This window comes from Neofelis nebulosa, chromosome 13, assembly GCF_028018385.1.
Source record: "Neofelis nebulosa isolate mNeoNeb1 chromosome 13, mNeoNeb1.pri, whole genome shotgun sequence".
In the NCBI taxonomy this organism is placed as follows: Eukaryota; Metazoa; Chordata; class Mammalia; order Carnivora; family Felidae; genus Neofelis; species Neofelis nebulosa.
The window spans coordinates 4,672,414-4,816,592 of NC_080794.1; the positions used below are offsets into that span (position 1 = coordinate 4,672,414).

At 45.6% G+C, this 144,179-nt stretch overlaps 1 protein-coding gene across 1 annotated transcript; it reads left to right on the forward strand.

Moving 5' to 3' along the window:
• The first annotated feature begins 13,523 nt into the window (after positions 1-13,523).
• KCNK1 (potassium two pore domain channel subfamily K member 1) lies at positions 13,524-67,987 on the forward strand. The gene is made up of 3 exons (XM_058696174.1): positions 13,524-13,919; positions 63,444-63,839; positions 66,988-67,987. The coding sequence occupies exons 1-3, from the start codon at positions 13,565-13,567 to the stop codon at positions 67,245-67,247; spliced, it is 1,011 nt and encodes a 336-aa protein (XP_058552157.1). The 5' UTR covers positions 13,524-13,564; the 3' UTR covers positions 67,248-67,987.
• Positions 67,988-144,179: the final 76,192 nt, after the last annotated feature.

Below are 144,179 nucleotides of genomic sequence, written 5' to 3' on the forward strand. Positions count from 1 at the left end.
CAAAACAGCAGGGCGTAAGAGACCCACATAAGATATTCTCCTGAAGGGCCAAGTTCTGGTGAACAGGGGACACTGGACTGCAGGGCACTCCAGGACCTCGTTTTAATAAAATCACTACTTTCAAGAGCAGAAGACACAGCTGACTTTCTGAACATGGAGAAACAGACACGGAAAGGCAGAGAAAATGAGGAGACAGAGAAATTTATTCCAAATGAAAGAACAGGACAAGGCCATGGCTGGAGAATCTAAGTGAAATAAGATATAAGTAACATGCCTAACACAGAATCTAAAGCAATGGTCATAAAGATACTCACTGGACTGGAGAGAAAAGTGGAAGACATGAGTGAGGCCCTTAGCACAGTGATAAGTAGCAACATAACAGGGATAAAGGGTGCAATAAATGAATGAGAAACACACTTGATGGAATGAACATCAGGAAGGAAGAATCAGAGGAATGAATTAGTGACCTAGAAGACAGAGTAATGGAAAGTAATTAAGCTGAACAAAAGAGAAAAGGATTAAGCAAAACAAGAATAGACTTTAGGGAACTCAATGACTCCATCAAACATAATAACATTCATATTACAGGAATCCCAGAAGAAGAAGAGAGAGAAAGGGGGGCAGAAAATTTATTTAAAGAAATAATCACTGAAAACTTTCCTAATCTGGGGAAGGAAACAGATAAAAGATCCAGGAGGCACAGAGCACACCCAACAAAATCCAAAAGCAGACCAACAGCAAGACACATCGTAATTAAATTTACAAAATATAGTGATAAAGAGAACCCTTTTAAGGCAGCAAGACAAAAGATGTTATTAGCTCAGAAGGGAAAACCCATAAGGCTAGCAGGAGATTTTGCAACAGAAACTTTGTAAGCCAGAGGAAGTTGCGTGATATAATCAAAGTGCTGAATGGGAAGAATCTGCAGCCAAGAATACCCTATCCAGCAAGGCTATTACTCAGAATGGAAGGAAAGATAAAGACTTTACCAGACAAACAAAAAACTAAAGAAGTTCTTGACCATTAAACCAGCTCTACAAGAAATATTAAAAGGGACTCTTTGAATGGATAGGAGAGGTCAAAAGTGACAATATAGAAGTTGGAAACACAAAAGCAGTAGAAATGAACTTTTCTCTTAAAAAAAAAAAAAAAAACATCAGTCAAACGGCGGGGGCTGGTGCCTGGGTGGCTCAGTCGGTTAAGCGTCCGACTTCAGCTCAGGTCATAACCTCGCAGTTTGTGAGTTTGAGTCCCGCATTGGGTTCTGTGCTGACAGCTTGGAGCCTAGAGTCTGCTTCAGATTCTGTGTCTCTCCCTCTCTCTGCCCCTTCCCCACTCGTGCTCTGTATCTCTCTGTCTCTCAAAAATAAATAAACATTAAAAAAATTTTTTTAAATCAGTCAAGGAATTCACAAGGAAAAGATATAAAATACAATAACATACACGTAAAATGTGGGGAGAAGAGGAGTAAAGAATGGATTCATACTTAAGTGGCCATCAACTTATTATAGACTGCTACATGCAGAGGAGGTTATATACAAACCTAATGGTAATCATGTGTCAAAAACAATTAATTAATATTCAAAGAATAAAGAGGAAGAAATCCAAATATATCACTAAAGAAAATCAGCAAAACATGAAAGAGAGAAAGACATGAAAGGACAGGAGAAAAATCTTCAGAAACAACCACAAAACAAGTAATAAAACGGCAATAAATATGTATCGATAATTCTTTGAACATAAATGGATTAAGTGCTCCAATCAGAAGACACAGATGCAGTGGCAGAATGGCTAAAAAAACAAGGCCCATCTATATGCTGCCTAGAAGAAACTCATTTTAGACCTAAAGATATCTGCAGATTGGAAGTAGGGGATGGGGAAACATCTATCATTCTGATGGATGTCAAAACAAAGCCAGAGTGGCAATTCTTATATCAGACAAAATGGACTTTAAAACAAAGACTGTAACAAGAGACAAAGAAGTATACTATGTAATAATAAAGGGGGGGGACAATCCAACAAGAAGATCTAACAATTAGAAATATTTATGCATCCAACATAGGAGGACCAAAATACATTAAACAGTTAAATAACATGGGGCATCTGAGTGGCTTAGTCAGTGGAGCGTCCAACTCTTGATTTTGGCTCCCATGATGATCCCAGTGTTTTGGGATGGAGCCCTGCATCAGGCTCTGTGCTGAATGTGAAGCCTGCTAAAGATTCTCTCTCTTTCTCTCTCTCTCTCTCTCTCTGTCTCTCTCTGTCTCTCTCTCTCTCTGCTCCTTTCCCCTGCTCATGCTCACTCTCTCTCTAAAAAAAATTGCTTTTAATTAAAATAATTAAAAATAAATTTTTAAAAAAATCTCTAAAAAAGTTAATGACAAACATAAAGGAACTAATCTATAATAATACGATAATTGTAGGGGGCTGTAACACCCTTCTATATCAATGAACTGATCATCTAAACAGAACATCAACAGGGACGCCAGGGAAGCATGTGGGTAGAACCCGGTTCCTGTGGTTCATTGAGGTCCCCATTTCCCTGCTGGCTGTCAGGTGAGGGTTGCTGTCAGCTTCCAGAAGCATCCAAGTTTCCTGGCTTCACCAGCTCCCTGACCCCTCCTTTGCCTCATCACCTCTCTCTCTGATGGACTCTTTGACCTTCCTCTTCTGATTTTCAGGGCTCCTGTGATTACACTGGGCCTTGCTGGATGATCCGGGTTAATCTGTTTGTTTTAAGGTCAGCTGATTCATAACCTTAATTCCATTTGCAAAGTCCCTTTGCAGCAGTACCTGGGTTAGTATTGACTGAAGAGCCCGGGGTGAGGGGCAAATTCTCAGGGGCTGCCTTGGTGTCCTGATTCAGCACTGCAGGTGGCCACAGGCCAGTAGGAGGTGACCACTAATACAGTATGTGTGCTTTAAAAACAAGTACAAGGGGGCGCCTGGGTGATTCAGTTGGTTAAGTGTCCAACTCTTGATCTCACTCAGGCCGTGATCTCACAGTTCATGAGTTGGAGCCCTGCATCTGGCTCTGCACTGACCCCTGCTGGGGATTCTCTTTCTCCCACCTCTCTGCCCCCCCACAGCTGTCTCTCCCCAAATAAATAAATAAACATTAAAAAAAAAAAAAAAAGTAAAAGCAAGTACAGGGCAAGCATACAAAATACTGGAGCAAAACTCTGGATCCTTCAGGGACTAAAAAGGTACCACAGCGGTCCTAACTTTGCATTCTGTGGGAACGGCTCAGTCACCACAGGGAAGAAACGCAAAGCTTCTTTATTTGGGATGTCTTCGCGGATCCGGGTCTCAAAAGATAGCCAGTTATGGGATATGGTTTCACCAAAATCTAACGAGGCTGAGCAGGAGGTGAGCTTTTGAGAAAGGGGCTGGGCCAGGCACTACACAGCTCGGATTTCAGCCCTTGATATTATCTATCTGCTGAGCCTATGATGCACACACACCCGCTACAAGCTCTCTTCCTATTACTCTGACACGCTAACGATGACATTTATATCCTTTCCTGAATACTGACACTGATACTACTTTATACCCAAAAGAATAGACAAACATTTTCTGTTCTTTGGAGAATAAAACCACATTGGAAAGAAAGCAGTAGCAGACCTATCTACGTTTTATTTCTACTTTGTTTATTTACTCAGAGTCTGCCTTCTATTGAATTTTCATTTTAGGGTCAATCTGTGGTTTGCTAATTCTTGTCTCAAATATTTTCTTAAACTGTTTTTTAACATAGGTCGGTATCTACCACCTGGTATTTGAAGTCCCAGCTCAAGAACGGCTTCACTCAAGAAGACATTTTTGGGTAACCCAAGGCAGTTCACAATGTCTTTTGTCTTCTGAATTCTTGGGGCTTTTATCACAGCTCAGGTGTGAAAACTAAGTGCAGCCATGCCTTACTTTTCCATGGTGCTCAATTACATATTTATATAAAAATTATTCTCCTTGATTCCCATTGTAGGTAGAGACAGGTGATGAGTTATTACCACTCTGAGGGACATTCAATGACTTACTCAAGCTGCATAGTTGGATGGAGGTAGAAACAGCGTCTTCTGAAACCTAATCTCGTACCTTCCTTTGACCTGTGCGCCTTCAAAGCACTTGGGGACAATTTCTCAACCTGTTCTCCTTGTTTCCTCTATCACTCCTCAGGTCCCTGAGGACTTTGGCACTAGGTTTATGCTGTCTCTCACACCAACCCCCACCATCTTCCTGGGAAATATTTGACATCCATGTGGACGTCCCATCCAGCAACCAACATAGAGATCTGTGTTCTTGACCTTCTTTATGCCAGTAATCTTATACCTTGACTAAACTTCAGTCACTCACTTCCATTGCAAAGCCAAAACTGTCATTCTCTAGAAGTGTTGCATATATGGATGTTAAATTGGATAACCCACCATGTGGATTTACATCTCCACCGGAATTCTCCGAGCTCTAAGCTTGTATACACAACTGCCTAGTGGGATGTGTTTCCTTGAGCATCTGAAAAGTAACTCACTCAGCTTGTCCTAAACTGAGATCATGAGCTTCTTGTGCAAACCTGATTGTTCTCCCAACTTAGCACGTAGCTCCCACTATGTGTCCAATCCTGTTGGCTACTGAACAGACAGTGATCCCTGCCCTTACTGCATTCACACAAGGAGGTAACCTGTCATCATTTGCCTCCTGGGAACTCCAGTGGTCCCATGGCACCCACTCCTGCTCTGCTCAGACCCATTCTTCACACTGCCAAGCAGCCATTTTGAAACGTAAATTCTTATGCTGAAAACCCTTCCCTGGATTCCAAGAAAAAGACCTGTATTCTTAAGCTGCCCTGCAAGGAAGGTCCTGTGTGATCTGGCCCCACTGCCTTCATAGCCTGTTTTCCCACCAGTTCCAGACCCTCCTGCAGGCCCACCTCTTTATTTTAGTTAATTCCTATCATCTTATAAACATTTTTTAAACATTTATTCATTTTTTGAGAGAGAGCGAGACAGTGCAAGCAGAGGAGGGACAGAGAGAGGGAGACAGAATCTGAAGCACGCTCCAGGCTCCGAGCTGTCAGCACAGAGCCCAGCGTGGGGCTCGAACCCACAAACTGTGAGATCATGACCCGATCCAAAGTTGGAAAGTTAACTAACTGAACCACCCAGGTGCCCCCAATTCCTATCACCTTTTAGCTCAGCTCAAACAGCATGGACTCAGGGAAGCCTTTCTGGTTCCCATATTCCGACAGAGTTCCCTGTTAGATACTTTATAGGTCCCTGGGCCTTGCTCTTTGTATTTAGTTAATGTTTGACTGTCACATTTGAATATGTTCCTTTAAGACAAGAAACATAAACATCTTGCTCACTATTACATTCTCTGAGCCTAGCGCAAGTCTTGCCACATGGCAGGTATTCAAACTCTATGTGTTAAATGAAGCAATAAATAAATGAATGAACAGACCGACCACTTAACTTTTTTCTCTTTCTTTGTCTACTTCTATGCTATTGAGTGCAGTCATGCCTACTTCCTCTGAAACCATTCTTTATTAAGTGTCTCCTTTTTCTTCTCTTGCTTAAACCCTACTTCTCCACTGGCTACTTCCCTGCAATACCCAGTCATGCTCAGTTCTCTCCCATCTTAAGCATAGAGCAAGTCCACACCCACAACCACTCCCCCCTCCCATCCTGTATCCCCATTTAGTGGCTCCCTTTTCTCCATGGGCTAGCTGGATGTTCTGAGCTTACTGTCTTCACTTATCCACCTTGCTCTTCTTTTATTATTATTATTATTATTATTATTATTATTATTTCAATGTTTATTTATTCTTGCAAGAGAGGGGGGGGAGTGGGGGAGGGGCAGAGAGAGAGGGAGACACAGAGTCTGTAGCAGGCTCCAGGGCTCCGAGCTGTCAGCACAGAGCCTGATGCGGGGCTTGAACCCACGAACTCTGAGATCATGACCTGGGCTGACGTCAGACGCTTAACCGACTGAGCCACCCAGGCGCCCTCCACCTCCCTCTCCTTAACTACAGTAACTTCTGGGCCCTCTACAACTGCACTGGGTAGGGTTTCCAACAACTCCATGATGGTCACACTTCAACCTTCTGTTTGAGTGTCCTCCTACAGCATCCAACCCTCTTGTGTATTTTCCTGGTTAATCTCTCTCCTCCTTTATCTTACAGGTCACCGCTCTCCCCCGGTTCTCTTCCTGCTCCACTTCCCAGTCCCTTTCTTGATTGTTTCCAATGTCTTTCTGTTAAAATCTCACCTTAAAATGATAGATGACACTCTGTTCATTCCCCTAACTTCTGTTCTTTCTCATCCCTTCTCACAGTCAAGCATTTTGGAGGTATTATCTCACCAGCTATTTCTGCTTTCTCACTCTTTATTTACTGCTCAATCTATACAATCCCCCTCCTCCTCTCTCATCTCACTGAAGCTTTCTCTTCCATCTTTTCCTTTCTTGCTTTTCATGCAGGCAGTTTCCTTCTCTTGAACCTGATCCCTTTCAGTCCCAGCACCCCCAGTGCCTGAGAATCCCCACTGGGTTTTCAAATAATTGTAGGGAATCTGGTTGGTGGGCAGATAATCATTGGTTTGACCAGCTTTGGTTCAAACTATCCCTAGTCCAATCAGTCACATTAGGGATTGGGTCATGGCCATAGTTCTGCTCCTTCTAGAATCTGTAAGAGTGTGTGCTGTTCTGTTGTGCCTTGTTTCAAAGGTGGTGCTCAGGACAAACGATCAAAGTCTAACAGACGACCTTTGCCTTCCATTGAATAAAAAAGAACCCGAGAAGTCTTCTTTATATATGCAAAATCCTAGAATCCCAATGGAACAAAATTAGCCCCAAGATAAATCATTTCCTTGTCAAGGGCCCCTCGGGCAAGTCCTTGTGCTAAGAACCAGCTTCCTCACATTAAAAGCAATAACAAATACTTATTGCATAAACATGGATAATTGACCATGGTTCTAAAAATATTTCTCACTAAACAAATCTTTCCTGCTGGGGAAAGTGTAATCATTGTGATTATTTATTAATCAAACAATCAAAGGTATTTACGGTACATACATCATGTGAAAAAACTGTGCTGAGCTTTATCAAGGATACAAAGAACTAAGAGACATAGGGATTCTTCCTAAGAGTGTACACCCTAATTGCAAGACAAAGCGTCTGTGGTTGACCCTTGAACAATGCAGGGGTTAGAGGCACCAATCCCCCGTGCAGTTGCAAATCCACAAATAACTTCTGACTCCCCCCAAACTTAACCACTAATGGCCAACTCCTGACCGGAAGCCTTACCAATAACATAAACGGTGTCGATTAATACATATTTTGTATGCCCTGTGTGTTACATGCTGCATTCTTGTAACAAAGGAAGCTAGACAAAAGAAAATGTTATTAAGAAAATCATAAGGGAGAGAAAACACATTTACAGTACTGTGCTGTATAAAGTCTGTAAGTGGACCTATGAAGTTCAAACCCACGTCGTTCAAGGGTCCACTGTACTCATAAAAATAATGAACACTGGGAGCCATATGTTAGGGACCAGGAGGCTCAAACAGGTCACGTGTGTAGCATGAGGGGAGAGGTAGAGTTTTGTGTGTTCAGATAATTTAAATAGGTGACCTGAGGGGCAGATTTGAATGGGGTCTTGTAATACAGGAAAGTTTAAGCAGAAGTGTGATAGGGAGGAAAGTAAACTATTCTAGGATCTAGGGAAGGTACTAATATAGCAAACTCAGAAGTGTGTGGACTGAGTATTTATAGACTTCATTTGAAGTCCTGGCCCTAGAGTTCAGGGAGATTCAGGGGGTCAAGGGGGAATCTCAGTGTGCCCAGATTTGAAGATTTTCTCTCTGAGTAGGTAGGTTCTTGAAAAGTTAAACCACTGACCTTCAGCATAAAGTCACTCTCTGCTGGAGAGCTTCCTGAAGGACACTTGGGGTCTCGCGTGCAAACGCAATAGTTTATGGAGTGCAGTGTGCTGTCACAGAGCTTGCTGGCCAGGTCCTGTCACACGGCAGGAGCACTGATGATAACCAGCACCCAGGCTGGACCACTCCAAGAGGCAAAAGAGATACTGTCTAACTCTTTTTTCTCTCTCTCTCTCTTCTGGCATTAGGGCGATAACCTTCCACCCTGTGTAGTAGTTTGAAACATGGGATAACCAAGCCATTCCTCTGCTCAGACACATGACCTGGTTTTGGACAGTGATGAAGCACTGAGTGAACAGTGCGGGGACCTCAGTTCAGGTGAGCAGGAGCTCAGAGGCAGAGCATGGTGGGGGACCGTGGTGGAGGTAAGTGCACAGCTGGGGGTGGGGAACACTGTCCCAATGTGCATGGCACGGCAGAGCAGCGGATGTCATCAGAATACTCTTCTGGGCACCTGGGTGGCTCAGTCGGTTAAGCATCCGACTTCGGCTCAGGTCATCACCTCACAGTTGGTGGGTTCAAGCCCCGCGTGGGGCTCTGCGCGGACCGCTCAGAACCTGGAGCCTGCTTCGGATTCTGTGTCTCCCTCTCTCTCTGCCCCTCCCCCACTCGCACTCTGTCTCTGTCTCTCAAAAATAAACATTAAAAAAAAGAATGCTCTCTAAAATAGCTCTTTTAATTAAAAAATTTTTTTCTTTAAGCTTTAGCTTCTCCCTCTTCTATTTGATCCCTTTCTCTTGCTTCCAGGAGAGCCCCATCTTCCTTTCTTTTCCCTCCTTATTCCTTGCACCCATGGAGGCCGTGCCGAATAACAGGTGAGCAGGGATCAATTGTTTTAACACGCACAGGTAAAGTGTGACTGGAGGCGTGGTTAAGAGACAGAGATGAGAGCAGGGAAATTGTGAGCATTGTTCAGGTCAAGGTGGACAACCTGTCACAGGGCGGCGTGGGAGGGAGGACCTGAAGGGGAGTCATCTGTCGCTCGCTGCTCTAACACCAGATGCTATCTACACACTGAACCTGATCTGCACTTCTCACAGGATGGACATCTCCCACCACAGTCAGGGGGGATGGCAACACCCTTTGCCAAAAATGGCAGAGAAGCTGGGGGGGGGGTCCACTGTGTTGGGGTTCCCTGACACGTGGTCATGACACCACCAGGAGCTGGCAGCTCAAGGGCCGGAGCGTGTCGGGGTTCCTGGCTAGGAATCCGTAATTTTAAGAGGAATCTCAGGGCAACTTTGTGTCTCACCTATTTTACTCCTGATCTCCTCATACACTTGACCTTGTATACACCGCAACGGTAAAATCTCAGACTTGGAAGGAGCCTGAAGACGCTAAACGCTCTCCATTGTATTTTGCTAATTTGCGATTGATTGCCTTCTGTTCCAACGCTCAGGGCCTCAAGCTGTTTCCAGAGGCAGCTCATTCCATTGGTGGTCAAGTCATGATTAGAATGTTCTCTCTTAGAGTGATTTCTAAGTCCTACACCCTTTGAAGACACACAAAATAAATTCACATTTTTTTTCTTGGCATGCAGCTATCCGATCATCCTAAATTTTTTTTCCCTCAGGGCAAATGTCTGGATTCCTTCCACCATTTCTCCAGGCTGAGTTTCCGGATCCAACACCAGCCTCGTGTATCTCATCTGGGTATGAGCCACATCACTGAGGAACTGTCCCATTTCCCTGGACTGTCTCAACACTGTCCCAACACTCTCTGGAGATGAAGGATGTCTGCTTCTTCAAGGACCCACATCAGGGAGACGGCCGCTCGCTGGCGGGTGGGACAGCTTCAACCCACTCTTAATGACCACATTCCTACTGTCAACCCAAATGCTAACATTTTTTTTTAAATGTTTATTTATTTTTGAGAGAGAGAGAGAGCTCATGGGAGAAGGGCAGAGAGAAAGAGGGAGAGACAGAATCTGAAGCGGGTTCTACACCGTCAGTGCAGAGCCCAATATGGGGCTCGATCTCACAAACCTTGAGATCAAAACCTGAGCCGAAATTAAGAGTTGGACACTTAACCAACCGAGCTACCCAGGCACCCCCATGCTAACATTTTTTTAAATTATGGTAAAAGTGTGCAATTCAGCTGCATTAAGCACATTCCCATTACTGTGCAAGAATGACCATCGTCTCCAGTATTTTTTCACCCTGCAAAACTAAACTCTGTTCCTACTAAACACCAACTCCCTGGTTCCCCTTTCTTCCCAGCCCCTGGCAAATATAATTCCTTCTACTTTCTGCCTCTGTGAATTTGACTCCTCTAGATTTCTTACCGTGGAATCATATAGTTTTTACCCTTCTGTGATTGGCTTATTTCACTTAACGTAGGTCTTCTCAAGCTCATTTATATTGTAGCATGTGTCAGAATTTCATTCCTTTTTTAAAAAATTTTTAATGTTTATTTATTTTTGAAAGAGAGAAACAGAGCACAAGCCAGGGAAGGGCTGAGAAAGCGGGAGACACAGAATCCGAAGCAGGCTCCAGGCTCCGAGCTGTGAGCACAGAGCCACACGTGGGGCTCGAACTCACGAACCGCGAGATCATGACCTGAGTTGAAGTCGGATGCTTGACCGACTGAGCCACCCAGATGCCCCAGAATTTCATTCTTTCTTAAGACTGAAACATATTCCATTGTGAATTTATACTACTTTTTGCTTATCCATCATCTGTTGATGGACACTGGGGTACTTCCACGCCTTGACTGTTGTGAATAATGCTGTGAACATGGCTGCATAAATGCCTCTTTGAGTTCCTGCTTTCAATTCGTTTGGGTGTAAACCCAGAAAAGGAATCATAAATGCTAATATTGTGTACGTGTTGCTGATTGGCTGGGCTTCCCTAACACTGTGTTTGTGAATTTCACTTTTTGTAAGTGAAACACTTTCCTAGACAGCTACCCTGTCTATAAATAGTTCTCATTGTCTCAACCTGTTGAGAGAATAAAACCTATTTACAGGAACTGCTTGCCATTTATGCCTAATTATCATATAGCACAACGGTGATCATTTACATCATGAGCTCCGTGTCAGATTAACTTGCAAGGCTCTGCCTAGTGCAAGGTTTGTTTCTCACAAAGCTTAGTCAACTTGTCTCCAAATTATGTTAATTAATGTGAACACCCTGAAGAAAGCACCTCACTGCTTCTCTCGCCCACTGCACCCCCTCCCATCCCACTCTTCTCCCCTCTAGTGAATCTCTACCCTTTCCTCTAAGTTTTCTTCCATATTCCTTTTTTCCCCCCTGAGAAATGCTTGCAATGTCCTCTGCCATGCTGAGGTGGGGATAGGGTGTCAGGGATCTCAGCTCCAGCCCGCATGGTCACAGGAGGGATGTAGCTAGTCGACCAAAGTCCTAGTCTTGATTGACATTGCTGAGATTGCTAACTACCCTGAAGACAGGTGAATCGTGTGTCCAGAGCAGTGGGCCAAGAAGAAGATGGGAGACAGCCAGCCTTGATTCTCATGATTTGGGTCAACTCTGAGAGCCAAAACCACAGAAATACCCGCACTCCCCAGCCCACTCCCATCTCCAGGCTTCACTCAACACATCTCATCCCCTGCAGCAAGACCTGGTCCCCACCAGACCGCTCACATGGTATTTCCAATTTCTACCGATAGCCTGAGGGTAACATACGATTTGCAAGTATTTGCTATCCCTGGCCTAGCTGTAATATGGAACCAAGGTAGAGTCTAAGTCAGAGAAGTGAAATATGGCAGACAATGACAAATTTATCCGAAGAAAACTTCTAACGATGATTTGTAAAGTTCAGCATAATCCAGATGCACGCTGTTCCAGGCACCTATCAGTGGATAAAAAGCTATCTCAAAACTTAACAGCTGAAAACAGCAACCATGTTCTTGTATCTCATGAGTTAGGCCAGGTTCAGCTGGGAGAGACTCAAATATGGAAAATATTTGTATTTTGTCTTATAAAATAGAACTGCATCTGCCTCACAGATCAACTACATAGAAAAAAAACATTTCTGCAGAAAATCAGAAAACCATAAAAATGTACAAGAAATAAAAGTCACTTATGTTCTCCACTATCACCCAAAGACAGCTGTTGGGAGCTAATTTACCTACTTGAGATTCTATACATAAGACTGTATATATTCAATACATACACTTGCTTATGCTTCAATGGTTTTCAAACACATCTTTTTTATGTTTATTTTGAGAGAGAGAGAGAGAGAGTGCACATGCATGCAAGAGAGTGGGGAAGGGGCAGAGAGAGAGAGAGGGAGAGAGAGAATCCCAAGCAGGCTCCATGCTGTCAGCACAGAGCCTGATGCAGGACTTGATCCCATGAACCATGAGACCACGACCTGAGCTGAAATCAAGAGCCGGAGGCTTAACTGACTGAGCCATCCAGGCACCCTGAAACACATCTTTAATAGCTATACAATATCCATGCTATAGTGATACCATAATTCATTCATTCCTCTATTTGGAACATTTTGGTTATTCTTGACCCTTAATTATTTCATAATATATACACGTGTATTGCATATATATAATATACATATACACTATTTATGAATAGTCTTGCCTATAAATCTTTGCCTGATTATTTTCTTAGGACAGATCATGGAGTCAGAGTACAGAAAATGTTCAAGGCTCTAGAAGCATTTGCCAATTTGCCTTTCCAGGAGGGTGTGCCAATATTTACTCTCACCCACCGTCACCTTTAAAAAAAAGTGGCTCACTGACCCTGTCACCTTAAAAAGAGCATTCGGGAAAGCTCAGTTTCTTCTGTGGACCGTTCTTCCCCTCTTTATGTTTTAAAGAGGGAAGAGTTCAGAAATGTGACTTTTCCAACTCTCTTCAATTCTCGGATTCTTTTTGTAAGGAGTTGAGTGGGTGGGTGGGTGGAAAAAGACTTCTAAGATCCAAAGTGCCTTCCAACCCTGAGGTTCTGATATTTTCACCATCAGCATTGGCACCAGATTGCGAGCCTTGCTTGGACCAATAAGGCAGACGAAGGAAAGAATTCCAGTGCTCGCTACTTGGAAATGCAGGCTTTGATTAACAAAAAATAGGTGGCAAGCAAGTTGTAGCTGGGGCCGAAGGCCTGGACAGGCAGCGCACGGTCCCACGCAACACGCGCACACCCTGTCACACCCCTCCCGCCGTCCGCTCTGGTTTGGTTACCCAAGGGGGCAGGACGCAGCGGGTGGCCGCGGCGGCAGTTCAGGGGTCTGCGCGCCAGCGCCCGGCCAGCGGGACCACGCGAAGGGCGGGGGCCCCGGGGCCGCGCGCCCAGCCCCGGCGCTCCAGCCAAGTTTGCCTCGCGGTCTCGGCCGACTCGCGGGTTACCTGAGCCGCCAGCCACGTCAGCGCCACATCATCGGGGCCTCTTACAGTGCGAGGGAACAGGAAAAGAAGGAAGCAAAACGACTCCCGGGCGAGCCAATCGCAGGCACACGGCGCTGCCGGGGAGCGCGGAGGGCGCGCGTGGGGGAGTGGGCGGCGGGCCGGGGGCGGGGCCCGGGCTGCCGGGGGCGGGGCCTGGGCGGGGCCGAGGGGCGGCGGGGCGGCTGGCCGCGCTGGGGCCGGTCTGCGGCGTGGGCCTCGGCTGTGGCGGCTTTGGCGGCGGCGGCTTTGGCGGCGGCGGCGGCGGCGGGGGAAGATGCTGCAGTCCCTGGCCGGCAGCTCGTGCGTGCGCCTGGTGGAGCGGCACCGCTCGGCCTGGTGCTTCGGCTTCCTGGTGCTCGGCTACCTGCTCTACCTGGTCTTCGGCGCCGTGGTCTTCTCGTCGGTGGAGCTGCCCTACGAGGACCTGCTGCGCCAGGAGCTGCGCAAGCTGAAGCGGCGCTTCCTGGAGGAGCACGAGTGCCTGTCGGAGCAGCAGCTCGAGCAGTTCCTGGGCCGCGTGCTGGAGGCCAGCAACTACGGCGTGTCGGTGCTCAGCAACGCCTCGGGCAACTGGAACTGGGACTTCACCTCCGCGCTCTTCTTCGCCAGCACCGTGCTCTCCACCACAGGTAGGGGCCAGCCGCCGCGGCCACCCCCCTGCACCCTCCCCGCCCGCCGCCCGCGCCCCGGCGCCCCGGGCCCTCCCGCGGCGCGCACACCCGGCGGAGCCGGAAGCCGGTGCCGTGGCCGCGGAACACGCCCTGGGTGTTGCCTCCCGTAACTCCTGGGAAGTGGTCCCCGAAGCCTTCGGCCCGGGTGGCTGCGGGGGCTTCGCGGGCTGCGTCCTGTTTTTTTGGCGGTGCCCTGCACCAGACTGTCCGGTAGGAATCCGGAGCATCCCGGCCGCCGCGCGGCGAGGCGAGGGGATGCTGGAAACTGTCCACTGCTCCGAGGGCGCTCACCTTCGTCCTGACCCCGTCCCGCAGGGCCGAGGCCGCGCTGGAGGGTCACCTTCCGGAGGGTGCCCTGTCTTTGGGTGATGCATAGATTTCTCGGCTTTTTGCCGTTTGGGGGGAGGTTGTGGGGATAGCCGAGTGACATCACTCTGCTCTTCGCAGGTGACCTCCGAGCGGACAGGCGGATCCGGTTTCTTTTCAGAGTAGGAGGAGGGGTGAGGGAAGGGAGCATCCGATTGCCTAGGATCCGGCAAAATGGGGGCACCCTGATTCAGCAGTTTTTTTCAACTTTAGGTGTGCGAGGCCACCCTTCAACTTCGCAGCGACTCTTCCCCCACCCCGCACTACTCACCCAGCAGGACGCTCACGAATGGAAGAGCGTCCTCGGGTGAAAGCCGAGGCCGGCGAGTGCCCCAGGGCGCCCTTACTCTGCCGGATTAGGTGAATGAAGGCTGCATTTTTCCCAGCGGCTAAGTGGGGCACACACACTTGGTTGGAGATATTTATAAGTTGATGTTTGAACCCTGGAAAGTATCCCAAAGAATGCTCAGCGAAGTCCCCCTTTTCTCCACGAGATCCAATCTTTGAACAATCCATCTTGGCGTGCACAAGGGCACACACTTACTACTTCCCAGTGTAGTCCTAGAATCTGGGCCTGGAGTGATCCCTGCCGGGATACTGGACCCGCCCCCTGCCCCCACCTCCGGAGCAGGTGAATCAACTTGTGGAGCCAACTCTTACATCACTCCACCCCTTCGACACTTCCCAGGGTTTATTTGTATATAATCCCCTTGGGCTAAACCCAGTTGATTGTTTTAGTAATAAGTGGTACTGAGTAATAGTAAATAGTACACTTTCCACCAAGATCCTGTAAAGCAATGGTTTAGAAATCTGAGGTGAATTTCTAAACTGTAGTAAACAGAATTCTAGCTTGTATTGTGATACGTTAAAAACTTAGCCCTAAACAAGACGTATTCTCTTACTTTTCACCTTTGCCAACACCACTCTTTAGCTATATGTCCCCAAGTGTCGCTTCCGTTGTCTTTAGCTGGGTCCCTTTCTGGGAACATTTAGAGGTCACCGTGCTTTTCCTTTGCAGTACATTTATTTGTTCTGAATGGAGAATATTCATTCTCTGCAGAACTCTTTCCACTGGGTTTCAGAAAGTCTACAACTGGGTCACCGTGTTGAGTGAACATTGGGAAGAGTTTATCACTTTCAGTACCTTCTAAGTAATGGTATTTTAAGAGTAGAACAGCATAAGAACAATGTTGCGAGGAAAAGAATGCATTTGCTTTACTGGGTGGGATTTTCTACCACTGGCACAGCTCATGTATAACCTCATCATAACAGCTAATTAAATCTCAAGAAAATATGAGTTTACATCTCGATTAGACAGTTATCTCCTAGATTCTGTCTCCTCCTCTTTTTTTTTTTTTTAATTAGGAAAAATGCAGTTCCTGTTTAAATAAGAAAAAAGGTGGGGATAGATGTCTTATTATTGGTATTCAGATTACATTGTAGTTCCTAAGAAAGTCTGTATTCATGCAAAACAAGAGTTCATTTAGGAAATCCGGTGCAAGGGGCACTTAAGGATAAACTAGATGAAAAAGGTGCCTCTCAGTTCGTAACATTAGCAAATCAATGAATTCTTGTCCTCGATAGAATTGACTTCATTAATTCAGATAGGGTTCCAGCAAACTTCAGAATTCCCTAAATCAAAGCTACTCTTCTCCCGGTTTTGTGTCGACCCGGTATCTGACACATTTTGATGTTCCACGTGGTAGCAAAACACCGGTCTCGTGGCCGGAAGTCAGACAGTTGGTCGGCTGAAGCCAGTATACTTCATTACTAGAAAAATATGTTCTAGAAAAATACTAGACAACTCGAATTGGAGTTATGGTTCGTGCCTGTCTTCCGGACATGCTGTGGCCGTGGTTTGTTTGCTGGGTTAACTCCTCTCGCACTGTAGGTGGCAAATCCCTGAGCTTATTGTCACCCAGTCAGTACAGCCAACCCTAGCTTGCCTAGAATGGTAACGGTGGGGATTACAAAGTTGCTGTTCTCCTGGTCATCACCTTGATACAGGAACGGGATGTGTCTACGGCAGAACTTTTGCATCTCACAAAGTCCAGGCTTCCAGTTTATGCAAGGAGCTTGGTGGTCTCTCGGGAAGAAGACTTAGGTTGGTGATTCAGGGATGATCTGCAGTCTCTGCTCTGCCAAGGACTCTGGGAATTATTTCAAACAACTGAACGTCTCTTTACTTTTCCTTGTTTAAAAAAAAAATGCAGCAACACCTGCGTGGGAACGGTATGAGAGTGGAAGGGGAAACTGGGGTACACGTTTACCTTTTCAGAGGGAAGGGCTGTAGAAAAATAAAAGGAGGCATTATAGACTGAGGCATTTCCCATATAACTTTTATACCGTGAATTTTTTTTTTTTTTTCCCCCGAGGAGTAAGGAACACTAGGGAAGGAAGAAATAATTAAGAACATGTCAGTTTACTGTAAGGTGACTTCTTTATTCATCCCCCTGAGCAAGGTTATATCATGCAGATGTTTGGTAAAAGTACAGTTTTGTGTGCATATGACTGTAAGGCTGTCACTTTTTTGCTGTGTTGTAAATAGGGGTCTGGATGATAGCTCAGTCCCTGTTGCTGTCAGTTGTAAGCATGGGGCCTTGCATCATGACGCTGCCTTATCCCTGTTTATGAAGAGAGGTTTTGAAACTTTTATTTAAAGTGCTCAGAACAGGGGCGCCTGGGTGGCTCAGTCGGTTAAGCGTCCGACTTTGGCTCAGGTCATGATCTCATGGTTGGTGAGTTCAAGCCCCGCGTCCGGCTCTGTGCTGACAACTCAGAGCCTGGAGTCTGCTTCAGATTCTGTGTCTCCCTCTCTCTCTGACCCTCCCCCGTTCATGCTCTGTCTCTCTCTGTCTCAAAAATAAATAAACATTTAAAATAAAAAAAATAAAAATAAAAAATAAAGTGCTCAGAACAGCACTTAATTGAAGTGCTCAGAGCACCTGGGTAGCTCAGTCAGGTAAGCATCCAACTCTTGGTTTCAGCTCAGGTCATAATTTCGCAGTTGGTGGGTTCAAGCCCCACGCCTGGCTCCGCCCTGATAGCATAGAGCCTGCTTGAGATTCTCTCTCTCCCTCTTTCTCTCTGCCCCTCTCCTGTTGGCACTCTCTCTCTCTCTCTCTCTCAAACTAAAAAAATACACTTTATTTATTTTTTTTTAATTTTAAGTTTATTTATTTTTGAGAGAGAGAGACAGAGAGAGCCAGTGGGGGGAGGGGCAGAGAGAAAGGAAGAGAGAGAATCCCAGGCAGGCTCCACACTGTCAGCACGGGGCCCCATGTGGGGCCCGAGCCCACAAACCGTGAGATCATGATCTGAGCTGAAACCAAGACTCAAGACGCTTAACTGACTGAGCCACCCAGGTGCCCCTAAATAAATAAACATCTAAATAAATAAATAAATAAATAAAGTGCTCAGAAAAGGAAGCTAATTTGGTTTGTTTTACAGTAGCCTTTACAGCTCCCGTCAGGTAGGGAGCAGCTATGGCATTGGTCGTTTTCAGGAAGAGAACATGGGAGAAGGAAACAGGGGTTCCAGGTTGACCCTTAGCTTTCAAACCATTTTCACTAGGAAAACTGGGTTATGGTTAACAACAAATACAGGTTGAGCTTTTAGAATCTAACAGCAGTGGGCAAATTGCAGCTTCTGGGCCAAATCTGACCCACTGCTTCTTTTTACGCGGCCCATGCTAAGAATGGTCTTCGTCTTTTTTTTTTTTTTTTTTTCTTTCAACGTTTATTTTATTTTTTGGGACAGAGAGAGACAGAGCATGAACGGGGGAGGGACAGAGAGAGAGGGAGACACAGAATCGGAAACAGGCTCCAGGCTCCGAGCCATCAGCCCAGAGCCTGACGCGGGGCTCGAACTCATGGGCCGCGAGATCGTGACCTGGCTGAAGTCGGACGCTTAACCGACTGCGCCACCCAGGCGCCCCGTGGTCTTCGTCTTTTCAGCTGGCTAAAAAGAAATCAAAAGAAAAGTCATGTTTCCTGACACGTTGACGTTTTACAAGAACCAAATTTCAGCACCCATACAAACTTTGAGTTGGCGTACAGCCATTTGTTTGGTATCATTTATCACTGCTTTCCCGCTGCAATGGCAGGTTTGTGACAGGAGCCATGTGGCCCCCAAACCTCAACTATTTACAGCTTGGCCATTTGCAGAAAGAGTTGGCCGAACCCAGCTTTAGAATAAGCCTTAAAAGGAACTCTTAAGTCAGAGGAGTTCTAAGAGCTGTACTTCCTTTGGGAAAACTTTCCAGAAGACAGTTTAGCATCTGAGACTTATTTGCACTGTGGTATGCAGCATTTAGATGAGTAGCTACCATCCCAACCATTTCCAAAACAAATGATTGTTTATTGTAGAATGTCACTAGATTTTGGTCAATCTGTGACACCACTGCCCTCTTTTTTAAAATTTGGAATGGTGACAAAGCCACACCTCACATTGGAATTGCCTTATCTAACATGCTTGGTAAATACTGTATTCTATCTGGAACAGAAATGCCAATGAGGAAAGGAATTCCCCCAGAAACAACCAAGCAAACTATTGACCTGGAAGAGAGATCTGAAATCCCACATGCTGAAGTCTGTGGTCTTTATGTGCAGGAGAGCCTTTGGTCTTGATTTGGAGCCTTTATGTTTAATTCTAACAAATTTAATTTTCTGGCTTCAAAGCCCCTAGTGGATTGAAGAAGGAAACGTACAGCGATAAGCAAGCCTAAGCAAAAGGTCACAAAAAGACAAATACTTTAAACATCAGAAAAATAAAGCAATATTATTTTTTTAAATTTTTTTAAATGTTTATTTATTTCTGAGACAGAGAGAGACAGAGCATGAATGGGGGAGGGGCAGAGAGAGAGGGAGACACAGAATCAGAAGCAGGCTCCAGGCTCTGAGCTGTCAGCACAGAGCCCAACATGGGGCTCGAACTCACAAACCGTGAGATCATGACCTGAGCCGAAGTCGGTCACTCAACCGACTGAGCCACCCAGGCACCCCAAAGCAATGTTACTAAGAACAAATTTTTATTGAACACTGTATGTGTACCCCTATCTCAAGGAGCTAATGAGGCGTAGGGGTCATTATCCTCAGTTTAAAAGAGGCTGAAAGTAAAATTTAGGTTCAGGGACCTTAGCTAGGTCACAAAACTAGTAGTGGCCTTGCTTTGAGTCCAGATGTGTCTGGGTTAAGAGCTTGACATTTGCATAGTGTCTAGGCATAGGGGCTTGTTATGGGCTGAATGTGTCTCCAAAATTCGAATCGTGAAGTCCTAATCCTTATACTTCAGAATGTGACTATGTATTTGGAGATAGAGCCTTTAAAGAAGTGACTAATGGGGTGCCTGGGTGGCCCAGACCATTGAGCTCGGACTTCAGCTCAGGTCATGATCTTGAGGTACGTGAGTTCGAGCCCCACGTCAGGTTTTGCACTGACAGTACAGAACCTGCTTTGGATCCTCTGTCTCCCTCTCTCTCTGCCCCTCCTCTGCTTGTGCTCTCTCTTTCAAAAATACATAACATTAAAAAAAAATCTAAAAAATAAGAAGTGATTAAGTTAAAATGAGGACCCGATGAGAAGGTGCCGTCTGCAAGTTAAGGAGAGAGACCTCGGAAGATTCCAAGCCTGCCAGTACCTTGATCTTGAACTTCTAGCCTCCAGAACCATGAGAAAATGAATTTCTGTTGTTTAACCCGCCCAATCTGTGGTACATTTTTATGGTAGCCCTAGTAAGGTAATACAGAAGTACTGTTGTGGTTTTTGGTTGTTGTTGTGCTAAAACAAAGAAACAGGGGCGCCTGGGTGGCCCAGTCGGTTAAGCGTCCGACTTCAGCCAGGTCACGATCTCGCGGTCCGTGAGTTCGAGACCCGCGTCGGGCTCTGGGCTGATGGCTCGGAGCCTGGAGCCTGTTTCCGATTCTGTGTCTCCCTCTCTCTCTGTCCCTCCCCCGTTCATGCTCTGTCTCTCTCTGTCCCAAAAATAAATTAAAAAAAAAAAAAGTTGAAAAAAAAATAAAACAAAGAAACAAAAAAACAAATATAGGAACACAAGGAACAGAATTTTTATGTCTTTGCCATGTATGATATGCCAACAACTGCATATGCATGAATAAGACACCATTATTTTAGGATACATTGTAATAATCGATATCCCTGAATGATCAGGAATAATACTTCATCCTGCCTCTATTTAGGAAGGCAGAGAAATGCGTCATAAATCCTAGAAATATTTCCAGCCACTAATGGTCAAAGAGTATGTATTAGTATTTACTAATACTCATGTGTAAGCCCATCCCTGTCTCTGAAACATCGCTTCTTTTGCATTTTGAAGGGTTTTTTTCCCCCAAAACTATACATTTGCTATTATCTATGCCGATTTTATGGCACTCGGAACATCCTGTTGCCATTATAAATGATAATAACTTGAAAGAAAGCATGCGTTTGCTTTTATGACATAACTGTAAATCTAGTCCAGATAGCATTTTCTCTTGTACCGGTAACCCAGTGGGAAATCTGGTGCCTTTCAGGACAAGTTGTTTCATGCACCGCACGTTGGACTGCTGAGGGTGGGGAGACCATCTGTTGTCTCTAGCAGAGAAGAGGACTCTGAAGTTGGAGCATGTGAAATTGCTTCATTGTTTTGACCCATACGGCGATTTCATGTGGTCCGACTTCCCGCAAGCTGGTTTCCGGGACAGAGAAACCGTTTACACCGTACCCTCTCTTTGGCATAGAATTGCACTGTGCTAGATTTTATTCTCAAGAAACCTCACTCGGTCTCAACTGTAGCCAAATCCATGAACTGCTGAAGTCCTTCTCTTCTCTGCTGACTGTGCCATGATCACCTTGTCTGCTACCGGTGGGAGCTAAGGGTTGTCTCCTTCTCAAAAAGCAGACAACTTTGGGGGTGTCCTCTAGACTTCTGTGATGCTTCTGTCTCCCAGGCTCAGTTTGTGCTCTGACTTCTTTATTCATTCTGGGTGGATTCCTTGCCTTCAGAGTTGGTGGCCACTCCATCGCAGGGCCGTGCCCCTGACCGAAGGTCAAAGTGAAGAATGAGGGGCGCCTGGGTGGCGCAGTCGGTTAAGCGTCCGACTTCAGCCAGGTCACGATCTCGCGGTCCGTGAGTTCGAGCCCCGCGTCAGGCTCTGGGCCGATGGCTCGGAGCCTGGAGCCTGTTTCCGAATCTGTGTCTCCCTCTCTCTCTGCCCCTCCCCCGTTCATGCTCTGTCTCTCTCTGTCCCAAAAATAAATAGAAAACGTTGAAAAAAAAAAAAAATTCAAAGTGAAGAATGAGGCGGGGGGGGGGGGTGGTTTGGAGGCACAGAGGAAGTAGAACCGGAAGGACCGTGATTCTCTCCCTGGGTGTGAAGCAGACCCAGCAGTCTTGTATTTTCTGATTGTACTTGTGTTTCCGTTCTTTAATCTGTGAAACAGAATAGGTTCTGAAAGAGATTAACTGGGCTGTGTCTGACACTGGCCGTGTTTCCTCATTGGCTACTATCTGCTTGATTCCCCGTCAGGTTCTGTTTGCTTTGGGTGCTCTGGCTCAAGTTGACTTGCTTTGTGAGATGAGAGCCCTAACTCTGAAGCCTTTGTAGATTTAGTTATGGTACCCGGTGGTGAGGTTTGGGCAGAAAGCTCCCCAGGGACTCAGTGACCCAGGTAATGTAAAGTCAATATAAGCACAGTTTGTGGGTGCTGAGCAGAGGAAACAAAAACACACAATTAAAAAAAATGCTAGTTTTTATTTCTCCGAGTGTGGTCAGTGGATTGCATATTAGCAATAAGAACTGAGGGGCACCTGGAGAGGATGTGGAGAAACGGGAACCCTCTTGCACTGTTGGTGGGAATGCAAATTGGTGCAGCCACTCTGGAAAGCAGTGTGGAGGTTCCTCAGAACATTAAAAATAGACATACCCTATGACCCAGCAATAGCACTGCTGGGAATTTACCCAAGGGATACGGGAGTGCTGATGCATAGGGGCACGTGTACCCCAATGTTTATAGCAGCATTTTCAACAATGGCCAAGTTACGGAAAGAGCCTAAATGTCCATCAACTGATGAATGGATAAAGAAATTGTGGTTTATATACACAATGGAGTACTACGTGGCGATGAGAAAGAATGAAATATGGCCCTTTGTAGCAACGTGGATGGAACTGGAGAGTGTGATGCTAAGTGAAATAAGCCATACAGAGAAAGACAGATACCATATGGTTTCACTCTTAGGTGGATCCTGAGAAACTTAACAGAAACCCATGGAGGAGGGGAAGGGAAAAAAAAAAAAAGGTTAGGGTGGAAGAGAGCCAAAGCATAAGAGACTCTTAAAAACTGAGAACAAACTAAGGGTTGATGGGGGGTGGGAGGGAGGGGAGGGTGGGTGATGGGTATTGAGGAGGGCACCTTTTGGGATGAGCACTGGGTGTTGTATGGAAACCAATTTGACAATAAACTTCATATATTGAAAAAAAATAAAAACACTGGACAGCACCTCAAAAAAAAAAAAAAGAAAGAACTGAGGGGCACCTGCGTGGCTCAGTCGGTTGGGCATCTGCCTTTGGCTCAGGTCATGATCTCGCAGTTCATGAGTTTGTGCCCTGCGTGGGACTCTGCTGTTAGCACAGATCCTGCTTCGGATCCTCTGTCCCCCTCTCTCTGCCCCTTCCGGTCTTGCGCACTCTCAAAAACAAATAAAATAAAACATAAAAAAAAAGAAGTATTGAAATATAGACTTGTCAAACACCGTGTTGTATACCTGAAAGTAATGCAACGTTGCGTGTTAATTATACTTCAGTTGCAAAAGAAAAATAAGGACTGGAGGGTCAGTTATAAGTGCCCATCCCCTATTCGTGCTTAGAGCGGCATGGAGACCAAATTAAGCTATTTACTCAAGGTGGTGCCTTCGCCCCCTCTCTGCTCAGCTTCGTGGAAGCCTCTTGAGGTTTATTCAGGCTCTGGTTCGAGTCTGCAGCACAGTTCAAAGGAGACCTTTAGACCAAAGGTGCACTGAGGAGGGGAGACAGGAGAGGCACCCGTGTCCCGGAGAAGAGAAGAGTGCCACCCTGAGTGTGGCATCCTGAGCTGGGCACACACAGGCCTGGGGCACACACAGAAGCTGGCTGTGCTCCCTGTCTTCCCAGACGTGTACCCCATTTGTTCCTGCTCTTTCTCCTCTCTGGTTCCCACAGCATCTTGTGTCCTGCCTGATGTTGGACTATCCCCTTCTTCTGGTACAGCACTTACCACCTTGGACGGAATTATTTGTTTTCACGTCTCTCTTCCTGCAAGGGTGGTCTTGAGAATGAGCGCTGTCTTGGCCTCATGTTGTGGCATCCCTAGCACTCAGTAGGTCCTCATTAAAGGCAAAGGAAGGCACGTTTCTTCCCTTGTCTGAGTCTGTTTGCTCTTCTGTAAAGCAAGGAGATTTCTAAAGATGTTACTCATTTTCAAGAGACCTCAGATATATTGTCATTGTCTTGATAAGGAAACAGAGGCCCACATTGCTTAAATGACCTACAGTTATTTATATAAAAAGTTGTATCTGAGTGCCTCGTGTCTACTCACTGCACTGTGGAAGACTCTGAGTGATCCAAAGCGAGGAGAAAGGCATGCATTCGTGAGCAAATGTTTATTGAGCACTTAAGTTTACCAGGTACTGATCCAGGCACTTGGGGATCTTGCCGAACTGGATGTCTGTCTAGTAGGAGGAAGGAGATCCTGTAAATAAGATGATTAAGTGTGAGATAATGGAAAATATGTATTGGTCTCTGCCCCAGGTTCCTGGCACAGAGCTCCTAAAAGCTTTGTAAATTCCTGATTAGAGCACTGGGAGAATCTTTTGTTCCGGAAGGCAGCTCTGCGTGTGCTCTAGGGATGGGGGCTGGTCATCAAGAAAGACCAAGCCATGATCAGAAGCTTGGAATTTTCAGCCCACCCCCATCATCCAGAGAGGGGAGAAGCTAGAAATGGAGTTAATGATCTGTCATGCCATTGTGAGGACACCTCCATAAATATCCCAATAGCATGGGATTCAGGGAGCTTCTAGGTTGGTGAACACATCCACGCTAGGAGGGGGACACACCCCAAGTCCACAGAGACAAGAAGCTCCTGCCTTGGGACCCTCCCAGCTCGCCCCATGTATCTCTCCATCTGGCTGTTCCTGAGTCATAAAATGAGGAACCGGTGACCTAGTGAACGGACTGTTTGCTCTGTGAGCCCTTCTAGCAAATTGACCCTGAGGAAGGGATCGTGGGAACTCTGATTTATAGCCGATAAGTCAGAAGTACAGCTGCCAGCTGGACTTGACTTCGGAAGTGAGGACAGCTCTGCGGGACTGAGCCCTTCACCTGTGGGATCTGATGCCATCTCCAAGTAGACGGGGTCGGAATGGGACTGACTCACAGGACACCAGCTGCTGTCGTGCAGAATTGCTTGTCGTGGAGAAAAAAATCATCCACGCATACGGCGACCAGAGGTGTCAGAAGTGTTATGTTTTGTGTGAGGAGTGAAAGAGGTGCAGGATGTACACTGAGTGGAGTAAAACGCACAGCACGTTGTGTGGGGATAGATTGCTAAGGAGCAGCATCCCCTCCAACAGAGAGAAGGAAGCCAAGGAGATAGGGAGACTTGGGTGTGTGTTGCGGGGGGGGGGGGGGGGGTGGGTCCAGGACTGTGGTCTCTGATAAGGAAGTCACAAAAGGCCTCACTGAGTAAATGGCATTGAGTCAAGAACCAGAGGAGGTGATAGTGCATCATTCAGCTACCTGAGGAACTGTTCTAGAACACAATCCCCGTATCGGAGGCGCTGCGAGAAAGCCCTCATGGCTGGTGCTGAGTAAGACAGCGCGTGACCAGGTCAAGGAGAAGGGAAGCGGGCACACGGGGGAGGGTGTCCCAGGCTGCTGTAAAGCTTTGGGCTTTTCTCTGAGCGAGGTGGAAAGCCCTGGCCAAGTTCAGATATCACCCCCTTGTGTTTGGGCACAAGGGTAACGTGATCTGACCGATTGTTCTACCGAGTTCACTCAGGCTGGTGGAGGAAGGCAAGAGAGGAAGCCGAGGGCGTAAAGCAGGACATTTCCAATATCCCAGATGCTTAGAGCAGGCGGAGGAAGTAGGTGGTGAGAGGTGGTCAGATCTCAGACACAAATGGATGGCGGAACCAACAGGATTTGCCCATAGATTGGATGTGCGGTGTTGAAAAAGAATAATCAAGAATGACCCCAAGGTTTTTGATCTGAACCCTGCCTGGAGACAGAGAAGGCCGGGGAAGGAGCAGGTTTGGGGTAGGCCTGGAGCTCAGTCATGGGCCTGTCAGACTTGAGGTTCCTGCTGAAGTGTTCGGGGTCCACACGTGGCTGCACTCACTCTGATGTGGCGTCCCCAGGAGCCGCGTGCTGTGATTTCACATCACATCTGTGTGTCATTTAGTGACTCAGACTTGAAGAAAGCTTTTGAGGGGTGATACCTGAACTTGGCCTTGAGAAATAGCATGTCCATAGGTAGAGAATAGAGAGAAGGTATTGCAGCTGAATGTGAATTCTCTCGACCAAGTTGCCATTTGATTAATTCATTTAACAATAGTTTAAATACTTGAACTTCCCAGCTAAGAAACAGTCTCTAAACTGTAATATTATTTTCTAATTTAATATTATATAGGGCCATATGGAAAACTGGGAGAGCGGGACAGGAAGATTTGCTTCATATTTTTCTTAAAATTTTAAAAACAGGATATTTAGTATCTGACATAATAGTTCAATTTAAAATTTATATTCTGTATAGTCCAGAGAACAGCAATAAATAAATATCTTCTCCAGTGCGGTTTTTAGATGCACCGAACATTAAATAAATTACCAAGAAATCAGTGTAGGTCTTTTCTGTTTTTAGAAAGTAAATAAGAAAAACATAATTTTTTTTTCCACGAGGAATCGATCTCAGAATTTTAGGAGATCGATCACCTTCAAATAAGAGTACAGTTGTGACAGAGGGCAAAGTTATCATGGGACCCGGAAAACTACCTGAGTAATTTTCACTTCTGCTTGTTTTTAAGTTTGCCGTAATTACCATTTGAAATGATGTCATTTGAATAACACACGGCTCCCAGCTACTCTTGGATGATCTAAGGTGCCCTCTCTATTCCCAAACACCAAATTTTGTCCAAGCCTCCCCCCTACCCCCACCAGCTTGTGACTTACCAGGAGGCAAAGTGGAATGTTTGAAACTAGAATTTAAAGGTTAAAGCATTCTTGTAGCTAAAATTCTTTAAATGTTTGAACACTGGTTACCAAGGAGCTCAATTATTTAAAGGCTGTGGTTAGGGGATTAAGTTAATTAAAGGCGGTCCGGAGAGGTTGCCTCCCTGTCAGAGGGCCTCCCCGAGTTCTGAGCTGGGAGAGGAGACCCCACGTCACCACCTACCTGCCACCCAGGGGTCGGGACACGAGCTCGCCCACGGGGAGCCTGCACAGATGCACCGCTCAGGAGGGGGTGCGGACGAGGCCCACGCTTTCACGCCCCTAAACAGCAGGGAGGAGCACCCGTGTGTGGACACGCAATCTGTCATCCGCTCGGCCGGGCCCATCCTCCCTCCCGCCTCTGCTACTCTGCAGTGCATCTTCCGTTTAAAAATCGACCCAACAAAGGTGGAAAGAGCAAAACTACATTAACAAAGGGGGAAAAAAAGGCAGCACACCGCCGATGGCAGTTTCTGGAACATGACCTACACCCACATTTGTTCTTCCAGCAACTCGGGCTGCCCACCTGTCATTTGCGAAGGTAATCTGGATGAGGCTGAAATGTCACACTGGCACCTGAACTTGTACGTTCAGGTTCCTGCTCTCATGTCTCTCACAACTATGTGTTGTGTGTCGATTCATGCTGGCAGTCGCCTCCTCCTGGTGAGGCTGCGTCCTGTTCCCCCTGGCTGGCGGGGGTCGGGGGTGTCTGGAGAGTTTCTTCGGCCATCCTGCTCTGTCCCCGCCTCAGTACACCACCAGGCAAGGGCAGGAGGGCCGCACAGCAGCGTCCCCTCATAGCCGGGGTTCAAGGGACGGATTTTTCCCTCGGGAGCCAGGGAATGGAGTTGTCTAGTTCGATTGTTGTGATATCAGACTGAATTCATATTAGAAAAGTACAGCCTTGGGGTGCCCGGGTGGCTCAGTCGCTTAAGCGTCCCAAGTCTTGACTTCGGCTCAGGTCACGATCTCACGGTTCATGAGTTCGAGCCCCGCGTCGGCCTCTAAGCTGACAGCACGAGGCCTGCTTGGGATTCTCTCTCTGTGCCCCCCCCCGCCCCCCCGGCCCCATCTCAAAATAAATAAATAAAACAACTTTAAAAAAGAAGAAGGAAAAGTACGGCCGGATTGAGTGAAAAGTGAAGATCATGCATTATTTTTAGGGGGAGTTTTTATTTTCTGATATACTGAACAACCCTACATAAACGAAGTAAATGTTGCTTAGAGGTGTATTTTAGGGAGCTTTAAAAAAATAAGCCCTGGGGCTTAAGTGAAGGGCGGCCGGTATAAGAGGCACAAAAGCATCGATCCGTGGACTGGGGGCGGGCAGCCTGGGGTCTCTTCTGCCAAGTCACTGGCAACAAAAATTCACTGATAACTTCTCCAGAGCTGAGTCGTTTCCTCTCGATAACAGTGAAGGGGCTGAAGAAGACCTTCCTCCAGCTCTAAGCTTTGGGGGTTCTAACCCCTGGAAGGTTGGCTGAGAACCTGTCTACCCTGTGAGGGCACAGATGAGGACACGTGAGGACACAGAAAAAGTACTGTAAAGGGATAATCCCTGACCTTAAAAAAAGGCCCGCCGTCTAGCGGGGGAGACGCACACGTAAAGACTCACGGAGAGCTAACCGCTGAATCGTGTGGGGCTACGGGGTTTCGAGGGGGAGGCCAGTGTGGGCCGAAGCGTGCAGAGGAAGAGGGGACTCACAGCGGCATCGACCGGTGGCAGGTGAACAAGCAGCATCCGCCAGTGGCACACAAGAGGCGGAAAGGTGGAGGTAGAGGGCTTCGATGGTGGTTGCGCTTCACTGGGCCGGCAAGAGGGAGCCGCGTCGGTTCCTGAATGTGCTCTTACCGTCTGGCCTGCAGCCTGGCTGAGAACAGGAGAAGCTGGGCAGCATGGCTCTGAGGCATGGCAGTCGCTCAAATGCAAGCTGTGTGTTGCACTGAAGAAGAGTGAGAACTGCCCAAAAGACCCCCCGGACATGAAGACAGACTTGCGGGGACGGGGTGGGGGGAGCCGGGGGAGGACTCCCCACAGAGCCCCTCGGTGGGCATAAATGGGGACTCCTAGGCCCTGGGGCACCATGGCGTAAGAGGGGTTACTCCGGGCTGGCCTACCATGAATGCCACAGCCCGAACCCCGAAGCCCGCCCACCCTGAGGCTTGAGTGACAAGCCGAGTGGCTGCCGTGCATGGGAGTGTGAGGTCTTTCCAGGTGTGTACGGGGCAGGGAGCACTGTAGGGAAGAACCCCAGTTCTGTGCTCCTTCACCTCCCCACACATGCGTGGTTAGCCGGACCCCAGACACCGGGTGTGCTTCTGGGGGACACAGGGGTCTGTGGGGGCCGGGGTCCTCCAGCCCCAGTTCTCACGGGTTCAGCCATAAGATAATGACTAAGCTCTAGAGGCTGTGGCTATAAATGGCATTTGTGATTGGTATTTCAGTTCGTTACAAACAAGCATTTCAATGGGTCGAGGAAGTCAAGTAAAATAACCATTCCCTGTATCATGGCCTTGCTGGTAACCTGCTTTAAGGAAATTCTTTTCTGACCTACCAAAATCCCCACTTCAGCCCCTCTCCCGAGTGACCAAGCTGTGACTTAGGGAAGCTTTTGTTGTTAAAAGAAACACAGGTATTGGGGTGCGTGGGTGGCTCAGTCGGTGGAGCGTCCGACTTCGGCTCAGGTCATCATCTCGTGGTCCGTGAGTCGAGCCCCGCGTCGGGCTCTGTCCTGACAGCTCGGAGCCTGGAGCCTGCTTCGGATTCTGGGTCTCCCTCTCTCTCTGCCCCTCCCCCACTCATGCTCTGTCTCTCTGTCTCTCTCTCTCTCTCTCTGTCAAAAGTAAGTAAAACATTTAAAAAAAGAAAGGAAACACAGGTATCGTAAATACAGTTCTTTGCATTTTGTAACTGCTCAAGGGAATTTCTTAATGTATTGGACTCAGAATGAAGATGTCTGGCCTCTCTTTAATCGCTCAGTATTTTCAGTTTTTGCCTCAGGGTGTCCAGTATCCCAAGTCTGTTCTTACTTCACAGGGAAAGCTGTGATGACAGCTGCTGTGTGAACCTCGTGGATGCTTTGAGGAAAAGGCACCACTTAGCGCAAATCTTTACATTTATAATCTTCTTTTCTTTCTCGTCAGATGTGATTTAAAAAAATTTTTTTTAAGTTTTTATTTATTTTGAGAGGGGGCGCAGGGAGGGGGCAGACAGAGAGGGAGAGAGGGACAGAATTCCAAGCAGGCTCCACACTGTCCGTGCAGAGCCGGACACGGGGCTCCTCGCCACCCATGAGGTCATGACCTGACCTGAAATCAAGGTCAGACGCTGGAGCAACTGAGCCACCCAGGCACCCCAGATGTGATTGTTATTTTATTTTTTTAATATTTTTTTTTTGAGAGTGAGAGAGACTGTGAGCGGGGGAGGGGTGGAGAGAGAGGGAGACACAGAATCCGAAACAGGCTCCAGGCTCCGAGCTGTCAGCACAGAGCCCGACGCGGGGCTCGAACTCAGGGACCTCGAGATCATGACCTGAGCCAAAGTCAGATGCTCAACTGGCTGAGCCACCCAGGCGCCCCTGGTTTTTATCTTTTTAAAGTGCACACATGATCACACCTGCAGAGACTCCTTTCCCCCCTTGCTACCTGGTTTGAAAGGCGTGAACTCAAGAACTGAGTTCCCTGTTGAACCCACATGTGCACACAGAGCAGACAGATGAGGGTAGGTGACTTTTTTTTTTTTTTTTCCAACGTTTTTTATTTATTTTTGGGACAGAGAGAGACAGAGCATGAACGGGGGAGGGGCAGAGAGAGAGGGAGACACAGAATCGGAAACAGGCTCCAGGCTCCGAGCCATCGGCCCAGAGCCTGACGCGGGGCTCGAACTCATGGACCGCGAGATCGTGACCTGGCTGAAGTCGGACGCTTAACCGACTCCGCCACCCAGGCGCCCCGAGGGTAGGTGACTCTTAGACCGAAGGAAAAGTGGTCTTTTAGCCACGGTATTGCCATAGCTCATAGGCAAGCCGGAGACATAGACCAATCCGCGGACATGTTTGGAAAGCAAAGCAAAGTTGATCAGATTGTTTAATCTCCTCAAAACCTGCTGTGTCAGCTCTGAGCATGGGCTCTGGTGGATCTCAGGGTTAGACACGGCCCGCACTCCAGGGCTCCTGGGTCATCTGCACCCTCAGAGCAGTCAAGTGCCACAGACGACTGATTCACAGCTGCTTGCAGCAGGTGAACTTTGCATTTCTAAAAGATGTACTTGAAACAATTAGAGTGGGTTGAATATTATTCCTGTAGCAACGTCACCCTTACTTCCATTCTAACATGCCTTCTTGAAAAGGAAGAACCCTGGGGCACCTGGGTGGCTCAGTCGGTTAGGCGTCCCACTTCAGCCCAGGTCATGATCTCGTGGTTCATGGGTTCAAGCCCCGCATCAGGCTCTGCGCTGACAGCTCGGAGCCTGGAGCCTGCTTCGGATTCTGTGTCTCCCTCTCTCTCTGACCCTCTTCTGTTTGCGCTCTCTCAAAAATGAATTAAGTGTTCAAAAATTTTTTTAAAAAGAAAAGGAAGAAGCCGGGCCCTGAGAATCACGTATCATCCACGGTCTGCCTTATTTATACCTCTGTCGGTAAGTAGTAATTCTAATAGACGTGATGGTTACTGACTATCTGAGTGATTCCCATTGCCGCCGAATGGCAGGGTTCTGACATTGGGAGTGGGCCCCTCACTGGATAGCTCATGTTTGTATAGCTGTTGGGGGGGAGGCTGAGAATCAGGGCATAGTTTGGTTAGGCGTGCTTCATTATGTTTCTCCTTAGAAGCAAAAAAAAAAAAAAAAAAAGTCTGGTTGTGCCCTAACACCTTGAAGGACGTATGTGAGCTCACCGTGAATTTAATTGAATTCCTGCTGGCTTGTGTGCAGGGTGGTTTTGAAAGCCACCCTCCCTTCTGTCTCAGAGCGGGACAAAGTCACCCACCCTTATTTATCTGCTCTGCGTGTTCTGGGAGGTGGTGCTCTGTGTGTGTTGGGGTACACGGTGAGACCATTTATTTGTTTTCAAGTTTCTCCACCCCCCCCCTCCCCCCACTCACTTCCTCATCTGTGAAATGAGGCCAAGCTAGAACCGAGCTGTGTGTTCCTAAAGAAACATCCTTGGTGTTCTCACACATCGAGCTCACTCCTATGGTTGGTCTCATTAGATGCCCACGGGGTCCACCTTTTCCCCAAACACATTGCTGCCCATTTCCCATTAAATGCCAAGGCAGAGAGAGTTGTGCCTTCTAGAAACTTTAGCAACTGGGACTGTCTTCTAGTTTGGCCTCCTTCCATTTGGGGCCGGAGCACTGCTGTTCCAGTGCCTCCAGAGGCCCTGGTCCTAGACGCCCAACTGTGTCCCCCAGCAGCACCCCCAGCAGACGGTGTCGGCCCAAGACGCCATGACAGAATGTACCCACCTTGTTCTCTGCTTCTACGTGTGTGCTCCTAGCTTGGCTCAGAAGGAAAACACTGCTCTGTGTCCTGCTAACACAAGGCAAAATGACATTTGTCTGAAGAGCTTCTTAGCGTGGGTCAACATGTGCCCTGCCCACTCAGTTCAGGGAATGTTCTCATTATTCCCCCAAAGTCTGCTGCCTAAGGTAATAATTCCTTCCGTGATGTGTTTTGCACAAACTCATTTTTACACGGATGGAGTTGCACTGTTTTCTCCCCCTGAAATTATCAGCTCTGATTTGAAGCTCGTAAGATTTGACGTGCAAACAGCCAGATTACCTGATGAAATCACAGAGAACGTTTTATTAGTCATTTTGACCACGTGAGATGGTTAAGGCCAGTTAATGGACTTTAAGATTCAAGGGACCATTTTTTCATGATCCCACCAATACTGGGTTTTAGCTTTGTTGTTTTTTTTGTTTTTTGGTTTTTTTTTACATTTATTCATTTTTGAGAGAGAGAGAGAGAGACAGAGCATGATCGGGGGAGGGGCAGAGAGAGACGGAGACACAGGATCTGAAGCAGGATCCGGGCTCTGAGTTGTCAACAACGGAGCCCAACGCGGGGCTCGAACTCACAAACCGTGAGATCATGACCTGAGCCAAAGTCGGACGCTTAACCGACTGAGCCACCCAGGCGTCCCTGTCTTTGTTTTTGAGATCAGTGCAGACGCTGCTGCTGGCTCTCCCGGCACTGGTTTGTCCCCGGCTTGCTGCCTGGACTTCACAAGGGGTCTGGTCCTGTGATTCCAGTAATTACGACTGTTTGCCGACCACCTGCTGGGGGCTGGCCACTGGCATGCTGCTTTGTCCTTCACGTAATTGGGGGTCTCTGTCTTCCATGTACGGATCTCGAGGTCACAGCTGCTCTTTCCTCATTACCCTGGGTCTGTGCCTCTTCCCAGAAAGTACCCCGGGTGCACTTCCTGGTCCACATCTCTGCTTGCTTTGCCTCCGGCTTTTCTTCCTCTTCAGATTCCCTTGCAGCTCAGCTCTCAGAACTTAGCTTGGGGGAGCCTCTCCTCTCTTACCGGTCTTGTCCTCTAAAGACAGGAGCCAGAAGACTGTACTGTCTGTTCCCAGAAATGTCAGGCCGCTTGACTTCCGCACCATCTGGCGTGCACCTGCTGTGCCACAGGGCTTCCTCGTTGGCCCCTCAAAGGTTAGGGGGTCCATTGTTAACTTGGTTTTGCTTCCCTGTGTTTCAGTGAAAACAGTGTTGATTGCTGGTGAGTGAGTTGTATGAAAATAGCAGTGAGATCCTCGAGAAGCAGGGCTGGAAAAGAGGTTACAGCCAATCCTGGGTAATTTTGTGACCCTTAGAAGTCTATCTTGTATTAGATGGACCAGTCCTCTGACAGGTATGAAAGTATTCAAAGTATGTTTAAAAAAAAAAAACCTGACATTTGGGGCACCTGGGTGGCTCAGTTGGTTAAGCTCCGCTCACGATCTCATGGTTCATGGGTTCGAGCCCCACGTCCGGCTCTGTGCTGACAGCTCAGAGCCTGGAGCCTGCTTCAGATTCTGTGTCTCCCCCTCTCTCTGCCCCTTCCCCACTCGTGCTCTGTCTCACTCTATCTCTAAAAAATAAATGTTAAAAATATTTTTTTTAAACTGACATTTTGGGGCACCTGGGTGGCTCAGTCAGTTAAGTGTCCAGCTGTTGGTTTCAGCTCAGGTCATTATCTCAGGATTTGGTTCGTGACTTTAAGCCCCACATCCAGCTCTGTGCTGACAGTGCAGAGCCTGCTTGGGATTCTGTCTCTCCCTCTCTCTCTCTGCCCCTCCCCTGCTCTCTCTGTCTCTCAAAATAGATATTTTTTTTTAAAAGAAAAAAACACCTGACATTTTAAGAAGAAAACTTCATTAGAGTATGTATTTTAGGGCTCTTCCCCAGGGCATTTCCCTCTAGGTCAATACATTTAAAAAGCCAGATTAACATAATATACTTGGGAAATGTTGATAGCCCATTAAACTCATGTTTGTTTTTCTGAGGAATTCAAGAACTAATTCTTGAATCTAAGAATGTTTGATTTTATCACATTCCTTAAACTGCCAATTTTGTGAGACAGAATTTGGAGTCCTATTTGATCCTTATAGAAAAATAAACTTGTGACGCTAATTTGTCTAAAATCTTGAACGATACCCTATGAAATGGTAAATTTGTTCAGTGGTAGAAACAGTCTGAAAAGGAGACTAGTTTTAATAGTTTCCAGTGTCCAAAATTCCATGTTTTGTTTTGGCGGAGACGTTTTGTTTGTTTTTGAGGTTCGGGGAGATGATTTGAAAGGAAATGATTTGATTTAAAGAAGCACATGATTTAATTGTTAATGGCAGATACCAAGAAAAAACCATCATGGCTTTGAGAGGCTGGTGGGGTGGAGTGTTAGAATACCGAATACCCGTCTGTCCACAGTCCACACAAAACAGTAGTTCTGTGTATTCTCTTACAAGTATTTTCTGGGCACACGAGATTGTGACAACAGGTGTTTGGCAATGACAATGAATAAGATAAAGGAGGGAACAATAAATACTTCATAAGAATATCTCCATTTCGATATTGCTTTAAAATTTTTCAGGCTGCTCTCACTGAAATTACTTTCTTTGACTGTTAAAACATTCGTATGTGGAGGGACACCTGGGTGGCTCAGTTGGCTAAGTGCCAAACTCTTGGTTTTGGCTCAGGTCATGGTCTCACGGTTTGTGGGTTCGAGCCCCACATCAGGCTCTGCACTGACAGTATGGAGCCTGCTTGGGATTCTGTCTCCCTGTCTCCCTGCCCCTCCCCTGCGCTCTCTCTCTCTCTCTCTCTCTCTCTCTCTCAAAAATAAATAAATAAACATTAAAAAGGAAAAACAAAACAAAACCATTCGTGTGTGGATAGCAGAGCAGACCTTAATCAACCCGGTCTTACAGATACGAAATTGAGGCCGGAGAATGTAAGTGTCTTGTTTAACCTAAAGCTATTAGGAAGTGGCAGGATGGGGACCCCAGTCGGAATGTTCTGGCAGTCCTGGGAGGACTCTGAGAGATTCTGACAGATTCCGAGAGGGTTGACAAGGTTTGGTGGCAGGATGTTAAGTAGAAGCAGGGCTCATGGTCTTGTGGCCACCGCTGCCCTACGTATGGTGACCTTCAGTCTTTGATGTGCCTCAGTTCCTCTTTGGGAGAAACATCACCAGAAACCTCTACTGGGGCTGATGATCCTATACTTATGCTTCCTTCAAATCCATTAACGAAAAGCTGAAGGAAAAATCAAGAGCATCATTTCCTGGGGAGTAGATAGATGCCAGAGTACATTTTTCAGTTTTCCAGGGTGTCCTACTCAGGCATCTAAGTATGAAGTGATCATTTTATCCAGGTAGAACCCTTTTTAAAAAAAAATTTTTTTTAAATGTTTATTTATTTTTGAGGGAGACGGAGACAGAATGCGAGTGGGGAAGGGGCAGAGAGAGAGGGAGACACAGAATCCGAAGCAGGCTCCAGGCTCGGAGCTGTCGGCACAGAGCCCGACACGGGGCTCGAACCCACAAACTGCGAGATCGTGACCTGAGCCAAAGTCGGACGCTCAGCCGACTGAGCCACCCAGGTGCCCCCAGATAGAACGCTTTAAATAGAAAGAAATAATTGTTGGGGCACCTGGGTGGCTCGGTTGGTTTAGGGTCCGACTCTTAATTTCGGCTCAGGTCACAATCTTACGGTTCGTGAGTTCAAGCCCCCCCATCAGGCTCTGCGCTGACAGCAGATAGCCTGCTTGAAAATCTCCCTCTGTCTGCCCCTCCCCTGCTCTCACTCTGTCTTTCTCAAAAATAAATAATATATAATAAATTTGAAAAAAACTTAGAAGAAACAATTGTTTCCTTCCAAAGTTAAGTTGACATATTATAACCCTCATTGTTACTCAAGGCTTCCACTCCTTGACCCAACTCCAGAAGAAGGTTTAAACGTAACTTATCCTCTTGGGGCGCATCCTCTTGGGGCGCCTGGGCGGCGCAGTCAGTTGGGTGTTGAACTTTGGCTCAACTCATCTCATGGTTCCTGGGTTCGAGCCCCGCATTGGGTTCTGTGCAGACAGCTCAGAGCCTGGAGCCTGCTTCAGATTCTGTGTCTCCCTGTCTCTCTGCCCCTCCCCCTGCTTGTACTCTGTCTCTCTCTCTTTCTCAAAAAGAAATAAAAACATTAAAAAAAAAATTAAATGTAAGTTATCCTCTGGTCTAACCTGTCCATTGTATAGACCAGTTCTTTAAGATGGAATTATCTTGAGGTAGGAGGAGGGATAAAAAGGCAGAGAGCACAGAGGATTTTTAGGACACTGAAGTTAACTCTGTGTGATGCTGTAACGATGGATGCCAGGGACTGTACATTTGTCCAAACCCGTAGATCGTGGGGCACCACGAGTTGAGCCCTTAGAGAAATACGGACTCTGCGTGACGATGCAGCGTAGGTCCGTCAGTTGTAACAGGTACCACAGGGGAGGGCGGTGTCGATGGTGAGGGAGGCTGTGGATGAGTGAGGGCCAGAGGTGTATGGGAACTCTCTGTACCTTCTGTTCAGTTCTGCTTTGAACCTAAAACCAGTCTCAAGTACAAAGCCTTTTCAACAACGTAATTCTCCTGATCTCTGACCTGGGTAAATACCCTTTTTTTTTTTTTTTTTTCCTATTTCAGGAACCACTTTAATGCTGCTAATAGCAGTGATCAGCCTTTGAATGGAAAGATAATCATCTTTTCCATAGAAAGGTTTTACGTGTATACCTGCATAGGAGGGAGGGGCCCTGCAGGGCACCCCTGAGGTATATTCACCCTGGCACACTCAATAACTAATGGCAGCTCACCAAAATAAAAGTCACATTTAGTGTTCATTCAAGCCACAAATATCTCGTGAGTTCCCACTGTGAGCTGACCTCTGCTAGGCTTGAAATATGGGAATAAACAGATCAAATACACTCCTAGCCCAAAGGGAACCTGGCTCCAAGACCATCACGTTTTTGTTGTTTTTCATACTTTTAAATGGCTGATAAAATGGAAAGTTTAAGCCAGTGTAACATCACAGCTGTATGTTTTTATTTGAAAGTTTGGAACTTCTTCCTGTGTGATCGGTACCATGTTAATGAGGTACCAACGCCCAGTAACTTGGGTTTTTGTTAGAGATTAAGCTACGGATTTGATTCAGCCAAGGGAAATTCATTTACTCTCCCATTCACTCATGCATTCATTACTACTAGCATAAAATACCTTTTGGGCAGCTGTTTTGTGCCAGGCACACTTTTTAGGTGCTGAGGAACATCAGGAAACAACATAGACCAAAATGCCCACCGTGGAATATACATTCTAGAAGGGAAGAATGACAATATTATCAATATAAGTAAATAAAATACATGCTAAGGAAAAATAAAGCAGGGAAGGGTGAGGTAAGGTTTGAATTGAGGGGATCATTGATATTTTACGTAAGGTGGCTCGTGTAGGCTTCTCTGAGTGAGACAGCTTTTGAATAAAGACCCGGAGTCACTGAGGAAGCCAGCCAAATGGATAATTGAAGAAAGACCATTCCGGGCAGCAGGGACAGCATGCGTGAAGGCCCTGAGTCAGGAGTATGCCTGTCACGGAGCTCCGAGGCCGGTGTCCCTGGAGCTGGGTACACAGCAGGATGTAATAGATGAAGTTAGAGAGATGTGATGTGGGTCCTGTCATGTAGGACCATATGAGCCATACTGAGAGCCTTGGGTCTCGTTGTGAGCAAGTGAGCACTGCTGCAAGATTTGAAGCAGAAAAGTAACATAATCTGACTTGTTTCCCGAGCTCGCTGTGCTGCTGTTTGGGGAACAGAGTACAGGAGGCTGCAAAGATCAGGGAGACCCATCGGTGGGCTCGTGCTGTGATCATTGGAGAGATCTCCGTGGCTCGGACCATGAGCGTAGAGTGGGAGGTGGTGAGGATTGGTCAGATTCCAGACTTCCTTCTTTAGTGGTAGAAGTAATAGGATTGGCTGAGGGGTTGGACGTAGGTGGAAGAGAGAGCCGAGCATCACTAGGGTTATTGGCATGAGCCACAGCGAGACGGAGGTGCCACTGCCTGGAGAGAGAAACCCAGGGAAGCAGGTTGGGAGACCCAGAGCTCAGCTGGGGACGCAGTAATTTTAGATGCCCGTGTGCCAGCCCAGTGGAGGTAATGAGGAGGCGGTTGGATGTGTGGGTCTGAGGTATGCCACATCAGAGGTCGGAAAGAGGAAGGATCCAATGAAAAGCCTGAGAGGTGATTGGTGATGTCATGGGAAAGCCAGGTGACTGCCGTGGCCTGGAGGTCGAGAAATCAATGATGGAGACGTTGCGAGGAGGTGTGAGTAGTGGTCTCAGATGCCGCTGATGGGTCAGTAGGTGAAGGCTGAGATCGCCATTGGATTTAGCAATGGCAGGGTCATGGGTTGGTGGGGGTAAGTGGCCAATCTGAGTTAGATTCAAAAGAAAATGAGAGGGGCGCCTGGGTGGCTCAGTCGGTTAAGCGTCCGACTTCAGCTCAGGTCACGATCTCACGGTCCGTGAGTTCGAGCCCCGCATCGGGCTCTGTGCTGATGGCTCAGAGCCTGGAGCCTGCTTCCGATTCTGTGTCTCCCTCTCTCTCTGCCCCTCCCCCATTCATGCTCTGCCTCTCTCTGTCTCAAAAATAAATAAAAACATTAAAAAAAAAAACACACAAAAGAAAATGAGAGGGTTTCTTAGGTAGGTGGATGAGTAAATAAACTGTGGTCCATCCAGAATGGAATATTCTTCACCACTAAAAAGTAATGCACTACGAAGGCATGAAAAGACTTGGAAAAACCTTAAATGCATGCTGCTAAGTGAAAGAAGACAGTATGTGCCATATGATTCCAACTATATGACATTCTGGAAAAAGTGAAACTATGGAGACGATCAAAAAAATAGGCAGTTGCCAGGGGTTGGGTAGCAGGGTGTGAATGAGCACGGAGAAGTTTTAGGGCAGCAAAACTATTTTTCGTGACCCTGTAATGATGGATACAAGTCATTAGACAGTTGTCTAAACCCATAGACTGCACACACCCAGAGTGAACCCCCGTGTAAACTGTGGACGCTCTGGGAGATGATAATGTGTCCGTGTGGGTTCATCCATTGTATCAAACGTACTCCTGTGGTAGGGGATGCTGATAACCGGGGAGACCACGCATGTGTGGGCAGGAAGTATGTGGAAACTTTCTGTACCTTCTGCTCAGTTTTGCTGTGAACCTAAAACTGCTCTAAAAAGTAAAGTCTATTAAAAAAAAGAGAGAGAGGTGATGAACTAGAGGCGGGAAGTTGATAATGGTTTCCTTTTTTTTTTTTAATTTTTTTTTTCAATGTTGATTTTTGAAGGAGAGAGAGAGAGAGAGAGAGAGAACACGAGTGGGGGAGGGGCAGAGAGAGAGGGAGACACAGAATCCGAAGCAGGCTCCAGGCTCTGAGCTGTCAACACAGATCCTGACACGGGGCTTGAACCCATGAACCACAAGATCATGACCTGAGCCGAAGTCAGACGGTTAAGCGACGGAGCCACCCAGGCACCCCGATAATGGTTTCTGAGAATCCTGCTGCACAGAGGAATAGGAAAATGGGTGGTAGCTGGGAGGGAAGTGGTGGGTTAAAGGAGACTTAACTATGTTTATGGAAAGAAGGCAGACTTGCTGACCCGTGTCCTTGGGTGGGGGAATGGGTTTGGGGGGAGAGCTGGTCTCAGAAACCCAAGAGAAAGGCTGGGGCCAGGGGTGGGGGGGGGGGAGGAGGTCATTGTCACCGGTAGGTAGATGTGCCTGTGAGTTCTTATGGGAGCTCTTTTCTGTTGGCGTCTGTGTTCTCAGTGAGAGGAGAATGTAAGGAGCATTGGAAACAAAAGGATTTTTAAAAATTCACCGATACGGGGGCGCCTGGGTGGCTCAGTGGGTTAAGCATCGACTCTTGATTTGGGCTCAGGTCATGATCTCACGGTTCGTGAGTTTGAGCCCCGCATTGGGGTCTGCGCTGACAGTGCAGAGCCTGCTTAGGATTCCCTCTCTCTGCCCCTCCCCTGCTCTCTCTCCCTCTCTCAAAATAAATAAGTAAACTTGAAGAAAACTCACTGATATAATTTACCAATTTTTCTGCCCATCTCTCAGTTTTCACCATCATTTCTTTCAAGCTAGCCTCAGAGCTCTTTCAAATCAGAATTTCTGTTTGGCAGTGGATGGTTATCTTTTCTTAAACACAGAACTACTGTGCTTTCAGGGAGACCTTTCTGATTGGTGGGTTAACCGGGGCCTGACCAGTGATGAGATTTTCTTACTTTCTTTTTTTTTTTTTTTTCAACTTTATTTATTTGTTTTGAGAGAGAGAGAGAGAGAGAGAGAGAGAGAGCGAGCCAGCAGGGGAGAGGGAGGGAGGGAGGGAGGGATGGAGGAAGGAAGGGAGGGAGAGAGAGAGAGAAAGAAAGAATGAGAGAGAGAGAATCCTAACCAGGCTCCACACTATCACTGCAGAGCCCGATGAGGGGCTCTAAGTCACGAACTGGGAAATCATGTCCTGAGCCGGGATCACAAGTCGGACATATTGAGCCACCAAGTCGCCCCGGGATTTTCACTTGTAGAAACCTACACCATAGGAGTTCTGTTCTTTTGGTACACTGTAATGGTCAGAATGTAATGTCCTTTTGGGAGCCTCTGCATTAAAAGTGAATTCAATTCAGTCGTTTGAAGCCCCAGAAAACCATTTTGCATTTTAAATGGTTCTATTTATTGGGCTGATGAGACTCCACATTTAAGGCCTGTAAGAGCAGAGACTCTCAACAGCTAGCAGGGAGGGGAGGGATATGTAGTGTGAATACTAAGTATCATATTTTATGTTTATTTATCATGCCAGTTATAGAAATTAATGCTTGATGGAACGCTCAGGGCTATGGAAAAACAGGAAACATAAAAGGGTATTATTATCTCCCACCCCCACCCCTGCCCCCGCCCGGAGAAGCCAGACTCTCTCCTGAGATGGGTTTACTTTTCCTTGTGTTGTTTATCCAAAGGGAGCATTGATTTTAAAAGTTAGTAAAATGTTGGTTTGGATAGTCACCCCTTACGTGTCTTAAGTAGTAAAACAAAGCCCATGGAGTGTCTGATGAGGTGCTTTAAAGTGGGGAGATCCCATGTGCCTTCACTTCCCCCGACACTACAGTGTGCCTGCCCTACACGGGGAGCTCACGCCAGCTGTTTCCTTATGTCACATAGAGCCGTGGGTTAGAAAGGGAAGATGTGTGTGCGCTTGATGATCAATTTCCCCCCAAAATAAAAAAAATTAAAAAAATAAAAGAAAGGAAGGAAGGAAGAAAATTGACCCGCTTCTTAGCACACATGAGAATGCTTCCTTTCCCTTGGATGGGACGAAAGCCCTGCGGAATAAGTTCCGTCGTGTAGCAGCTTTGTGAACATTCCAGAAGCTGCCAGCCTCCTCTAAGTGGGGGTCGGTCTCGTGGCCGTCCTTTCTGGCCGAGCTGCCCAGTGGCCCAGGTGCGGGGCTGTGGGGACCCAGCTGGTGCAGACGCGATGTGATGCACATTCCAGCACTGCGGCCACGGGCTGGGTGACTAAGTTGAGCCATGCGCTGTGGTGTTTTATGCCAGAAAGTCATATTTTTAGAAAGGGAGGAATTCACGTGATTCCTCCAAGCAGCTTGCTCTTCCTACGTTTGGCTCTAAAGGGGAGAGTGTGTACCCACGGAAGTGGCAGATAGGTTTTTCCTGCTAGCCCAGGGTAATTGCCCACAAAACAAGTGATACCACCCCCTCTTCGGACGAGTAAACCATAAGCCTAATGATGATTAGTTGCCTCCGACCAAAAGTCTGCTCCCTGCGGTTTTGCACCCACGTGCGTCTTTACCCATGGCTTTTGGCCCTACAACTGGGCTCAGGTCCTGATGCACCAAAAGAAGAGAGGAATATACAGGATTTGAGTTTTTCATTCATGTGACCCTGAATCTGGACCAAATCAAAGAAAGGTCTACCACTGACCTCGTGTAGTGCTTGCCTCCCTCTCTCTGTATCATATAGTGCATTTTTCACCACTCAGCTGACCCCTAATCATTCACTGTTTTACATTCTAAAGAAGTTTTTTTTTTTTTTTATGTTTATTTTTGAGAGAGAGAGAGAGAGAGAGAGACAGAGCCCAAGCAGGGGAGGGGCAGAGAGAGAGGGAGACACAGAATCCAAAGCAGTCTCCAGGCTCTGAGCTGTCAAGCACAGAGCCTGACGTGGGGCTTAAAGCCACCAACTGTGAGGTCGTGACCGGAGCCGAAGTCGGATGCTTAACCGCCTGAGCTTCCCAGTTGCCCCACTGTTCTGCATTTTTTAAGACGTTCTCTTTCTGTTTGCACATCTTTATTTTTCATAAGGTAAGAGGGGACATGTCTCTGGTCCTGTTTCTTCGAAGAACCTTCAGCTTCTAAAGCATCTAAAAGTGCTATATTGTAGATGTGTCATAGAGATCTGACTAGCACAACTGTATTCCTGCTTTTTGTGGTTAGATACGAGAGGATCTCTCGTATCTGCCAACTTTATGTCACCTGATGGAATCTCTCCTATAAGAGGTACCCTCCTTTTCACCAGCAGACTTCCTGTTCACTCCTCTGCCAAGAACATTTAAAGTCGGAGGAATCTAACGGCTGAAAAAGCGTTGAACATTGTGTATGTTGAATACTTGATCCCCCCATTAATATCCTGGAGAAAGGAATCTGCTTTTTTTTTTTTTTTTTAACGTTTATTTTTTTTTGAGACAGAGACAGAGCATGAACGGGGGAGGGTCAGAGAGAGGGAGACACAGAATCTGAAACAGGCTCCAGGCTCTGAGCTGTCAGCACAGAGCCCGACGTGGGGTTCGAACTCACGGACTGTGAGATCATGACCTGAGCCGAAGTCGGACGCTTAACTGACTGAGCCACCCAGGCGCCCCGGAATCTGCTTTTTAAGCCGTCCAGTTTTTAAAAGACCACAGGCTATCAGTCATCCCATGAATTAGACATTGTGGCTGGTTCATGTTTGCTTGGTTGCAGTTTTTCATTTTGTACTCCTGAATTTTATCCTGAAAACTCCTTTCTGCAAAGCAGTACTGAATGCTGATTCCTTGTTACATGTGTGGCCCAGGTTGGAAGTCACCTGATAGAGATCCTCAGGGGGGCCCTTCCCGCCTCATTCTTGCTTTATGTGGTTTCTAACCTGGAGCGTTGGGGATGAATGGAAAAGAGACTGATGACAAATTAAGCGTTTGTTGGGGGGCTGCTGCTGTTAACTTCAGTATTCTCGGTTTTCCCCTGAGGGTCTGCAAAAGGGATTTAGCAAACGTATCCAAAGAGACATCTAAGATGAGAATTCTCTTGTCCAAACAGAAAGACCATAAGCACAACACCCCGAGAGTGTGGGAAGCAGCAGTGAGAGGAAGCCATATGATAACTGGTTTGAGGCTTTAAACATTTCGGTAACATTTAAATAAATTGGAAAATAGTCCTTTGATAAAATCTGACTTTTTTGCACCAGGGGTAGATTTGAAAAGTCGTGGAAACACTTATAACACATAACAGTTGCACAGCATTGGTGTCGCTATGGGCTTAACTCAGACTGATTTATTGCAAGCTGGCCAGGTGAGGAATAAAGGAGTAATTCACATTCTCATTGCTGAACTCTTAGGGACTTTGGGGAAGCCCAGCCTTGCTTTTGACCTAGTGATTAGCTTGAATTCAGCAGACTCATTATATTGCTAATTTCATCTCCATTGAAGGATAAAACAGACATGGAAGTAATTAATTATAGTTAGACATTAATGGTAAAATGAATTAGCCTCGAAAGTTATTTTGTGATCATGTGAACTCATTTCCCCATGATGGAAGTTTGGTTACATTTTACACATGTATGTTAATTTTTTTTTAATGTTTGTTTTAGAGAGAGAGAGAGAGAGTGTGTGTGTGTGAGCAGGGGAGGGGCAGAGAGAGAGGGAGACACAGAATCCAAAGCAGGCTCCAGGCTCCCAGCTGTCAGCACAGAGCCGGATGCGGGGCTCAAACGCGGGAACTGCGAGATGATGGCCTGAGCAGAAGTCAGACACTTAACTGGCTGAGCCCCCCAGGCACCCCATATGTATTTGTAATCTGTTGGGCAGGTACCCCTGTAAATTGCTCCAAAAGAGATGCTTTTCTGGAATAACGTTGAGAGTAAAGGTCCGGTCTGCCTCCAGTCTGCCTGTAACAGCCTGTAGGACTGCTTTCCTCCTGGGCGACGATGCTCAGAGCCTTGTGTAGCAGTGGGGTTCACCACTTGAGAGGCTTTGCTGGGTTCCAGAGTTAGAGGGAGAGAGAAGATAGAGCCCGAGGGATCAAGCATATCTTAAAGAACCCTGTAAACGGATCGTTATAGTAGAATACCAATTAAGATTGCTTTCAGCCACGGTAAACAAAAGTTGCAGTTTGTAATGGTTTAAATTGACGGGGTTGGGGGCGCGGTTTTTCTCCCATGATAAAGGTCTGCCTGTGAGTGGTTGCTGGCTGCTCCAGGTGGCTGGTCCCTTCATCCCAGGCTGTTTCCACCCTCATGCAAGGCCCTCAGAGTCACAAGACGGGCCCTGAGCTCCAGACACGCTGCTGGTGGTCCAAGCAGGAGGAAACAAAGGTTTCCCTCCAGCAGATTCCCACTCAGATCTCATTAGTCAGAGCCATGTCGTGGGGTCACTCCTGGCTTCTCGGGTGGCAGGGAAAGGAAATGCGCAGCTTCGCCGGACCTCTGGGTCCCGGGTGCCTTGTGGCTGTCACAACAACATGTGTCCGCTGCTGTGGGAGCCTATGTGGGGACCAGTGCCCGAGGGGCTCGGGGGCAGGTCAGAAACAGGTAAGGGAGCAGCAGCGTGTGCAAAATCACGTAAGTGTAAAGGGCACGGGGTGTCCTGAGAACGTCTCCGGGTTCGCTTCGATCCAGCCGTGACCAAGCAGTGAGGCTGGACACACGGGCACCAAGTGCTCACGGGAGGGACCTGAATTTTAGCCCTTTTTGTGGTGAGAAATGGCAGTGTGGGGGGATGGGCAGGGTAGGAGAAAAGCCAGCAGGAGCTGTTCCTACGGGGGACGGATGATAAAGGCCTCATCTAAGATATCATGGTGGTGATAGAGAAAAAGGAGTAAATTAGAGAAAGTCTTCCAAAGTCAATGGCTCTTGGTGTCCACTTGGATGTTAAGAGTGAGGGCTTACTCTAAGGTAGCTGCCGGGTGGACAGTGGAGGTGATCTCCAGCCTGGAGAAGGCAGGTCAGCGGGGGGCGGGAGGGGGGGGCTGCTGACCAGCCGGTCTGTACGTTGGGCTAGTGGCAGCTGTGGGGCGTGGCCAGCTGGGTGGGAATGGGGGGGGCTGGGTTTGATGAAGAGAGGTGGGGGCCTGGAGTGTATACGGATGAGGGCCTTGGTGTAGGGGGCAGGGGGGGGTGCACATAAGTACTAGTTGAACTTAAATGGCTGGATGGGATTTCGGGGGTGAGGGAAGGGCCCACCTCCCGTGCGCTGACTGGAATTCTTGTCTGTGTGAATTCAGTCTTGCTCTTGCTTCCCTCGTGTGCCATTTTCTCTGACGAGCTCCTATTTTTGGTACCGGGCTTTTCCCAGAGTGACTTCCCTTTAAACTCCGTGCTTCCTCCCTTACTGTGCTTCTCCTTCCTTATCTTATCCTCGGTACCTGTTGTGACCCGTTTACAGAAGGCAGAAGAGGCGTGAATGGAGACCTGGATTTCTTCAATGGGTGTGGGCTGCCCCATGGGTCTTAGAGCAGGTGGGCAGGGGTAGCTAACATTGGCTCCCCCCTGCACCCCTGCTGCCTGGGTGTGATGTGGCTGAGTCCATATACGGACCCCGCAACTATAGCCTCCTCTCCAGACAGGGCGTGGTTTAAGCTCACCTGGCCCCCCCACCCCCACCAGTCACGCTCAGGGTAGAATATTTAGAACGTGGAGGGATGTGCACCCTACTGGTGAAGCAGCTCTTCCCGGCGCTTAGGCGCGCGGCCGTGAACACGACAGACGAGACCCCGGTCTCCGTTTTGGTTAGGGAGGCGGTCGGCACGTGATGGGGTTGGTGCCACAGGAAACTGCCAGCAGGGTAGGGGGCGTCGGTGTCTGGAAGGGGACGGAGCTACTTTAGAGAGGGTGACCTGAAAGCCTTCTCTTGCGGTAGTGATGCTGAGGCTGAGGCCAGCAGGAGGGGGAGGTACCGGTCCTGGAAGACTGGGGAACAGCACGTGCAAAGGCTCTGAGGTCGGAGCTTGAACTTGCCGAAGAGTCGATCCAGGGCCGGGGTGTCCACAGGGTCATATGTGAGGGGGATGGTAGGAGGAAATTTGGTTACAGATAGGAGCGAAATCCTGTAGAGCCTTTATGAAACAGCAAGGTATGTAGGATTTCATTCTCTTTCTGGTACTTGCCGTGAAAAGGCATTGGAGCATTTTAATCTAACGAGGTGATGTGGTATAATTTGCACTGTTAAAAGACAGTGTTGGGGGCGCCTGGGTGGCGCAGTCGGTTAAGCGTCCGACTTCAGCCAGGTCACGATCTCGCGGTCTGTGAGTTCGAGCCCCGCGTCAGGCTCTGGGCTGATGGCTCGGAGCCTGGAGCCTGTTTCCGATTCTGTGTCTCCCTCTCTCTCTGACCCTCCCCCGTTCATGCTCTGTCTCTCTCTGTCCCAAAAATAAATAAAAAAACGTTGAAAAAAAAAAAAAAAAATTTAAAAAAAAAAAAAAAAAAAAAAAAAAAAAAAAGACAGTGTTGTACTGGGTTGATGGTGCCCACCCCCACCCCCCCCAAATTTATGGTCATATCCTAACCCCTGTAACTGGTAACCATAACCTTCTTTGGAAAAGGGTCCTTGCAGATGTAATGAAGAATCTGGAGATGAGATCATCTGTATTATTTGGATGGGCCCTGGATACAGTGACAACACATGTCCTGAAATGAGACAGAAAATGAGAAGGTGCAGAGGGGAGGCCGTGTGGAGCGGGAGGCGGAGACTGGAGTGATGTGGCCACAAGCCAAGGAAGCCACCTTCCTCGAAGCCTGGAGCCACCAGAGGCTGGAAGAGGCGAGGAAGGACTCTCTCCCCTAGAGCCTGTGGAGGGTGGAGGGCCCCGCCCCCACCTTGGTTTCAGGCTTCTGGCCCGCAGAACAGTGACACAACACATTTCTGCTGTTTTAAGCCACCCGTGGGTGGTAATTTGTGGCGGCAGCCACGGGAAACTAACACAAGGGTCTCCTGTGCGTGAGAGGGTGGAGGACGGGCTCCTGGGGCGGGGGGGGGGGGGCGGGGGGGCAGCTGTGAAAGTCACACAGGAAAGAAATCACGTGGCTTGGGTCAACAGGTGTGGCAATGATAAAGAGTGCTCTGATTTAGAACCTCTTCTGGAAGTAGAACCAGCAGGATGTGCTGGGGACAGGGAGAGAAGAATCTTTAAAAATCTAGCTGGTACTTGGCCTGAAGAACTAAACAGATACTAGTGCTGTTGCTTGAAATGAGAACCACCAGGGGGCATGTGGGCCTGGGTTCCATGGTGACAGGTGATGGTGGGACGGGGGTGGGCGGGGGCGAGGCCCTCAGCATGACGTAATCAAGAAATCTTTTGCGGACATGGTAATTTTGAGGTGCCTATGCCACATTCCAGATGGGATTTTGTCTTTGTTTTTAATGTTTGTTTATTTTTCAGAGAGAGAAACAGAGCATGAGCGGGGGAGGGGCAGAGAGAGAGGGGGAGACAGAGAATCTGAAGCGGGCTCCGGGCTCTGAGATGTCAGCACAGAGCCCGATGCGGGGCTCGAACTCACAAACCGTGAGATCATGACCTGAGCCGATCGATGTTGGACGCTTAACCGACTGAGCCACCCAGGCGCCCCAAGAGGGCCCAGATGGGATTTTGAATTGGATGTTTGGCCTGAATTTGGAGCTCAGGAAACAGGTGAAGGCAAGTACATTTGGGAGTCATCAAATATAGGTCACTGGTTCTCAGCCCTAACTGGTGACTCTTGGGGAGCTTTGAGAAAAAAAAAAAAAAAGATAACTGATACCCACAGTCCATCCTAGAGCAGTTGAAAGGAAATTTCTATGGTATTTAAGACATCTCCCGGTGAAGTCAATGCCCTGCCAGGGTTGAGGGGCCACAGGTGTAAATGGTGTTGAAAGCCATAGGTCTGGATGCGATTGCCCAGGGCGGAGCTGCCTAAAATGGAAGATTCTGCTAATAGGCCACAGGTCGGCTAGCCTCTGATCCCGTTGAGCTCTCCGGGGGGTGGGCAGAGGTTTAGGGTTAGCACCATGTTTCTCTTTTTGTGGGCCCTGAGGCAGAGGACACGGGAAAGGGAGTGAGTGTAGATAGAGGGGATTTTGAGGGCCCTAAGGTGGCAGGCCCACGGAGGAGAAGAGACCAGGGGAGGGAACTGGGAAGACTCTGGACACACTGGGAGACAGCCAGGGAGAGTCTGTGTGTCTCAGACCGAGGGAGAAAGTGTCTCAAGGTGGAGGAGAAGCGGGTTTGGTCACATGGTGCTTAGAAACTGCAGAACATGAGGATAGAATTAATTTTAGGATTTTTCTTCCTTTTTTTTTTTTTTTTTTTTTTTTTTAAGTTTACTTACTGTGAGAGAGACAGAGCGAGCAGGGGAAGGTCAGGGAGAGAGCGAAGGAATCCCAAGCAGGCCCCACGCTGTCAGCGCAGAGCCCGACGCAGGGCTCGAACCCGTGAACCGTGAGCTCGTGACCTGAGCCGAAACCAAGAGGCAGACACTTAACCGACTGAGCCACCCAGATGCCCCAATTTTAGGATTTTTCAAACCACCGGTGCCCTTGAGAAGGCAGACCTGACTCACCGGAGCGGCTTGGATAAAAACTCAGATCGAGCCAGTTGCAGGGAAGTGCGTTTTGAGCCTGCAAATCTCCCCTCCAAACCTGGAGCAGCCAGTGAGGCCTCGCTCTCTCTGCTTTCTCCACCCAAACTCCATCCCAGCCGTGAGCTAGAGACTTTTATTCCAAACGACTTTGTTGCACCAAATGTTTAATCTTGTGGAATGTGGTACCCGAGTCCCCTTATTAACCTGTCAGTGTTATAAACGAGATGTCATCTGTGCCTCTGTTCCTTTCATTTAAGTCTTTCTCGTCGAAATAGGACTTTGCTGCAGGTGAAATCCTCTCGGTACTTCCCAGGGGCACGTGTGATTGTTTGGCTTCTGCGGGTCCTTTCTCCCGAGCCGGGGTGTTCTAGCTTCACGAATCAGAGCCTCTGCAATCGCTCGTGGAAACACACGGTCTTGTCAGACCCGTCGCCTGGTGCAGTCGGGGCTCAGCCAACATTAGTTGAAGTTTAGGGCTCAAGTGAGCCCGTGGCAGAGCACACTGCCCAGCGGAGAGCAGGGTGAGCCCTGTGAGGTCCCTTGAGAGGAGGGTGTCCGTGCCGTGGCGGATGGGGGAGTGTCTGCCCTTCACGGGACCCACCGCCTTCCCTACCCTGCTGCCCCTCAGTGATCCCATAAACACCAGTGCCAGATGCTGATGGGGAGGGCGGCTTTGCCTTTTCGGTGCTGGCCGCCAGCTCTCCTTTCCTCCGGTGCTGTGCCCTCCATCCTCGTGTGCCATGCCAGTTTCACAGGATGATGGACGTCCGGCTCAGCCTGTGTGTTGTGTTTGCTCCCTGGGTGGCGCCCCTTCAGCCTGGCAGATGGGCCTGGGCTCCTCCAAGAATTCTGTCCCACATGCAGGAGCAGACAGCTGGCTTGCTTTAAACCCCAGAGCGTGGGGCTCCTGGATGGCTCAGGTCAGGATCTCGTGGTTCGTGGGTTCAAGCCTCGCGTCGGGCTCTGTGCCGACAGCCCAGAGCCTGGAGCCTGCTTCTGATTCTGTGTCTCCCTCTCTCTCTGCCCCTCCTCCTCCTTTCTCTCTGTCTCTCTTGCTCTCAAAAATAAATAAACATTAAAAAGTTATTTAAAAAAAATTTTTTTTAAACCCACAATTTACTCCCCTCTATCTGGTCAGCCCCTGGACTTGTGGGTCGCTGGGGGCCCAGGAGTTTGTGCCCTCAAAGAACAACGTGAGGTTTCAGCTCCTCCATCCAAGGAGATTATGGAATCGTTCTAGGTTTAGAGGGCATGAAACTAAGAAATCACATTTGGCCGGATTGTAGTGTGTGTTACGTGCCACACTTCTGGGTTCTAATTCTTCTGTTATACTTGGAGTGCTGTCTGTAAGAAGCGAGATTCCAAGGCATGAAGAAAGTCTAGAACTCTCGGGGTGCCTGGGTGGCGCAGTCGGTTGGGCGTCCGACTTCAGCCAGGTCACGATCTCGCGGTCCGTGAGTTCGAGCCCCGCGTCAGGCTCTGGGCTGATGGCTCGGAGCCTGGAGCCTGTTTCCGATTCTGTGTCTCCCTCTCTCTGCCCCTCCCCCCGTTCATGCTCTGTCTCTCTCTGTCCCAAAAATAAATAAACGTTGAAAAAAAAAAAAAAAAAGAAAAAGAAAGTCTAGAACTCTCTCGGAGGTTGTCTAGATGAAAAGCTGTCCTTACGTCCGCATTTCAAAGCCTCCACTTTTTTTACTTTTTATGATAGGTTATTACAAAATTCGTACAAAATTAGAGAATTGTATACCGAGGACTCCATGTACCCACAGGCCAGCTGTCCACCCGCTCAATTCTACCACCCGCGCCTCATCCGTCCCACGTGCCTCCCCCAGCTTCTTTTCATGTTTTCCTGGCGTATTAGTAAATTTTGGCAAGGCGGTGCTGTGGTGACGGGCCCCCCCCCCCCCCAATCTCCTGGCTTATGGTAACAAAGGTCCGTGTCCTGGGTGGGTGCAAGTGACCCTGCTGCCCACCTTTCTACTCTGGGGCTAAGGCAGGAAACTGAGTCTGTGAAGGGAAAACGGCTATTTTGAGTCGCCGCCCGGGCAGCGATGACCCTGCTCACACCCAGGGTCTGGACATTTAAATAAGGACCTGAGCTGCGTATTCCTGCCCCGTGTTCCCACGTTGCTTTTCCTGGGGCAGCTTTGAAAATAACCGCTCAGAGTCGAGCCCATAAAAAGTTAGGGACCTCCTCCCCAACCATCTGGTAAGTAACAGGTGCTTGCTGGCCTGCTGTCTACCCCAGCCTCCCCCAAGACCTAGGATGAAGGAACGCCCTTCCCCTGGCTTAGCCCCCTGCCCCCCTACCACGCCCTACCCCCTCCCGTATCTGGGATCTGTAAGTCATAAATCTTGTGACTTCCTTCCTTTTGGGTTAGTGGGTTGAAACTGCACAGGGTTGAATGACCCTGTGTTTTTTCTCTTCCCCCAAGTAAGATCTCGGATGCTGAGGGAGCTGCCTCATATGGGTGGCTTGTGCGTCCTCAGTCAGCAAATCATAATCTGCATATTCTGAATTTAACACACCAGCTACAGCTACGGGCCTCCCAGCACAAAGGCCCCACTCACGGTTGCTCCTGAAGGGGAGCCTGCACTGGGCTATAACCCAGCACCCAGAGCAGCAAGATTCCCTAGAAGGAAAGGCCTGTTCATTGTCAGACACTCAGAAGGAAAAAATGTTGTATTTTAATACCTGGAGAACGCGATAGCTCTCTTTTCAAGGAATCTGCACTCCAGAGGCCATAGCCTGCCAAGTTGCTAATTAGGACTGCTGGAGGGAAAGTTAGTTATCATTTGAAAGACTCTAACTAGGAATCTACTTTCCTAAGTCTATCTCAGCAGGTACCTCCATAGCTAGACCAGAGAGTCTATTAATTAGCATAAGGAGTACTTAGAGGTACTTTTCACAAGTTAAGAGTGGTGGTGTGAATTTATGTGGATTAACTAGAGAAGTCGTTCATCTCCCCGGGCCTGAAGCGGGCATAAAATCTTCATGCACCAGGCAAATGGGTGTCCCTGACGGTGGTAGTCAAGGCCTAGGACTCTGTCCTGTTCTGTGCTCTGCCACGTAAGGAAGGAACTGAGGATTTTGTCACCTGATTTGACTAGAAAGTAGTTGAATCCGGCTTCAAGAAGAGTGTTCCATCTGACCTTTCTTTTTTTTTTTTTTTTTTTTTTAATGTTTATTTATTTGAGAGACAGAGCATGAACGGGGGAGGGTCAGAGAGAGGGAGACACAGAATCTGAAACAGGCTCCAGGCTCTGAGCTGTCAGCACAGAGCCCGACGCGGGGCTCGAACTCACGGACCGCGAGATCATGACCTGAGCCGAAGTCGGCCTCTTAACCGACTGAGCCACCCAGGCGCCCCCATCTGACCTTTCAACGAACTACTCGTTCAACTACCTAATGTAGAGAGTTTGAATTGCCCTCAGCCTACAACGCGTTGTGTGACTGTTTTGTGTCTCTTTTTTGTTGTAATGCACCACACTTAGTAGAGGAGTTTTGTGGGCGGGGACCTGGAGTTTTCACCTACCTTTGATCGTTGGAATCTGCTGGTATCTCCTCTTGGAAATGTGACTGGTTAACGGCCACCGTATTGGGTCAGTTTACAATGGAGGGAATGAGAACCTGAAAGGGAGTCTTTGGATTTTTCTGTTGGGCGGGGAGAGGCGGGTCATTAGTAGCCTCCCAAACTATGGAGCGGCCACAAAGTTCCAATATCAAATTGTTCCCTAAGTGCTGTTGTTAGGTCTTCAATCCTTATGAGGGACTGCTTCAACCATTGCTGCGAAAGATGTCTGGAAGGATGTGAGGAGAATTAAAATGTGCACAGAGAACAGAGGTGAGAAAAGAGAACTTCTAACTAGTGTGCCTAGGAACAGTACAGCCACCTGGAAGAGTGTAGGTATTGTCGAGGTCATTCCATTAGCTATCTCTTTCAGCATCAGAAGAGGAGTTTAACTTCCCTGGACTTCATATGCACCCGCATCTGTGCTCGTTGCTCTATGTGGGTTATTTTATGAGGGGAGGAAGTATTATTCATATTTGACAGATGAGGAAATTAAGGCATCAAGTTTCTCAGGGTCACACAGCTCGTAAGAAGCAGAGCCTGGATTTCAGTTAGGAAATCTGATTCCTCTTCCCCTAAGCACCACTTAGTTGACAAGTGTGGTATTGCAAACGACTTTTTTTGTTTGCACCTTCCACCCTGTGTTCTCAAAGTTCAAGAGCCTTCAAGTCTTTACAGTCTGATGAAAAAGAACAAGAACAACGTTTACTTTATTCCAGGAGGCTCTCCCTCCAAAAGGTGTAGAGATTTTTCCCATCAAGGCCATTTTCCCATGGACACCTGTTTCCCTCCCAGACTCCCTAGAACCCTTGGGACATTACTGTTTTGAGTCCCTGTAAAGGGAAGAGTGGAAATGTGGTTTGATTCAGCAGGTGTCTAGGGTCCCCCCCCCCCCCCCCGCCCCCCTTCACACCACATGCGAGTTTAGGACATACTTTGGCTTCTTCTAGTCTGGAGTTAAGCTTTGGGCCGGGCTAGGATCTCCATCCGTAATGTGATGGGTGGGAAGCGGGATTTCAGCACCAAGTAAACGGCGTGTCTTCTCCTTGTCACCCCGCACTTTTTCTATTACCTTTTGAGCCAGTCTTCCACAGGGCAAGGTGCCCAACTCTTTCGGGGGGAAAGAAATCCTGAGTTGCCTGCACAGCATACTGGGTTGGGGGGCGGAGGGAAGCCAACAGCATGAATTGTGAAAGCTTGTTGTAAAAGTATATCACTGGGAAGCCTTTCCAGTGTAATCACTTTTAAACCTCATGGTAGTCATGGCTGCAGGATAATCATGTCCAACCCGAAGGCAAACCCGAGGGAAGTGGCAGGGGTGGGGGGGACACTGCTTCAGTTTCTACATCAGGAAGCCTTGTGTAATATATTGGGGCTTTAGGAAAAACGAGACCCGCTGTTTCCTTTGCCTTCTTCAGCTTCACTGTGTTGTCCTGCTGACAGAAATTCCTAAGAAATGGTCAGGAACGAGTGAGAGGGGACAATAAAAATAAATAATAAAAAATACCAACAAGAGTATATATAATGTGTGATTCTTCAGCTGTGCCATTTTCAAGAACGATCAGACTTTGAGTCAGTGTTAACTCTTCCTACCAATGTCCCAGCGGTGGAAGGGTGGGGCCGTGGGTGACAGGCAGGTGGGAGCCTGGGCGCGTGCAGGTGTGCTGACCCCCGGTACAAGGGCTGGGGGGGAGCATGATAAGCAGCAGCTGGCATGGGGACGCCAGGGCACGACCAATGCAATGCCCCCGCTGGGCAGGTGCTAATGTCTGCGAGCATTATGTGGCTTGCATTCGCAGTGAGGATTGGATAAGCCCTCTTTTGCTCTTCTCATGGAATTGGGACCCCACAGATCAGAGATGACCTGGAGATTTCATTTAGGTTAGACCAAAGGCCGAAAGAAATCTTGGGAGTAACCCCAAGACAAAGGCAACAAATTAGAATTAGAAAACCCAAGTCTGAGGTCAATGGAGGATCCAGGATGTGTTCTCCCCCCGCCCCCCATAGCCTGGGGCCACTGGATCACCTGGGCAGGGCGGGAGAGTTTCTGGAAGCCCAGGGTTGGGTTAGCCCAAGCCCTGCGGTCATTGTCTTCGGTCTATCTCAGAGTATTCTTCTCCTTGGAAGTATCCACGGATTTCTCCGGCTTTTATTTCCCATGTAATCCGCCGTCACCCCTTTCTATTTTCCCTTCGTCCTCCTCACCACAGCCCCGAGGGCCAGATTGAAAAGATCCGGTAAACAGGGTTCAGATCTGCCTCCCTCACATGCTCGCAGTTAGAACTAATTGCATAGTCTCTTTTCTGTAAAAGAGGGACTTGCGTGCTTATCTCCAAGGGCTGGTATGAAGATTAAAGGAGATGGTGTTTATAAATCGCCCAGCATGGTGCCTGGGGCTCACACACCAAGCACTTCTCGTTACTTTTCTCTCTGGAACACTCTGCCCAGGTCTGCAAGGGCAACCCAGAATTAACAAGTAACAAACCTGGGGAGAATTTAAAGGTTCTAGGAGTTCAGTGCATAGAAGTTAGTTTCTTCATGGACCATGTTCTCCGACTTTTTCCCAAAATGCTCTCTGGCACGTCTCTCTGTCCCTCTATCCAGACCACTGCATCTTCCTGGTTTGGTTACTAGAACAGGCCCCTCAGGCTTGGCACTGCTCTGGGCATGCCTTTCCAGAACTAGGCTCCTGCTTTGCTGTCCTGTATTATTTCTTTTCAATTTGATGCTTTGATCTCTTGGGGCCTTGCTGATCCAGAAGGAACCACCCTTCTCAGGGTTAACCAATTTTAGATAATAAAGGGCTTCTCTGTGAGCACACCTTTCATATACAGCCCAACCAGTCGAGAGCCCACACCCCTAAGCACCTCCTTTCTGGGGCTCTCACCCTCCAAGCCACTGTCCTGCTGCCCTAGTGACCCCGGGGCCAGATGCTAGACAACTAGGGCCAGCCTCTGTGCCCCCACATCCACTGACATTATTCGGACCAGCCAATCCTAAGCCTGCTTACCCTGCCTTTCCTGTTCCTTCCTGGGGAAAAGCCAAGAAATGTGACTGCTTGGGATTCTGGGAAAGCTGTACTAAAAAGGTGACATAACTTGGTTATAATCTCATGGTGGGTAGTGGGTCATGTGACCTAACAAAGCCCTTCAAACGCACTGCTCAACAGATGGGACAACTGAACAAGCTGGAGTTTGGGAAGGTAGAGATTATCACCTGATTTTTTTTTTTTTTCCACAGGGAGCAGGTGTAATTATGATGATAAGCAAAAAATGCCCTTGGCCGATTGTTCCCTGTGCCTCCACTAGGGTAACTTACAGCCTCTTCCTGCAAGGGTTCCCGCATTATAACCAAACAGTGTGACTGGCCTTGTCAGCACGTGGACAAAATTAGGCTCACAAGGGAAGACGGTGGATCAGAAGCCAGGCTGTCCACCAGGTGCTTACCTGCTCATCAGCAGTGGCTGGAAAGAGGATGGGTCGTTTGAAAATGTTATGGAGCACGCTCACTTCTGTCTCCTAACTGCAGTTTTATGAAGCCAGGCTTGTGAGAATTATGCAGAGGGCAGTGTGAGAGAAGACATGACAGGGACACAGGCCTTTAAAAATGAGGGAGAAACAGTTCTAGAAATAGGAAAAAAGAAACACATCAAAGAATCATTGTAATTTGAAATCGAGAGCTTAAAAGGTTATGTAAGAAATCGCAAAACTAAATAGTCAAACAGTGCTCGGGGAGAATGTATAGCAGTGAAACAGTAAGGATCAAGGAGAGTCGGGTATTAGGATTATTAGTTTGGAGGGGGTAAAATGTTTTAGAGTCCCAGGAAACTGGTGATGCTTCAGAAAGAAAGCATCCATAACAGGAATTCCTAAGTTGGCCAAACTACTTAAAGTTTAAAATGAGAAAATTTAATGGGGTGCCTGGGTGGCTCAGTCGGTTCAGCATCCGACTTTGGCTCAGGACATGATCTCACGGTTCGTGAGTTCAAGTCCCGCATTGGGCTCTGTGCTGATGGCTCAGAGCCTGGAACTGCTTCAGATTCTGTGTTTCCCTCTCTTTGCTCCTCCCCCGCTTGTGCTCTGTCTTTCTCTCTCTCAAAAATGGGTAAACATCAAAGAAACTAAAATACAATGAGAAAATTAACTATTTTGCAGTTGGGTAATAACAGGTAGAAAACTACGAAAAACTGCGTATTCAATCAGAATCATCAAAAACCAAACGGAGTTGTTTATATGTGAACAGATTATATGTTGACTCTAGAATGCCACGAGGGAAAAAACGGCAGTATCATCAGCCAAGTAAACAAAAAGCCAGACACATACAAAAGTGAGCCCAGGTGGAAGGGCCCGAGGGAAGCCAGTTCTCACCTGGAAGTCCCAGTCCCTGCATACTCGTGCCAGAAAAGGAGTTAGGTTATGCCAGCACCACCTAGGAACTGGGTGTGTCAACCCCCAGGAATGGCCTCTGCTGGGAGCTGGTAGATTCTTCGTGCAGTGTAGGATTTATTCTTAGGTTTCCGCTAATAAGCTTTCTTCTGAGCTGGAAACGTGAGTGGCGCACAAGGCGAGAAGGGAATGTTGGTGATCACAAGATCACAACTCACCACTGTGTGCTGCTCTTACCAAGGACCGGAGTACCCCAACGAAGCTGCTTTTGACCTGGAGCTTTGGCCGAGGAGACTTTGCCTTCACTGTCATTTTTTTTTTGAAACTTTCACAACGAAAATGTACTTGTGCATTGAGTAAGTGATCATTTTTACTTAAACTATTACCTGATATGTATATTATAAATACTCTCTATATATTATACATTCTTGGGACTATAACCAATCCTCTGGGCCACTGGACAGCCTGTCTTATTTAACCAGTGTCTCTGCAGGTATATGTTTGTTTACAGACAGGGATTCCACACAGGTTATCGACATGTAAGCTTAACAGTGGAATGGGAAGATAAGAATTTTAGTGAACCTTTTTCTGTGCTTCTATCCCTGATATTAGTTATTGCTAATATCTGGGATATTAACACTCTGCTTTCCAAGGTCGCCCCTAACTTGTTCTGATTTCGTGTTTTGCTCTCATTTTCTCAGTCCTCTTCTCCATTTCTCCACTGATGACCCTGCCATTTACCCAGGTGGTCCACTGGAATTCGAGAACATGGGGCTCGCCTGGCTTGTGCTCACACTCCATGGCCCTTATAGGTTTTGCGCTGACCTGCCCCTGATACCTGCAGCGTTGCCCAGGCTCCGCGTTCCCCCGCCACCTCGCTGTGCTGTCCTTTGTCCCTGCTGATCACCGTTTCCCTTCCTCCTGCCCTATCCTGAGGCTCACTATCTCATAGGCAGCCCCATGGAGCCACAGGCCAGACATGGCGCCCTTTTGCGATGATGGCCAACACTGCCTCTTGGTCACCACAAGCTCCTGAGAAATAACGTTAGGACTTGAGTTGACTTTCGAGGCATCATTGACCTTTGTATCAAAATGGATGATACAAATGGAAAGATTGTGGGCTCTACTTATTATTATTATTATTATTGTTTTTGACTTCGAATAAGTTGTCTAAGCTCTCAGAAACTCAAGGGTTCTCGTCTGTAAAGTATGTATAATAACTCTTGGATTTGAATCTTGTCACGCAATTTGCAATTCTGCATACACTCAGACACACACATGGCAAGTGGCCCTGTTGGAGATTTTGAGCTCACCTACATCCTTTCTAGCACCTCAGTCTCCGCAGGCTGATGGATGTGTGGCAGGGGCCCCTTTGCCCTCGTTACCATTTCTAACTGCTCTTCCACGGTACTGCCATTTTGGGTTGAAACTCGCATTGCAAAACGTGCAGGGTGCTCCCACCTATGACATTCAGGCCATTTGCTAGGATCCTGTAGTTTTTAAATGCAGTGTGTTGATACAGCCCATCTCTCAGAACGGTCACTCCAAGGTAAAGGATCAGAGCAGTGTCCTAACTGGGAACACCGCTGCCTCTCTCTCTTGGGACGTTAGCAAGAAACCATCTGTGATTGAGTAGAATCAACAAGAAGCATCCGAAAGGTACTAAAAGAACGGGCTACTAAACATAAACAAGAAAAGCATGGCCATTTGCACCGCCAGTGACTTCTCACTTCTGTTCCCTCTTACCATCCGTGCCTCCTTCATCCCATGAAGTGAATGTAGCCCACTGTCAGGTTTTGCCGATATTTCTCTTCAAGTCTGTTTAGATTCCCCTGGAGTCTTCTCTCCCTTGAAAGCAACTTCGGTTATAAGCAACGTAACGGAAGCTGTGCATTCCCTGCCCTGTAGCTACATGGATGGAAGGGATGAACAGAGATTATCCCCATGCGAATCTTTGGAAAACATTGCTGCAAAGCAATGAACTATGAAGACCTATTGTGTGCAAGGTATCTAGAAGTCAACCACTTACTGACTGTGGAGCAAAAATTTACGCCAAGCAAAGTCAACGTGACCAGAAGCCTGTTTGTTGCCACGTAGTGAATTTCTGGCCCTCCCAAATTTGAAGTCACTTACAACCCCAGTGTTAATTGCTCTCGGTGGACTGGATGGCGCTGTGGTTGGGGAACCCGGAGAGCTTCATAGTAGAAAAGGACCTGATTTCCCCATCAGGGGCTCACGGTCTACTGGGAAAGAGATTAAGCAATAAGCGAAAGCCAGGACTGCAAATGAATACTTGCTTTAGAGGAGAGGAAACAGTGTAATTTATTTCAGTATCTCTACTGGGGTGGATTTCAGAAGTTGAGTTTCTTCTTTTGGAGATCTTTTTTAAGCAGGTGTCAAACTAACTTGATGGAAAATGTAAGTGTTGTACGACATCATACTAAAGAATGTGAGTAAATGACAATATTTATTCTCTGTGCAGGGTCACAAGAGGTAGCCGTAAGCCGTACCTCTCCCAAACACATCTGATAGGTGGGAGGAAGTTGCCTCACGGTGACTTGCTGTAATGAACTGAACAGGAGCCCACAAAGGTTCTCTGTCTTGTACTCCATTCGGGAGGACTTAAATACCAGAAAAACCAGAAGGCCCAGATCCAGCATGGCATAGCCCCAGATTGGATGTTAGCTAGCATAGCGTGATGGCTGTCATAGTAAGAGTGGCCAAACGGGAAGCCACATTTACTAGGACACTATCATATGTAGGACTCTCCCCCCTCCATTATACATACACTCCTACGATGCCCAAAAGTACGTGAATAGCCTCAGAAAATTTAAAGAACACCAAATATGTGAGGTTTATTAAAATTTTGCTACATTCTTCATAGTTTATAATGGATTTGAATATAATTATGAGATTTTTAAATACGAACTTTGCTTCATGATTTATCTGGGGGGTTCAGTTGACTGAACTTGAGTAAACTATTCACCACTTCATTAAAATTCAGTAGCACTGAAGGTTGGTTTCCATGTGATGCATTAAGCTGGCTATTGCCAAAGAATTGCCGTGCAGTGGATTCCCCAATATGGCCTGTACCGAAAGCGTAGAGAATACCAATGAAATGCAAATTTAACAGTTCGTCTTCCATTAACAAAAAATTATTTATGTAAACACCAGGAGAAGAAACGGGCTTTCAGTAAGCAATCTACATGCTGCTGATTTTAAATCTCTTAGCGGAAACCGATTGCTGGCATAAACAGGCATTTACTGCGGAGAGAGATGTAGAGTCTCGCAATGATGATCTCCGTTGCTCGGGGATAATGTTTTAGGGAATGGAGATTCAGTTAACGTTCTAATGAAAAGAGCTGTTGTCATTTGGAAGTGAAAATCACACCCTAACATATTTTAAAACTAGACATTTGTTTACTTTTGTTCCCTACTAGCAGCGAAATCAGGTACTGTGTTAGAGCAGACGGCACAGGAGAGGTGGGCTGCAGGAAACTGATGTGTTCTACTATCTGCAGAACAGATACTTTTTGAAAACACTACCACGACCCATAATACAGTCATGGACTTAAGGGCTTTGGGCGAGTCCCGCTGATGTGCGCCGCCTTCCATCTCCTCCACAAAATCCCTGCCACGGTGGACGCCCTCCCTGGCGTCTCTGTCGGGCTCCTCGGTCTCCTAGCACTTGCACAGGCCCAGAACCAAGTCTGCCATCACTTTCCAGGGGCTTTGTTACGGCTGAGTAAGATGGCCTTTCCAAGAGATCTCTGAGCACGGGAACACCCCTCCCGATGCCTCGCTTCTCTCGTGGCGGTTACTGGCCCCGGTCTCCCGTCATGTGGCAGCTTTGCTCAGTCCTCAGAGTAAACAGTCACTTCCTCCTGCTTCCTTCTGTGGCGTGAACATCATTTGGCACGCTGGCCCCATCTTTCCTGCTCTTCCCCGGATGCCTCCACCTGTCCCCTTCCCTCTCTAGCGCGCCCCGACCCAGCACGCCACGCCGGGAGCAGTCGGGTGTGCAAAGGCCACATGGCTCTGGGCCCTGAGGCTCAGAACGACTGTTCCTAATGCTTTTGAGAATCTAAGATTCCAGAATGTCGTCACAGAAAAATGGACAGGTGGGTGGACCCACTGCAAACAATTTCAGCAGGTTTCTGGGACTCCCTGGAGTGCCTTCTGGGCCAGCAGATAACCTCCTGACGGTTGTGTTGACATCGTGCGGGGGCAGAACCGGGAAAGCTTCCATCACCCATACCTGGGCCCTACCCCAGCAGGTGCCACAGAGCAGGGAATCGCGGCATCTAGAGCCGAAGGGTTTTCAGAGTTGTTTATTTTTAAGGGGGATACGTTTTAGAACTCCCCCTTGAGGGGGGTTTGAAAGAACTTTTCGGTCGTGACCACACATAGGAGGTTTCTTCAGAACCCAGCTCCACAAAAAACTGCGTTTTTAAAAAATTTTTTTTAATGTTTATTTATTTTAGACAGAGAGAGCATGAGCAGGGGAGGGGCAGAGAGCGAGGGAGACACAGAATCCGAAGCAGGTTCCAGGCTCGGAGCTGTCAGCACAGAGCCTGACGTGGAGCTCAAACTCATGACCTGTGAGATCATGACCTGAGCCAAAGTCTGACACTCAACCGACTGAGCCACCCAGGAGCCCCCAAAACTGCGGTTTGTTGGCTTTTTCCTGAACTGACTTGTTGCGGCCTGTTAGGCCTTTCAGGATGAAGTGCTCCTGAAATTTTAAAAACAGGACACAGAGGGGCACCAGAGTGGCTCCGTCGGTTGAGTGTCGGACTTCGGCTGAGGTCACGATCTCACGAACCGTTCACGGGTTCGAGCCCCATGTCAAGCTCTGTGCTGACAGCTCAGAGCCTGGAGCCTGCTTTGGATTCTGTGGCTCCCTCGCTCTCTGCCCTTCCCCTTCTCACACTTTGTCTCTCTGTCTCAAAAATAAGTAAACATTTAAAAAAAATTTTTAAAAAACAAACAAAAAAAAAATAGTACACAGAGCCTCAGCCCCCTGGATTCTCTCCTGCCAGCATTTGTTGGACGAAGAGTCTTTTGAATGGCTTAATTTGGGCATGATTCAAACCTAGTGGAAAGCCAAACAGACCTCTGTTTTGACCATTGGCCCTAATGTGTTTTTTTTTTTTAATTTTTTTTTTTCAACGTTTTTTATTTATTTTTGGGACAGAGAGAGACAGAGCATGAACGGGGGAGGGGCAGAGAGAGAGAGGGAGACACAGAATCGGAAACAGGCTCCAGGCTCTGAGCCATCAGCCCAGAGCCTGACGCGGGGCTCGAACTCACGGACCGCGAGATCGTGACCTGGCTGAAGTCGGACGCTTAACCGACTGCGCCACCCAGGCGCCCCATGGCCCTAATGTGTTTTTTTCTTTAATGTTTGTTTAAGGGAACTTATGGCATCTTGGAACCTTCAGAAATAACAAAGAGGGAGTAAAGGCTAAAAAAGGTTACAGTTGGGGGCGTGGGTGGCTCAGTCGGTTAAGCATCCGACTCTTGGTTTTGGCTCAGGTCGTGATCTCACGGATTGTGGGTTCGAGCCCCGCATCAGGCTCTGCGCTGAGGGTACGGAGCCCGCTTGGGATTCTGTCTCTCTCTCTCTCTCTCTCTGCTCCTCCCCACCTTGCTCTCTATCTCTGTCTCTCTCTCAAAAATAAATAAACGTTAAAAAATTTTTTTAAAAAGTTTACAGTTTCTGAATATGCCATTTAGCCAGATAACGGAGCAAAATATTTTAAAAGAAACGTTCCATCCCGTGGCTTGGTGTGCTTAAATCTTAATTTTTTCTTCTTTTGTGATGTCTTTATCTTCGTGGAGTCTTCTCTGCCTGCCCATAGTTCAGCCGTCCCTGTTAGAACTCTAGTTCTGTGAGCAGTCTGTTTTGGATGCAAGTGTAGACTGGTGTCTGGATACTAATGAGGATCCTGGGAGGCAGGGGTGGAGGGGCATATCTCGTGTGTTTTCCCTGCTGGTCTAGGACAGTGGGCATCAGCCCCTTCTCACACAGAACCTCTGTCTATTCCAGCCTGACAGTAAATTCAAAACCAGACTCGGATGTGTTGGAAAGAGCTGGTCAGGTTTTATCAAGGGCAATAGCATCCTCTGTTGAAGTTTACTGCAGTAAAAATTCTGATGGAGCCTTTAAAGTATCAGACCCTTTGGGGCGCCTGGGCGGCTCAGTCGGTTAAGTGTCCAACTTCAGCTCAGGTCATGATCTCATGGTTCGTGATTCAAGCCCCGCGTGGGGCTCTGTGCTGATGGCTCAGAGCCTGGAGCCTGCTTCAGGTTCTGTGTCTCCCTCTCTCTGCCCCTCCTCTGCTTGTGTTCTCTCTCTCTCTCTCTCTCTCTCTCTCTCTCTCTCTCTCTCAAAAATAAATAAACATTAAAAAAAAAAGTATCAGACCCGAAGACTGATTCTTTGCCTAGGTTTGAGGGGGCAGGGGTGGGTGGCAGGCACTTGCCATTTACAGATGTGTTTTCCGGCCCCCTCTTCCTTGCAGGTTATGGCCACACTGTGCCCTTGTCAGATGGAGGTAAGGCCTTCTGCATCATCTACTCGGTCATCGGCATCCCGTTCACCCTCCTGTTCCTGACGGCAGTGGTCCAGCGTGTCACCATCCATGTCACCCGCAGGCCTGTCCTCTACTTCCATGTCCGCTGGGGCTTCTCCAAGCAGGTGGTGGCCATCGTCCACGCCGTTCTCCTCGGGTTTGTCACCGTGTCCTGCTTCTTCTTCATCCCGGCGGCCGTGTTCTCCATCCTGGAGGATGACTGGAACTTTCTGGAGTCGTTTTATTTTTGTTTTATTTCCCTGAGCACCATCGGCCTAGGGGATTACGTTCCTGGAGAAGGCTACAATCAAAAATTCAGAGAGCTCTATAAGATTGGGATCACGTGTGAGTAGCCAGGCTCCCGGACTCTACTTTCTTGGCCTCCTTTGCTATTCCCACACCCCTCCTCACCTACCAGTGAGGAGTCATTCATAAAAGCCCTGATCTCTTTTTTTTTCACTGAGAAGTCTGCAAACTCTTTATGCAAAAATCTTACTGCTGAGACTGACTTTTTCCCAGGTACTTAAAACTGCTGATCAGTTTCTTACTAATAACATGACTGATCAATTCCCTACTAATGACATCATAAATTAAAGCGTAAAAATGCACCACACAAAATATACTGGATTACCAACTTTTTTTTTTTAATTTTTTTTTTTAACGTTTATTTATTTTTGAGACAGAGAGAGACAGAGCATGAACAGGGGAGGGGCAGAGACACAGAATCCGAAACAGGCTCCAGGCTCTGAGCGGTCAGCACAGAGCCCGACGCGGGGCTCGAACTCACGGACCGTGAGATCATGACCTGAGCCGAAGTCGGGCGCTTAACCGACCGAGCCACCCAGGCGCCCCTGGATTACCAACTTTTAATTAAAAAAAGAAAAGTTGCTATTTTTATCAAATGTTTTAAGTTCCAGAAAACTAGGGCTACAATGTAGCCCATTAGTAATCGATCGTGTTCTTCAATTTACCAGGAAAATCTTAAATTCGGATGGCCAGTGGTTTACAATTTTTAAACGGTTTTTTAAAATTCGGTATGATATGGAGAACTTAGAAATTCTTTTTTTTTAAATTTTTTTTTTTTCCCAACGGTTTTTATTTATTTTTGGGACAGAGAGAGACAGAGCATGAACGGGGGAGGGGCAGAGAGAGAGGGAGACACAGAATCGGAAACAGGCTCCAGGCTCCGAGCCATCAGCCCAGAGCCTGACGCGGGGCTCAAACTCACGGACCGCGAGATCGTGACCTGGCTGAAGTCGGACGCTTAACCGACTGCGCCACCCAGGCGCCCCAGAAATTCTTAATTTTTGTGTGCTCCTTTCCTAGCTTTTGCATCTTGATGTATAACAGTTTGCATTTCTGCTGTCTCAAGATTTTTTCAAGACTTGACTCATGTCGTGTCTCCTAGGAGATCGTAACAGATGCTCTGTCCTGGCCCTGTCTTGTAGTCTTAACCTGACAACATGCTTCGTTGGATTATGTATATTTTCACATCTCCATTAAACCATGGGCTCCCCCAGGACAGAGACTTCCCTCACAAACCCGAATGCTTTGAACAATGCCTGGCTACTATACGAGTTCCATAAATATTCACCAAGTGGTTACAAGGATGATTTCATGTTTCCTCCAGTTACCATAATTATTTTCAGGGCCCACATAATGTTCCATCCCTGGCTATGCCATAATCTAACCGTGCCATGGGGGCATTATAAATAACACTACAGTAAATATTTCTGTACGTTTACACTTTTTCTGCTTTGCTGTCTTTCCCAGAAGTGGGATTGACGGCCCAAAGTGAATATGCCTGTCCTGTGACTCACAGAACACAGTGACCCGGTGCTTTCCGAATGGCATTATGAGCTCAGACCGTGCCCAGAATTATGTGGGCGTAACGGTTTCCACTCTCACAGGGTGGTGTAGACCCGTAGCATTAGAGAGGCTCTTGCTGCACATGGTACCTCTGGTAAACATTATCTCAACTTTTTTTTTTTTCACCCATCAGGTAAAATACTGCCTCCTTGTTTTAATTTAGTTTGTTTGTGACTCCGAGAAGTTGAGTGTTTCTGAGATTGTGTTTGCTAGCTCTACTTTTCCCCTGGGTTTATAGTCTTCTCGTAAATTCTGCCCAACTGTCGCACGCCTCAGTTTTTCACGTGACGCTAAATCCTTTCGGATCATCTTCACACCCGTAACAATATGGACCGGGTTTTCTGGAGCCGTCTACATAGCATACGTGCTGACCGGAGCAAAAGAATATTCCAGAGGCATGTTGGGTTGTGGATAGGGTAGAATCCCACAGTTTTTTACCTGAAACCCCATGGATATTTTTGCCAGTGCTTGACCGAGGCTTCACTAAACACTAGATAAAGGAAAAGGAGGGGAATTGTCAATGAGTTCAACAATGTCATTGCTATTTCCAAAATATACATGCTGTCATCAAAACTTAATAGCCAAATCGTAAAGATGCTAGAACCACATCTCCGTGCATTCTTGAGATAGCCCGCCTCCTCGTTCCCACTATGCCGCTCCTTCTAGCCCGCTCATTTGTTCTCTGACAGTCCTCAAGCATTTTACCACTAGGCCATGAAATTGGAATTTTTGTTATTTTTATTTTTTTATTTATTTTTTATTTTTTTTATTTTTTGGAATTTTTGTTATTTTTAGTTTTCATTTCCACTTTCCTGTTCCTTTCCATGATGGAATTTTTTTTTTTTTTCTGGAAACCGATTTTAAATGTGTAGGAACTGAGTTAAAAGCCCCATTTTCCCCTCACCGAATTCAGAGAACACCACTCAACCTGAATCAGCAGGTTATCTTTTATTTCGGAGTAAGAAGCTGCTAGGGTCAACCGGTGAGTGTGGTCCGTGTGGCCCCAAAATAACTGTCCCACAATCACAATGGGCAGCTTAGTGGGCAGCTGGATCCCGGTCAGGTGCAAATCGCCACACGCCAAGACCTATTCCCCGTCTGCACTCATTCCCGGAAGGATTTTCAGTTAGTTAGCTTACTTCTCTTGCGACACTCCTTATTCGGTAGTGGAAACACTGACACGAGTATTGAGTGCTTAAGAAAGTGTCAGCCTCTGTTCTGAGCACTCATGACCATCAAAAAGTCTTCTGACGTGTGTCACTGGCTTTTTGAGAGCCGCTGATCATGAGGCCGAGGTGGAGAGCCCTCCCCCGGCACGTTACCCTTGTGTGGCGGGCATTGCAGGATGCCACTTCCCTGTAACGATGCCAGGTCAACCCCATCTTTTTGTTTCCTCAAAAATTACACCCTGGGATCCTGAGCATCCCACGTTGGCACAAGGGTAAGTCATTCTTCATTTTCCTGTGGGTAACCCGTCTTGGAGCCACGGACCTCAGAACGTTCCTAGAAGTTCGGAAAGCGGCAATGACTTGATTTCACCCACACGCTTTCCGTGGCGTCCCTTGATTCATCCGTGACTCGATCCCACTGAGACACTGTCTTTTTTTTTTTTTTTCTCACTCAGGTTACCTTCTGCTTGGCCTCATTGCCATGCTGGTAGTTCTGGAAACCTTCTGCGAACTCCACGAGCTGAAAAAATTCAGGAAAATGTTCTACGTGAAGAAGGACAAGGACGAGGATCGAGTACACATCATCGAGCACGACCAGCTGTCCTTCTCGTCCATCGCAGACCAGGCAGCCGGCCCGAAGGAGGACCGGAAGCAGAACGAGCCTTTCGTGGGCCCTCAGTCCTCTGCCCACCCCGATGGCCCCGCAGGCAACTAAGGGCTTTGCCGTGTTGTCCGGGAGCAGCCGGGTGAGGGCAGCGAGCAAGACCCTTTGTCTTGTTTATTTGTATGAGAACGTAGATACCAAGATGGTATTTGAACAAATACCTACTGTCCAAAATATTTACAAAAAAACAAAAAACAAAAACAAAAAAACACACAAACCCCCCCCAACATAACAGAACAAAGGAAGCTTTTACTCTGGAGGACTGTCTAATATCCGAAGAAATGGGATGTGTACCTATGATTCACATGGGACAAAATTACCTAGACTTTACTAATGGGTAAAGAATACTTGAAGAAGTGTGCTGCGGTGGAGAGAAGTGGATTTTATACTTTTAATTGGGGACTTGGGGATTTGCATTTAAATCGTTTTAGCTGATGGCTAAATAGAACATTTATATTTAAAAGCAAAAAAAAGAGAGAGAGAGAGAGAGAGAGAGAGAGGCATAGAGATGTGTTTTATAAATAAGTTTATGTGTACCAGTCTGCATGTGCCCATCCAAGATCATTATTTTTGTAGAATCTAACTTAAAACTACTATTTATAATGAATAGGTTGCCATTAACTGTGTACAAACAAGTCCAAATATGTTTATATCTTGTACATAGAGGGTTTAGGTCACCAGATCTCAGCATACTTCTTAACCCAAGATTGTAGATACTTTTCCTTTTGATTTCTCTTTATACTGAAGAATCGAGAGTTGCTACAATAAAATAAGGGAAATAGTACACTTAAGAGTGAGTTACTGTCATATTCTACAATACATGTTTCTACCCTTTGCATTGGAATGATACCAGATGTCTAAAATGTCTGTAAGCGTTTCTCCGGAGGTGGACAAACAATGAAGAATATGATTTTTAAAGGAAGTTATTTTGTTTTGAAAGTGCGTCGTGATTCGTAGTCACCTAGTGCGAAAGCCCAGATCGTGAACACAGAAGCCCCAGATGAACAGATGCTGGCAAATTAATCAGAGAGTTTTTTAAATTTACAAGCTGACATCAATAAAAATCCTAGCTGGTTGCAATCTTTATGCTCTAATGTATCAAGGAAAGCTCTCGTCTATGCAGATAATATGTAAGGACTCCTTTATAGAAACCATTACAGCAACATGTAAGTGATACACACAGAACACTTAAGAATTCCAGAAGAGAGGGGCGCCTGGGTGGCTCAGTGGGTTAAGCATCCAACTTCAGCTCAGGTCGTGATCTCACAGCTCGGGAGTTCGAGCTCCGCTTCGGGCTCTGTGCTGACAGCTCAGAGCCTGGAGCCTGTTTCAGATTCTGTGTCTCCCTTTCTCTCTGCCCCTCCCTCGCTTGTGCGCTCGTTCTCTCTCTCTCTCTCTCTCTCTCTCTCTCTCTCTCTCTCTCTCTCCAAAGTAAACATTAAAACACTTTTTTTGTAGCGAGAATTCTAGAAGAGAAAAAGACCCTGCATGACAACTGATGCCCAGTGACCCCCTCACCTGCATCTTCTCTCCCATGGGTACCTGCCCGGGAGGTGGTGCTCGAGATGTTGATAGAAATCTGTGCCCTGCTCATGAGGCAGCTGAGCAGCGCGTCTTCACCTCGGGGACGTCACTCAGAAACATCTCCATGACGTGCACCCTGAGCACACAGTTACCAGCCTTGCCCTGCTGGCCGCTGGCCTTACATGAGCAGGGCCTTCTTCATTGTAGGAGATCCCATCTGGCCTCAGAGCAACAAAGCTGTAAGAAGGATGTATCTCGGCTCCAGAGCTTCGGTGATGCTGTCAGTAGACACCCCCCCCCCCCCCTTTCCAGTGTTCAGTTCCAAACATGTTCTTCTGTTTTTCTGGATCTGGGTGATGCTGGGTGATCCAGTAACTCGTTTCTGTCTGCACCCCATGCTGACCGTGTCCCCATGGTGGAGACTGCCCTTAGACGGGGTTGGTGATCGGTTAAGGAATGGAATAGAGACTCTTTAGAAAATAGGGACATGCATCAAGGACACGATCGGATCCGGAAAGTTCGCTGTGACCACAGTGCTTGGTATGGTGCAGGGGTGTTGAAGGATAAAAATTGCAGAAACGGTGGATTTTACACGGGGAGAGTGTCTTTATATTCAATGCGGGAAAAAATAACTCAAGTGCCACCACCACTTGACTAATCTGAGTGGCGAGTCCAAGCTACAGAGAACGAGAAAGAGCAGAACGGGAAAACTTGGAATCAGGATGCCGTCAAGTAACGAAGTGTCACGGTCATTTTCAAAGCTTTTACGAAGCTGCAGAGAAGACACCCTTAACGCCCTTCGAATTGCTTTTGTTGTTTCTAATGTGAAGCAGGGGGTCCAAACGTGGGGAGCAAGTTTTGTCTCCCGCACCCTTTCGGATGCAAACTATAAGGCAGAGTATCTTTTCTATGCTTGTCTTTTGTCCTTGGCCAGTGGGCAGGTGCTGCCCTGTGGTCCTGAAGGCGGAGCGAGCTGTCAATCAGAGAACAGGGGCAGGACAAGCAGCGTGCAGCAGGCCAGCGCGGCACCTGCCAATGCTGACCTTGGAACCCTCTAGTTGGAGGCGAGCGAGGGTGCAGCCGGAAGTGGAAGTGAATACTAGCAAAGACGATTGGGAGTGATGAGCAGAGGATAAGCCCAAGGATCCAGCTCTTGCGCAAGAGTGTTCTAAATTGAGTTCTTAAGAATCTTGGGGCGCCTGGGTGGCTCAGTCGGTTAAGCATCTGACTCTTGGTTTTGGCTCAGGTCATGATCTCATGGTTCTGGCGTCCAAGCCCTGCATCAGTCTCTGTGCTGACAGCGTTGAGCCTGCTTGGGATTCTCTCTCTTTCTCTCTGCCCCTCTCCTGCTCTCTCTCTCAAAATAAATTTAAAAAAAGAATCCTGTAGAAGGCCCTTGGGATAGAGAAGCGGCAGAGACCTTTGTCCTTCAAGGACAGCACTCCTGTGTGTGAGTGTTAAGTTACGTGTGTCCAGTAGGTAGGTTGACTTCGGTGCAGCAGATACGCTCAGTGTGAGCAGAGGACAGCGTGTTGGTGGAGGAAGCGTTCTCGCCCTCCCAGAAGTCAGAGGCACCGCAAAGGCTAGGAGCAGCCTCCAAAAGGAGGTAATAAAGGAAATACACAAAACAGACGTTTGGCCCAGATGACTCCGTGTATGAGACTGTAGTCTCTGTATGCCCCCAGGAGATTTAGAGCGCCATTTGTTCAAAAGTCGAAGAGGAAGATGCGTGGGTGGGAAAAGGGAATGTTTTCCGAACAAATAAATACGATGTGACTTAAGGAAAAAACGTCTGGGAGTTATTAGATTAATAAGACACGGGGTCACTTTTCTCACCTGACAAAGTCATGCCCACACTCCACAAACCAGCCTTCTGTGCCTTTTGGAAAATGGATGGGGAGATACTTACAAATCTGGAGACGTCGAAATAACTGAAAGATTCAACGCAAAACCTTTTAAACCCTTTAAAGCTGTCAGTAGTACGATGTCTTCGTGAAAGCGGCGGATCTTTGCTTGGAATAAGAGTTTGTTTTCAAGTTGGCCCAACAAGCACGCCCTGCAAGGTGACCGTAAGATTATCTGTCTCCTACTCGGAATGCAGTGAGCAGGGCTTCGTGATTCTGTGGCGTATGATACAGCCATCCCATGCCGAGGAGGGCTGTGATAAATACCGATATCCTCGAGTGAGGAAACCAGTCCTCTGGGATCGAGTTTCCGAAATGGGTACGTGGTCAACCGGATCACGCCTTGGCAAATTTAGAAACGAAACTTCCTTGTGGTGCCGAGCCTGAAATCTTACGGAGCTCAGCTACGTATTTGTTGCTGCCCAGTACAATTTTCAACCTGTCTCTTTAACAATTTTAAAGCTTTCCCCGTAGTGATGTATTCTTTTCCAAGAGTTCTACTTTATGAAAATTGGGTGCATCCGAGTGTTTTGTGTGAAGGCAAAACATGAAATTGTTTGCTGAAGACAACTTTCCAAACATTTATCTAGTAGGTATTGTCAGGCCAACTCAGCTTTCTAAAATACAGTAAGAATGCAGCGTGTGGGTGGCTCAGTGAAGCTTCAGACTCTAGGTTTTGGCTCGGGTCCTGATCTCATGGTTCGTGGGATCGAGTCCCACATCGGTCTCTGTGCTAACAGCACAGGCCTGCTGGGGACTGTCTCCCCCTCTCCTTCTACCCTTCCCTCAACTTGCTCACATGCGTGCTCTCTCTCTCTCTCTCTCTCTCGCTCTCTCTCTCTCTCAATAAATAAACATTTAAAGCAAAACACAGTAAGGAGCCCAGAAGTAAAACTGTAAGTATTTTCACAGCCTGGCAGTGAAGCACATTTAATAAGCCAGCCCCTTTTCTTCCCTCATAGCTTACCCACACTTTGCACACCGCTCCGACAAAGTGACTGCTCTGGGTTCGAACCCACAGAGAACACAGGAGAGCAATGCTACCCAATAGTTCTCAATGTAGGAGTTAGCGTACTCTTCGTGTCGTAATTTTTGGTGGCAAAAGAATTACAAGTCTCGGTGCAAATTGGCAGGAGTCACTGGGCAGTCCTTACCTTAGGCAGCCTTAAAGTGAACGCCGTGGCTCTGTGGCTCTAAAAGCGTCCACGGTTCCTGCACCCCCCACTTGGATCCCCTGTGCCACCTGCTTGGAGAACCACGTGTTAACAGCTAGTAAGTGCACTGAGAAGGGCTGTTGAGAGCCTGACATGAAAGGCAGACTCACACTCAGAAAGGAACTGCCTCACAGAGCCCTCCCAGGCAGGGGCAAACAGCCCCCAGGATAGCTAGCACATTTGTTTGTTCATGTTATTTCAATATTGTAATTTTCCTAACAATGTTCAACTACTGTTTGCCTATAAAATGATTAAAATTAGGTTTTTTAAAGATTTTAAGTAATCTCTACAGACAACGTGGGGCTCGAACTCACAACCCTGAGATCAAGAATCGCACACTCCGCTGACTGAGTCAGCCAGGCTTCCCTTAAGAGGTTTGCTTTTCTTTCTTTCTTTTTTTTTTTTTAAATGTTTATTTATTTTTGAGAGAGAGAAAGAGAGAGTGTGAGCAGGAAAGGGGCAGAGAGAGAGGGAGACACAGAATCCGAAGCAGGCTCCAGGCTCTGAGCCGTCAGCACAGAGCCTGACATGGGGCTGGAACCCACGAGCCACGAGACCATGACCTGAGCTGAAGTCGGACACTTAACCAACTGAGCCATCCAGGCACCCCAAGAGGCTTGCTTCTTAAATATAACTTCCACTGTCTGAAAACTTCATTTAGGCTAAATCTCTCATTTTTCAGCATGAGATAGCAAGGTTGTGAATGTATAGCCTTGCTGTCATTTACCTGACCACTAAAAACTTCTATAAATAAATTAGATATTATTTATTTTTAGTTGGAGAAATTGAGTTCTGAGGGCTTTTTTCATCCTCTTCCATTATTTATATAACTTATGATCATTATACGTATATGGTCACACATATACCTCAGCACTTCCTTTCCATTTTTTTTTTTTTTTTTTTTTTTTACTTTTTAAAAAATGTTTATTCATTTTGAGAGAGAGAGAGAGAGCGTGTGCACGAACAGGAAGGGGCAGAAAGGAGAGCGAGAATCCCAAGCGGGCACAGAGCCAGACGCAGGGCTCGAACTCATGAACCATGAGACGATGACCTGTGCAGAAATCAAGAATCGGTTGGACCCAGCCACTTCATTTCCATTTCTGAGCTGTGGCTGGAAATCCAGAGCCCATTGGTGGTGAGATATTTAATTTCCCAGAGTCCATAGGTGCTCAAAGACATCAACATAATTTACCCGAAACTCCTGCATCACTTTGTGCTTGCTCTAAACATTATGGCTTTAAAATGCTACATTAATGTGGGAGGAGTGCCCTTTTTATGTCCTCACTTGCATGATGAAAGCCTTCCTCGGTGCCTTTACCAGGTGGTGATTGCAATTTAGGACAATGTGAACTTAACATCGGGACTAAGCCTGGTGCCACCCATTTGGCAGCGACCAAGCTAGATTTTAAAGGTCACTGCATAGGGGCGCCTGGGTGGCTCAGTCGGTTAAGCGTCCGACTTCGGCTCAGGTCACAATCTCACGTTCCGTGAGTTTGAGCCCCGCGTCGGGCTCTGGGCTGATGGCTCAGATCCTGAAGCCTGCTTCCGGTTCTGTGTCTCCCTCTCTCTCTGCCCCTCCCCTGTTCATGCTCTGTCTCTCTCTGTCTTAAAATAAATAAATGTTAAAAAAAAAAATTAAAAAAAATAAATAAATAAAGGTCACTGCATAATTTATGGCACGAGCTAGCAGTTAGAACTCTCTGACAACGTAAAATAATAGACTGCCTTTTTTTTTTTTTTTTTTTTCCCACGGTCTATCATTTTCTCTGTGCTGCTCCCTCTGAATCTGGGGAGGTAAGAGACTAGGCTGCCCTGGGTGCCCTTGTCTTGGGTCAGAGAGCAGCAGAGCCCAGGGCCAGGCCAGACGTTGACTCCACACGTCCCTGTTGGTGACCCGTTCCTAGGAAGGGGCGCTCGCTGGACAAAGACAAGCCCCGTATATCAGCCCGCGGGAACCTGGCTGTGCCATCAGGGACATGTTTCAGATCACTGTGGAAGGACTTTAAGAAAAGAGCCAAATAACCTATATTTAAAATTGTTTCTTTCTGACTGATCTGCATTACTTGGGTCTCTGAATCTCAAGTTTTCATGGCTACATCTAAGGCAGAAGGAAAAGAGGTATCTTATGCATGTTAGGAGGAGTATCAGGTCAAGTGGCTGTTAACAGCTCTTTACCCAGGTGGTAAAATAGCAAAATCACGTGGACTTTTCTCCCCGCGTACGTAACGTGTAACGTGTACGTAACGTAACATACGTAACGTGAGAATCCCTGTCCCTAAATCCCCCTGGAGCGGCAGATTGCTGAGAAGGGGTGCGTGTGACGGTCATCTCCTGCCAGCTTTACCTGCGAGCTAACAAGAAAGATGCTATCCTTGGAGGCGGAGAAAGAACGAGGCGTTCCCCGGAGTAAGTTACAGACTATTTATGCAGAAAAGAAAAAAAAAAAAAAATCCAATTTAAGCTACCAAAAATCATCTGAAAGCCTAGACTTCCCGCGTTTCTTTTTCAATTTATCAGAAGCAGGGATTAAAACTCAGTATCACAACAAAACTGTAAATAAGTCAGTGTCACAGTGAATCATTCATTACCTGTAGAGGTAAATAGATGGGCTCTCTGGGTGTATGAAAAATTCAAGAAAATTTGACATCATTGGCACGCTGAAGTTTTGGACCCTTCCTACCAGTTCTTTTGCACGTGGCTCACGCGTCCCCGCCCAGATCGCCCGTGGAGCCCCCAGTTCATGCAAAGAGGCTGTGAAGGGGTCGCGGTTAGGAGATCTCCCCTAGTCTGGTTCTAGAAGGAGCTTGGTTCTTGTGGAAAAAGGTGAACCTAAGGGCTGTGCGCAGGTGTTAGAGCTCGAGGGCTACCCGGGGGCGTTTCCAGGGGGCGGAAGGAGATGGAGAATGCAAAGCAATGAGCCAGTAGTGCCTGGGGCTTCCGTGGCAAACTCTTTCCCGACTGTTAGCTGCTACCATTACAACCCATTGTAGGCATTTTCCTACGTTTTCCTAAAAGGCAAGATGACAGCTAGTGCTGTAGAAGTGAGGGACGGTGCAGGTTCTCCAGGAAGTCACCTGCTCTTTTATGTGGAGAATCAACACACACCAGTTAGCAATACAGGGCCATAAAATTCCAATGCGATGTGGTATCTGGCAGATAGAAAATGATAATGAACTCAAAGGAGGAGGAGGTCCCTGGGAGCGGGGGTGGATATTGTCAAAAGTCCAGAAACTGGGAAAAATAAAACCGGGTAAGTAAACTCGTATCTGGGAGGAGTTTGTTGTGTGTAAAACAACCTGGGAGCTTTCGAACCCAAAACTGATACGAGGCATGACGTTGCAGAATGGCGCAGAAAGTGAAAATGAGGAGCCGCTTAGCCTTCACGATGATGGGTTATTGCGATGGAGGTTTCCAAACGGCAGGTGGTTGGCGAAGAGTGGTTATCTCAAACCAATTTGGCAAGAGACTTAAGTTTCTTTAGTGATTGCTAGAGGCATTTACAAGAAATAACCTAAGTTTTACCAACGTTCTCGACATAGACAAGTGTTAGCTCTTGGTTTAAATGGCTCATGTGGTTTCAATGTTGTTGTCCGCTCAGGGAATTTTCAAGCCTGATCTCCATTTTGTATTTCACTTTAAGAGTAGGAAAGGTTTTGGGGCGCCTGGGTGGCGCAGTCGGTTAAGCGTCCGACTTCAGCCAGGTCACGATCTCACGGTCCGTGAGTTCGAGCCCCGCGTCAGGCTCTGGGCTGATGGCTCAGAGCCTGGAGCCTGTTTCAGATTCTGTGTCTCCCTCTCTCTCTGCCCCTCCCCCGTTCATGCTCTGTCTCTCTCTGTCCCAAAAATAAATAAACGTTGAAAAAAAAAAAAAAAAAAAATTTAAAAAAAAAAAAAAAAAAAAAAAGAGTAGGAAAGGTTTTGTGGGGCAGCTGGGCCTTGGAGACTGAGGGTCAGGGTATTTTAGGTGGCCAGTGTAAGCCAAGATGAGAGCCTGGCCGGGCAGCCCGTAGAATGGGGTTCTCATGATATAGGGTTTTGGCTCGAGGCACAGGTCCTGCCCCCCAGGCACAGCTTTCTCTGGTCATGGGGTTGTGGGAAAGCTGTTGCTAACCTCAGTCTGCTCACTTCCTAGCTGGGGAGAATAGTACCTTCTTTGGGGATGTAAGGGTCCTAGCGATTTCTTGAAAAGTACTTAGTGCAGCACCTGGCACATGATCCATCATAATAAAATTTAGGTGCCAGGGGCGCCTGGGTGGCTCAGTCGGTTAAGTGTCCGACTTCGGCTCAGGTCACGATCTCGCAGTCCGTGAGTTCGAGCCCCGCGTCAGGCTCTGGGCTGATGGCTCAGAGCCTGGAGCCTGTTTCAGATTCTGTGTCTCCCTCTCTCTCTGCCCCTCCCCCGTTCATGCTCTGTCTCTCTCTGTCTCAAAAATAAATAAACTTTAAAAAAATTTAAAAAAAATTTTAGGTGCCAGTATTATTTAATAACCATTCTGAATCCCGACATTCAAATGCTTCTACATTCAGCTTGTTTCTTACATAATAATGATACGGGTAACTACGTATGATGAGGGATAATGAGAAATATTAGGTAGGGTGTTTTGAAAACTTCATCAAAGGGCCTGTGCACTCTGAGAATTAGAACACGGACACCGAAGGCGTGGTGCTAGGAAGGTCTGTAGCACAGACCACAGGAAGGGCACTGGAGCTGGGTAGGACGGCTGGGACCCTGTCACAGTCCTAAGACATGTGCCGATTGAACATGACCTAAAAGGAAACAAAGGAGGAGGAAAGAAGCGGCCAGAATACTTTCAAGGGATATTAACATGACTACCTACTCATAAAAGTTATAATGAAGAAGCGGACAAAAGCTTATAACCCAAACCCAAAATTGTGCTCTAAAATCAGTCGGGATGGCTGTTACCAAAAGGCAAGAAATAACTAGTGGAAGCAAGGATGTGGAGAAAAGGGAACCCTGTGCATTGTTGGTGCAAATGTAAATTCGTGCAGCCCCTGTGGAAGGCGGTATGAAGGCTCCTCAAAAAGTTTAAAAATAGAGCTGCCACATGATTCTCAGTTCCACTACTGGGTAGCTGAAGAAAATGAAAACGCTAATTTGTATGTACCCCCTGTTCATTGTAGCATTATTTATAATAGCCAATACATGGAAACAACCCACATGTCCATCAATGGATGAATGGATAAAGAAGATGTATGTATGTATGTATCCCATGGAATATTACTCGGCCGCGAAAAAGGAATGAAATCCTGCCATCTGCGACAACACGGATAGAACTTGAGGGCATTATGCTCAGTGAAATAAGTCAGACAGAGGAAGACCAACATCAAGATGATTCCGCTGATATGTGGAATCTAAAAAACAAAATAACCAAACGAAACCTAGACTTACACAGAGAACAGGTGGGTGGCTGCCTGAGGGGAGGGGAATTGGGGGGTAGGCAACATGGGTGAAAGGGGTCAAGAAGCAAATTTCCACTTATAAAATAAGCAAGCCACGGGATGACTTATTAATAATAAATATGGCGGCTATAGTCATAATTGCATTCACTTTGTATGGTGACAGATAGTAACGAGACATCTTGTGAGCATTTCACAGTGTGAACCACTATGTTGTAATAAGATATCGTATGTCAGTTATTCCTCGATAAAAACAAACCAACAAATAAGAAGGATAGAAGTACAAGCTGAGAAGGGAAGAGGAGTTTGGTTTGTGACAATGCTGGGTTTGGTACAATGCAGACCTTCCCGGGGATTGAATGATAGAATGTGTGCAAAAGACCTAGTATGGTGCCCATTTGGAAGGAAGGCATCAAGACACAGAAAGTGGTCAAAGTGTCGACTGCTGGAAAATTCCAAATGGGCTAAACAAAAGGGCATTGGATTTAGCGAGCAGGTGGACTTGGCGGCTTTGTGAAAGCAGAATTGGGATAGAGGGACAAGCAGAGGCTGTCAGTGGGATAAGGGGATGAGGAGAGGCTGGCAGTGTAGACACCCAGAGTGAAGGGGTGGTGGCCTTAATGTCTATAACACGGTGGGTCTGATCCACTTTTTAAATGGCGTATATGAATAATTGGAAACAAAAGACATATACCCACCTGTACCTTCTGAAATATTCAGCCATAATCTAAATAACGTTTTGTATCCTGCATAAAATTCCAGTTTTACACACACACACACACACACACACACGACATCTAATGCCAGTCATTTTATTCTCATGTGGCTAGAGTCTTAATTTTAGGGAGCCAATTTGGTAAAATGATGGCTAATTACAGAACCAATTGCATCTACAGCTCTTTTATAGTAATGCATTATACTACACATTTTATTTTTATTCCACTCGATGTAACCGGTGAAGGTTATTTGGCAAATGCATCCAATTCCAGAATGACTTCTCTACCCAAGAGACCTCATGGACGAAGTGTTAGTCCTGTGACCGCCCGGGTAGACCCAGATTTGGAGGTTGTTGTCCCCGGGTCCCACAGTGAGCTCTCACACTTCAGGCGGGGGACCTGATCCCAGTGACGATCAGTTTCAAATCCGTTACCACGAGGGAAAGAGTTTCCCACATAATTCTGAAACAACATTTGCTTGTGCCTACTTACATGTGACCGTTTATAACCTCATATGTCCAGGTAATAATAAACCAGCTATCAACTAGGAATTTTTTTTTAACTGGCTCTTGCTTCGAAATGATAATTAATGCTCGCTACAGTTACACTGGGACTATTCAGAAGATTTCAGTGCCTTTGGAATCATCAAAGAAAGATGAAATCGTGTCCGGTAGAGTAGCTCTGCATGAGCCTTACTGCACAGTGATGTTTTTGGTAATGACTATTCTTGGTTACTCCATTAAATTTACATACTGTGGTAAACAGTTCTTAAAGTTGGTCGATAGTGCGTACGTATGAACTGCGATATCTCTGATTTTCTTTCTTTTAGTGGATATTTGTAGGTGCACAACCCTGGAAGGAAGACACTGTGTTTTCATCTGTAGTTATGCCAAGATGGCAGGAGAGATTTCTTCTTCCTCCTCTCAAAATGCTAGGTCTGTGTGCTAGGTGATGCCAGGCTGGCTACTTATCGCTTTCACATTTTTTTTAAGTTTATTCATTTATTTTGAGAGAGAGAGAAAAAACGGGGAAGGGACAGAGAAAAAGGGAGCCAGAATCCCTAGCAGCCTCCACACTGTCAGTGCAGAGCCCAATTCGGGACTTGAACTAACGAACCGTGAGGTCATGACCTGGGCCAAGTGAAGAGTCAGTCGCTTAATGGACTGAGCCACCCAGGTGCCCCTCTCTTCTGCATTTTTATTTATTCCTCCTTAGATGGGGTGCCTGGGTGGCTTAGTCGGTTAAACGTCCACCTTTGGCTCAGGTCATGATCTTGCAGTTTGTGGGTTTGAGCTCCGTATTGGGCTCTGTGCTGACAGCTCAGAGCCTGGAGCCTGCTTGGGATTCTGTGTCTCCCTCTCTCTCTGCCCCTCCTCTGCTCATCCTCTGCCTCCCTCTCTCTCTCTCTCAAAAAAAAAAAAATAGATAAACATTAAAAATTGTCTTCAAGTTTATTCCTTCTTAGAATGGAACAAAATACCAATGGTCTCCACATTTATTAGGCACATCATAAATCACCATTATTTAAATATCCATTAGACATGTTTATAAGGAGTGGGAATTGGTAGAAAAGTAAGTTATTTCTTTGGTGGAAGTGCAAGGGAGAAAGGGGATCACTGAAGACCTGTGACACTTAGGACAGAGGCACAGCACTGACATGAGCTACATGGTGAGGAGGGGATATTCTTATTTTCATCGTCTTGGTCTTTAGTGTGAAAATTAAATGCACCCATGGAGCCAAATATCCTAGTTGCAAAAAAAAAAACAAAAAAAACAAAAAACAGGATCCTTGCATTTCAGATTCTACCCCAAAAGCTTGCATTGGAAAAGATTGTAGAGATCAGACAGCCTCACTGAGGACTGAACTGTAGAAAGCCCAGTGCTGTTCCTTGCACACAAGAATATTCCCAAGCTTCTCTTTGTCCCTCCACTTCTCCACATGGATCAGACTCAACAGGGCGACACGGAGCACACCATGTTCTGTGCAGTGTTGGCCCGGATGGATCATTCTTTCTCTGACCCAGGCCAGCCCATGATTCCCACTGAGCCTACGGTTTTGAAAGGACACAGTCATGCCTTCGTAAAGTAGCACCTAATGTGAGATAACATATCACACATCATATCACACGGTGTTATATGTTCAAATGGCAACAGAGTGAGCTAGACCAGAGTGTCCTGAGATGAGGAATCTGGACAGACCTGCTGGGTTGTAGGAAAGACTGACACTGTACAGAAGTAGGTCAGAAATCAGAGGCTTGAGGTAGAAAAGGAGTGGTAGAACCTAAGACTTAGGAGCAGATAACCTAACCCAAAGTCAAGGTCTGTCTCCTCACTTAAGAGCAAGGAGGCCAGTGACATAATTCCAACCAATCCCTGCCAAACAGACCACCGGGTGAGCCAGAAGTGATGGTGAACTCTGTCACCATCAGGGTCAGTAAAAGTACTGGGGAATATTAGGCTCAGGGTGACCAGATGCCCCGGTTTTCCTGGGACTGAGGGTTTTACAGAGATGTAGGGCTTTTGTTGCTAAAACCGGGACGGACGGCCCTTGGCAAAGCCAGAAGGTTGGTCACTCAGCCTGGATTCATTTATTCTTCAACCAGCATTTATGGAGATCCTGGACTGTGCCAAGTACTACACTAAGCACTCATAAAACAGTAATATGTTATTCTCAAGAAGCTTGCACTGTGGAGGCCAAGAGAGGTGTTGACTAAATAGCACATGCACCGTAGTGGACGCTGTCGTGGGCAGCCCAGGACCCCTTCCAGTGCCTGAAGTGTTGCCAGCCGATGGCTCACCGCCGAGTCCTTGAGTTGTCCTGCGTTGCAAAAGCTGCCTTGCCCAAGGTGCCACCTGCTCCCTGGAGTCTCTCCGATGACGGTCAACGCCAGGTTCAAAGGCCTAGCCCTCTTGCCCCATTCCAGACAAACTTCAAGGGCTATCTTAGCCGCAGCCCCACCCCCTGTCACCACTCACCAACATACTTCTCACAAACCGACTTCCGCGGCTCAGAGCCAGCCTCCCAGGGAAGCCGGCCTAGGACCAAGGGCTAGAGTGGCAACCGTGCAGATGACCTGAAAGAAAGGTGCACGGTGCCCTGGGAGCCCAAGGGAGAGACTTGACGTAGGCAGGGTTTGAGAATGAGCAGGAGCTCACTATGTGGACAAGGTGGGGGGGGTGGGGGACGGTCCAGCCACGGTAGGGACCACAAAGACGATCATGAGGGATGAGTGTGGCCACGGCAGAGAAAGTGAGGGTGGGGGCATGGTGGGAGCCAAGGCCGGAGGGGCAGACCCAGGGGGAGGTGAAGGAGCAGCGTCTGTGGCCTGAGCGAAGTGAGAGGTCACAGAAGGGTTCTAGGCTGGCAGGTAGCAGGATCCTGTCCAAGCGCAGGAAATCAAATTCACTTCGATGAGAGCTGGTAGCAAGCAAGAAAAGTCCAGGACCCTGGCCTGCTTCTAGCTTCTTCCTGCTGCCCAGGGTCAGCACCGGGCCCAGTTTGGAAAATGGCCGAGCCTATTTTCGGGGGTCTGAAATGCAGGGGGTCCAAGAGCTCCAGCTGAGCCAGATAGGACCTCAGGGCAAAGAGCCAGCTCCGCGGCTACAGGAAGGCAGACAGGTGTATATTATTATACTGGCATACTCAAATTATCTATGTTTCAGGTAAAAAAAGAAAGAAAGCAGTGGGCAGAGGCTTTGATTAGGGGTATCTTCTATTCTTTTTTTAAAAATTGATTAATTTCTTTTGAGAGAGAAAGAGAACACAAGTGGGGGACGGGCAGAGAGAAGAGAGGGGGAGAGAGAATCCCAAGCGGGCTCCGTGCTGTCAGTGCAGAGCCCGTCACAGGGCTCAATCTCAGGAACTGTGAGATCACGATCTGAGCTGAAATAGAGTCAGCCGCTTAACTGACTGAACCACCCAGGCGCCCATCCTCTCTTTATTCTTGACATAAATTTAAACCTCCAATAGCTCTTTGCTTGTCTTCTCTCTCCTGCTTTGCTATTTTCCTCTGCTTCTGTAGCCGAAGTGCCTGACTGAGCTTTCTCGTTGTGGAGACATCCGTGTCTAAAGACATCCATCTTGACTAAACACGTTGCCGGCTGTGCAACACAGCTACCAGCAAAACTACCAGGTAAGGAACTAGACCTTCACCTCCCACGAACTTCCCTCTTTCAGAAAGCCCTGGGTGCCAGGTGGCTGACCTGTTGGGTGAATCTTCTTCCCCCTCCTATGCTCTAATTCCCACTTTTATGTTTAAATGAGCCAATAAGAGTGAACCCATTTTCCACTCATTAATGGAATCTAAAAAAAGAAGATGGGGCGCCTGGGTGGCTCAGTCGGTTGGGCGTCCGACTTCGGCTCAGGTCATGATCTCACGGTTCGTGAGTTCGAGCCCTGCGTCGGGCTCTGTGCTGACAGCTCAGAGCCCGGAGCCTGCTTCGGATTCTGTGTCTCCCTCTCTCTTTGCCCCTCCCCCGCTCACACTCTGTCTCTCTCTCTCTCTCTTAAAAATAAATAAACATTTTTAAAAAAATTTAAAAAAGATGAATAAACTAACAAACACAAAGTAGAAACAGACCTATAAATACAGATGATATATGTGATGGTTGCCAGAGGGGATGGGCAAAGTGAGTGAAGGGAAGAAGGAGACACAGGCTTCCAGTTAATAAATGAATAGGTCATGAGAATAAAAAGCACAGCATAGGGGACATAGTTGGTGGCTTTTTTTTAAGGTTTCTTTATTTTCAGAGAGAGAGTGTGTGAGTGGGGGAAGGGCAGAGAGAGAGGGAAAGAGAATCCCAAGCAAGCTTTGAGCCCGACACCAGATTTGATTCCATGAACCGTGAGATCATGACCTGAGCAGATATCAAGAGTCTGACACTTAACCGAGTGAGTCACCCAGGCACCCTTATAGCCAATGATCTTGAAATAGTTCTGTATGGTGACACATGGTAGCTATGCTCGTGAGCACAGCGTAGTGCATAAACTTGTCGAATCACTATGGCGTACCCCTGAAACTCCTGCAACGTTGTGGGTCAGCTATACTCAACGAAAAAAATTTGTATTAAAGAATGAACCCATGTAACTCCAGACACCCCACCCTCAGACCCTAATAAAGGCAGAGCCCCAGGTCTTCTCTCTCTCTCTTTCTCTCTCAACTGGTGACCTTGCTGTGTGGCCCTTGGCTGTGCCATGTACCTTCCAGCCCCATCACTGGCCCCGGTCCATGGAGGCTTGCTACCCAGGTGAGTGCCCGGGTGTTCCTAGCCAATAGCATCACTAGCAGTAGGCTGGGACCAACACAATAACTTCATTTATTTGTCTCATCTTCATTTTGTGAACTTTATTTGCCAATAACTACTGGGTGATAACAGCACACAGGGAACCAGGCACGGTCGCCATGGGAGGCCTCATCCTCCATGGTGACCCCATGTGGGTCATTGTAGAGTTCAAGGGAGAGAGACCCTTGGTGGTTTCCCTATATCCTCAGTGCTCTGAGCTTCCCAAATCCTCCTCCTCTCCAAGACAACACTCAGGCCCGTTCAACCTGAGTGCACATCACCACTGGTTCTAGTAAATGTTTAAAAAGAAAAGGAGTTACTGGGAACTGAGTGGACTAGGGCAGATTCAAGACCTGTTAAGTCACTTGAGCTTGAAAACTAACCCTGTGAAAGACCTTGCCTCTAGAGCCAACCACTTTGCTGGCTCAGAGAGTTGTTTGGGACATTCCCCAAACACCCACTGTTTCCAAAAATGCGCTAAAGTTTCTTAAACAGGAAAGCAGAAAGCTCTGTTGGAAGGGTGTAGCTATTAAGTGAGAAGAGAGGCAAGGTATGTCTGTAATTGAACATCCTGCTAAGAGTAATATTCATGGAGATGAGTGGATTTGGCTTTCTATTTATGAAGGCAAAGAGTTAGGAACTTGGACCCTTCTAGGTCTGGAAAGATCTTAGTCCTCGCAGGGAAGTGTGTCTGATTGGAGTACATAGGTGTCAGATAGATGAGCTGTAGGAAGAAATGCAGACATGAGGAAGGGTGGGGTTAAAAATCAAGTAGGATTGGGGCACCACAGTGGCTCAGTTTGGTGAGTGTCCGACCCTTGATTTCAGCTCAGGTCATGATCCCAGGGGTCGTGGGATTGAGCCCTGCATTGGGCTCCACGCTGAGTATGGAAACTGCTTGGGATTCTCTTTCTCTCCCTCTGCCCCTCTACCCTGCTTGCATCCTCTCATTCTCTCTCTCTAAAATGAAACGTAATATATGATTTTGGGGGGGGAGGAGCATATACAGTCAGTATTTAATTGCGCTCATTCTAATATCGCATTTTTTCCCCGTGATTGTCTCCCAGGCATTATGAAGAGATCTCAAAGCAAGCCATGAGTATTAGCTTTTTATGCACACAATTGTTATAATTAGGAAACAAAAACAAAACAAAAACATAAAGGTACATAGTGTGAGAAGTATAATTAATGACCTAAGAAAGTAGGGTCACATTTTCTTGTTGACATCAAGGGTCTCCTTCCATAAAGAACTTGACTTACCCCTGGCTGATGGAAAACACAGGCAGGCAAAGACTTGGCTTTTTGTTGCCCAAATCACAAATGGAAGTAAGTCAGATCATGTTCTGTAATAGAAGGCAATGTTCATTGTATGAAAACATTGTATGAAAAGTTAAGATCTAAGCCTCTTTATGGGTGGTAAGCACGTCGCATACACTGTATTATCATTGACGCCCACGGCATTTCCATGAGAGAAGTCAGTGTCACTATGTTTGTGGTAGAGGTGAAGACGTTCCAAAAAACACAGGATCATTTTATCCATAGAAGTAAATACTTGCGTGGCCTTGGCTCGGCTGACGCATTTAGAAGAAGTAAGGTTTTGCCTGAGGGCTTTTTTCCTTTAGTACTGATGATGGCATGACCATCTAAAGGCTGAAGAAACAGGAATTTACCTTAGATCTTTAGATCTGATCATCGGGTCTTCCAACTCAACTGCTTCCTGGAAATTGAAATACTGTCACCTTTTTCTCTTCAAGTGAGGCATTATTCAATTTTCTGGGCAAATCCTTGACCTCCATCCTATTCATACTTCTCTTTGCAGTAAGTTTCTTTCCAAGAGAAGGCATTACAAGTATCATTGAATACTCCGACTCTAAGTTTATTTATTTAAATGTAAGCCTTCCTTTGGTGAAAGCAAAAAACAGGTTGGTTTGTTTTGTTTGTTGTGTTTTGTTGGTGTAACTTGAGGCTCAAAATATGTTATCAGGTCTAAAGATTGGTGGCTGCAATGGAACAGTGTGTTTGCTTCACAACCACAGCAGCCTGCATGCAATTCCACTCCTGCCATGGGAGAGGAGTATTTCCCCTCATCGCCGCCCTCTGTCTCTCCCCGCAGAATGCGGAGACACTATTCTGTGAGGCGTTCAAAGAACATTAGTTGTCACTGTTCTTTATTTCAGAAAAGAACTCCAGATGTGGCAGAAAGGAAGGCTTAAGTTTCTATCTGTCAGCTCTTAAAACCACTTCGTCTCCATTCTAGGGCAAGACTTGGAATGACTTGGGCGTCTGCCAAAGGGCGTTTGATAAGCTGAGCCTGTAACCTCGGCTCCTCATCGTGCTGGGGACCTGGACCGGGCCGTAAACTCACTTTGTTGGCTGATGGAGGAGACTCCAAACACAGCCTGGTCACCCCGCAGCACAGAGGTGCAGAGTTGGGGTTATCAGATCCCCTTCTCTTAACTCTGTGTCTGACTTGAGATAAAGGAAGTTGAAAGTGGGGGAGAAATCTCATCATAATTACCAAAATCCAGAGAGAGGTCTTTTAGGAACAATGTGTAGACGGTATCGGGGCAAAAGAGATGTGCTTCTACTGTAGATACAAGTAAGCCTAAAGGGCAAATATAGGGGAGATGTTAAGCTGGAGTACTTTGAAATGCTGGAGCGACCCCTCATGACTTCTGCCCACAGCCCCTCAGTGCTGGCCTCTGATTAAATAGGGCATTAACCCTGAATTTGATTTCTGAAACATCGATGAGACTCACTTAGCAGCTTGCTGCTTCAAAACATTTGACGTGACTTTGTTTTTTCAAGTGGAGACTGTGTCACAACCTCCCGAGAAGGTCTGACACTTTCACGATTACGAGGGTGGTGTAATGTGAAAGGAGTCAGAACCTTAAGGCAACGTGACTTCTTTGGGGGCTTGGCCACGGGCTCTGTGTGGGTCTGAAGCTTTAGTCTCACTGTTAAAGTTTCATTTTCCTCACCCCCAGCTTTGCCTTCCCTTCTTTTCTTTCTTAATTGAAATCCATTTTACATACAACATTGTGTAAGTTTGAGGTGTACAACGTGTTGATTGGATGCATTTATATGTTACGCTATTATTGCCATCACAGCATCAGTTACCACCTCTATCACGTCACATAATTATCATTTCCTTTTTTGTGCTGGGAATAATTATGATCTAGTCTCTTCTCAAGTAGGAGTAAACTTAGAGTTCTTCACCTAGGAAGACGGAGTTAGAGGTATTTCCCCCTATTCCTCTCACTGATTGCAACCCTGGACATTCTATAGAAAATAAACACAAGAAGACTCGGAACAGTGGAGCCAAGAAGACACAACAAGCACACATCGCAGGAAAACAAAACAAAACAAAACAGTGGTCCTACCCCATGGATGCCGGCAGAGACAGATTGGAAAGCCTAGACTTCTATCTTCAGCGGGCTATAGTGAGAGACCCCAATATAGTGAGGGCTATACCCACCCAGGTAGTGCAAGAGAACACCTTGCAGGGGACTGCTTACTGGGCAGTCATACGCCTCCTTGTCCCACCCACTCCCCTCTTTTCCAACAGTATCAGTAGAGCCTGACTTTCACCTGACAGGTGCCCCTCCCACTCCTGCTGCGATGACGTCAAAGGAGGCCAAGTAGGTGGTCAGGACTTTAGTCGCCACTCGTGGTAATAGACCACCCATGCGATGGTGTCAGCGGAGATCACATGGAAAGCCAGAATCCCCACCCCCGTGTAGAAGTAACATTGAGCCCCCTTCCTCTCAGGTATCTGTGAGGCCAAACGACTTCTGTCTCCTCCCGTTAGTAATGAGGCAGTGCCCCTCACCACGCCCTGCCGAAGCCGTATCAGAGAAAGCAAATGAAAACGGAAGGTTTAAGACAGAGTCTCAGTACATAATACAAAGTGGTTCAGGTTTCAATGGAAAAACGCTCATACCAAGAACCCAGAAGGTCTCCAACTTAATGAAAAACAGACGCTAATGACATGACTTAGATGTTAGAATCACCTGATGAAAATGTTACAGCAGCCCTCATAAAACACAATTATGAACCTGCTTGAAACAAATGAAAAAATAGAAAGTCTCAGCCAAGAGGGCTTCCTCTGCTTGATAAACAGCATATACAAACAAAACCAACCAAATAAAAAACCTATAGCTAAGAGTATATTTAATGATGAAAAACTAAATACTTCCCTCCTAAGAATGGGAACAATGCAAGGATGTTTGCTATCACCATTTTTATTCGCCATAATTCTGGACACTGTATAGTGTCCAGTGCAACAAGTCAAGAAAAGGAAATAAAATGCATAAATATCTAAAAGGAAGAAATAAAAACTGTTCCTATTTGAAGATGACATGACAGTGTATGTAGAAAATCTTAAAGAATCTACAAATACTGTCTAGAACTCACAAGCAAAACAAGGAAGTTGGATACTAACCTTGATACCATATATTAAACTTAACTAAAAATGGATCAAAGTCCTACATGTAAGAGTTAAAACTATAAAACTCTAAGAAGAAAACACAGAGGAAAAGCTTCACAACATTGGACATGGCAGTTATTTCTTGGATATGACAGCAAGACACAGGCAACAAAAGAAAATAGACACATTTGACTTCATCAAAATTAAAGACTTCTGTGCATCAAAAGACGCTATCAGGGGCACCTGGGTGGTTCAGTCAGTTGAGCGTCTGACTTTGGCTTAGGTCACGGTCTTGCAGTTTGTGAGTTCGAACCCCGCATTGGGCTCTGTGCTGACAGCTTGCTCAGAGCCTGGAGCCTGCTTCAGATTCTGTGTCTCCCACTCTCTCTGCCCCTCCCATGCTCATGCTCTGTCTCTCTCTGTCTCTCAATAATGGATAAATGTTAAAAAAAATTTTTTTTTTAAAAAGACACTGTCAAAAGGTGCCTGGGTGGCTCAGTCAGTTGAGTGTCTGACTCTTGATTTTGGCTCGGGTCATGATCTCAGGGGCGTGGGATTGAGCCCCACATCAGGGTCTACACTGAGTGTGATGCCTGCTTGGGATTTTCTTTCTTTCTCCCTCCCTCTGCCACCAACACCCCTGCCCACACTCCTTCTCTTTCTCTAAAATAAATATATATATAAAGAAACTATCAAGAGACTGAAAAGGCAACACAGAAAATGGAGAAAATATTTGCATATGACATATCCGATAAGGGATTAATATCCAGAATATATAAAGAACTACAACTCAGCAACAAAAAACAAGCAACCTATTTTTTTTTAAATGGGTAAAGGGCTTATCTAGACATGTATCCAAGAAGATATACAAATGGACCACAGCACATGCAAAGAGGATAACTAAGCATTAGGAAGATGCAAGCGAAACCACAGTGAGATACGTCTTTACGCCTGTTAGGATGGCAATTATTTAAAAAGAAAAAGAACTCACAGGAAAGAACGGAGTTTGTGAGGATGGGGAGAAATTGCAGCCCTTGTGAATTATAGATGGGAATGCAAAATGGTGCAGCTGATGTGAAACACGGTATGGTAGTTACTAAAACAAATATGCACGGAGTTGAAATATGATCCAGACATTCTACTTCTGGGTTTGCACCAAAAGAATTGAAAGCAGGGTCAGTCTCGAAGAGATACTTTTACGCCCACGTTCACAGCAGCATTCTTCCCAATCACCAAAAGTGGAGACAGTCCAAATGTCTATTGATGGGTGAATCGATAAACAAAATGAGATGTACATATGCAATCGGATATTATTCGGTTTTTAAAAGGAAGGAAATGCTTCATTCCGGTAATATGGCGGTTTTAGTTTTAGCTGTATCTATACAATGTCTGTTCTGTAAGAAAACTAAATTAAAAAAAAATTATCCAACAGGCTGTTCACCTCCAAAACACTGAGCACTGAAGGTAGATCAATCTGAAGACAGAATTAAAATGTCCTCAGAATGTGTTCTGGCATTATGGAGGGCTTGTCTTTGTCTATGAAAATAAGATAGATGTCTAGATTGGTTAAAAAAGAAAACAGGAAACAAATTCTAATACATGCTACAAGAAATTCTAAGACTGTTGCTTCACAGTACGTATGTCTACATGTTACACCATGGATGAAATGTGAAGACTCGTTAAGTGAAATACTCACAACACAAAAGGACAAATGGTGTATGATTCCACTTATATGATGTGTCTGGAATGATCAAATTTATGGAGATAGTGGTTGCCCACATCTGGAGAAGTGGAGAGTGGGGAGTTATTATCTAACCACTGCCGAGTTTCAATTTGGTGTGATGAGAAAGTTCTGTTGATGGATAGTGGGGATGGTGGGTGTACTTAATGCCCCTGAACTTAAATATGGTTAAAATGGTAAATTTTATGTCATGCATATTTTATCACAATAAAAAAAAATCCAAAGAATTAATGAGTGCCACAAAGTCACAGGATACAAGATAAACATACAAAAGAGTCCATAGTAGGGGTGCCTGGGTGGCTCAGTCGTTTAAGTGTCTGAGTTTGGCTCAGGTCATGATGTCATAGTTCATGAGTTCAAGCCCCCCATCAGGCTCTCTGCTGTCAGTGCGGAGACTGCTTCGGATCCTCTGTCTCTTTCTCTCTCTGCCCCTCCCCACTATGCACGCACACACACTCTCTCTCTCTCTCTCTCTCAAAAATAAACATTTAAAAAATCAATTGTATTTCTATATACTAGTAATGAACACATAGACAACAAAATTTAAAATACCATCCCATTTACAATCGACTCAAAATAAAATGGAATATTTAGATATAAATCTAATGAAATATGTACAGAACTTAAATTTTGAAAACTACAAAAGCTGATGAAAGATATTAAAGATGATATAACTAAATGAAGAGACATAACATGTTCATGGATTGGAAGATGCACTTAGTAAAGAAGTCAACTTTCCTCAAACCGATACCCAAGTTTGATCCAAAGTTTTTATCGAAGTCCAGCATATTATTTTGTAGATATAGACAAAATTATTCTAAAATGTATATGGAAATGAAAAGGAACTTGAATAGCTAAACCAATTTGAAACATAATGAAGTGGGAAAAACCAATCTACCTCATTGTTTAAGATTTATTACATAGCCAGACAAATTGGGCAGTGCTGATAGAAGGACGGACACATCAATCGATGAAACAGAGAACCCAGAAATAAGCCCACACTAATATGACAAACTAACTTTTGACAAAGGTATAGAGAAACAACTTAGTAGGGGAAATACAGCTTTTTCAACAAATACAAATGGGGCAGTTGACAACCACAGGCCAAAAAAAAAAAAAAGTTGTTTTTCAAAACTATCTTGAGGTACATTTCGTAAGTATACGGTTGTACAAAGATTAACTCAAAACGGACCATGGACTTAAGGATAAAACATAAAGTCATGAGACACTTAGAAAAAAGAAGAAAATACTCAGAATCTAGCAGCAGGCAAAATGTTTTTAAACTTGACATCTGAAGCATGCTCCATAAAAGGAAAAAAACGACACACTGGACTTCACACAAATTAAAATTTGGCTCCGCAAAAGACTCTGCTGAGGGGAGTCCCTTTCTTCATATAAAACCAGTTTTTTAAAATGTGGAAGCACCATATATGAGTAGAACAGGTAAGAATGGAGCTACAGACGTTTGGATATGGAAACGGTGTGGGATTCAGAGAAAGAGGCCCTTCCTTTGCTGTACATCCCAGCTTTTCTAGAGTTTCCCACGGGGCCACTGCAGAAACACTGGGGCTCTAGGAAGAGCAGGGAGAGAACCATGGTGTGGAGAGAGAGAAGCATCATCTACTTCGACGAAGGCGGAGTTACAGACACATTAGAAATGGAAATATTTGGAAGAGAGGTGTGATCACAGAGGATCAGTGTAATTCATTCAAGTGTTATGACATATCGGTTCTTCAGTGTTAAGAAATAACTCTCTGTGAACATTTTCGTATTTATCCACAGTCAGAGTCTTCTGAGCAAAAATCAGCAGCCACTTGGGCGAGAGGATGACTGAACGGCCAACGTACCTCAGAAGTTAGAGATTGTGAATCGCTCTGGAGAATGTCAAGTTTTGTCTCCTGTGGAGCCATTTGCTTACTTTCAGGTGGGTAATAAAAAGGTAGGAATGGCTTTTGGCTCAGCTGGTTAAGTGTCCAACTCTTCATTTCAGCTCAGGTCATGATCTCATGGTTCGGGAGTTCGAGCCCTGCATCGGGTTCTGCGCTGACAGCGTGGAGCCTGCCTGGGATTTTCCTTCTCTCCCTCTCTCTCTTCCCCTCCCCTGCTCACACTCTGTCTTGCTAAATAAATAAATAAAAACTCTTTAAAAAAAAAAAAAAAAAAGGTAGGAACATCCTCTCCTTTCCCAGAGAGTATTTGTGTACATTCCAGAGCAAAAGTCTCTCTCTCTCTCTCATCTCTCCCTGCCTACCTCCCCTCACCCATCCTGCCCAAAGAGGAAAGGAAGGATAAATGTGCCAGTCACCTACATAAACTCAGAGTTTCTTAGTGTCAGGGTTCCTCTCTTGTGGTACAGTCCTGCTCATGTAGGCACATCAGGCCTTTGTTATGTCACCCCATGAGAAGTTGGGGTATGAGAACCAGTACTGCTCAGATGCTCTATGACCAAGTCTGATCTGTGACCCGGAGACCTCATGTTTCCTGTCTTGATGCATAGATATACATAGATGTAAACACTTAAAAGACAGGCTCTCTTGGGGTGCTTGGGTGGCTCAGTTGGTTAAGCGTCTGCCTTCAGCTCAGGTCAACAAGATCTCATAAACCATGAGTTCAAGCCCCGCATCAGGCTCTATGCTGTCAGCACAGACCCGCGTCGGATCCTCCGTCCCCCCTCTCTCTGCTCTTCCCCTGCTTGTGCTCTCTCTCTGTCTCAAAAATAACAAAAGTAAAAGACGCGTTCTCTTGCAAAGCAGGTCTCACTTTCCGAGAGCGATGCTGCATTTTTATATTCTCTTTCAAAGTTGAGGCTTCGTAATGAAATTTTCTACCAAGTTACATGTTCTCAGTTATCACGCACTGCCCAAAAGCCTCCTAATGAAGACCTCCTTCTACTTTCTCTTTTCTTTGGAGCATTAATATACTTGAATATGATTCGTCCACATGACAGATCAGGACCTACAGGGGGTCCTATTATTGATATAGAACCATCCTCTCGGGGGGTCCTGAGGTTCCTTATAGGGGCTGGCATCCCCAAAGAAACATACTCTATCTTCTTTTGTTTACTCCTTCCGGGGGTTTAGGGGAAATACAAACATGCTGTTGAGGGGGAAAGAACATGCCACGTAAACCCTTCAGCTACATGTCTTGTCAACAAAGTCCCAGATGCCAAAGCTTAGCACAGCGCCTACCGCGCAGTAAAGGACGTGTGGGAACCGGTGCGTGTGAGAATGAGCGGGTCTTACACTACGTGTTCATCTGCCTAACTTCAATTTTACCGCCGCTTCGGGTTCTACTCGCTTCCTCTTTTATTTGCCATCGTCGTTAGCACCGGCTCAGCGTCCATTTCTCCCGCCTGCACTCCGCTTGGCGTTCTAACAACCCAATGCTGTTCCAATGCCAGCTTCCACCTTTGTGTCTCTACTGATGCCAGTTATAGCCCTGTTCCTGCTGTTTCCAATTTTCTCTTCCTCCCTCCTCCTTTCCACCCCACCACCTGCTGGGTACCGGCGTGACATTCATCTCCAGATTCTTCTGTTGCTGTTTCAAAACTGCTCCCTCGAGTAATGCTGTTCAATCTCCATGTTTTCTCTTCGTCCCTTCCCCTATGTGGTTTGGCTACATCTCACGCTATATTTTTTTCTTTTTCTCCTGGATGGATTTTTATATCTTGCTATCGAGTGATTTTGTCAGGCCATTGAACAGGAGCCATGTCTGATCCTGCCTTATTTCTCATGTCTGGCAAGAGTGACCTGAATATTTGCCCAAGACAGGCAAGATATATGGGGAGCAGAAACATCTTAATGTTGTGTTCATGCATAAAAACGTGGAGATGAGGATAGTGGACTAACAAACATTTATTTTATCAACAAATATGTTTTCAGCTTACATTAGGAAGACGCTTCCCACGTGCCAGGCCCCATTTAGATCATTTGCATATGTTATCTTATTCCCAAATGGCATTAAGAATGTTCTTTTGACTGAGCCTTCATTCTCTTTTCTGTGAGAGGTGGTCAATGCCTGCCTCATAAGGTAAATGTTCGGACACTAATAATTATCGGGCACCTATCATGTGCCTGGCATCTATTTTAGGTTCTTTGTAAGCGCGTCTTCACCAACTCTATGAAATGAATGGTCTTGTCTCAATCAGGTTAAAAAACTCAAGTGTCAGAGCCATAGAATAATTTGTTTAAAGTCACATAGCTCCTAAGTGGGAGACATTAACTCAAACCAACTCCTGTCTGATTCCTTATGCTAACTCAGGAATGATTCAGGTGGAAGTTGTTGTTTATCGAGTATCTTTTACGTGAAAAGTAATATGACAGTACCGAGATAGATTAAAATTGCCGACATGATGTTCCTGCCGTAAATAACTTCACAATCTCGTGGGGGAGATAAGTTTCATCCCCACTGGTACAATTAAAGCAATTTATTAGACTATGGCAAGGTGGAATAGAGTCCAGATGAATTGATTTAGGACACGTGAAGGTTTGCTTTTCATCCCGGGGCTGATACATATTGGTTTTGAGGGACCTTTGGGACGTTTAACAGTTGAGGGCCAAAGGCAGTTAGGCATGTGGTTGCAGATCTCAGACAAAACTGTAGCTGTAGAGGTTGGAGCTGTGGAGTGGGTGGAATTATCCTGGACTAGTCTGTAGAACAGTAGGGAAAGATGCTGGTCTGGACAGGACAACCCAAGGGACACTAACATTTAAGGCAGTGGGCCCCAAATTTGATGGTTCATAAAAACTGCCTAGGCAATGCTTCCCAAAGCTTTTCCCCTCTTGGCATCTATGCAAATGATCCTATTGGTAAGAGACCTGGGAATAATGAATGAAGCCGTTCATGCAGCACAACCAGCCCAGAGCCTGTGGCTTCCTTTGTTCCCAGACACTAGAAACCGGGGGGGGGGGGGGGGGGGGGGGGGGTCAGGGGCATCTGTATCTTGTTTAATTCGTTTGCGGCAGGCCGGTTGGGAAGTTCTGACCTAAAACATATGCTGACAATTCAGTTTCTCAGGCCATGTCCCCAGTGATTCTGCTTTAATAAGTCCAGGATTCTAGATTTTTCATTAGCACCTACAGTGATTCTGATCCAGGTAGGCTGAAGACCTTCCTGCCAGAAACGATTCTAAGGGTCGTACGGAAGGGGAAGTTTCCATTCTCTGAGAAGCGGAGTCCAGAACAACAACTACCAAAAAAACCAAAATGGACGGGGATGGTGCCATGAAAGCCACGCAAATCCAGAAGGGAAGCAGAGGATGACAGTCAGGGATGCCAAGAAGCCAGGGAAGATACGAACGGAAAAGCGTGCATCTGGTTGCCAGCAAGGGAGAGTGACTGTAACGTTGAGGAGCTCAGAGGGCCAGCGATCAGACTTAGAAGATAGAGGAGTGGAGACGTTGGGTATAAAAGCAACCCTTGTCTGGTTAAAACAAGAGCTTAGCTGGAGAAAAGTATGCGGTTGAGGAAAGATGTTTTGTTTGTTCCTTTTTAAAGACGAAAGACTGGAACTTGTCAAGTGCTTAAGGAACAGCCAGCAAAGGGGAAGAGGTTATCATTTATAAGCATGAGATGATGTGCTCTCTAGAATTCTCTGAGGGGACAAGAGATGGAGGAGGGCCAAGGGGCTTATTCTAGAGAAGAGCTATCATCATTTTTGGAGGACTCTTCAAGGCTGCACTTCTCAAATGCATAATCACCAGAATGACAAGGGAGCTTAGAAAAAAATCAAATGTCTCCCCCTTCTTCCAACTCCTGGAAAATCTAATATCGTAAATATGGAGATTTCAATATAGTAAAAAGGCAGCAAACCGATATTGTTTTAAAACCCTCCAAAGGAAGTCTGATAGTTATCCAAGCTTTAAAACTATTGGCTGAATGTTCATTCACTGTTGAAAAAAGCACCTCCTCTTAGCCTTTCCTGGAAAGTAAACACCGAAACACTTGGGGGGAACACAATGTATTCCGGGTCTGAGTACTTGGAAGCAGGGAGCAGGATCAGTTAACCTCCATTCAAACAGTGTTCAAGGAGCAAGGCTGATCCATTTCTCAAACACAGTAGCAACCTTCATTACCTTGGGGCGTCAACCACCTTGAGCATGGATGCATTTCGTCGCTTGTGGTTGTGGGAGCAAAAGAGACGAGAAAAAAATCTATTTGAGAAAGTACAACACGGGGATGGACTTACCCTTGATTTCACTATAGAAACACAAAAGGCGCCTGGGGTGGGATGAGGACATTAGGGAAATCAAGAACCAAGGGCTTCAGCATTTGAGCCAAAGAATCAGGGCTGCGATTTCAGAGCCCGGGTTCAGTTTCAAGTTCTGCCAGCACCTGCACATGTCATCAGGAGCCAGACATCCGTTTTCTGGTCTATATTACTGTAGGCAATACTTCTAGTCCCCAACTGCCTTTTGGGAAGGTCGCGGCATTAAAATGACATAATAGATGTGGTGACATTTTGCTATAAACAGCCATATAGGCCCAATTATCGTGCTGGCCGATGGCCTCCATGGAAAATTTATCGCCTTAAATAGTTTGCAAAACTGGACTGTAAATCCTGCAGGAACTCGGCTTTCTAGATGACGCGCCAATTCCATCCACCTGCTATCAGAATGAAAGGAACGGAGAAGCGTTTTCTGGCACTTTACCAGTTTACTGATCATGGGGACATGGTAGGCAGACGACATAAAAATCTGCATAAAGAAGCAATGTGAATCTTATTCAGTTTCTTCAGCTAACAATTTCAAGGATCCCTGGTTTCCAGATAGACAAGGAACAAAAGCCTTTTTATAAGCCTTGAGTTTTAAGTGAGTATTAAATCTCCTTTTACCCTGCCTCATCTTAATCACCACTTATAATATGTAAGATCCGTCTAAAGTTGGCATCTTGGCAAGTTCAAAGTCTCTCCTCAGCAGAGGGCATCATCATCACACCTTTATGCTTAAGCCCCAAACCCAAGATTTATCCATTTACCTCCTGAAACCTCAGACCTTTTGCTCCTTCAATTCACTAGCTACAAGCATATCAGATAATTTTCAGTTGCTCAAGCAAGCCAAGCCTTTTTTTCACTTACAAGCTTTTGGATTGGTGTGTTACATTGATGTGAAGGCATACTTTTTTAACATATTTTATTTTTAAATTTTTTTTGACATTTATTTATTATTGAGAGATAGAGAGAGACAGAGCGTGAGCAGGGGAGGGGCAGAGAGAGGGGGAGACACAGAATCCGAAGCAGGCTCCAGGCTCTGAGTCGTCAGCACAGAGCCCGAGGCGGAACTCGAACCCACCAGCCGTGAGATCATGACCTGAGCCGAAGTCGGACGCTTAACCGACGGAGCCACCCAGGTGCCCCTCTTTTTGACATATTTTAATATCTCTGGAATCAAAATGTGTTTTGCAATCCATGGTGATTTGCAATGATGATTACATTGCCTTTTTTCTTTCTTAGAGGTCTAGTAGTGGTGTCTTGAATCCGAAAAACAGAAACAAAAATAAAATGAAGAAGAACAAAGAATCAATATAAAAATAAAAGAATAAATAAAAAAATACAAAAATTAGGAATCAATACAAAAATAAAGATAAGTTTAAAAAACAGAGACAAAAACAAAGCCAGCAGTGTTCTCTTCACCCCACAGATCTCCATGTGGCTGGCTTAGTCCTGGCCTTCTTGTCTCAGCTCCGGCCCACTGACCACCTGCTCAGGTAGATGTTCTGGCACCACCTTCCCTGAAGGTCTCCACACCCTCCCATCCCATCATGCTGTTCATTTCCCTCCATTGCGTTTCTGCAATTAAAAAAAAAAATCTAATTGCTTCCTTGCTTATTGTCTGTCTACCCTACAGCATGTAACCTCCATAAAACAGGGGTTTTGGCTTGTTCTCTGATACATCCCCAGATTTGGTGGGTGATCAATGAGTATTTCTTGAAGGAATCCCAAAGCAAGAACATCTCTTCTTTAGGAGATTATGTGGCCTATTCCCACTACCTCAATATCCAAGATGAGCAACTCCTTCCCCTTCCCCATTGCTCCCATCCCTCCACCACAACTAATTGCTATTTAAAATCTCCACCATCACTGCTAGGAATTGACCCAAGGGATACAGGGGCACTGATGGGTAGGGGCACGTGTACCCCAATCTTTATAGCAGCACTTTCAACAATAGCCAAATTATGGAAAGAGCCTAAATGTCCATCGACTGATGAATGGATAAAGAAACTGCGGTTTATATACACAATGGAGTACTACATGGCAATGAGAAAGAATGAAACATGGCCCTTTGTAGCAATGTGGATGGAACTGGAGAGTGTGATGCTAAGTGAAATAAGTCATACAGAGAAAGACAGATACCATATGTTTTCACTCTTATGTGGATCCTGAGAAACTTAACAGAAGACCATGGGGGAGGGGAAGGGAAAAAAAAAAAAGTTAGGGAGGGAGCCAAACCATAAGAGACTCTTAAAAACTGAGAACAACAATCTGAGGATTGATGGGGGTGGGAGGGAGAGGAGGGTGGGTGATGGGTATTGAGGAGGGCACCTGTTGGGATGAGCACTGGGTGTTGTATGGAAACCAATTTGACAATAAATTTCATATTAAAACAAAAATAAATTAGAAAAATAAAAAATAAATAAAATCTCCACCATCTAAAACTCAGCAGGACTTTCAGTGAAGTGGACAGTACCATGAATAGAATTCCTGTAGGGAAAGGCGTCTGACAAAAACAAAAAACAAACCCAAAAAACACCCCAAAAACCAAAAAGCTATTTGAAATAACTCTGTCCTTTAATCCACTGTTGGTATGAAGGGTAAGGGAGTCTCAGTTCTGAGGCTTTGGTGGTGATGGATGAGAATAAGTCTCCTCTAACATTGTGGTCTGTTAGCTTGAGGCTGGCTGGTTTTATAAATCAGATGAGGGGTGCCTAGGTGGCTCGGTTAGTTAAGCACCCGACTTCAGCTCAGGTCATGATCTTGCGGTCCATGAGTTTGAGCCCTGCATCGGGCTCTGAGCTGACAGCCAAAAGCCTGGAGCCTGCTTTGGATATTCATTCATTCTCTCTCTCTCTCTCTCTCTCTCTCTCTCTCTCTCTCTCTCTCTCTCTCTCTCTCTGTGTGTGTGTGTGTGTTTGTGTGTGTGTATGCCTCTCTCATTCTCTGTCTCTCAAAAATGAACATGTTAAAAAAATTTTTTTTAATTAAAAAAATAAATCAGATGGAAGTATACAGATTAAGAAAGTTCTGTTTCTTGGAGACTGACTGATAGAGAACCACATGGGTGCTCGACAATAGAGATTCAGTTACCAGTTGGCCCACCCCACCCCCTCACCTCCTGACCCCAGCCAAACACATCCAGAATTCCTGAGACTGCAGGAAATCACATCTGGAAACTGGAACGTGGGACCAGCATTTAACGAGTGGACTGGGGCCGAAGGCAAAAGACCAGAAAGGAGAGGAATATTCCTTGTTGTCTCTACTGCGGTAGGGAAAAACCGAGACAAGTGGAAATTAGGCCTCTTTATAAACCAACAAGTTACCACTGTTGCTGTGCCTCTTATGCACAAAAAGCTGCATTAAAAAGTCTTCCTCAAAAGAAAAATCAGTTTCCAAATTCCTGAGAGTGTGTGCTCCGTGGAGACAAGATTACGTTCCCAGCATTCCTCGATGCTGTGACAGGTTAGTATGAAGCCGGCCGTCAGCCTTCTCCATTCACCCGTTTGCAGTGAGCACCATGGGCAGCTTGGAACATTCCAGGGCTCCCAGGCTGCAGTGGTTGCTCGAGGCACAGAGCTACATGCCCCCCAGGCTGCTGGCAGACTGGTTTCACTACATCCCTAGACGGGGGCCTCTTGGGGGCCTCTTTTTCCCCCCCGAGTCACTCTCGACATTGTAACATAGGCCACGTCTGAAACAAAAATACCCTGGGAATCTGGTGATGCGTAAAGACAAGCCTGGTGAACCACCTGGGAAGGCAGAGAGTCCGCGTGTTACACTCTGAGGTTTACTCGCTCACCGTTTGTACCCCGGCCCAGAGGCCCCTGGAACTGAGAAGTGCTCTCACCCCCTGGGTCCCCTGCTTCAGGGGGAAATTCCGCTCTCTGAGGTTTTCCTAACAACCACAGCCGGGCCCTGCTGCATCTAGGCAGAGCAAACAGCTCAGGTCTGTGATTATTTTGTTTTTAGACGATGGCATTTTCTCTCACCCCGTGAGCTATTCTGATCCCGTCCCCGACTCTCCTGTTTTTATTCCGACATTTAAGCCTGCTGTGAAACCCAACTGAGCCCCAGAATGGAAAACTAAGGCGGCCACCTTGACCAAAAATTTCACCAAAAGGGTTAGCAGAGATGTGACAGCTACTGTCGACTATAGAGGCTGCGCTCTTTTTTTTTTTAAATCTTATTTTAAAAAAAATTTTTTTTTTTTTTTAAGGAACCTTGAGATCACGACCTGAGCTGAAGTCTGATGCTTAACGGACTGAGCCAGCCAGGTGCCCTCCAAGGCTGCGCCCTTTCATAAAATTGAATGAAGGACCCCGCTCCCTGCAGCTGAATCCCAACGCTGCTGATGGAAACAAAGAATTCTGCAGTGCTGGGAGCAGTTACCACGTGACCCTTCACTTTGACCGTGGCTCCAGCTGCCTGCGTCCCAAACTGACTCTCCCGTTGATTGCAGCGGCTGCCTTCCCATAGAAGGAGCCAATATTGCTGCAGCACCCCCCACCCCCACCCCCACCCCCACCCCCACCCCCGGTAGACCTTCCAGGTACACGGAATATAAAAACCCTTATCTTCCAGACTCCATTGTCACGGCGCTCCCAGAAGCCCAGGGGCTGCTGGACGGATCCTTGTAAAGCGCCCCTATGGCCCTGCTCTCAGGGGACAAGGGGCTCCCGGAGACACGCCCATGGGAATGGGTTCTGGCCGTTGTAGGACTTGGCTGCACATTTATACGTCCGTACGCTTCCGGCTTAGATTAAGTCATATCTGAATGAGTCATTTCTCCACCTCCCCATTTCTCACTCTGACGCCTGCACCCTAGACGCGACAGGGCGTCCTTAACCGGATTTCTCTCTGTACCCAGCCTGTCACTCCCAGCCCTCTCAGCGGACACCAGCTGGCCTTTCCAAATGCACATTTTAAGATGTCACTCTTCAGCTTAAGTATCTTTTTTTTTTTTTTAAGTTTATTTGAGACAGAGCTAGCATGAATGGGGGAGGGGCAGAGAGAGAGGGAGAGAGAGAATCCCAAGCAGGCTTCCGCACTGCCAGCACAGAGCCCCCCAAGGCTGGACCTGAACTCACGAACCGTGAGGTCTTGACCCGAGCCCAAACCAAGAGTCCGGAGGCTTAACCAACTGAGCCACCCAGGCGCCCCAAAATGTCACTCTTCAGCTTAGAAAACCCCTGGGGGCTCCAGGCAATGCCTGTCTGATGAAATCTATACCACCCCTCCCCTCCCGCATCCCCCTCCCCGACTCTGGCACATGAGGGTTTGAGGGCTCAGTCTCCCTGGCTTCATCTGCACTGATTTCCTCCCAGAACCCCCCTCCATTCCACTGCCCATTCCCACCAGGCCCACTGACACCTCATGTACCCATATCAAGGGCAGGCCTGTCACTCCGCTTGGGGTTCTCACACCTGGATGCAGAAGGATCCAAGGGGTAGAGAATCTGTGGCTGTACTCAGGCCCACGAGGAGCCAGGCAGATGCCCAAATAGTCAAAAAAAAAAAAAAAAAAAGATGCTCAAAGATCTTTTATTTCCCGGACACCCGGGAAACCTTTCGGTGCCTCTATTGTGGAAGGCTTTGCGTGCATAACAAATCCGGTCTCCCTTCTGAGCACTGAGTTCCTGAAAATTATTTCCCCACTGTCCAAAGGAGGGGGGAAAAAATCCTTTCAGGGATTTTCACATTAAATACAACATAGAGGTGACTATTTCTCTCAGTCCTAAAGAAATTACTTTCCGCCGCTCGGAAACAAATTATTGGAAGTCTTCCAATAATGATGTGTCAATGTAACGATACTATTTTTGGAAACAGAGGTTTGGTGTACGGATAGCACTCTTGCTCAAACCTGGTTCTAATGGAAAATTCTTCCCTGAAACGGATTACATAAATACAGAAAAAGTATTTGATAGGGAAATGTAATACAATTTTAATAAAATGTATAAAAATGGTTTCAGCCAAGCTGCTAAATAAGGAAACTTTCCTTATTCTAATGCTTTCTTTACAATTCTCAAATTTTTACATTTCAAAATTCAATTTAATTTTTTTTTAATATTTATTTATTTTTGAGACAGAGAGAGAGAGACAGAGCATGAACGGGGGAGGATCAGAGAGAGGGAGACACAGAATCTGAAACAGGCTCCAGGCTCTGAGCTGTCAGCACAGAGCCCGACGTGGGGCTCGAACTCACGGACCGTGAGATCATGACCTGAGCTGAGGTCGGCTGCTTAACCAACTGAGCCACCCAGGTGCCCCATTAATTTTAGTTTTAATAGTAAAGTTAGATTTAAAAAAAAAACAAAACCAAGTGTCATTTGTTTGGGGGATGGGGGGGTTCTGTGTTTCCTAGTTTTATAATGCTCCAGAATTTACACTTCAAACATAATTCACTGAAGTCATTAACTCCAAAGTGGATGTGTCTTGTTATTATAACATTGGGGTCTCAAAGTTCATTATGTATCTAGAAATTTCCTAGAATGTATGATTTGAAAAAGCAAACACATGAAGCCTCAAAAAAATTGTACTTTCCTTATGAACATTAATAACTTCCAGTACGAGGAGTGCCTGGGTGGCTCAGTTGGTTAAGCATCAGATTCTCGATTTCAGCTCAGGTCATGATCTCATGGTTTGTAAGTTTGAGCCCCGCATCCGGGTTCGAGGTGACAGCACGGAGCCTGCTTGGGATTCTCTCTCTGCCCCTTCCTCGCTCTTTCTCTCTCTTGCTCAAACTAAATAAACTTTAAAAAAAAAAAAAAAGAACTTCCTGTAGGAGACATAAATTTGGAGCGCAGTTCAGCAGATGGAACACAGTCCTACAACTGTGACCATGCAAATCCTGTGTCACTGGAAGCCAACAGCCCCTGCACAGGCTTTCTGATCTGTCCCAAGGTTGCAGCCAAGGTGGTATGATCCAGAAGCTACCAGTTAGGATTACCAGAGGCAGGGTTAGCGGTTATTTGTCCTGAGGGTCCTTCCAGCCATTCTGTAGACCCCTTGTTCCCTGTATTAATCCCCTTTTGATTAAAGTACCTGGAGTGGTTTCTGGTATCTCCTTCTGAGTAATACGAAAACTAATCCTTCCTATAATATGATAAGGCAGATGTTATTTCCCCCATTTCAGAGATGAGGAAATTGAGGTGTCCTGGTGATTCATTTCAAAGACTAATTCCTCCTTCTCCTATACCCTCTCTCCTCATGGAAAAAAATACTTATGAGATAAATTGCTTACTTTTCATGCTTATGTGAGAAGCATGAAAAGTACTTAATCACGGGTAAGAAAAGATGTAAGATGCTTATTAAATAAACTGAAGAAGTCAGCCTTGGACTTAAAAAAAAAAAAGACTTTCATCGGAATGTCAGACTACTCCAAAGAAGGTAAACTTGAGGCACTCTAAGAGGTGCCCTTCAGAGCAATAAAAACGGCAAGATTGGAGTGTGTGTTTAACTGGTACCAACGTTCCTAAGAAATGTGCCTCCTTTACTAACCTTCAGAACAATGTATAAGATAGACATACCTGCCAAAGCCAGGCTATGGCAATGTTGGCGCTCCCCGTTGAGGCGGGGCGATTATGTATGCGATGTGTCATGAGAACGCGTCTCTTGGATCTCTAACCACTGGGAGTTTAGTCAATCAAAGGCTTCAGCGGCTGTGCCCTGAAATCTACAACCGCGTTTGCCCTGAAGTTTTGGATTCAGCCAATAACTAGAGCAGCCAGAACAATAGAGCAGGACCATTCCCTAGAGCCATGACGTCTCTGACATCTGATTTGGCTTGGGGGCCGCTGATGGCCCCTTGCGTCTTCCTGAGATGGCCCTGGTCACTGCCAACGGACATTCCCTTCCTCTCTGCTTGACTCCGTTGGGTTTGCACTGTGGTCAAACAGCCTTCCTAGACTTCAGGGCTCCTTCCCTATTTCCTCTCACGGGTGTGGCCCTAATAAAGTCCTTAATGTTTAATCTCATCTTGGCATTGACTTCTCCCAGCACCTTGACTAATGCATTCACTAAGTATCAAAAAAAACAAAAAACAAAAAAAAACCCCTCATTCTCTGCAGTTGAACCCAGGGAATAAGGACTCACTCACTTCCAAAATGAACTGTGTTTGATGGTGAATACAAGTGAGAGACACCCTAAAATGCCTTCTTGAGTATTCACTCTGCTCCAGGCACTGGGATAAGAGATATTCTGACATTTGTAGTGAGGTCATACTTTCACCAAGGCTGAAATTTAGATATGCAAAGTCTCTATAAAAATTTGGTCTGTCTAGGGGCTCCTGAGTGGCTCAGTTGGTTAAGTGCCCAACTCTTGATTTCAAGGTGGATCATGATCTTGCATTTCTTGAGTTCAAGCCCCACATTGGGCTCTGTGCTGACAGTGTGGAGCCTGCCTGGGCTTCTCTCTTTCTCTCTCTCTCTCTCTCTCTCTCTCTCTCTCTCTCTGCCCCTCTCACTCTCTCTCAAAATAAATAAATTAAAAAATATATATTTTAAAAGGTTTTGTCTTCCTACCGAGCCCTTAACTTTATTCATTTTAAAATGTAGATTGATCTGATAATTCATACAGTCCCATTCGTGCCTTCGTGCCTGATTTCCTTTTTTTGTTTGTTTTTAATGTTTATTTTTGAGAGAGAGGGAGAGATAGAGCTTGAGCGGGGAGGGGCAGAGAGAGAGGGAGACACAGAATCCAAAGCAGGTTCCAGGCTGTGAGCTGTCAGCACAGAGCCCAACACGGGGCTCAAACTCATGAACAGCGAGATCATGATCTGAGTGGGAGTCGAACGCTTCACCGACTGAGTCATCCGGGTGCCCGGTGCCTGATTTCTTTGAATTAAAACAGTTGTCTCTCTGGTAGCCTCTTCTATTTCCTGCCTCCCTTCCTGAAACAGTGGCTGGCCTGTGGAAGGAATGTGGTGAAGGAAACTTAGCTCCTCATCATCCGGTCTTTCTCTGCTTGTTCAGAATCCCGCAGGGCTGATAGCGGCTGGTTTGTCCTCACCCTGGTTCCTGCTGGTGTGGGTCCTCAAGTCTCCGTCACATCGTCCATCTGGCCTTTGCCAGTGTCTGCCATGGGGCACTTGGCCCTGCCTCAGCAGGCACATCACTGTCACAGACCGTGACCCATCTGAGCATCTGGGGGCCCATCTGAGCATCCACACTGAGGATGGCTGTAGCAGATATGTCTTTCGAGGTGACGTGGCCAGTCCCACTAGATGAGGAGGTATTGCAAGACGTGGCAGCTTAAGAGTTGGAATGGGGCCAAGGGCACCAATACGTCCACCCTTGATTTTGGTGTGAGGCTCACCTATCTAAAACTCTCACCCTGGGGCGCCTGGATGGCTCAGTCGCTTAAGCATCTGACTCTGGCTCAGGTCGCCCTCTCACGGTTCGTGAGTTCGAACCCTGCATCTGGGTCCATGCCAACAGTGGATTCTCTCTCTGGGATTCTCTCTCTGCCCCTCCCCCACTTGTACACGCTCAAGCGTGTGTGGGCTCTCTCTCTCACTCGCTCTCAAAAATAAATAAATAAACAAAAAAAAAAAAAACCTCCCACCCTCACCACACACACACACACACACACACACACACACACACACACACACACACTGCTGACCAAAGCCTGGAAAGGAGAAAATCGAGGGGCACCTGGGTGGCTCAGGCGGCTGGGCGTCTGACTTTGGCTCAGGTCATGATCTCGCGGTTTGTGAGTTCGAACCCCGCGTCAGGCTCTGTGCGGATAGCCCAGAGCCTGGAGCCTGCTTCGGATTCTGTGTCTCCCTCTCTCTCTGACCCTCTCCCCCACTCATGCTCTGTCTCTCTCTCTCTATCAAAAATAAATAAATATTACCAAAAAAAAATTTTTTTAAAGAAGAAAATCGAGACACATAGGCCTGAATATCTACCATTTCCCCAAGACTTAATAGGGCATGCTTTCTGTCTCTCATTATGTCCTGTTTCAGACTTCAAATGTTCCACGAAGCCATCATGGAGAGCAGTGAGTCCTGACTTGGGGACATCTGTTGTGGGAGACGCGGAACATGCATTTTGTTGGTGCAGGCGGAGTGTGTTTTGGGAGTTCTCAATTCTTCCAACAGCTCCCTGGTTCCACAGCTTCCTGTTATGTCAGGGGACATTCTTCACAGAAGCTCTACAAGAGTCTACTCCTCTGCCAGTGATTTGTCAACTGCGAATGCCCCAATAAATCCCTTCCCACTTCGGGGAGCAATAGTGGATTCTCTCCTCTACTGCTGAACACTGACCAGAGCAACTCCATATTGAAATTGTTTAGTTAACTGTCTTCCTCACCTCACCCTTGAGCTCCTTGAAGATCGCACGGTATTTTCATCTCTGCAGCCTCAGCAGTGACTACCTTACTCGGGGCCCAGTAGGAACAAGAAGGAATTTTTCTTAGGGATGAAATAGCCCACGGGGAAGGCGTGGAACAGAGTCAACTAGCAACTTGGTGGAACAGAGTCAACTAGCAACTTTGTATCGGAGCCCAAAGTATATTCTCTTATTCTTCATGGGGCCCCAGGATCCTTGGGTCTCCAGCTGATAGCTTTGCTTTAGCAGTTCATCACTTACGGCCTTTATTCTGTCCATCACCTTATTGTGTAGGTTAAAAAATCTAACAAACTGTGTTATCCCCTCGATATGTAACTTGCCTACCACATTACCTTAGATTTGTGGATGAATGAGGTTTATAAATATTTTCTTTGTATATATTCATTTTGTCTTCTTTCAAGTGTCTTTTGTTCAGCTCTTTGGAAAAAAAAATAGATATTTTAGACAGTTTTAACAAATGTGAATCTTTCTGCCACCAAAAATGTCAAACTCAAATTAAAAATATGGTTAAAAATTTCATCTGATATAGATTTTAAAGAAATAGTCTGATATCTTCTCTGGATTGTTACTATTAAATGAAATTGTCCTCCAATTTTCTTGGAGGGAGAGAATTGCTTTGGGGGATCTTTAGAGGTTTTCTCTTTATTGATAAGAGGTACAGGGGTCAGTCTTCTAAATGGCAACATTTATTTGTTCTAACGCTCTATAATGATAATCTTCTAACTTTAAAACCAACCTTAAATCACTAGCTTGTAATAAAACAAAATTCTCTGCCTGGAAGGCAATATTAAACCACCTTTCTTTCCCAGATTTGTCTATTGTGTTATGATTAAATCCATGTTACTATGTTAATGGACTTAAAGATTTTAGAAGAAAGAAAAGGAGGAAAAAGTGTTATAAAATGATTAATAACTTCTTGGTCTCCCTGACTACACAATTCGTGGTGCTAATCCCCTGACTACAAGAATACTTTTTGCAAAAAAAAAAAAAAAAAAAAAAAAAAAAAGTCTTACTGAGACCTGCATTATGTTAAGGGAGGCAGATTGGCTTTGCTGTGTTTCTACAAAGGGTCAATGTCAGTTATACACCCTGTGCTTTACACACTCACTCAAGGAAAGCCCGCCACCCCTTCCCCAATCCCTCCCTCCCTTCCTCTCCCTTCTCCCCGCTCTTCCTTTTCTTCCTTTTTCTTTCTCTCCTACTTTTTATTGTAAAATATTATTATACCTTAAGCCCCTTTAAGGTCCTCAAACTAAGCAAGTTCAATTTTGTCTTCTTCATAATTCTGCCTACCATCCACCCTTGATCAATGGAATACTTTCTGAAAAGTCATATTTGCATATATTTTAAAAATTAAACCTATAAGAAGGTATACTCTGAAAAGCCCAAGTCCTTCTCTGCACCCCATCTCTCAACATCACCTACCAAGAGTACCATTACTAACCTTAATATATGTATTTTTTATATCCATATGTATACATATGTAAAGGTTAGAAATATATTTGTGGGTATGTATGTAAGGATAGATTTCATTTGTGTGTATATATTGATTGATAACTATAGATACTGATGTAGATTTATATATGTCTGTGTAAAGATTCATGTATGCTTAATTTTTTTTGTATTTATTTTTGAGAGAGAGACACACACAGAATGCAAGTGGGGGAGGGACAGAGAGAAGGAGACACAGAATGTGAAGCAGGCTCCAGGCTCTGAGCTGTCAGCACAGAGCCTGATGTGGGGCTTGAACCTACAAACCACGAGATCATGAACTAAGCCAAAGTCAGACACCCAACTGACTGAGTCACCCAGGCGCCCCTATACGTGTATATTTTAAGGCTTATCAGTGGGGGGCCCCTTGGTGGCTCATTTAAGTGTCTGACTTCAACTCAGGTCACCATCTCATGGTTTATGAGTTCGAGGCCCGCATCGGGCTCTGTGCTGACAGCTCAGAGCCTGGAGCCTGCTTCAGAATCTGAGTCTCCCTCCCTCTCTGCCCCTCCCTCACTCACACTGTCTCTCTCTCTCTCTCTCTCTCAAAAATAAACATTAAAAAAATTAAAAAAATAAAAAGGCTTTTCACGGTCAATTACTCCTTTGACATAATCAGTAATTAATTTCCTTCAGGGTACTTGGAGTGTTGACCTTGGAGAGGGAAGTTTGTGGAGGAGCGATCATCAGTTGGTCAAGGAAATTCAGTGTGCTCTAACGAAGAATGTGTCTGGTCTTTGTCCCCGGTTCCTGACACAGCTTCAAAAACTCTAGGATCTTCTGAGTCATAGGAATATCCTTGCTATGCTCGTGATCTGACTGGAGATGGGCCCCAGATAGGGTCAGGATGCATTCTGGTCACCAGAAAGATCGAGCAGTTCATTAGAGGGTTGAAAGTCCTCCAGGAGACTGAGTTCAATCACAGGACCATTGAGTTCATCAATCCTGCCTATGTAATGAAATCCCAATTAAAAACTCTTGACGCTAAGGCTCTATGCCCACATTCCCTCCAAAGCATAGGCCCCCCAAATCACGCGTATGTAAGCTTTGCCTTATTCCTGGAGCATTTAATATGGGTGCTTTACTAAATTTCTGCAACGACACAATCTCTGGGTGACAAACCACACGAAATTACACTTCCTGTTGGTGTCGCTAAGTATAATGGGAACCATCAGAGCTGGTTTCTAATCCCCTGTTATTAACAAGACCTGTGGTCTGTGGAGTTATGTAACTTTCCGCTGCCTTAGTTTTCTCATTCGTAACAGAGGCAGTGAACACAGTGAAACCGAAGAACAAGATGACATTGGAAAAGTGCTTTGAAGTGTTCAGAAGTCCTAAGCACCATGATCTTTACCGCCAGCAGATTATTCTAGTGTTGACTCATTGCAGTGGATCCCAGGGGACTACAAGTCTCTAGAATTAGTATTTGCACTGATTTCTTCCTGAGTTTACACAAGCTGAGGCACATGAGCGCTTACGCTTTGCTAATTTGCCGTGGATTTCCTTTTTCAATGTTATCTTACTCAACGTTTGCAACAGACCTGTGAGATAGATACTCTGATGGTTCCCGTTTTATGGATGAGGAAAATGAAGGTTAGCCAGGAGAGAACGAAGCTATTCATGGATATCCGATTAGTAAGTAATGGAAACCAAGGCTGTTTGCCTCTGGAACCCTTGACCTTGGCTACAATCCTCTCCACTTCTTAAAATAGACTCCATCATACCAGATCCCTATTCCTCTAACACAGTTAAGGGAGAAAAGGAAAACAAGCTGATTGTCAGTCACTCTACTTTTGTGTTCTTCACTTTCCGTATTTGTCCCCAGCAATAATATGTTCTTTGCAACAACATTGTTGCTTGAGCACTTGGATGCTTATTGTTTTAAAAATTTTTTTTTAATGTTTATTTATTTTGGAGAGAGAGAGAGAAAGACAGAACACAAGCGGGGGAGGGGCAGAGACAGAGGGAGATACAGAATCTGAAGCAGGCTCCAGGCTCTGAGCTGTCAGCACAGAGCCCGACGTGGGGCTCAAACCCACAAACCGTGAGATCGTGACCTGAGCCAAAGCCGGACGCCCAACCGACTGAGCCACCCAGGCGCCCCCCCTTGGATGCTTATTTTTAAGGAGCTTTTCTTTAAGGAGCATTATTAACCATTTTGACTATCAATTGCCTTTTCTTCCAGTATTGAAATTATGCTTGATTGCATTCATTTTTATTTTATTGCATTGGTTATGCCATAGTTAATTATGTCCTATTTCTGAATTCCTCCGCAGAAGTTACTCTCTGTTATCTTCATGCAGTAGACTGTGTTGCATAGAAATTCTCTCACCTGCTTAGTAAGTAATTCATGTGCTACCAGCAAAATACAATCTATAAATCCTATAACTATGCTATCTTAGAAATTACCCTTGATTTGTGAAGGATATCGCATAGGCTGAAATTGTTTGACATAAATATTTTTTAGCTCGCATGTCAATGTGCTTTCAACTGTAATAGGCCAATTTTGAGAGAGCCTTATATTTTCTGTATGCTGGTTGATCACACAGCATGCTAAGGAGAGGAGCTACAATGTGCCCAGGAGATCCACATTCACACGCATAATGTTTGAGCTCTCCTGCAAGGGTGTCATTTGAAATAACAGCATCCTTCATTCTCTCCTGGTCCCCCAACCTTCCCACCCCAATTATCAGATATGGGAAAAGAGTAAAAAGTTGTTAAGCTCATGAGGACAAGGCATTGGCTAGGTTCCTGTATCAGCTCAGACAATTCAAGTTTCTCTACAAACAAAGAAATCCCAAATGCCGGAGGTTTGCAACAGCAGAATTTAATTTGTCCTGATGTGACAGTCCAATGTGTGTGGACTGGGTGGCTTTCTGGGCAGTGCCTGAAGATTTGGCTCGTTCTGTTTTGTGGCTCCAGTCTCTCCCAGGGCTTTAGCGTCCTTTATTTCCAGCTGGAAGAGAGCCCTAGCATCCTGAAGAATACCAAATTTGGTTTCAATGTCAATAGCAGCTGAATGAAGCAGATGACCTGGAGAGAAAAGAATGAAAGCAAAGGATGTCAGTTACATGATATGAATATTCAGTGTCACCAGGCTCTGGCTTCCTGGTATGTCCATCTTCACAGCGGGGATATCTGTAGGAAGGTGAATCTCCCTATAGACAGTAACTGGACGAACACTGCCGACTCTGAGACTCTCCCTTGCCTGTGCTCCCTTTTGCAGACCAGCTCCTTCTGACCCATCCATTCTTTCTTGTTAACACAGGCCCGCCATATCTAGGAAGATTTGAGATAGAATTCTTGGCATCACTTGAGAGCAAGCCCTCGTTCTACTGACCGCCCTTCCCCCGCTTTCAGTGCCCCCCCGCCCCTCGCCCCCGCACTGTGCTCACTTTGAGGACCTAGATGGATATGGGTCACGCTCTAGGTTTAATGAGATTCATACTAAAACACTTTTAAAGAATGCAGAGAAGATAGAAACATCAGCCAACAAAGCTTCAATGGCATTTACGTTGTGTAGACTATGTTATGAAATGCGATAATTTATATGTTGTGGATTCACACCATTTTATAACTGTGTCTCGTGAGCCTGTTTAGCACTGGGTCATTAAGATTCCCATCTCCAGAACCACACCCCGTGCCTCCATGATTATATTGGGATGTGCGTGTTACCACCAATTAGGCTCCCGTCTCTGAGGAACCTGCGATCCGGGGATCCACTGGTGTGCCCTCTCACCCCCACCAAGTGACTACATGAGACATTCACTGATTATTAGTTGTCATCATTAATGATGATTTATTATAACACTAAGATATTCTATGCAAAAAAAACCCACACTATAAATGCTACTAATAGGAAATTAAGCAGTTTTGTGGGAAATTGTTGGGTTAAAAAGACCCATTTCCCATAAAGTGAATGCATGGCACCTGTAAAATGATAGAAAATATACATATCGGTTTCTGCCTCCGGTTCCTGGCATACATAGAGCTCTTAAAACTGTTGTTATTTCCTAAATGATAAGAGCACTAAAAGCATCTTTTTTTCCAATCTTTTCATCTTTGACCCAGGCTCCTGCAGAGTTCTTGAATCCCTCAGGATTTCCTGGGTGACAGCGGTGTCTTTGTTTTAATGAGGCGACTGGAGAGGCTGGTCACCAGAAAAAACAAGCCATGATGAGAAGCTTGGAATTTTCAGCCCTCACCCCCTGCATCCTCCAGAGGAGGGAGATGGGTTAGAAATGGAGTCGATGACCTGTTATGCCTACCAGAGGAAGCCTCCAGCAAAATCCCAAGAGTACCGAGTTTGGAGAGACTCCAGGTGAGTGAACATGTGGGGGTCTGGGGAGAATGGCGTGCTTGTAGGGAACACGGAGGCCTTGCACCCCTTCCCACGTACCTTGCCCTCTGTATCTCTTCCGTCTGGACCTTCATCTCCAGACTTTATCACATCCTTTTGCAATCAACTGGTGAAAACACTAAGTGAACAGTTTTCCCGAGCTATGTGAGCTGCTTTAGCAAATTAATCGAACCGGAGAGCCTCAGATTTATAGCCAATTGGTCAGAAGCACAGGCGATAACCTAGACTTGCAATCGGAGTCTGATGAAGTCGGGGGGCTGGGGGGGGACAGTCTCCTGGGACCGAGCCTTTCCCTGTGGGATCCGGCACTAGCCCTAAGTACATAGTGTCCGAGTCGGGTCAAAGCGTGGGACGGCCCTCTGGTGTCACAGATGGCTTGGTGTGGGGGACAGAAGTGCTATGACAGCAGTGGTCGTGTGGGAATACAGGAGACACCGGAGGACAGGTGCATTTTCCCTATACAGCACTGGAAAAAGTTTTGGGGTGACCTAAAGAAGCAGATGGTTTCCCGGGTTGTATATTTCGAGAGCGATTAAAAGAAGAAAAAGAAAAAGAAAGAAAGAAAAGAAACACCCAGCTAGCTGTTAAGTCACTTCTAGCTTGGATGCAGTAGCATCTCAGCGTCTGAAATCTAGTCAGATGGGCTCAGCCCCACACGGATGACAGTCAGCCAATCTAGCTGACCCCTTGATGCCCACCAGAGATCAGGGCTTGAGGTCACAGGCAGAACCATGTGGAGGACCGAAGGTCCGCAGAGGAAGAAAGCATCGTGGCTTCGGGAATGGCTCCAGTTCACTGGGCCAGTCAAGGCTTGGCAGGTCCCACTGGTAAATATGAGAATCCTCCAGCGACGGGAGAAAGGTAGTGTTTAAACATGTCTTCCTCAGTGACGTTTCCAGGCGGCAGGTTACAATGACAGCAAATATTTAACCAAGGTATGCCAAAGGTACCGACATTTGTTAGCCAGCAGTCACAGAGACATCTGACAACCTTTTTTGCAAGACTGGTGAAGCCCTACTCCGTCTTCCGGCTCTCTGTAGGCATCTTGCATAAATGATTCTCTCTGAGGGGGGAGGCGATAATCTTCTGAAGGCAGGATGGGCCAGCCTTATCCTCAGAGGAAGAGTGTCCTTCATGAAGTGGGGAGTGCTGGCCAACAGGAATTCAGGCTTCAAGCCCTGTTCTGAACGCGGGGGGCTGGGGCGCCTGCCTCTTGTTTAGACTTGTTCTTCATGTATAGACAGGACCTGGAGGAACTTTTTAGACCACTGCATGTTCTCAGCACCACCTATTTATCAGTAGAGAAACTAGTCCTGAAATCTGTTCTTCAAATGATCGAATCTCTCGAATACGATTTCCACAACCATATTGGAAGCGCCTAAGTAAAGACCTAGAGTCACCATCAGTTGTGACCACATCGTGGCTTTTCTCAAGGCAAGGGTTTAAAAAAAATTGTTTTAATGTTTATTTATGTTTGGGAGAGAGAGAAACAGAGCATGAGCGGGGGAGGGGCAGAGAGAGAGGGGGAGACCCAGAATCCGAAGCGGGCTCCAGGCTCCGAGCTGTCAGCACAGAGCCCGACGTGGGGCTCCAACTCACAAACTCCGAAATCATGACCTGAGCCGAAGGTGACGCTTAACTGACTGAGCCACCCAGGCGCCCCTCAAGGTGAGGATTTTAACTTGTTTTGTGCTTTGTTCTATCCCCAGTTCCTAGAGTGATGTCTAAATGATTTTATGCACTCAATCCACATTTGATATTTGAATGAATGAATGAATGAATGAATGAGTGAATATTAATCATGGTTAGGGTGCTTTGCATGCTAGCTAAGTTAAATCTTCAGGTCTGGGTGAAAGCTACTTTGCACACGTACCCCATGTTGATTCTAAAGAATTTTTTTTTTAATATTTGTTTATTTATTTTGAGAGAGAGATAGAGATCAAACACGGGAGGGACAGAGAGAGAAGGATTCACAAGCAGGCTCCACGCTATCAGCGCAGAGCCTGACGTGGGGTTTGAACCCACGAACCGTGAGATCATGACCTGAGCCGAAACCAAGAGTTGGACGCTTAATCAGCTGAGCCACCCAGGCACCCCCTGATTCTAAGGAACTTTAGAGTAAGTTGCCACATGGACAGTAGAGCAGGAACACTGTTCAGGAGTGGCCTCAACATACATGGGTTGTGAAACGATAGTAGAGATGGGAGAAAAAGCTCCCTGAATCTGCTCAGGTATTAGAATGTTTTTTGTGTGCTTAATATCTCTGCAGGTACCCTTGAGCGATTCTAAGAATGGACCCTTCACAACCCCACTCCTGTTCCTGACTAATCTCTTAAACCTCCGATTATCCATGTGTGTTCATATTCAGTAGAAGGTTGATAACTATTACTTCTGCTATTATTAGCTGTTCAAAGGTTTCATCCACAACTATGTTTAACACAATGCACTGTATTCCTCATATCCTGTGCTTGGGTAAGAGCTCTTTAGAATCATCTGAAAAAAAGGGTGTGCTTATCACATGCGTTTGGTAGATTGACACCTCTCCACTTACGCCTGCCAGCAATGACTTTGCTATCTGCCAAAGAGAACATTTCTCCTCCACATGCCTTCCTCTCTCTGCTCACAGCTGAAAAGCTGATCCCACTCTTGCATGTATTCTGGAACCATCTATCTCGTCTTATTTTAACTGGACACATGCTAATTGGGCAGGAATAGGGCCAGAGTGAAGATGCATAGCAGTTAAGGTGAAGTGTTGCCAGAGAGAAGCCCCCCCACCCCCCAAGGGGACAGTAACATCCATCGCAAGGAAAAAGATGGGCTCCGTAGGAAGTGAGTATTGATTTGGTCCATCCATCCACTCGTTCTTTTTTGAGCACCACTATGAAACAGGAACTCTGAATCAAAGATGAATAAAACCCAGTCAGTGCCCTGGAGGAACACAAGGTCTGGCATGGGGGAGGGGGGAGGCACACACATACAGTGTGCGGGGTCAGAGGTATGCATGGGGAATTAGGAGAGCAGAGAGGTGAGACAAAAACCAGCTTGAGGAGGTAGGGAAAGCTGTCCAGAGGTAATAGATAAGACCTACCGGATATACTTCTGAAGTGACGAGGTTTTTAATTTCATGGAGATGACACTAATGAGGGAGTCATCAGGCAATAGGAGAGGTATGTTGAATAAATATTTCAGACAGATGGGGAGCTGGGGATGACTCTTAAATCACAATATTTGAGTGGTATGTCTTCGACACAGAAGCAATCCTTTTTATCTTATATAGAATCCACAAGAATTATAGGGACCTTGGTTAAAGGAATAGCAATTTCTCAGCACCAGGCGCTTTTTCATCTTAAAGCTGAGCTGGGTAAGGGGCATTATTGAACTCTCTTCTTCCCGGCTTGGTAACTAACAGGTGCCTTATTTATTCATTTCTGTCTGGCTTGCAGGAGAAGGGAAGGCTGTGTTCTAGCCAGTGGTTTGCTAATGCCGTTGTTCTTTCCCAGAGTGGCCCTTGTGTGCCCTCTGATGGAGAACCCAGGGTGATGATGGCGGACCCAGCCCAGGTCAGCCTGTGAGCACCTCGGACTGGGGGACACTGGAGGTGCACCCCAGTACCTCCACGTTAACACTATTTGCAGTGGGAGAAATTCACTCCTTAAAGTTTGTGTTGGTTTGATTGTTTTCTGGGAAAAAAGTAGTTGCGGTAGGGTTGTCATTTTAATCATAAATCGTGTGTCCCTCTGAGGATGTGAGCATGTCGGACGGATCTAAAGAGCTGGTGACTGGGGCCCTGAAGGGCTTATTTACACGATGCATAAAGAAACTGCCGGAGCAAATCAGTCACCTTAAGACACATGAGGGCAAAGCTGTTGGAGCGTATTACAGGAGGAAAGGAAGCATGAGAGGGAGGGGGGATTTTGAGAATAGTGCCATCTTTTTTTTTTTCTTTTTTCTTTCATCCAGGTTAATTAGCATATAGTGCAATAATGATTTCAGGAGTGGATTCCAGTGGTTCATCCCCTACTTATAAAACCCAGTGCTCATCCCAACAAGTGCCCTCCTTAATGTCCCTTACCCAGTTAGCCCCTCCCTTTAGCCCTGACCCCTCCAGCAACCCTCAGTTGACAGTTGACCCTCAGTTGGCCCTCAGTTGAGGGTTATATTTAAGAGTCTCTTACGTTTTGTCCCCCCTCCCTGTTTTTATTTTTACTTTTTTGCTTCCCTTCCCTTATGTTCATCTGTTTTGTATCTTAAATTCCACATATGAGTGAAGTCCTATGATATTTGTCTTTCTCTGACTAATTTTGCTTGGCATAATATCTCTAGTTCCATCCATGTCATTGCAAATGGCAAGGTTTCATTCTTTTTGATTGCCGAGTAATACTCCTATATATATATATATATATACCATATATATATATATATATATATATATATATATATATATATATATACCACATCTTCTTTATGCATTCATCCATTGATGGACATCTGGGCTCTTTCCATACTTTGGCTATTGTCAATAGTGCTACTATAAACGTTGGGGCGCATACACCCCTTCGAATCAGCTCTTTTGTATTCTTTTGATAAATACCGAGTAGTGTAATTGCTGGTTCATAGGGTGGTTCTATTTTTAACTTTTTGAGGAACCTCCTACTGTTTTCCAGCGTGGCTGCACCAGTTTGCATTCCCACCAGCAGTGCAAAAGAGATACTCTTTCTCTGCATCCTCGCCAACATCTGTTGTTGCCTGAGTTGTTAATTTTAGCTATTCTGACTAGTATGAGGTGGTATCTCATTATGATTTTGATTTGTATTTCCCTGATGATGGGTGATGTTGAGCATTTTTTCATGTGTCTGTTAGCCATCTGGATGTCTTCCCTGGAAAAGTGTCTATTCATGTCTTTTGCCTATTCTTCATTGGGTTATTTGGTTTTTGGGTGTTGAGTTTGGTAAGTTCTTTCCCTTTATCTGATATGTCATTTGCAAATATCTTCTCCCATTCTGTCAGTTGCCTTTTAGTTTTGCTGATTGTTTTCTTTGCTGTGAAAAAGCTTTTTATCTTGATGAGGTCCCAGTAGTTCATTTTTGCTTTTGTTTCCCTTGCTTCTGGAAACGTGTTGAGTAAGAAGTTGCTGAGGCCAAGGCCAAAGAGGTTTTTGCCTGCTTTCTCCTTGAGGATTTTGATGGCTTCCTGTCTTACATTTAGGTCTTTCATCCATTTTGAGTTTATTTTTGTTCATGGTGTAAGAAAGTGGTCCAGGTTCATTCTTCTGCATGTCGCTGTCTGGTTTTCCCAGCACCATTTGCTGAAGAGACTGTCTTTATTCCATTGGATATTCTTTCCTGCTTTGTCAAAGATTAGTTGGCCATATGTTTGTGGGTCCATTTCTGGGTTCTCTATTCTGTTCTGTTAATCTGAGTGTCTGTTTTTGCGCCGGTACCGTACTGTCTTGATGATTACAGCTTTGTAATACATTTTGAAGTCTAGGATAGTGATACGTCCAGCTTTGGTTTTCTTTTTCAGGATTTCCTTGGCTATTCAGGGTCTTTTCTGGTTCCATACAAAGTTTAGGATTGTTTGTTCTAGCTCTGTGAAGAATGCTGGTGTTGTTTTAATAGGGATTGCATTGAATATGTAGATTGCTTTGGGTAGTTTTGACATTTTAACAATATTTGTTCTTCTCCTCCATGAGCATGGAATGTTTTTCCATTTTTTTTGTGTGTCTTCTTCAATTTCTTTCCTAAGCTTTCTATAGTTTTCCGTGTATAGATTTTTCACTTCTTTGGTTAAGTTTATTCCTAGATATTTTATGGTTTTTAGTACAATTGTAAATGGGATAGATTCCCTGATTTCTCTTTCTATTGCTTCATTATTGGTGTATGGAAATACAACCAATTTCTGTGCATTGATTTTATATCCTGCAACTTTGCTGAATTCATGTACCAGTTCTAGCAGTTTTTTGGTGGAATTTTTTGGTTTTCCATACAGAGTATACCATGTGTCTGTGACGAGTGAATGTTTTACTTCCTCCTTGCCAATCTGGATGCCTTTTATTCCTTTGTGTTGTCTGACTGCTGAGGCTAGGACTCCCAATACTATGTTGAATAACAGTTATAGTGCCATCTTTGGTAAGAAGAATCTCAGGACAGGTGCCTGGGTGGCTCAGTCAGTTAAGCATTCAACTTTGGCTCAGGTCATGATCTCGCAGTTCGTGAGTTTGAGCCCCACGTCAGGCTGTGCACTGATATCACAGAGCCTGCTTCTGATCCTTTCTCTCCCTCTCTCTCCCCCCTTCCCTGCTCATGCTCTCTCTCTCTCAAAAACAAATAAAACATTAAATAAAGCAAAAAAAACAAACAAAAAACTTTAGAAAAAGAAGAATCTCAGGACAAGACAGCTATCAAAATGAGTTGTATTACTCAGCAGCAACAACAAAAACAAACAGCCCCATTAAAAAATGGGCAAAGGATTTGAACAGACCTTTCTCCAAAGGTACACAGATGGCCAAAAAAACACATGAAAAAAATGCTCGACATCACTAATCATTAGGGAAATGCAATGAGATACCCCCTCACACCCATTACAATGCCTGTTATCAAAAAAACTGGAAACAAGTGTTGCTGAGGGTGTGGAGAAAATGAAACATTTGTGCACTGTTGGCAGGATTGTGAAATGGTGCAGCTGCTTCAGAAAACAGTATGGCGGTCCCTCAAAAAATTCAACATAGAATTACCATATGATCTGGCAATTTCTGGATATATACACGAAAGAACTGAAAGCAAGGTCTCAAAAAGGTATCTGAACACTCAGGTTCTTAGTATTATGCACAATAACCAAAAGATGGAAACGGCTCAAATGTCCATCAGCGATGAATGGATAAACAAATTGCAGCATATACAAGCAAAGGAATATCTTTCAGCCTTTAAGGAGAAGAAAATTCTGACACATCCTACAACACAGATGAACCGCAAAGACTAATTATGCTAAGTGAAATAAGCCAGACACGAGAGGATAAGTACTGTTAGATTGCACGTATATGAGGTACCTAGGATAAGCAAATTTATAGAGACAGAACGAGACGAGGGGTTGCCAAAAGCGGGAGGGGATGGGAGAATGGAGTTACTGCTTAATGGGGACGGTGTTTCAGTTTTGTAAATGTTTAAGGTGGTACCTTTTATGTTATGTGTATTTATTCGAGTAAAATTTAAAATTAAAAATTTTTTGGTGGGAGGGTGCCTGGGTGCTTCAGTCAGTTGAGCATCTGACTCTTGATTTCGGCTCAGATCAGCATCCCACAGTCATGGGATCTAGCCCCGAGTCGGGCTGCATGCTGAGCATGGAACTTGCTTAAGATTCTCCCTGTCTCTCTCTGTCTCTCTCTCTCTCTCTCTCACTCTCACTCTCTCACTCTCTCACTCTCTCTGCCTCCCCCCACCACCAATAAAATAAATAAATACAATTTTCCAATTTTCAAAAGGTGGGGAAAGAGAAAACATGTTAAATACATTCACTTAGTGAATGAAACAGGAAGTGTCTCCAGTGACAGGAGCCATGGGCAGCAGGCAGGACAGGCCACTCTGATGCAGGTCCCAGCAAGGAGTCATGAAATCGATCGTGTGGCTATTTCGTGCGTCTATCAGGTGTGCAGAAAACTTCATCTTCTTAACATCGAGTACCTTTGACTTCCAAGACTGCCACGTCCCACGTGGCTGCCCCAACCCCAATCCCAGGAGGGGAATCCAATCTCAGCGATGATTGGAGCTGCACCCACACTCAGTCTAGTATTTTGCAGGGTTACCTGGCCCCGTCATTTGTCTGGTCTTCCCCCAGGCCCGCCTTGCGGAGGCTGTGGGCCCTGCCTCACCCTTGATCTGCTCTACATGATCCTTTCTTATCTGAAGGCTTTGCCACTTCCCAGCTAGGCTCCAAGAGGCAGGGTCTCTGGTAAAATTGTGAGACCTATAACTGGATCTAATTTCTCCTGGGGACCATCCCTTCTCCCCAGATGCTTTTTCCCCTTTTAGAGCTATTACCAGAAGACCTGCGAAGATCTTCACTGTCTATTCCTTGTTATTTTGCTTCTTAAAAGCATTTCAGTCAGCTCTCCTCAGGCACACCCAGCAACACCAGAGGAGACAGTGTTGACTTCAGGCTGTCTTCCTATCCAAGGTGACTGAGCCTCTGAGGCAAAAAATTCCAAAGCCTGGCTGCTTACTTGATTGGGGGAGGGTGGCGGTAGGTATAGGGAAGACAAACACAATTTAATTTTTAAAATAAAGTATCTTGGGGTGCCTGGATAGCTCAGTCATTTAAGTGTCCGACTTCAGCTCAGGTCATGATCTCATGGTTCATGAGTTCGAGCCCCACATTGGGCTCTAACAGCTCAGAGCCTGGAGCCTGCTTCAGATTCTGTGTCTCCTTCTCTCTCTGCCCCTCCCCTGCTCGTGCTCTGTCTCTCTCTCTCTCTCTCTCAAAAATAAATAAACGTTAAAAAAATAATTTTTAAAGAAAGTATCTTGCCATGATGACCACTGCTCCCAGTAGCAGCAAAGCTGGCTCCTTAGCATATCTGTCACCTTCCCTTAATCATTGAGTTTCCTAGAGAGTCGAGACTTTGTGTCAAGGGAGGAGTAGGTGACAATTCAGTTCTTAAACAGTGTTGAGGACCTCTCCCTTTTTTTCTCTGATCCTCCCTCAAGGGGGAGCTCAGTAAATTTCAGAGATATGGCAGGAGAAATTGCCTGATTGACAGGGTTACTTTGAGTCTATTATCAGTGGATCCTTCTATCTGGCTGGGATGCCTACGGTGCTTGGTGTAGACGTACTTCTAAGCAACTAAGCTTATAAAATGGAAATTCCATGTGCTAAAGAACCAATTCCAAGGAGCCTTCCCCAGAGATACTATCATGGAGGATGGAGAGGTCCCCTCCCGTGCCTTTACAGGTGACTGTTTTTAGATGTTCAGTATCTTGTCAAAGAACATCCAAACCACAGGAGGACCTATCCCAGATCTTTTTGAAAGGTCAGCACTAAAGAAGTATTTGTTCAGTGAATGAATGGATGTCCTCAAGGTTCCTGCATTTGTAATTCTATTCAGGCTCCTTATCCTACCTTTCCAGATGCCTTTTCCCCAGAGCGAAAAGAGCCTTTCTGCCTGGAGGGATCATTAACTCCCTCCTTTGATCTGATTTTCTTTCTAGAAGGCACAGTGGGAAGGATGGAAACAACCAGCCCCCTCCCCCCCCCCCCCCCAAATGGGACATGAATCCTTTCAACTCCATCTGGCCAGCAGTGCACAGGGCTTCAGCTAGGGGCTCAACTGTAGGGCCAGACTCACCTCCTACCTCCCACCTCCCACCTTACCAGGGCCCCTCTGATCTGCTATCATCAGGATCCTGATGATACAAGGGAAACACTTGGGACATGCTTATGAAAACTGCTCAAAATTTTTGATGCTTGGTCCATAGTCAGAAACCTGGCAGGTACCTGCTCCCATCCCTTCTGGGCAGTCTTTAGGCTCCTACACACCGTCATGCTCTAGCTTGCCCACACGGCACCTTGACGTTCTCCAGGAGGAAGGAACCAGCTGATGGCAAGTTATGGTTCAGTACATGAGATAGTCTGTTCTGTTCACGCAAAGAAGAGGAAGGATTTGCCAAGCACACCCAGGACACGGGTGCCCCTCAGAATCTGATAGCGTCTGCCTGAGGGAGGCTAGGGCACTTCTGGACAGTGGCCCTGGCCTCTGGTCACAGGAGACTGCTGCAAATGCCATTTCCCTGTGTGCCTGTCTCTGTCTAAATGTGCCTCTGTCTCTGCTTAAACTCTCCTCTGCTCCCGGTACCATAATAACAGCTGTTTATGAACCATCTACTATGTGCTGGGAAATTTCTGAACCCTTTACATGTTATTAATTCACTTAGTCTTCAGAACAACTCTAGGAATGAGGATTATTGTTGCCTCTTCTATTGCATAGAAGTTCAGTAACCTGCCCAGTGTGACGCTGACAATGAGTGATGGACATGGGGTTGAACTGAGGCTTCCAGATGCCAAAGATGAGGCCATGGGGAACCCTTGCCTTTTCTAGCGAATTCTATCTGATTCACAGAATATTTAGTACACTGAGGCAAGCATAGCATACGTTTTTTAGTTGTATGATACGTAAGCTATGTCTATCTTGGCGAAGATGCTTGGACACCATGTCATTCCCAGTCAAGCTCTTCCCTTTATCCTCATGCCCAGCCAGCCCAACTGAGGAAGCTCGCCCCCTCGTCTTCTCCTCAGCCGCTAGTTTTCCCCAGCTTTTGGGGTCAGAGGCATAGGAGGTAAAAGTGGCAAATTGGAGAGAAGTAACTCTCTTGTCAACTTCCAGTTTCTGCCTTTACTTAAAAGGACCATGCGGAGTGATAGATGATGGCCCAGAATAGCTAAGCCCAGTGAAGAATCCGCTTTCCGGCTTCCAGGCAATCGAGTGCCATTAGAACCATTCCGCTCTTTCTTGGCTGGGACCTATCATGTTGTAACAGTGTTCTTATTTCGTGTGACGGTTTCTCTTCTTATGGCAACACCCCCTTCCCTCGAGATGCTTTCATACTCACAGGATCACCATGACAGGGGCTCCCAGGCTTACTTTGTTTTATAAAGCTAGGTCAGCCACGCTAGCCTGCTTCCAGGGCTGCGGGGAAACAGTGATAAAACCGGTTACACGGTGGACTGCCCTAATCAGCTGTGGTCATTATCCATGGATTTGTTATTAATGATGTGTTCTGATTCCGTATAGGTCCTTGGATCCTCATATAGCCCAGCAAACCCGGTCCTTTGCCCTTGGCAGTGACTGGCAGGTCTTTTCAGACACTCGGAGCAGCCAAGATTGCATTTTTAAAAGTGCCACTCTATATTTAGCGGGCCAAATTGCCTATGGCTCAGTCTCTCTTTGTACTTCTGTCACCTAAAAAAAGATCACCTTCACATACGAGGTCATACAGATCGGGCAGACATTGATTCTGCTGTCTGTGGGACCCAGGATAACTCCGCTATGGAAAATGCCACACAAGGAGGGGCAACTGAAAAAAAAATAAAAAATGGATGCTATCCCATTCAACTTTGGCAAAGTGCAGAGCCAAAGAGAATGTTAGCAAGGGGAGTGCAATAGAGGTCCTGGCTTGCCCCAGAGAATTCCAAGTCCTGTCGGGCCAGAAGAAGTCTCAGGATCAGTCTGGCAAAATGCCCTAAGGCTCCCGCTATAACTTTTCCATTTTCTCTTGAAATCTTTTGTCTGTCATTATTGTCCTCTTTTGTTCTCCTTTCTTCCATCCTCTTTCCCTTCTTTGCTTCCTCCCTCTCTCCCTCGCTCCACTGGTTCATTCCTTTCTTCCTCCCTTCCTCCGTATTGTTCGCAGTTATTAAGTTCTGACTGTGTTTTGTGCAGTGTAAAAGGCACTGGGATTATCACCAAAGGTTATTAACCCAAACATTACTGTCCCCGCTAGAAGAGTAGACGAACAGAGCATCATCCTGGGCCATTGTAACAGGGTGACACAGAGAGAGGGCACTCAGCTGGCCTCCGGGGGGCCAGGGAAGGCTATGCAGTGAGGGTGGCCCCGAGCTGAGTTACTCCTCTCCTCACAAGATGAAACTGGCCCAGTCTTAAATCATCAGGTCCAGAGGGAAGCACCCTCCTTATTTCTCTTCTTTTAAGCTTGCATGAATAAGAAAGCAACATCAGGGACTCTCATCCTGGCAAACCCATCACCAGCTCTCTCCTGGCTTCCTTTCCACTCCTCACACTCTGGCCCCTTGTTAGAGAGCCCACACCTCTCCTTGGAGGTTAAGAGAAGGCCTAGAACTCAAAAAAAAAAAAAAAAAAATCACAGAAGAAAAATCGTCACACTCCATGTATGAGCAAAATATTTTAAATTTTATTGCCTGCATTTTCAAGGAACGAGAGCTCTGGGGGTTAATGGTGTGCCTCGTGGCTGCCATAAGTAATAAACACTTAAAGGTGAATAGAGATATCTAGTCTGAAATAAGCTTTTTTATCCAACGTGAGTCTTTTAAATAAGAGAGTTGGCTCTTGGCTGTTGTCTTGAGAGTCAGAAGATGTTTTAGGGGGTCTGTGCACAGTCAGCAGTTAGATCTGATATTTATAAGAATGACCTTGGACCAAGGTCTCCAGTATCTTGTGATTCTGCTAGTGAATTACTGTGTGGATTATCACATATGGAGGGAAGAACTTTGTTTTCTGAAAATGAAGTCGACTGAGGACTGAAGTCTCCACTTAATTCTGCCTGTTCAGGGAGGTTTTGTTTCTTTTAGGTTAAAGGTTCAGGATTTTCAGGCTTTGAACTTGATCAAACTGAAGTTCAGTTTCTGTTCTGCCTTCCTCCCGTCTCCCAGGTTGTGTCTGCATGCAGAACGTTCCACTCTTGTGCTGTCACCTGGGTCCTGTTGACCCCACTGGCTGGGCTATCATGCCTGATCTTTGTAAGGCAGGTCTCTAGTCCCACTGCCTGTGCTATGGACCTCCCTGGTCCCACCTGGCCCCAGGCAGATGCCAGCACCTGCTGCTGAGGTCCCTGTCCCTGCCATACCCTGCAATGTCTTTTTTTTTTTTTTTTTTTTTCAACTTTTTTATTTATTTTTGGGACAGAGAGAGACATAGCATGAACGGGGAAGGGTCAGAGAGAGAGGGAGACACAGAATCGGAAACGGGCTCCAGGCTCTGGGCCGTCAGCCCAGCCCAGAGCCTGACGCGGGGCTCGAACTCACGGACCGCGAGATCGTGACCTGGCTGAAGTCGGACGCTTAACCGACTGCGCCACCCAGGCGCCCCTCCTGCAATGTCTTCTTACCAGCCCACGTTCCTTCTAGTGCCTAGCCCCCTCTACTGTCCCGTGATCCCCACTGCATATGCAGAAATATCTGCATCTCCCTCAAGGCAGGCACAGGGTCTAGGGGACGTGCTATCTTAGGCCTTTTTTCTCTGCAACTATCCTGCTGCCATTCCTGTAACACTGTCTCAACCCGTCATAAGATTGGGGCTCCTTCTGAGATGCTTCTCTTTCAAGACATCCAAACAGGAAACAGGAGGCAAGTCTCATCAAGTGTCCCTTTTTTTTTAAGTTTATTTATTTATTTTGAGAGGGGGTGCAGAGAGAGAGGGAGAGAGAATCACAAGCAGGCAGACTTCACACGGTCAGCGCAGAGCCCGAGGTGGGGCTCGAACTCACAAACCGTGAGATTTCAGCTGAGCTGAAATCAAGAGTTGGGCGCTCAACCGACTGAGCCACCCAGGTGCCCCTCATCAAGTGTTCTTTATCTGTTTCCTGCCAACCCCTTCTGTTCACACACCTACTTAGATTCATTCAAGGGTCTCTGCCGCATCCTTTTCCAGCCCAGGAAGAGTTTCCATGTCTTCCTTTGAGCCAGGGAAATTCACTTGCATTTTGTCCTCATCCTCATTACCTACGGTTTATTGTATAAACCCAGACTCTAAGAAGCCTGGCCTCACTAGGATCTGCAAATCCCCTTTTCACCCAGAAAAGTCTAGCTCTAGCTTTTTGCAACTGTTGTTTTTGAAGAGGGCTTCAGGAGCATTTCTGGGAGTCACAAGGTGACCATTAATTCCTTTGTTCTTGTTTGGATCTTGTCCTCTCTTCCCCCCCCCCCCCCCCCCCCCCGCCCCCGCAAGGGAGGCTGCCCCGGTGTCGGTGCAGGGACAGCCTCAGGGCTGCAAAAGTGACACAGGTGGATCTTGCTTTTGTTAGCCAGTGGCCATAGGGGTAGATTGTTCCTTTATACTAAATTGTTATGTGAGCTTGCACGTACACAGGAATGGAGAATGCTCAGGTCATATTTCAAAATATCTGTCAGCTGCCTGCAAGCTCTCTATGTGCCCGCCCTCGATGGCCCGGTAACCCCTTCCTCTTGGCCCTGTACCCTTGCCACCTGCTCCATGGCTTCTGAGCCACAGGCAGCCCTCCGTTGAAGGGAGAAGTGACTGCAGTCGTAAATGCCCATTCCTGTCCTTGGCAACAGTTCCTCCACGGGAAGAGGGAAGGGAGTGTCAAGAAGGGTCATTCTGCCACTGTCACAGCTCTTATCTAGATCAGAAGTTAAGCCTGCCTTCCATATGGTAAGGCAAAATTCAAGCGAATAGATTTGATAGGCACCATTGAGGTCTGATTTTACTGACCTATGGCTGAGCCAACAGGAAAAAGGGGATTTATATACTCAGTTGAGAAAAGAATACCTAAAGGAGATGGGTAAATTAGATACAAAGTTCAAACAAACAAACAAACAAACAAACAAACAGGGGAGCCTGATTGGTTTGGTCGGTTAAGTGTCCAACTTCGGTTCAGGTCCTATCACGGTTTGTGAGTCGGAGCCCCGTACTGGGCTCTGTGCTGACAGCTCGGAGCCTGGAGCCTGCTTCGGATTCTGTGTCTCCCTCTCTCTCGGCCCCTCGTCCACTCATGCTCTCTCTCTCGAAAATATCATGCTCTCTCTCAAAAACAAATAAACATTAAAAAATTTTAAACAAACAAAAACTTCTGACGGTAACTTCTCTAACAGGTGATCAACATCTCTCTTAATCTTTTCCTGACAGGCTGTTAACATAAATGTCATCTTTTCCTAACTGATGTGAGCAGTAAGTACCTCTGTCAGCTGGGGATTGATAAGCAAATCTACAGTGACAACACCATGCAATGCCACGGGGCTGTCAGATGGTGACCAATTCAGGAACAGCAAAACCCCATTGTCTCTAAAGTGGCTTCATTTAGCATGGTATGAAAACTGTAGCAAAGAGTTTTTCATTTTTGTTAAGTTTGGTAAATATATATATTATACATCTATATATCGATTTAGATATTTTCATCTCTGTATTTCCTTTCTCACATGTATAGAGGTCGGATGTCTAAAACATAGAGATTCTCACTGTTGAAAAGAAGCAGGTTACAAGGAGACACGTGTTGTCACCCTTCTGAACTTGAACGTCTCAAAAGCTCTCTTTTTGATTGGTTCCCTGAGGCCAGGTTCATGACAGTCTTTCCTGGGGCTATGTTAGACCTCCAGCAACCCTCAGTTTGTTCTCCATATTTATGAGTCTCTTTGTTTTGTCCCCCTCCCTCTTTTTATATTATTTTTGTTTCCCTTCCCTTATGTTCATCTGTTTTGTCTCTTAAAGTCCTCATATGAGTGAAGTCATATGATTTTTGTCTTTCTCTGACTGACTAATTTCACTTAGCATAATACCCTCCAGTTCCATCCACGTAGTTGCAAATGGCAAGATTCCATTCTTTTTGATTGCCGAGTAATACTCCATTGTATATATATACCACACCTTCTTTATCCATTCATCCATTGATGGACATTTGGGCTCTTTCCATACTTTGGCTATTGTTGATAGTGCTGCTAGAAACATGGGGGTGCATGTGTCCCTTCGAAACAGCACACCTGTATCCCTTGGATAAATGCCTAGTAGTGCGATTGCTGGGTCGTAGGGTAGTTCTATTTTTACTTTTTTGAGACACCTCCATACTGTTTTCCAGAGTGGCTGCACCAGCTTGCATTCCCACCAACAATGCAAAAGAGATCCTCTTTCTCCACATCATCGCCAACATCTGTTGTTGCCTGAGTTGTTAATGTTAGCCATTCTGACAGGGGTAAGGTGGTATCTCATTGTGGTTTTGATTTGTATTTCCCTGATGATGAGTGATGTGGAGCATTTTTTCATGTGTCGGTTGGCCATCTGGATGTCTTCTTTGGAGAAGTGTCTATTCATGTGTTTTGCCCATTTCTTCACTGGATTATTTGTTTTTTGGGTGTTGTGTTTGGTAAGTTCTTTGTAGATTTTGGATACTAACCATTTACCTGATATGTCATTTGCAAGTATCTTCTCCCATTCTGTCAGTTGCCTTTTAGTTTTGCTGATTGTTTCCTTCGCTGTGCAGAAGCTTTTTATTTTGATGAGGTCCCAGTAGTTCATTTTTGCTTTTGTTTCCCTTGCCTCCAGAGACGTCTTGAGTAAGAAATTGCTGTGGGCAAGATCAAAGAGGTTTTTGCCTGCTTTCTCCTTGAGGATTTTGATGGCTTTCTGTCTTACATTGAGGTCTTTCATCCACTTTGAATTTATTTCTGTGTATGGTGTAAGAAAGTGGTCCAGGTTCATTCTTCTGCATGTTGCTGTCCAGTTTTCCCAGCACCACTTGCTGAAGAGACTGTCTTTATCCCATTGGATATTCTTTCCTGCTTTGTCAAAGATTAGTTGCCCATACATTTGTGGGTCCATTTCTGGGTTGTCTATTCTATTCCATTGATCTGAGTGTCTGTTCTTGTGCCAATGTTTATTTTATTTTTGAGAGAGAGAGAGAGAGAGACAGAGTGAGAGCCAGGGAGGGGAAGAGAGAGACACACACACAGAATCCGAAGCAGGCTCCAGGCTCTGAGCTGTTAGAGCCCAATGTGGGGCTCGAACTCATGAACCATGAGATCATAGCCTGAGCCGAAGTTGGACGCTTAACCGACTGAGCCACCCAGGCACCCTGACACCTGCCTTTCTGATCTCAGATATGCCCACCAGGAATTCCGTCAAAGGAGATATTACAAAAAGCTCTCCAGGACTGTTCAAGAAGTTAGGTATAGTGGGAATTGCCCTTGACCTGGATATTAAAACCATTCCAGGAGGATTCTGGCATTTTGAACTCTTGCTCCCTGGCTAACACTTCTGTGAGAGATAATATTTTCATTTATTTTCCCCACTCATGTTAATGTTATACATTAATATTATACATCCTGTTATACACCATGTATATTCTAGGCATCAGGGTACAGGAATGAAGAAGACAGAGTGTCTGCCCTCACTGATGAGCTTCATGCCCTATTTTGATAAATATTTAACATTCACTAAGATGTGTATTGAATGTCTACACGGTGCCAGGCACTGCTTTAACGGTGGGAATACAGGTGTGGGCAAAACAGAGCTCTCCTCTCACAGAGCGACAGAAGTGATAAGCCAGCAGAGCCAGGAACGATACAATGTTTCTCTGCCCCCTGTCATTTCTGTATTCCTCTCCTCCCCACCCCATCCAAGCCCTTGGAAGATTTTCTAGCTATAAGAGTTTGCAATTAGATAATTCCCCTCCACGGTTTACATGGTCACCAAAGTTTTTCACTAGGCAAAGAGGGAGGACTCAGAACATTTCGTCCCACTCTTCCATGTTATATTTGCAGAATTTGAGATTCAAATAGGTTGTAACTTGGCCCTCAATCATTACTGCATGGTATAGTCAACACTGGAGCCCACGTTTCCTGATCCCCACCCTTGAACTCATCCTACTTGGTCCACTGCTTGTATGAAAACAGCTGATGATAGCTATATTTGCCATACATGATCAATGATTGACTTTAAAATAAGAATGGACTTATTTTTTTTTTTCATATGGAAGTGTTTTTGACCAGAAATTAATTAATTAAGTGTAAAAAAAGGTAGACCGGAAGTGTGCAGAAACATTGTTATCTCTAGGGAATATTAATGGTCAAAACTTAAAACTTGAAAATCATCGTGATTTAGATTTTTCTTTGTAATGGATACTTGGTTGTGGGAAGAAAGTTTAGAGATTACATATAGTCTGGAATTAGGTCACTGCCAATAAAAGATCATGCTAATATTAAAAATTTGTAACCCAATGTTCTTTGGTTTGGAAGGATGTTATTTATTGTTTATATATGTATCTACTCAGAGAATTATTTTCCAAAAATCCCTGGAGTGTCCTTATAGCCACCTAGAATTACAATAGACAGCAAGAATCTAACCTCCTAAGGGCTAACTTGGAACATGTAGAGGAAAGAAAAGGGCTAATGGAAGGTGAGAGATTTAGATACATGTTTCAGGATTCAGCTCTGGGTTTTGTGACATCAGGGAAACCATTGTCAACAGAGCTTTGACCTTCTTGGGAGACAGATAATAAATCTAGCACATCAGAGTGATGGTGGAACTGAACTGCTGAATGACAAAATAACAGTGTTGCTGATGGGCTGTGGTAGAAGCCTAGCATGTGAATGTTCTGGAGACGCTGTCCTCTCTCTGAACACCAAAATACCTGTCACTTCAGGGGGTTGACATCCTGTTCTTCTCAAGCCATTGAGTGCACTTATGTTGCAAGACAGAGAATATGGCACAAGCAACAGTTCTTAGCAATTTGATTCTTATACATACAATGCTTAGGGTCTAATTGAAATATAATAACACGCACCCATGTTGTACCAGCGAATTTTGCCACATGCATACACCTGCACAATCACTACACTGTGAAGACAAAAACATTTCCCCTACCTGGAAAATTTCCTTACCAGTCTGCAGTCAATTCGCTCACTGGAGTCAGTTGCTCTTCTGCCTTGTAACAATGTAGTTTAGCCTTGCCTGATCTAATATTTTTGTATGAATTGAATCAAACATGGACTTTTTTTTTTTTTTTTTTTTTTTTGGTCTGGTTTCTTACATATGGTGTAACGTTTGTGAGATTCGTCCATGCTGTGTTAGTAGTTCATTCCTTTTCATTGTTGAGTAGAATTCCACATGAAACCTATTCACTTGATGTTCCTTCGGGTGTTTTCTAATCTGGGGCTATCATGAACAAAGCTGCTATGAACATTCTTGTACAAGTCTTTTCAGGGACCTGTCTCTCTTTTGAAGAAACACACAAGAGTGGAATTGCTGGGCTATAGGTTAGATGCATGTTTAACTTTTGTGTATGTGTGTGTGTGTGTGTGTGTGTGTGCAAATTTCCAAAATTTCCAAGTGGTTGTGTTATTTATGCTCCGGCCAGTAGTGTACAAGAATTCCATTTTTGCTCAATCTCCATACTACCAACTTCTGAAATGGCCTGGTTTCGATTTCTTTCTTTTGCCCTGCTAGTGGTTGGGTAGTATCATCTCAGCCTCTTCATGAAAACTAATAATTCTGAGCATCTTTTCTTACCCTTATAGACATATTCACATTCTTCTGTGGAGTGCTCAATTTTTATTGGGTTGGTTTTTTTTATTTGTTATTTTTTGACCTTCTTGTTTTTATTTTAATTCTAGTAAACATACACTGTTATATTCGTTTTAGGTGTACAACATAGTGATTCATCATTTCTATATATTACTCAGTGCTCAGTGTGTCTCCTTGCTTAATATTGACTTACAGTAGTTCTTTATATATTCCAGTTACATATGTCAGATATAATGTGTCACAAACATATTTTTCAGTCTGGGTCTCACCTATCATGTTCTTTTTTTTTTTTTTTTTTTTTTAATGTTTATTTATTTATTTATTTTTTGAGAGAGAAGGAAGCAAAGAGAGAGAGAGAGAGGGAGACAGAAAACAAAGCAGGCTTCAAGCTCTGAGCTATCAGCACTAAGCCGGAGGCAGGGCTCCAACCCATCAACCCTAAGAGCATGACCGGAAGTCAGAGACTTAACTGACTGAGCCACCCAGGCACCACACACACACACCTATCATTTTCTTAATGGCACCTTTAAAAAATATATTTTAATAAATTATAATTTATTTTCTTTAGCAATTATAATCATGAACTCTTTGCTCCCCTAAGGTTGCACAGATGCTCTGTCATCTTTAATATTTTTCTTCCACGTTCGAGCCCATTTACTTGGTGTCAGGTGCACCAGGCCTGCATCACTAGCCTGGGTTTCTCTACCTGCGCCGATACTCCCGAGCCCGTGAAGCCCGTGCCACCCGCTGCAGCATGCCGGTGTTCTGATCCAGGAGCTTCTCCCGGTTCACCGGGTCCACCACGTCCTCCGCCATCGGCTTCATCCTGCGCTCCAGGGTGACCACGACCGCAGAAGGCCAGAGCAACGGCGTGAGGCACGGCACCTCCCAAGCTGTCGCGGGTCACGGCACACACGTGGCGCGGGCTGAGCTTGATGAGCCTCACGCGATCCATGAAGGCGGCGAACGGCGTGGGGCGCATGCGCCATGAGGTCTGACATGCGCCGTGACATCTCCGCCGTAGGGACAGTGGCGGTGCTCGTCGGCTTCCGAGCTTGGCGGCCTTGGCTTGCGGGGGTCAGCGACGGGATCCGGAAGCTGGGCAGTGCTTTGTCTTTGTCCTGCGGGACCTGCAGTGGCCCGGCTCAGGCGTCTTCTGGGCCTGTTCCCCAGGCGGCCTTGGGCATGAAAGGTTGAGCACCAGCTCAGTTGCACGGTGGCCGCGTCCTCTTTCGGGAAGCCGTGCACTTGCCCCTGCGCCGTGGCCGCCGCGGCTGTTTCTGCACCTCACGCCCAGCCCCCGGCTGCTCCTGGATCCTCATCTTCGCCGTGGGCCCCTTCTGGTGCGAAGTGTACGCCAGGATTGCCTCGCGCTCACGCAGGTAGCCATCTGGGGGTGACGAGCGGTCGTGGCGGGGCTGCGCACACAGGTGGCAGCCCTCGACATCTTGAGGGCTTGCTGGAATGTTCTGGGTCCTGCAGCCTGTGGCTTTTTTCTCACTGTAGGGGCAGGCAGTCCCCACCCTGCAGGTCTTGCCATAATGCCTCCCTCACAAACGACTCCTTGTCCCTTCGTTGCTTCTTCAACTGTATCTATGCCTTGTTTTTTCTTTCAGAAACTTCGTGGCTTTATTCGTGGCTATATGTTTATAAATGAATCACCCCAAATGAATCTTTGTGTTTTAGCGTAAAGTAGGAGGCACGGTTCATGTTTTTCTATGTTTATTTAGTTATTCCATTTGTTGAAAAGACCTTTCTTTAATGAATTGCTTTGGTGTCTTTGTTGAAAATTATTTTGGAATCTCTGTGTGTCTATCGCTGGACTTTATTTTTACACCAGTACCACTCTTAAATTATCTTAAATACTGTAGATTATAACGAATGTTGAGATCAGAGTTCTTTTTCAAGATTGATTTGGTTTGGCTAATCTTGGACCTTGTCATCTCCATATAAATTTTACAGTGAGATTACCAGTACCTACAAAGAAGCTACTGGGTGTTAAGTTTGGGATCGTGTTGAACCTATAGATTTGGGGAAAACGGGCATATTAAAAATATTGTCTTTGAATCCAGGAATGTGTTATATATGTCCGTTTATTCAGAGCTTTAAAAAAACTTTCTTTCTGCAATTCATCGTAGTTTTTAGCATATAAGTCTTACACTTGCTTTGTTAAATTTATTCCTAAGTTAAATTCTTTGCATTCTTATGAGCGAAACTATTTTTAAATTTTGTTTTGTTTATACCTATTACGTAGAGGTGCAATAGACTTTTGTATATTGACCTCATATCATGACCTCATATCAATATCAAGCTTGCTACATTCACTTATTGTAGTGGCTGGTTCATAGACTCCTTGTGTGCATACGTCATTAGGTCATCTGTGGATAATCACAGCTTTACCTCTGTTTTCTGATTTTAAGGTCTGTCATTTATTCCCTTGCCTTATTGTACTAAGATCTCCAGTACAATTTGAAGAGAAGTATACTTCAGTATACTTGCTCTGTTCCTGAAATTTGGAGGAAAGGGTTCGGAAAGGTAGCAAAATATGCCACTTGACTTTCATTATTCAATTCAGTTCAACCTTTCATTATTATTCCAGGCCCCTCATTGTCTTGAAGCCTACAAAGTTTGGTGTTAGTATAGTTACATCAGCTTTCTTTTGCATTATTTGCATGGACTATTTAAAAAAAGTTTCTTGTGAGTTCTTGTTTTCTTGCCTTTGTCAAAAGGTATCATTTGGTTTCCAAATATTTGGAGATACGTTGGTTGTCCTAATGGTACTGATTTCTAACTTAATTCTGGTGTAGTCAGAGACTATACTCTATATGATTTCAGTCCATTGGAATTACTGGGACTTGTTTTATAGTCCAGCATAGGGTCTATGTTACTGATAGACTTGTAGAGGCTTTTGGTCTTGTGTAGGCTCTTGGGTTTAGGCTTTGTTAGAGTAGGTCTCTTTCTTGTTTTTCATGGTAGGGTAGGGAAAACTGCTCCTGAGATATGATCTTTACTCCTAAATCATGGCCCTCTGGTGTCCAGTGAAAGCAAGATGTGTTTTCCATGCCTCCACTAGAGCTGGACCCAAACCCAAACTCCCTCTGCTCAGTCTGGGGCATTGCTGAAATCTCTATGCAGCCGTCTCAGCCTTTCAGAGTAAATTCTTTGATTCACCTCACACATGTGTAGTTCAGGTACAGCCAAGGATTGGGGCTCCCCTTACTATAATTTTTCTGTTCCAGGATTTCTCCCCCCCCGCCCCCCCCCCCCCCCCAATTTCCATCTCCTGTCTCCTCAGGCCCATACAGCTGAATCTTTCTACTTGAGCTCTGTTAAAGGTTATGCCGACTTAGAAGTGTCTTCAGGGGAAAGGCTGAATAAATGTGCGTTTCGCAGAAGTGGGTCCTTGGTTTGACTGCATGCTCTCCATCGTCAGCTTGCTTTCTTTGCTCATCAGTGCCTTCAGGTATTGTCTTCAGTATTTTATACAGCATTTATAATTGTCGTTTATAGGAAGATAGTCAAATATGTTTTTATTGGAAGTCTGAACCTGTGATTCAATTTAAAACACAGATGGAGGGGGCGCCTGGGTGGCTCGGTCGGTTAAGCGTCCGACTTCGGCTCAGGTCACGATCTCACAGTCCGTGAGTTCGAGCCCCGCGTCGGGCTCTGGGCTGATGGCTCAGAGCCTGGAGCCTGTTTCCGATTCTGTGTCTCCCTCTCTCTCTGCCCCTCCCCCGTTCATGCTCTGTCTCTCTCTGTCTCAAAAATAAATAAACGTTAAAAAAAAAATTAAAAAAAAAAAAAACACAGATGGAGTGTAGATACCACATTTGGAATCTTGATCTAGACCGTTTGGGTTTGCATCCTGGCCCTGTCACATTTAGCTATGGCCTCTTGCAGTCTTGTGTATTCTAACATTCTCACCTATAAAATGGAGGTGATAATAGTTCCTAAGTCACAAGGTTGTTGTGAGAATAAAACAAGTTAATTCATGTAAAGCTCTTAAAATAGTATCTGACTCTGACATTTGACAAATATTAGCCAAATCTCTTTGGAGGCCCCCTGTTTTTCTTTTGTGAATAAAGAGAAACACTTTATCTTTAGCTGTTTCTCTTTGACTTAATTCCAGAATGTGATTCCAGTTAATTAGGGTCATATTAAATTATATAACTTTGCTGGTTCTTATTCTAGTGTATTACACTTGAGGTAAATGATATTGTACATATACTTTGCATGCCAACAGAGCTCTTGTTAATTTTTTTTTATTATTATTTTAGAGAGAGAGAGAGCATGCACATGTTGAGTGAGGGAGAGGCACAGGGTGGGTGGAGAGAATCTCAAGCAGGCTCCAGGCTCAGCATGGAGCCTGACACGGGGCTCACTTCCACGACCCTGGGATCGTGACCTGAGCCGAAATCAATAGTCAGATGCTCAACTGACTGAACCACCCAGGCACCCCAGCAGAGCTCTTATTAACGATGTAGGTCGTTCAGTAATTTCTTTTATCAACCTTTTCCCCCTGAAAACTTAAGATTTGCTTTTCAATTGAAGGTATATTTAATGTGCTTTTCTCTTCAAAATGCATATTAAAAAATCTTCAAAGCTGAGTTTATAAACATGATGCCAGAAGTAAAGGAATGGTCATATTTTTGCTGCTTCGTTCACTTTTTAAAATAGAATCAAGGTAATATTTTTGAACTCCATTATCTCACTGCCAAATTGGGACTTTTTATTTTTATCTCCAAACAAGCACTTTTTTCTTTTGGACTGACCTTAAGTAGCAGTGAGTCACCGCACTTGTAAAGGCAAATTCCAAATCCAGGCAGGACAACAAAATATACTAATGTGGTAGCATGTGAGGGGTAGTATAAAATGCCGCTCCAAAATGTGATCGTACGAGTTCAGGACTTGTCGCCCCAAAAGAGGCTGCTTTGGTATATTGATTATTTTGAACTGTAGGCAACTGAAAAATAGCAAATGCAGAGAGAAGCTTATCTGCCTAAAGACAGATGCTCCACAAGGAACTCAATTGCCCTAGGTCCTCCTTGGGGAGTTTCATCAACCAGAAAAGATCAACTCCTGTAACAGGAGAGGAAACTAGAAGTCAACACCACACCCAGACAAACCATGTCCCAAACTGTCATACCTCCCATCTCTTCTTCTGAGGGCCCATGCATCTTTCCTAAAAATCATTTACTCTCCCCTGAGAGTATGTGCTTTGACTATAACAGAATTAGGTTAGAACTCAGTAGCATTAGGATAACCAACATATTAACACCTTTCTACAAAGCCCAGGGGTCAAAGAAGAAACCAAAAGGAAAAATTTAAAAATCTTCTGTGCACACAATGCAGAAGGAAGCCGATAGAGCTATATGTTCCCAACAGTTTGAGCTACCCGAAGTTGTGCTTGAGCTTTTCCTTAAGCCACACCGACTTGAAGATGTCAGTGATTAACTTCCTGTAATTCTAAATATTTGGAAATGAAAGGGGCGCCTGGGTGGCGCAGTCGGTTAAGCCTCTGACTTCAGCCAGGTCACGATCTCGCGGTCCGTGAGTTCGAGCCCCGCGTCAGGCTCTGGGCTGATGGCTCGGAGCCTGGAGCCTGTTTCCGATTCTGTGTCTCCCTCTCTCTCTGCCCCTCCCCCGTTCATGCTTTGTCTCTCTCTGTCCCAAAAATAAATAAAAAACGTTGAAAAAAAAAAATTAAAAAAAAAATATTTGGAAATGAAAGACCTTCATAAAATATCCTTAGAGCAAGCTAGGTATCTGCAAAATTTGGAAATAATTTGCCACCACCTCGCCCGTTGCAATGGCTGTAATTGTTTCTTTCTCTACACCGTGAAGAGCTTATTTCTGCACCCCTTGACTCTCGGCTAGAATTGTCTCTTGCCCTGACCAATAAAAACGCAGCAGAACTCATGTGCCAGTTCCAAGTTAGCTCTCGAAAGGCGTTGTGTACTTCCGCTGGCTCCCACACAGCTCTGACCAGCTGCCACGTGAGCAAGTTTGGGCCGGTTTGGAGGGTGCAAGCACACGGTGTGCAGATGAGCCTTTCCACGAGGCCTACCTTGACCTGATACAGGAGCAGGTCCAGCTGAGACCGGCCCAGCACGGCCCGGATCACCAGAACTACCCAATCGTGCACACACACTCGTGAACTCACCAAACGATGGTTCCTTTCACTCCACTAATTTTGGTGGTGGTTTGTTACATAGAAATAACTGCCTGATACAAAAATTGATGCCCAGAAGGGGCAGTGCTGCCATAATAAAAATTTTAAAAATGAAGTGTTGGCTTCATAGACTCCAAGTAAACCCCTGTTTTTCTGATCATCTTATACCTCTCAGTACTTAGAATAATCCAGGCCCCCCAGAAATTGAGGAAATACCTAGCTGACTCTCTGTTCCTCCTTCCCCTCAACAAAATCTTCTTCTAGAACTTAACGTGATTGCAGATAACTCTACTTCCCAGGAATCAGCAGCTGGGAGGATAAATAAGGAAGAAAAGGCCTTCTGGAGTCACAAAATTTAAAACCCAGTGTAGCGATGGGGTTTAATTAGATTGTTTTCCCAGCATGTAATAAAAAGGTGCAGCGTGGCTGGATCAAACCTGGATGGAATGCCGTAGTGGAAGGAGGGAGAGATTGCACAGCCAGAAAGCAACAGTACTGCACTGACTGTCGAGAGTATTGACGTCACTAGGAAATGAGAGATCCACATGGAACGTGTGCACACTTGTGCACATGCGCACACACCCTAGGAAGGACAAGCCACAGACTCGGGCATCTTTCATATCCCAGCTGCTCTCTCTGTCTTGTCTGTCCTGGCCTTTTCTGTCTGGAGTGGCGAGGTGCCCACATGGGGAGTAATAGACCACCATTGGAGAGCTGGCTGTGTGCTGTTATTTAGCTGGAAGCCAGACGGGAAGACGAACAAAAACCCCGAGCCCAGCCATTCTTTGTGCAGCCCTACACCCACATAGGCTGCCAGAACCTGTGCTTACAGGGGTTTACTTCGAGATGAGGTCATTAGAAATAAACTTTCTCTAATAGCAAGCATTGACTCTGTCTTCTCAAAACGTTACTGTGGAAATCACTTTCTAAGCTCCTTCTTTTTCCTTGAGGTTTTCCTAGAAAAAAATTAGATTCCTCTCTGCAATCTAGAGAAAAGTATGACTCAACAGTTTTGTTGACCCAAATTGTGTATCTGTGAAATCTATCCCTGGGAGGGATCCAGAAACCAGCACAGAAGGAGAGTCCTGAATGACTGACAGTTTTTTATGTCCATTTGTCCCAAAGCCCTTCAAGATAGAAAACGACTTAAGGTCTTTGACTAATGCAGCATGAACTAAGGGACAAGAACATCCGATTCCAATCTCATACTCTAAGTTTGTGGCAGTCTGGGCGCTGTTTTGCAGCAACCTTTGTTATGACCTCACTTTATCTTTTATTTGCCCGAATGAAATTGGCCATTTCCAAGAGAGGCCTCAAGCTGGCTCAGAACTTTGAGAATGAACCTGCATTGTCATACTAGGCAAAACTCAGCCAAAGATGAGGCATCCTGCTGGTCTGTTTTTCACTGACTGCATTTTCAATTACTTCCATTCCGCATCTAGTCCAAGTGGAGAGGAGATTAAAATAAACATAAATCACGCTATCGTAGTTTCAGGAATTAGAAGAAATAGCAGCAGGCACGGAATCTCATTATAGCTCTATGTCTGTAGGAAGAGCAAATTCTCTCAAAGCAGAGACATTGTGATGTCTTTGATGCTATAAAATAATAAGTGATAATAGCCTAGAGAAAAATTGAAGAGTGAAGCTCAGCTCTGCTTGCACTTGCTAGAGGCTTAACGCGTCAGAGCAAAAGCCATAAAATGGAGCTAAAATCATAAGGCACGTGAAAAAAAATGCTCAGTGTTTATTTTAAATAAACCTCCTTTGACAAAATTCTATATTCATCAGAACTAAATCCACAAACCATCACACTCCAAGTTGATGTCTGGTTCCTAAAGGTTTTGAGACACGGAATGTTTGATGCAGCCTAATAATTTGCTCCTAACAATGGGAATAAATGCAAGTTCTTTGGGGCATATACCTGGGAGTGGAATTTCTGGGTCACACGGTTCCTCTGTGTTTTACTTTTTGAGGCACTGCCAAACTCTTTCCCACAGCAGCTGCACCATTTTAGTTTCCACCAGCAACGTATGGGTTCCCATTTCTCCACATCCGTGCCAACACTGTTGTCTGTTTTTTCGATTGTAGCCCTCCGAATTGGAATGAAATGAAATCCAATTATGTTTTTGATTTGTGTGCTTCCTTATTGACTATTGGTAGTGAGCATTTTTGTGTGTGCTTATCAACCATTTGTACACCTTCTTTGGAGAAACGTTTGTTAAAATCCATTACCCATTTTTAATTGGGTTATTTTTTGTTACTGAGTTTGGTAAGTTTTTCACATATTCTGGCTACAAATCTCTTATCAGATACATAGTTGGCAAATATTTGGTATCGTTCTGGGGTTTGGGTTTCACTTTCTTTGTATCATTTGCAGCGCAAAAGTTTTACATTTTTATAAAGTCTAATTTCACATTTTTTCTGAAGTCTAATTTTGTTACTTTTGCTTTTGGTTACTTGTGCTTTTTCCCAACCCAAGATCACAAAGATTTACTCTTACACTTCTTGTAAGGGTTTTATAGTTTTATCTCTTACACTGACATCTATAATCCATTTTGAGTTATGTGTGTGCTGTGGGAGAAGGGTCCAACTTCATCTTTCCTTTTTATTTTTTTAAAAAAAATTTTTTTAACGTTTATTTATTTTTGAGACAGAGAGAGACAGAGCATGAACGGGGGAGGGTCAGAGAGAGAGGGAGACACAGAATCTGAAACAGGCCCCGGGCTCTGAGCTGTCAGCACAGAGCCCGACGCGGGGCTCGAACTCACGGACTGTGAGATCATGACCCGAGCTGAAGTCGGACGCTCAACCGACTGAGCCACCCAGGTGCCCCTCATCTTTCATTTTTACGTAGATATTCACTTGTCCCAGCACCATTTGTTTAAAAGACTATTCTTTTACCATTGAATTGTCTTGGCATCCTTGTTGAAAATCTGTTGACTGTAAATGTGAGGGTGTATTGTGGACTCTGAAGTCTATTACAGTGGTCTGTATGTCTGTCCTTAGGTCACACCTTGTAGCCTTGGTAACTGTAGCTTTGTGGAAGTTTCAGAATCGGGGAATTTGAGCCCACCAACTTTGTTCTTAGTTTTAAAGACAGTTTTGGCTTTTCTGGGTCCCTTGAATTTCTATATGAATTTTCAGATCAGCTTGTCTATTTCTTCAAAAAAAAATAAAAGAAAAGGCAGCTGAGTTTTTAATAACTTCAAATTGTTTTGAATCTGTAGATAAATTTGGAAAGTACTGTCATCTTAACTGTATTAAGTCTTCTGATCCAAGCACATGGGATGCTTTCCTTTTTTTTTTTTTTTTTAGCTCTTCATTGTCTTTCAACATTTTGTGGTTTTCTTTTTGGCTTTTTCCTCATTTTTAGTTATTTTGAGAGAGAGAGAAAGAGAGAGGGAATCCCAAGCAGGTTCAGCACTGTCAGCGCAGAGTCTGATGGGGGCTCAAACTCACAAACCGTGAGATCATGACTTGAGCCAAAATCACGAGTCGGATGCTTAACCAACTGAGCCATCCAGGCACCCCAGCATTTTTTGGTTTTCGATGTACAGGTTTTACACTTACTAAATTTATTCTTACATATTTTTTGATGTGATTATAAATGCAATTTTTTCTTAATTTTATTTTCAGGTTCATTGCAAGTGTATAGAAATAAAATTTATTTTTATGTTTATCTTATTTCCTACCATCTTTCCTACTGGAACTTATTCTAATAGATTTTTAGTAGATTCCTTAGGATTTTCTATATTCAATATCCGGTCATCTCCAAATTGAGATAGTTTTAATTTTTTCTTGCCAATTTCATGCCTTTCTCTGGTATCTTTGTTATTTATTTATTTATTTTATTTTATTTTACTGGCCTGCAAAGAATGTCCAGTACAATATTGAGTGGCAGTGGTAAGAGCAAACGTTGTCTTTTTCCTGAGGAGAAAACATTTAGTATTTCACCATTGCTGTGGGTCTTATACTTTTTACTAGGCTGAGAAAATTTCCTTCTATTTCTACTTTGCTTTGTGTTTTTATCCTGAAAGGGCAAAGCCTCAAGAAGAAATGTTCTCGTCCTTTTCCTTCCTTCCTTTTTCTGCCTGTAACTTGGATTCAGTGCTAGAGTTACAGCAGCTGTATTTTAACGATGATCATAAAGGCCAAAAGCTAAATCTTGCCATTTTATTGTTTAGAATAGGCGTAACCCAAATACTTGATGGCATTTTTGAGCAGTTGCACTTGCCCTGGATGATCCATCCCTGAACTTTGTGCCATGATAGAAAATCAGCTGGAATCTGAAGCTCTTGGTAAGATGTTTTTAAACCCTTTATAAGCCCTTGGTAGGGTTGCTCTATTTTTTTATTTTTAAATTTATTTTATATCATAATAAATGTACTTTCTAATCCCCATTCCCTATTTCCCCCAACTCCCAGTCACCTCCCCTCTGGTAACCATCAGTTTGTTCTCCATAGTTAAGAGTCTGTTTCTTGATTTGTCTCTTTTTCTCTGTCTCCTTTCTTCTTTTGCTAATTTGTTTTGTTTCTTAAGTTCCACGTATGACTGAGATCATATGGTATTTGTCTTTCTCTGACTGACTTATTTTGCTTAGCACATTCTGTAGCTCTATCCATGTTGTTGCAAACGGCAAGATTTCACTCCTTTTTATGGCTGAATAACATTCTTGTGTATATACATGTACCACTTTATCCATTCATCTACTGATGGACACTTGGGATGCTTCCATAGATTGGCTATTATAAATAATGCTGCAATAAACAGGGGTGCATATATCCATTTGACTTAGTGTTTTTGTATTTTTTGGGTAAATACCCAGTAGTGTGATTCCTGGGTCATCGGATAGTTCTGTTTTTAACTTTTTGAGGAACTTCTGTTTTCCACAGTGGCTGCACCAGATTGCATTCCCACCAACAGTGCACAAGTGTTCCTTTTTCTCCACATCCTGGCCAACACTTGTTTCTTGTGTTTTTGATTTTAGCCATTATGACAGGTGTGAAGTGGTATCTCATTGTAGTTTTGATTTGCATTTCCCTGATAATGTGTGATGTTGAGCATCTTTTCATATATCTGCTGGCCCTTGGTATGTCTTCTTTGGAGAAATGTCTGTTCATGTCTTCTGCCCATTTTTTAAATGGATTATTTGTTTTTGAGGCATTGAGTTGTATCAGTTATATATATATATATATATATATATATATATATATATATATATATATATATGACTCTAACCCTTTATCAGGTGTGTCATTTGCAAATATCTTCTCTCATTCAGTAGGTTGCATTTTAGTTCTTGTTTGTTCCTTTCATTCACCATGTAGAAGCTTTTTATTTTGATAGTCCCAATAATTTATTTTTGCTTCTATTTCCTTTGCCTGAGGAGGCATATCTAGAAAAATGTTACTCTGGCTGAGGTCAGAGAGTTACTGCTTTTACTTTCTTCTAGGATTTTTATGGTTTCAGGTCTCACATTTAGGTCTTTAATCCATTTTGAATTTATTTTTGTGTATGGTGAAAGAAAGCAGTCCAGTCTCATTCTTTTATAGGTAACTGGTTTTCCCAACACCATTGTTTGAAGACACTGCCTTTTTCCCATTGAATATTCTTTCCTGCTTTGTTGAGGATTAAGTGATCAGATGATTGTGGGTTTATTTCTAAATTTCCTGTTCTATTCCATAGATCTATGTTTCTGTTTTTATGTCAGTACCATACTGTTTTCATTACTATTGCTTTGTAATATAACTTGAAATCTGGAATTATGATACCTCCAGTTTTGTTTTCCTTTTTCAAGATTGCTTTGGCTATATGAGGTCATTTGTAGTTCCATACAAATTTTAGGACTGTTCCAGTTCTATGAAAAATTCTTTGGTATCTTGATAGGGAGTGCATTAAATCTGTAGATTGCTTTGGGTGATATAGACATTTCACAATTCCCACGAGCTTGGAATATCTTTCCATTTCATTGTGTTGTCTTTAATTTCTTTCATTGGCATTTTTATAATTTTTAGAGTACAAGTCTTTCACCTCTTTGGATAAGCATGTTACTAGGTATTTCATTGTTTTGGGTGCAGTTATAAATGGGATGGTTGTCTTCCTTTCACTCTTTGCTGCTTCATTATTAGTGTATGTGCATGCAGCAGATTTCTGTTATATTGATTTTGTATCCTGTGAGTTTAATGAATTCATTTATTGGTTCTAGTAGTTTTTTGGTGGAGTCTTTAAGGTGCTCTCTATATAATATTCTATGATATGCAAGTGGAGTTTTACTTTTTCCTCACCAATTTGGATGCCTTTTATTTCTTTATGTTGTCTGATTGCTATGGCTTGGACTTCTAATACAATGTTGAATAAAAGTGGTGAGAGTGGACATCCTTGTCTTGTTCCTGACCTCAAGGGAAAAGCTCTCAGGTTTTCACCATTGAGTATGATGTTAGCTGTGGATTTTTTATATAAGGCCTTTATTATGTTGAACTATATTCCCTCTAGACCTACTTTTCAGAGTGTTTTTATCATGAATGGATGTTGTACTTTGTCAAATGCTTTTTCTGCATCTATTGAAATGATCATATATATATTTTTTTATCATTTCTCTAATTGATGTCACATATCACATTGATTGTTCTTTGAGAATATTGAACCATCTTTGCATCCCGGGAATAAATCCCACTTGATTGTGATGTATGATTTTTTTAACGTATTGGTGGATTCAGTTTGCTAATATTGTGTTGAGGATTTTTGAATCTATATTCAAGAGAGATGTTGGCCTGTAGTTATCTTTTTTGTGTGTGATGTCTTTATCTGGTTTTGGTGTCAAAGTAATGCTGGCCTCATAGAATGAATTTGGAAGTTTTCCTTCCTCTTGTATTTTTTTGGAATAGTTTGAGAAGAATAATATTAACTCTTCTTTAAATGTTGAGTAGAATTTATTTGTGAAGCCGCCTGGTCCTGGACTGTTGTTTTTTGGGAGCTTTTGATTACTGATTCCGTTTCATTGTTGATAATTGATTGGTTCAAATTTTCTATTTCTTCCTATTTTAGTTTTGGTAAGTTATATGGTTCCAGGAATTTATCTACTTCTTCTGAGTTGTACACTTTGTTGGCATATAGGGTTTCATAATATTCTGTTATAATTCTTTGTATTGCTGTGGTGTCAGTTGTTATTCTCATCTT

Excerpts from the sequence above, each read along its gene's own strand:
- KCNK1 (XM_058696174.1), top strand. The coding sequence starts at position 13,565 with ATGCTGCAGTCCCTGGCCGGCAGCTCGTGCGTGCGCCTGGTGGAGCGG. Across the intron at positions 13,920-63,443 it reads CACCGTGCTCTCCACCACAG|GTTATGGCCACACTGTGCCC; the intron begins GTAGGGGCCAGC and ends TCTTCCTTGCAG. Across the intron at positions 63,840-66,987 it reads CTATAAGATTGGGATCACGT|GTTACCTTCTGCTTGGCCTC; the intron begins GTGAGTAGCCAG and ends TTTCTCACTCAG.